The sequence below is a fragment of the Electrophorus electricus genome, chromosome 16, assembly GCF_041902795.1.
Source record: "Electrophorus electricus isolate QZ-2024a chromosome 16, ASM4190279v1, whole genome shotgun sequence".
Lineage (NCBI taxonomy): Eukaryota > Metazoa > Chordata > Actinopteri > Gymnotiformes > Gymnotidae > Electrophorus > Electrophorus electricus.
Window position 1 is genome coordinate 8,972,358 of NC_137512.1, and position 144,179 is coordinate 9,116,536.

The 144,179-nt window shown below is 38.1% G+C and overlaps 3 protein-coding genes across 10 annotated transcripts in view; all 3 read right to left on the bottom strand.

Annotated features, from left to right (window-relative positions):
• Positions 1-27,132: 27,132 nt before the first annotated feature.
• On the bottom strand, positions 27,133-78,784 carry klhl4 (kelch-like family member 4). 7 transcript variants are annotated; one of them, XM_081698614.1, is made up of 12 exons: positions 78,515-78,784; positions 58,380-58,538; positions 55,730-55,897; positions 54,399-54,535; positions 53,848-54,044; positions 38,998-39,210; positions 38,571-38,757; positions 38,018-38,242; positions 36,939-37,101; positions 29,632-29,844; positions 28,724-28,895; positions 27,133-28,363 (listed from the first exon to the last, which is right to left on the bottom strand). In XM_081698614.1, the coding sequence occupies exons 3-12, from the start codon at positions 55,888-55,890 to the stop codon at positions 28,304-28,306; spliced, it is 1,728 nt and encodes a 575-aa protein (XP_081554740.1). In that variant the 5' UTR covers positions 55,891-55,897; positions 58,380-58,538; positions 78,515-78,784; the 3' UTR covers positions 27,133-28,303. The 7 variants fall into 7 exon arrangements, 6 of the variants coding, with proteins under 6 accessions (XP_081554740.1, XP_081554741.1, XP_026872555.2 ...); XM_081698615.1 differs by lacking the exon at positions 58,380-58,538 and adding an exon at positions 69,369-69,414; XM_027016754.3 differs by lacking the exon at positions 58,380-58,538.
• Positions 78,785-78,930: 146 nt separating this feature from the next.
• ahnak (AHNAK nucleoprotein) lies at positions 78,931-113,438 on the bottom strand. Of its 2 annotated transcripts, XM_035532018.2 has the most exons (6): positions 113,160-113,438; positions 106,461-106,511; positions 103,467-103,530; positions 102,726-102,882; positions 102,376-102,581; positions 78,931-101,179 (listed from the first exon to the last, which is right to left on the bottom strand). In XM_035532018.2, the coding sequence occupies exons 4-6, from the start codon at positions 102,880-102,882 to the stop codon at positions 79,838-79,840; spliced, it is 21,705 nt and encodes a 7,234-aa protein (XP_035387911.2). In that variant the 5' UTR covers positions 103,467-103,530; positions 106,461-106,511; positions 113,160-113,438; the 3' UTR covers positions 78,931-79,837. The 2 variants fall into 2 exon arrangements, with proteins under 2 accessions (XP_035387911.2, XP_081554737.1); XM_081698611.1 differs by lacking the exon at positions 106,461-106,511.
• Positions 113,439-144,011: 30,573 nt separating this feature from the next.
• Positions 144,012-144,179, bottom strand: part of eef1g (eukaryotic translation elongation factor 1 gamma) — a 6,085-nt gene continuing 5,917 nt past the window's right edge. Inside the window, exon 10 of the mRNA XM_027017020.3 lies at positions 144,012-144,179. This exon is cut by the window's right edge and continues 144 nt beyond it. Within this exon, the coding sequence (XP_026872821.2) occupies positions 144,165-144,179 (15 nt within the window). The 3' untranslated portion in view covers positions 144,012-144,164.

Genomic DNA, 144,179 nt, shown 5'->3' on the forward strand with positions numbered 1-144,179 from the left:
CTCTATTTGAAGAAACTGCTGTCAATCATGCAGCTTGCCCTTAAAACACTTGGAAATGCCTGGAAGTAAATGATAGTCACCCTCCCTCCTCCTTACCCCATCAAACATAGGTGAGAATTGCTGTCACTCCAAGACAATGGCACTGCAATGGCAAATAGAAATCAATATAAAATAGAAAAGGGGGGGTCTAATGTTCTATTCAGGAACACTTTTACATCAGTAACATGCATTTTCAGTTAACCAAAGGCTTGCATAGTTTGGGTTTGCTCACGAAGGAACTGAATGGGTGTTTTTATGCAAAGAAGTGAGCATGCAATTAAAGAACTTTATAAACACTCTGTATACCATTTAAACATGTCACACAGTTGTTTTGATGGTATTTGAATTTTCTATGACAAAATTTGAACTTATGTTATACCAGAAGAATGTTTTAAAAGGCAACTTAAAAGGGCAGTCATGTTCTTGTGGAAATTTACCCGAAAAACACGGTGTCTTTAGCGTGCAATTTCTGGCAAAAGGATGCATCTAGATGGCTGAAAATCAGTAAGCAGGTACTTGTATTAGTCCTAAGAAATTATATTTTGATAAATGGACAGTACTTTAAGAATATTTGATGTTATCAATAATTTATTTGAGTATGCCAGTTTGGGCCTGTCCGCTGGCCCACTAGGGGGAGTTGGTGCATAAGGGGGTTAAGTCAGTGCCCCAAAGTTGGAAGGACACTCCCTTATTTTCTTCACACTATCCTGATGATCCAATGGCACACATGCTTCTCCTGCCCACCTCCAGATGATTCAACAGGGTCAACCAGCGAGTCAAAAGAACCAGCATTCCCTCAAATGTTATCAGTTGGTATCAATAGTAATGTAATTGTGTATTTATATAATTATATTAGTTAAGTTTTTTCCCTCACCTGTAATACACCATCATCACTCCTAATTAGTTGCCAATCTACTGAGTTACAATGGCTGGCTCTGTTCCCATGATGAGCCTTCGCTGACATTTCTCATTTGATTAAGCTTTGTTTGTTGGTCTTTTTATTTCATAAGTAGATTACCCAGTTGGTCATTCCTAGAGATGGCTTACCCAGTCTCCTTTCTCTTTTTGTTTTGTCTTTTATTTCCCTGTTTATTCCTTTCTTTCCTTTATTAGCCAGATATCTTCATCAACCACAAACTATTTGCATTAATTTTTGCTGGGTTGCCTTTTATGATTGTTATATTAGTGAACTTAATACTCCTGGTCATTAATAGAATTTTAGTCAGTGATTGTTGTGCATGTTGTTCCTATCAATGCTTAAACATCAAGAGTCAAGAGTGATTTTCTAATGTTTAGTATATGAGAAATAATCACGTATTAATTTGGTGACTTTCCTGATTTGAGTCTGAACTACTAATCATTAATAAATTCATTAAATTTAAAATGAAATAAAATAAAAATTAAAATACATTTTCCCTGTTAATCAGGGTGGTGCCCCAAATAAATTTATTCATTGTAATTGACAATTTATTAAAAGTATTAAAAAAACTACACCTGGTATGAAGGTGTGTAAATTAGGGAACTATAATATGCAAAGATGGACTCCAGCATATCTAGCCATGGCAGCACAGCTAAAAAGCTAGAGTCAGAAGGAAACAAGTAAGGGCTCCCTGGAAGATCAGCACTCTGCAGTCAACAAACGTGAGTGACAAAAAGGTGAAGTGACAGCATCATAAAACCGCAGTTTACCATAACTCTCAATGTTCATGGACTCCCAGATCTACACCTTTACCTAAGATGGGACATATTTAAAATGCCAGACTGTACAGATTTTCAGCCTAACATTTACAGGATGGTTATTCTATAGTATGGGAGCGTTATAGGAAAAGGCTCTGCCCCGTGCAGTAGAATTTCTTATACTTGGCATTAGTAAAGTGCCTGCTTATTTTGATCTAGCAGTTAACAGGTGGGTCGTAATGCAGTATGAGTTCATTAAGGTACTGTGGAGCAAGACCATAAAGTGATTTGTAGGTCTTTTACAATCTATAAAAATTTTCCTGGGAGCTGGTGCAATGTAGCTAAGAGAGGAGTAATGTGAACTTTCTAGTTCGAGGTAAGAACTTTGGCTGCTGCATTTTGAACTAAGTGGAGATTGCTTAGGCACTTAGAGGTACAACCAGATAGTAAGGCAGTAGTCCAATTTTGAAGTGATAACTGCATGGACTAACTTTCCATGGAGGTAGAGAAAGGTGGTCATAGAAATTTTATTTACATGAGCTTCAAATGAGAGACTGGGATCCATAATCACTCCAAGATCTTTAAATGTTGAAGAAGTTGTGATTGATGTTCACACAACAGTTTATTAAATTTAGTAAAAGGTTCAATTACTTCAGATAGAACTTCCTTTAGAAAGTATGTGGGCAGTGACTCTAGTAAGCATGTGGAAGATTTTGAGTGTTAGATCAGAGATGTAAGTTCAGGCTCTTGGATAGGAGTAAAGTCTAGAGTCTTCTTTGGCTTGGTTGTTCTGATGTCTAAGTATCTTCCGAATCTTACATTAATACTCATAATGTTGTCTCTAAGGTGTTTAATTTTCTCATTCTCCTGCCCATACACAGGAACCCAGACCTTTGTGGCACCAAGAGGCCTAGCAAACAACCTTAAAATGGTACTAACACCCCATTTTTTTCCAGACCATTTGACTTTGCATCTTTTCTTTTTCCTTATTAAGACATTCTAGGTGGAATGCAGGAACATCTTAGCAGCTTGAAATATGGTTCTAAATTCCATCACATTTTAACTTGCAAGGACAATCAAAATTGTATTTGCATATGCCAAGGACAAAGGAACTTCCTCATGAACTTATTTTCAAAATCTATCAATATCTATCAATACTGTTGCAGAAGCAGAGTTCATCTTGCCAACTGAAGAAGCGGGAAAAAGCTTGGTGATGCTTCCACTAAACTGTTACTCCACACATTCATTTATCAAGTTCCACTGCCTGAGCCTAGACATCAGAATTTCATTGGACTTGGTGAGACCAAGCAACTAATCCATGTCATGCTTGCTATCTGACTTACTGTACTCTACTACAGTTGGCTGATCTCTTTCTCAAGAGGAGAGTGTGGTACTGGAGCAATCAATGGAAGAATGTCTGTATTTGTGATAGGGGGTGCATTCTTGCCAGTTGGATGTTTCTAAGCATCCATCATGCAGAAGTAACAATTGCTTGAGTGGTCAGTCAGTTCCTGCCAAATTCATGGGATAGCAAAATTCTTGGCTCTTTTCTCCTTGTTACAAGCCTTCAAGAATTTTCTTGCAGTGCCTGCACCGGAAAGGAGGTTGCTCGTATGCAGAAATATGCTTTGTAGACCTCACACATCTTAACAGATGCTTTCATGGGGTACCTTTACACTGGTTTTGATAACTGGCCACAGATGTAGCAAAATGCAGGATGAATGCAACCTCTTGATGCCATTTAAATTAAATGTGGCTATATATCCACTATCAACTTGCTCAACTGTAACATAGCCTGAAATGGTTGTTTTAATGCACCTGTATTTATACTGCTATGTATACTATTGGACTGCTAGAAAGTTCTAACAAATTCTCAAAAGTTATATATATTTCTGGACTGGTCTATAAACATCTGAAAAGTTCTATTCAGTCTTCTCAGCACTGAATATATTGCAAATGTCCTGGAAAACTGATAAATTTGAAAAACATCCTTGTCCTGACCACAAAAAGCCATTTCCTTTATATTTTATGCCCAAAGAATGAGGAGCATACACTTTCTACCCAGGAACAACAACAAAAAATTTTGTAATGTAATTTTTAACATAATGCAGTTTGTCCATTGTTTTATTCTCATTATTATTTGTTCATTATTACTTTCCATTACTCATAATTATTTTCATTACAGGTTGCTTGCCGCATACTTATTGTAAACTAAATTGTGAACCATTTATTATTGTGTAACTAGAAATTTTAAATGAACCAACTATACAATATATTATTAAAGTTAAAGTTAGTAGTCTAGATTTCAAGTTGTAAAGGAATGAAAGTAAGTTTAAACTGGTTACTGCACCTGCGCCCTCCCGCCCGCAGGCCCAATCTGGCATACTGAAATAAATCAACAAATTCATTGAATTATTCAACAAATAAATTCAACAAATAGAGGATGCTTGTATTTAGATGCATCACTTGCCTTATTTGTTTACCCACAACATAAGCTAGAGCTGTGTGCACAGCAAAACATTGCTTGTGCATTGTAGTCAGATAAAGTGCAGTGCATGCATGTGACACTGTTTGGCAAAACTTGTGCAGTGATTGATATTGTTTTTAGTGAATAATTTGATCACCAATACTTTTAGATATCATGGAAAGGAAAAGGCTTATTTTAACTGAAGTTTATGTGGAGTTGTTTGGGTGCAGTTATGAGCTGGAAGCTGAAAGATGGATCAGTGGCTTCTAGCATGGCTACTAGCATGGATGTTTCCATTCAATGCTGGAAAATTCATAATCCTTCTACAAATTCTAAGTATAAATGAGAAAGCATACTATTCCTTTACAGTATTCCAGTTGTTTCCCCACCATAATATTTAGCCTAATAGCAATGAAGCTAAAATTGTTTAGCCTTTAACAATGAAGCTATAACAAAGCTAATATTGTCTTTTAGCAAGTTGTGATGTTTTAGCAAAGAAATCTTGCAAACTTGATGTATAGTGACCAATGACTATGAATTTGAAGAGGTTTTTCAGCACTTTGGAGATGTCTAGGACAACAAGTGGGAAAATACAGTGTAGCTTCTAAATAATTTCACATTATTATATAAGACTCTGGTGAATCAGGAAATGTAGAACATGATGGAAAATGAATCTCCAGCATCCAAATATACATTATAAACCCCCAAAATTAAAGGCATTTTATTTATTTTTTTAAATTTTCTTCTGTATTAGATGAGCTCAAATGGAACCTAAATGATGGAAAAAAATAAGCCTGGGTGTGAATGGCTATCTTGGCCCAAGTGTCTAGTTCAATTTTTATCCTGAATGATCATTGTGCTGTGTGTACTATTTCAGATAATTAGTGTTAAAGTGAACAAGTGGAAATTGTTAATAAATGAGCTTAAAACTGGAGGTACACAAAGAGGTTTGCATTAGTCAGTCCTAGTCAGCCCACAAATAGTCAGTCATAGAACCTTCAGCAAAGAGAAGAGTAGCTTACAGAACTGAACAGTACCAGGACTCTTCATATGTTATCTTCTGGAAAGGCATACATGCAAATGCAGCTAGCTTTCTGACTGAACCAGCTTGGGAATCAAGTCAAGTGGATCAAGAAGAGCTGAGTCATCTCATTGTCTATCTGCCCCACATCGCATGAATAGGCTTGTGAACCAGCAACATGACACCATCCCTGTCTCCATGGTTTCTGTTTCTTGTTATTGTTTCATTTTCTTCAGTCCTGTTTTTTTTTCACTCTCACTCTTTTTTCACTTTTTCACTCTCTTTTGTACCACCTGTGTCTTGTTAACTCTTATTATACACGCATACAATTATATAAACCCCATCTAATTCCCTGTTAGTTGGCTGGTCTTTGTGATTGCTAGCCTCTGTTTGTTATCGATGCCTCTATGCTGTTTGCTCTGCCCATGGTAGTCATTCTAGCCTGTCGGGTTTATTGTTCTAACTTCTGTTCATTGTTCTAGCCATGTTGTTCATTTCTATTTAGCCTCTCTAGTTATCCACCTCGTAATCACACCATGTTACAGAATGACCAGCCTAAGAAAAATGCATATAGGGTATGTGGTATGTGGTTGTCCTGCTGGAACAAAACTCTGACTGTTTCCATACAGTCAGAGTGTGCCACGTCTCAGCACCACCAAGTCAGAGACAGCAAATCCCCTGCCATCTTTAGCGGGGCATCTTTTTTGTGGAATGCTCTGCAGGTGGTTTCAATTTCAGCAGGTTTTTGTGACCCCAGGTAAGTGGTATTAGTCTACTCGTCTTGATCAACACAATAGGGAGGAGCAACCTGTAGCGCAATATGCTGATAGATGGATGGAATGCTCAGATAATAAAAACAAAGTCTCCGCTCAGCCAGATCCTGTTCTCTGCCTCAGCCTGTTCTTGGCATGACAGATGCAATTGTAGGGAAGACAAATATGTTTGAGCAATTTCCAAAGACATTCCAGCAATACTTGTGGATAATTTTTTTGTATATTTCTAAAAATATATACATGCAGTGTATTGCATTTGCCTCATTTTTTGTACAGTAATACAACAGTTCAGAACTTAGTTTTTTGACTCATGAATGTAAATATTGTAAATGGCTTGTTCAGTGGCTGTTTTTTAGGTCTTTGTATTTTGATTAATTGAGTTTTCTGTTTTGCAGCACACAGTATAACTTTGTAGTTTACTGAATGTGTGTGGTATACAGAATATTTGTGATTAATTGGTTTTGAGGAGTGTGTGTGTAGTTTCTCATTGAAAAGTGAATTTTCTTCTGCTGGTGTATGGTTTAAGAATAGTTTGTATTTTTAAGAGCTTTGAGTTTCTTTTTTTTTTAAATATGTGTAATGTTTGGAAAAATTATCAGGAAAAAAACTAATACATTTTTCTCTTTTATTTCCCCAACTTTATTTGTTTTAGCCATGCTTGTTCCACCCAGAGTCCTGTCTGGTTAATTCCATTTTGTTATGTTTGTTTGGCTATAGCTCAATTTGAGGGAATTTGGATATTTCTTGTCATAATTAACGTATTCCTCAAATTTCTTTATGTATTTTGTCCTTTATTTTTGATTAATCAGAAATGTTCCCTTAGCTGCTATGCCTGTGATTCAAGAGTGGTATTCTAATTTCAGGTAGACAAGAAATAATCATGTTGTTGAACTTGTGACTTTTATGAGTTGACACTGAATTAAAAATAATTTATGAAATAATTTGAATAAATTAATTTTCCCTGCTAATCAGGGTGGTGCCACAATTAATCTTATCAGTGATTAGATGGTTTCATATCACTACTATTAGCTATCTAGCTAGTTCCCTTGGTTAAGTAAGATACCATTTAAATGGTTAACCAGTCTAACAACTGAATTTCTACAGACAGTTTTCTCAATCAAATGATAGCTACAAGTCATTTTTATTCAATATAGTGATAAACCAGCCTCTTCTGATTTGTTGCTTGTTTTCTTGCTAATGCCAGTACAAAATGACATTTTAGACAGATTTTTTTCATGTTATTCATTGTTTTTTGTTCTGAAGCACAGGAAACATAGAGCTCACCTGCCTTTTTGGTTTGAGCTTTTGGTTTTGCTTATAGTGTGGTGTGTCTGTCTTTTTTGTTTGTTTGTTTGTTTTGCTTTACATTTTGTAACTATTAAGAAATTCCTATTTCATATTAATTTCATATGTTTTTTCCTCTTTTTTGCACTTGGACTATGCCTTTCCTTTTAAATGGCCATTTGAAAGAGTTTACGATGTAAGAGTGCAGATTTTGCCAAAGGTAATTCACTTCCAACACTTTTAAACAGCATATGGAATGTTAGTAAAGTTCTTTATTTGCTTGCTCAATCTTCTTATAGAACATGCATAAAATGTCCTTCATAAAACCAAGGACATCGCACAGAACACCCTGCATTGTCCTAGCCACCAGTTATATGTTTGTCTCCAGTGCCACACCCCCCTCAATTCTGTAGGCCCACACCTGGGGACAGGTCAACTGGCCTCAGTCCACACTGGTCAGCTGCTGGTCAGCTTCATCATGGTGTCCCTCAATGCAGTGGGATATAAAGTACAACACTTGATGTCCAACCCTGTTCTTCCACCAATTTGGGTTTCCAGAGGATATTGTTTCAGATTTAGGGGTACAGTTTATATTGTGGGTCTGGAGGGCACTCCTGAACAAAATCAATGTCAACCAACACTGTACCCCTGGAAACCACTGACCTCTGTTTTCACCACTATCCTATCCTGCAATTGGAGTGCCAGAAAGTCTGGGAGAAGCCATCTTGCCATCCAGCTCTCCACTCCCACAGTACATTGGATGTGAACCAACCTATGCTCTGAGTGCCCTCTTGGCCATGGTAGTATCTGGTGAACTGTGAGGGTTATGGACCTGAAAAATGGAGCTGTCTGCTGACCAGCCAGATAACAGACTCTGACATGGGCACAGTTGAAGACAGAGACAATCTTTCCAGGCCCACACCTCACTGCCTGTGTCGTCCCCAGTCAATATTGTGACACCATGGCTGGTAACCAACCAAATCTGACACATCAATCACAACTCACTTTCATCTCCTCACTCACAATCAACCATTTAAGGATCATCACACACACCTGTCTCCTATTCTTCTTCATCTAAACACAGAAGTGCTCAAGTACACTCTTTGCATTGACTATCCCTGGCACCTATGAGACCTGCAAGTCCCTTAGAGACTTTATGCTTAATAAATGGCTTTTCTTTTATCTTCTTATTATCAAAAATATTAGTTTTCTCCATTTGTACGTCAATCCTGCTTCAACATGTCAAAATGTTAGAAAGTACTATTGCTGTAAACTGCAAGAGATCTAGAAAACATCTTAAATGCTCAGAAACATACACAAAAATAAATAATATTTTGATACTAAAATATGTGCAATTAATCGTATATAATGTTATAGAATAGAATATTATAAAATATAATTTTCAAAGCTGTTAAAATTATACTGCTGTCAAAATGTGCATAAAATGTATTTTGTAAGCACGATGAAATTGGTTTCCCACCTACAACACAGGAATACACTAGTTTGTCAGGTTTGTCACTTATGTGAGAAAATAGGTTCTCAAGCTTTACATCATACATCATAATAATGTTTCAATTGTAATGTGTAATCTTCATTCAATTGTAATCTTCAGACTTTTGGTTTTGGTTCTTCTGAAACTAAGTCTTTTCAAGTTTTTTGTACATTAAAGAAAAGTTCAATTCAAAATTATTATATGTTTACATTTTCTTCTAAATATGTTATGTTTTAAATTATATAAAAATGCTCACACTGCATCTAACAAACTATTTAATGTCAGGTACTAATTCACTTACATTAAGATATTTCATTGTTTCAATCAAAATTAAAATACATAAAACTCTATTTTTTTGTTTACAATGGAAGGTGGTGAAAGCTATTGAAAGAATAATTCCCTTGCATTCATTTGAAAATCAACAGAAGAATATTTTAGTCTCTTTAGTCACTTTAGTCTCTAAAGTGTCCAGTGAGATGAATAACTCAGTTTAAGCCAGTTAGATATGTTTGAAGAAGGGCCTGATGAGATTTTAATGCAACATTCTTATTAGTCATATCTGGTGTATAAAAAGGCTGAATAAATGCCAAAACATTCATTTCTTCAGCCATTTTAAGGTGCTGGCAGTTAAAAAATTGTGGAAGTCGCATCACCATGTTTGGTGACTGAAAAAGAGAAAGAGCCATCTTAATTAGCTTCATCTGCAGAATTATTAAGTGGTAATATAATGGTGTGATTTATCTCTCCTATCATCTGGTCTAAGAGCAATGTTCCTCTGGTACATTGCTTGGTATAGTGCAATAGGCTATTCAAAGGCTGCTTTGCCATAGATAGCTGAATATAGGCAGTGCTACAGCAGCATTGTGTGCACCCTCATCAGCATACCCATCGTGGCTGTTAGGTGGATCTAATCATTAAGCATAGAGAGATTTGGCAAGTAGAAATTTTGTTGCTGGTGAATTCAATTGAAAATGAAAATAAAATATCCTGAAAGCCCAAAACAGAAAAGATGCAGATGTGAGTATATAAAAAATTGCCTATTCATTCCTTGGGAAGTCTACTTTCAAACAGTTACAGTTAAAGTTCTCTATTTACCTGCAATAGTTTATGTAATCCATAAACAGATTATAAATTCCTTAAAAATCAAACCCTGGAAAAGATAAATGCACTACTCACATGTAGAATATGTAGAATACAATATGTAGAAACATGACAATGAGAAATATTTAATGCAGTGCATATATGACATGCAGAAAATGTACCAAAATGAAAAGCACCATGGACCACATCAAACACAATCCCCTACCTACTAATCACTTGCACCTGCACCTCAATTACAGCTCTGCCTATTTAAAATGCACAGGCACCTACCTACAGTTTAGCTGGCAAGCCTCATTTTAGCCTACAGTGTATGGCCAGTGCTATTTACTTCAGGCCCCCTTTTGTTTCTTTAAACTTGATGTTGAGCTTTTTTTTTGTTTGTTTGTTTTTTGTCTAATAAAGATACTCAAATGGAACACTCACATCTCACTCCCTCCCTGCTTCTGCTGTCACAGCCAGCTGATGAGAGTGCAGCAAGTGGCTGATTGGGTGAATATTTGGGCAGCTCAGGCTTTCACCCTGAGGATGCAACAGCAAGAGCTTGGCGAGCTCCCATCCATGGTTGACTGTTGCGAGGAGAGCCTTTCTGTGAACTCTATCATCTGGGCTGGTGAGACCTCCTGGTATGCTGAGGGTGTGCATTGCCCTATCGCAACCCCTGAGGTCTACGGTGGGGACCCCGAAGGCTGTGAGGGGTTCATCATGCACTGTAGTTGAACTTCACTTCAACTACCAGCCTCAGAAGCTAAACCATGCCAAGGTCGCTTTTCTCATCTCGCAGTTCATGAGGAGGGCCAAATCCTGGGGAACTGCTCTAGTGTCTCACTCCTTGCCACTGCTGAGCAACTTCCATGAGTTCATAAAGGAATTATGGGTGGTATTGCATCATCTGCATTATTCTGCATCTGCATCAGGGGAGGGTCTGTGGCAGAACCATGCTTTTTCTCTGGAAAAGTACAAATGCTCAGTGTCTACACCATTTCCATATACTGGCTGCCTTGTCTCATTGTAATGAGCCAGCTCTTGTGGTTGCCTTCATGGAGGGTTTGCAGGGAGAGCTACAGGTGGAACTTGGCTATTGTGTACAGTCACATCCTGACGTATCCTCCAAGGTTGTCTGCATCTCCAGCATGTGAGGCCGTAGTACCTGAGGAGTTCAAGCACCTGGTGGAGCTGTAGTGAAGAGAACAAATAAGATGAATAGCATTCCAGTCTCCACAATGTTCTGGATCACTGTGTCAATCACACACAAGGGTAGCTCTCCTCTTCCTGACAAACTCTAGAATGGCAGGCAATTTCAAGGACCTTAGCCTCACTACATGCCTTAAGATCCATGCCATCCCGTTACCATACCTGTTATGTGTGCAAGCACTTGATGGTGGTCATCACCCACTTAGTTAAAGAAGACATTAATGATGTGCACACAGAACACCTTTCCTTTTTATTTATTTACATCCTTAGATCAGTGGTTAAAGTACTTGACTTCTAAGTGGAAGATTGCTGGTTCAAGCCCCACCACTGCCAAGTTGTCACTGTTGGCCCCTGAGCAAGGCCCTTAAGCCTCATGGAGCCATGAAATCCTGAAGGAGAATGTCTGGCCATCTGTTCTTGACCTGAAGATGAAGTGCACTTGGGTTCTGCAGCAGGACAATGATCCAAAACACACCAGCAAGTCCACCTCTGAATGGCTTAAGAAAAACAAAATGAAGACTTGAGTGGCCTAGTCAAAGTCCTGACTTAAATCTGATTTAGATGCTGTGGCATGACCTTAAAAAGGCAGTTCATGTTTGAAAACTCTCCAATGTGGCCAAATTACAACAATTCTGCAAAGATGAGTGATCCAAAATTCCTCATTGCCAGTTTTCACAAATGGTTGATTGCAGCTGTTGCTGCTAAGGGTGGCCCAACCAGTTATTAGGATCAGGGGGCAATCACTTTTTCACACAGGGCCATGTAGGTTTGGATTTTTTTCCCTTAATAATAAAAACAGTTCATTTAAAAACTGCATTTTGTGTTTACATGTGTTATCTTTGTCTAATAATTACATTTGTTTGATGATCTGAAACATTTAAGTGTGACAAACATGCAAAAAAATAACCTAGGGGGAAGGAAGGGGGCAAACAATTTTTCATACCACTGTATATGGTAAGAGTCTGCAGTGGACAATTTCTACTCAGCCTCCCAATGACCTGTTTCTGAATCAATTCAGGCTAAGCTCAGCCAGAAGAAGCATAAGAAAAGAAAGTCTAAGAGCCAGTCTGAGTCTGCCCCATTTACCTAATGCTTTATTCAAAGCAACTTACAATTATGACTGAAAACAACGTGAGTATCTGAGGGTTATGGGCCTTGGTTCAGGGACCCAACAGTGGCAACTTGGCAGTGGTGGGGCTTAAACCAGTAGCCTTAAGTGCCTTAACCACTCAGCTACCACTGCCCCACTGTTACACAGTTGGAGGTTTCCTCTGTCTCCCTCTTGGAGTCCCAGCCTGTTCCTGTGGTTCAGCTCAAGACCCTGACTTCCAAGGTGGAAGTCAGGTATTCCATGTATTTGTTCAGTGGGGGGGCACTATGCATCTATGTCAGGCTCTCATAGCAGGCCTGGGCAATGAAACATGTGGAGATGACTATGGGCCTGAGGGACAACACAGGGACTTCTCTTTCTCCATGTTCCCCAGTGAGGAATTAATTGACCATCTTCCAGACAAGGAACATGACAGCCAGCTTCCTCACACCAGCAAAGTATGCAATGGCCAGCCTCTAGATTCCGACGCACTCGGAGACACACAGACTGCATCTGGCATGCTTGGGGGCTCACTTGCCACGTGCTGTGCCCTTGGGGAAGCTCCAGTCAAGTCTGCAGTGCTGCAGGACATGCCAACAGCAGCAGCCACACCCCTGGACACACTGCTGATTGACACTGTGCCCCTACACCTGTTGCCTTTCACAGCTACACCCAACCTGTTCATGTTCCTATTGCTGGCCTGAAGGACACCACCCAGCCTGTTCCAATTCCTGTTCCTGGCAGGGTGAAACACCCTGCCAGTTCCTGTTTCCAACATAGTGGAAGGCACTCTGCCAGTTCCTGTCTCTGGCTTGGAGGAAGCCACTCTGTCCCCACACCTTGCACCAGGTCTTTCTCCACACCTTGTGCCAGTCCTGTCCCCATGCTTTGTGCTAGGCCAGTCCCAGTGGCCACACCTCAAGGCTCTCCTGTGCCCCTAATGGCTGCTTTGTGTGGGCCTCCTGTGATGCTCAGGACTCTTGAGGCCATATCGCGCAGCTGGCAAGTGACTCCTGAGGTCTGAGACCTACCAGACCCCAATGATTTCTGTACCCTCTGACAGGTTCCAGTTACTACCACTATGTTCCTCCCACCACCTTTTCTGGACTCTATGTTATGGCTGTGGTTACTCAAGTCCCAGTTCCTGTTGTGGTGCCTGTGTCAGTCCCTTTGTCTGCATCAGTTTAATTCCCTGTACCCTTAACTGTATTGCTTCTAGTGCCAATGTCTGTCTATGTTCCAGTCCCGGTGTTATTTGTATAATCTGCAGTCAGTACCATGGTTCAGCATCCTGTTTTGTCTGTGTTTCCAGTGTCAGTACCTGTCTAGTCTTGGTTCTGTTCGCTGTTTCTTGTTCTTTTGTTAGTTTTTTTTTTGGGGGGGGGCATCGGGAGCCACATATTAAGGAGGGAGTTCTGTCATGTTTGCCTCTCCCTGGTGTCATGTTTTCCACGTCAATGCTACTATGTTTATTTACTTCTTGGTTTTGTTTCCCTGTTTTGGTTTCTTTTGATTCCACCCCCTATTTAGTTCCATTACCTGCTATTGTAATAGGTTAATTGTTAGTCCTCATTAGTCTTTGTATTTAAAACCTGTGCTTGTGTTCAGTCATTGAAAGCCTCATCATTGTTTGATGTTTCTGAGTCAATGTTTATCTTTCATTGCCTGTTTCTCTGGTTTGTTCGATCTTTGCCTGTTTTTGGATTAACCTCTTTGCCTGTTCCCCATCTGTTTTGTTTACCCTCATTGACTGCTTTTTGGATTTTTGACCCTGGTTTATGTTCTTTGGATTATGATTGTGGCATACCCATGTTCTCTAATAAACTGCATTCACCTTATTGCATGTGACTTATTGCTTGTGCTCATTGTTTTATGATATATGATATATTTGATATATTTTGTTATAAGATTTTTCATTTGCATTATTTATCTGACGCTTTTATCCAAAACAACTTACAATTATGATTGAATACAATTCAAACAATTGATGGCCTTGCTCAGCGATCCAACATTGGCAACCTAGTGGTGGTGGGGCATAAACTGGCAAAGTTCTGATTACTAGTCAAATACCTTAACCACTGCCCCAAACACAATTTTAGAATAAACTGTTACTCATAGATTACGTCTGTGTTTCTTTTCAAAATTGCATTCTCAACTGAGATTAATGCTCACAAACATGCATGCTTTTGTAATAACCAGCCTGTAACTACAGCCTTTTAATATGGCAAACACCAGCATCACATGCAGTTTACAATTTATTTTTACAGTTTCCATGTCTATTCTGTATTTCTGGTACTTGTAAAGTCAACTGTTTCCCCTGTCAACTGTTTATTTTTGTAACACTATTCTGAAAAATAACTAACAAGCTTGCAACCCCTCTGATGAATTCTCAAATATAGGTTTTGTTGCGACTCTACTTAGCCTACCCAAACAATGCACTATTTTACCATTGGTAGCATGACATAAAACGTGTAGCACATGTAAGTTCACTGGTCATTTTCAATAGCAGAAAAAAGGTCCTAGTAGGCTTGCTGCAGTTGTGAACAATTATATAGATTTCTATTTAAATGTGCACCAGAATAATCTTAAGGACTTTGTTGTCATGTAATTTTGAAAAATGTGTTCCCTTTTAAGGTTTTGTTTTTTTGCTTTAGCACATTTTTGCATGTCACTAATGAAGAGTAATATATACACTGTTAACTATATACACTTTTTTAATGGTGCTTTTTTCTCCCTGCTGCTTCTCTGTATAAAAAACATTAATACAGATTAACCTTCTGTACACATCTGATAGGGCTATCAAAGAAAAACTCAACAGAGCAGTAACAAGCAATATTTATCGATATCCATCAATCCCTCACTGATGTGATCCTTTGAGCCTTCTTTCTGAGGAAGGAGATTCTCAGGGTCTAAATCTGAGTAATGAGTAAGTACACTGAATGTCATTGTGCAGATGATGTGTGGCCAGCTCTCCTCATTGGCACTAACTGGCTCCCCTTCATTTAAATGGCTTGTGGCACATGAGGGAGGACTCTTTTCACATAAATAAATGATCTAGAATTTTTTCCCTTAAGCTTGTGATGCATGAAACACATTACATGTGATTTTTGTCCAAAGGCCCTATTAAAATTGCACAGAGGTCGCACTTTATTACCTGAGGTCTAGGTAATTTTTTGGTCATTAAGATCCTATTTGTATTACTTGGATATTTTTTAGAACTGAACATCTGGAGGTTATGAGACAGAGCATGAAATCAAACATCCCTGGCTCTTCTTGCCGACTCTTGTCTTGAGAAGGATAATGAAATGCTATACAAAGTGTGCCATCTGATAAAGAGCTTGCCTGCACTTCCTGAAATTTGACTTCTGGCAAAGCATGACACTGCCATGATAATATATATTTTGACTGACATTGTTTTATTTATTGAATGCAAATAGCACAATGCAGCTGGATTATGAGGGATCCTGCATTTTTGTAAAATATCTCCAATTGCTTTATCAAAATAGCTCTTTTGAAGTGGCTTGAATTCCTCTTCATCGCTCCAAGGATTGAATGTATTTCTTTAATTTATATATACATTAATGTTTTAAATATTAATTTATGTTAAATTAACCTCTAATGAAGCTATAGCCTTTAAAAAGTTTTGGTTAGCCAATATTTTGCAAGGACCTTTTGCTTAACAAATCATTAACCATTTACATTTACATTTTTTTTCAGCAGACCTGACCATTACTTTAATCAAGCCAGACTTCATTTTAATTATATTAGCTAGTATTGATGCTATATATGCAATTTTGAAAGAGGTACCATAAATCCAAATGTTTAATAATTTATTTATAATTTAAGGTGTGGGTTTGCCAAAACACTTGTAACACTAAGTACTTTGTAACCTCATAGTTAAAAACATTCTTAAATGTATGAGTTTTTCCTGAAACTAATGTAGTACTTAATCTCATTTGTAAATTTAAGAGTATTCTGACCCATTTGTAATTACTAAGTACTTCCTAACTTGAAGTTCACATGCAGTTCTACCTCAAAATTGACAGAGGCTGCTAATTTAATTTGAAAAAATAAATGCTTTCTTTTGTACTAATTACGGAAACAGCAAAATCATATATATATATATATATATATATATATATAAATGCAAAATCAAATCTACTATCTTGAATTATGTAGTATATTCAATTAATTTAATGTATTAGTGTATTAAATGTAATTAATTTTAGCTGTACGTATCATGGTTTATTGGGTAATGTCACAGCCTCCCACTATGAAGATCTTTTAGCTCAATTCTGGGCATAAATATATATTGTTTCATTTCATTCCAGGGTTTAAATAACTTAATTCTTGTTAAACAAACAATATAACTTGATTTAAGTACAGGATATTATTTTTGATGTACATATTTAAATGAAAGTAGGAGTAAAGTAATAAATGTTTATATATAAATTAATAAATAATTGTTTATCCCTCTGAAGTCTAAGGGCATTTTCTCTGTTTTTGTATATTTTCATAAATTCACTTTAAAGGTTCTTACTGTACTTTCAGCAGCTGTACACTTTTTGCACAACATTTTAGCTATCTAGCTAAATGTTGATTGAACAAGGAAGGAAATAACATGAAAGGTAAATCCTTTGTGATTTTATGATTGATTATTAGTTAGTTTCACACAAATTGACACACAATTTCATCAGTTAAATGCAGCGATTATATGGCTATGACCTGAGTGACACACGAACACACAAATCATACAGTGAGAGCTAGATGACATGCATCTTACCCTATATCTATCTTCCAAATCTAACCTCTTAAAGGCTCTTTATTCTTACTATCGACAAAATTTAACAGCATATTTCAAAGATTCAGGAAATATATGAACCATATTTCTACTCTGTTTTTTTTTTCAGATATATTAATAAAAACATTGAGAAATATTAAAGCAGACACCCCGCATCCCATGTCACTGACTGGGTGCTGATGTCCTCTTGCATCGCTAGGGCTCCTTGGTTGACTGGGCAACCGCCACCATGCTTGCACCTGCAAAGCACACAAACCACAACTGATTATAATGACCTTGGGTGGCCTCCAGACTGACCGACCTGCCTGCATAATGGTCAGGCATTATGGTCAGGTGGTCAGGCCCCTGGAAGGCAGATCTGAGGAAGGACCTATGCAGTGCTTGGATCATGGCTTCCTTGCTGTTTCGAATGAGCAAGCTGGAACAGATCTCCTGGCTTGTGATGGAGGTGACACTGATATCCCTGCCGAGCATCTGGGAAACGTCCTTACTTCCCTGTACATGCAGAGAACTCCCAACAAGCTCCAGGGAATACTGACCAAGCACAAAATACTCCCATGCCCTCAGACAAGAGAGAGAAGACCCAACATAACATGAAGATACACAAAGGGGAAATAAAGCAAAACTAAAACAAAAGGGAGACCTATTCCTTCCAAAAATGGTCAGTCATTTTGTTACGGGTCTAGAACATGCAGGGAAAATGGAGGAAACAAGTGTGAGTCTCCAACAGAAGAGTTTAATGAAACAAATGAAAATGAAAGTGCACTAATAGGAACAAAAGAAAGCCAATGTAAAATACAATGACCGACAGTCATACAAACACAAATGACAACATAAGAACTTAAAGTGCATGTGGTACAGTCATTGATGAAAAACACATGTCACCAGAGACAAAACAGAAAGGTGGTGTCTAACAAAAACAAAACATAAACAACACCAATGTGGATGCCACTGCCACCTGACGGAGGCTGCTGGCGGGGCATCATTACAATAGTCTTAGTCAAGATAAAAAGTTTTCCAAATATCCTCTTTCATTTATTGTTAAATGTTTTCTCCCCCAGTTTTGCTCTAGAATTGTCTTATACCAGAAGGCAAGAGGAATTTGACATGCCTAGTAAGTAAATTTCAGATTTCTACTGAAAACTTGTGAAACATTGTTTTATTTGACATTAAATCATGAGACTCCTAAATATTCTGTAAATTCCTGTAACTTTAAATTTGTCAGCTTTCTCCTGTGGATTGTATGCTACCTGAACGCAGGTAGTGTGTATAGATTGTGCCTAATTTACAGTGAGGCTTGAGTAATACGTAAACTTGAATTCAGTCTGTTCTATACAGTCTAAGACATCACAGTAGCATATTTGGGATTAAAACATTTTATATTTGATCATTAACATTTGAACCAGTAGTTCAAACAAATTAAACTACAAAAAAAAGAGAGAACTGCTTTTTTCTATGTCTGTGAGCCACTGTCATGGTTGGTCCCTCCTTGCTTCCATGGTTTCTTGTGTATTGTAATTCCATTCTGTAGTTTCGTTTTGTCTGCCCCCTCGTCTGTTTTTCCATGCCTGTCATTACTTTCACCTGTGTTTGGTTTAGAGTTGATTAAATAATATATTTAAACCTGGTCTTGTTCCCTTTGTTTTTACATTGAATGTCTGTGTGGATGTGTTTGAAAGCCTGTTTATGTAAGTTTGTACTCTATGCCTTTGTGTTTTTCCTAGCCTTTGTGTTTCTTAACTGCCGAGTTTATCCTAGCCTCTGTTCTAGCCTGTTTCCCCTGTTTGCCTTTGTGTGTTTTTTTGGTTTATTATGTATCCATGTAATCTCTGTATCGGTAAATTGACCCTGGACTACTCCAGTGACTATGACTCTGGATTTGCCCCTAATCAATCTCATTCTTGTCTGCACATGCGTCCGCCACCTAACCGCTCACCGTTACAGCCACCAAAATGGTGACGGACTAAAACTAAAAAAAAATCTTAGACAAAATGTAGGAAGAAAGTAATACTTGTGTAAACTAGTGATAAAAGTAGATTCATGAAACAACCGAATTAGTAAAATAATAAAACCATAATACAATGGTACACCAGGCACCCATTAAATAAAACAAATACAATGTTTTTAAAAATGTATCAACTAAAACAAGAACAGATAAAACTGAATTAAGATGTTATTAAAAACATAAAGTATCCTAAAAATAAAAATAAGGTCATCTTTAAATTGTTATCTATCTTATTCCAGGTAAGAGAACATTTCAATGTGTTCTGTAAGGGCTTGAATTAAACGACAACACTGAAGTAATGTTAGGGGGTAGAAAACCAGTAAGAGCCTTATAAATAAATTCAACTATAGTGTCTATCACACTTTACAGAGAGAGAGCAGACCAGCCTACCTTAGCATACAGCACACAATGATTAGCTTTATAATTATCAACAGTAATAAATCTTACTGGAGAGGGATAAACAGAGACTAGGATGTAAAGTTAACATTATTTTAGCAGGACACCATTTAATCTCAGCTTAATATAAAGCATTTAAATGTTATCATTTATATTCCTTTAAGATTAAGAAGAGATGTTCTGTGGGCAGATGAAGACCTGCATTTAATGTCTTTCCTTGCTGTAATGAATGCTGTACTGATGTATTTACACCTTTTGTATGGATTCAAATTTCATGTATAGCTTCCTTCATAACAAGAGAATTGCATTAAATAAATAAATCTTTGTGTTGTCTGTGACATGATTTTGTTGCTGTTGTTTTATGATGAAGTGAGTACTACAGTACTGTTTATCTAATCTCAGATAATGAAAAATGCTTACTTTCTTTCTTCACAGTGTGGGTGCTTTATATCCACTGCCTGTATTAGAAAGAAAATGATTAGACAGATTGAGAATATGAATCAATGTTGCCATCTTGTGGAAGTCTAATTTGGAGAGAATTCCACTACAAAACATGATATTCTTTTAATGCCTTTAGTATGCACAGTATCTTTACCCTAGTGCATAATGTTGATGCACTCGAGTAAATATATGTATAAGTAAATTGCTCATGTATGAGTAAAGATGTGAGAAGTATATTACATAAAGTAAAAAAAAAAAGTAATGTTTCATAAAATCATTTATTATGCATTACGCATAGATATTAATATATCCTAAATTACAGGTGAGGGTAATAGTATAGTGCTAATCATTTTCCTGACCCCATTCAGTTCTTCAGGCTAAACCCTTCATATTCCAATAAAAATATTATAAATTTCATAATACTGAGTTTTCCTGTTTATGATGCGTGCGGAATTTTACGCTAATTCAAGCATCATTTCTATTCCTTTAAGAGTTGACCGGTGGAAATTGACCTGTGTGTTACTTGCTTTGAAAAGTTGATCTGACTGTAATTTTGACCACCAGATGATATTGGTGTTTCCATGTTAACTTGTTCAAAAGCCTAATGATCATTTGTTGTGAATTTTCTATAAATACTCTGGCATAGTCAAACAGTATTTAGATTATCACCAGAGATTTGGTTGGCATGTTACATTGTAGACTCACAGTAATCATCTCCTTTAAGTCTTTTCTTCTAAGATGATGCACTAGTTGCTGTGGCTTTGTGTTACATCATTCTCCAGATGGCACATTATTAAGATATTGGGAGCAGATTAGTAGAAAGCTTCACCAAGATTTGTGTTTACAGAGAGCTCTTCCCTCTTACCTTCTGCCCACCTCTATAACCTCAGAGCATTTGCCACTTCCTTTGAAGAGAAAGTAAAATGATCCATGATCTCATGTCTCCATTTCTTCCACCAGTCCTTGTCCTTCTGCTCTTAGTCTTCTCCTCTCTCTACAAATGAAGTCCTATACCTTCTGACATCCAGCAATCCAACAACCTCCCTGACTGGACCCCATCTGATCCACACTGCTTCAGTCAATCTCCCAGGACCTGCTCCCATTACTCCTAACATAAACATCTCTATTATTACCATATGCCTTTGAGACTGCCAGGTTAGTGCCCATACTGAAGAAACAAACACTAGATAGCTCTGACATCAACAGCTACTGACCAGTATTTCTTCTTTACTTTGTCTTAAATATTCTTGAGTGTACAATCTATAACCAGTTAACTCTCTTGCTTACCCAGAACCAGCTCCAAGACTAATTAGTTTAGCTTCAAACTGGTACACTCTATTGAAACTGCCTTGCTTGCAGTGACAGAGTAGCTAAATTTGGTTAGATCAGCTAAACTGTCGTCTGTCCTGATTCTTCTAGACTTATCTGTTGCTTTTGACACAGTGAACCACAAGATTGTATTGGCAGACCTAGCTAGAGAGACACTCTTATCAGGTAACATGGATGGCATCCACATCCTCTCTATGTAGACTCTCCATTGGAGTCCCACGAGACTCAGTTCTTGGTCTTCTTTTCTCTCTATCCCTGTTCCCTTGGTGATGTAATTGTCTCCCATGGATTCTCCTACCATTGCTATGCCAATAATAAACAACTAATCCTATTCTTTCCACTTTTGGTCATGCAGGTTTCTGGCTGCATCTTAGCACGTTTGACTGTTGCTTCATGGATGACAGTCCAACACAGGAAACTGAGCTGTTATAAATCTGTTATAAGCTGTTATAAATCCCCAGAGCAGTTGGTCTTCACAGAGATCTTGTCATCTCTTTTGAGAATTCATTGATTACTCCATCTAAGAATGCAAGAAACCTTGGTGTAATTAAGTTTGCCCAGCTGTCATTCTCAGATAATATCACAAACGGTAATACAGGTTTCCCCTCTTCAACATTGGGGGAATTTGCCATTTTTTCTCCAGGGAGCAACCCAGCTTCTTGTTCAGTCCACTGGGCAACAGATCAGGCAAAGTGTTGGGGGCAGAATGGATAGAAGACCTGGTAGAAGACAGAGTGGGAGATGTGATAACCTGTGGGTATGTAAACATGGTGGTGGCTGGTGGGCTGGAGGTGTGGTGGCAGCTGACAGGTCTGAAGGCAAGGCAACATCAACTTCAGAACAGAGCACAGCAGAGCAGAAGACTAGATTGGGAACCAGGTCAAGAACATGGACCAAGACCAAAGACATAGCAGGTCTATAGCTGGAGTTGGGCTTAGACTAGGACATGAAATGGGTCCAGGAATGAAAGCCAGCATGGGGCACTGGACAGGAACTAACATTGTCAGCTACGACAATGGTACCCTCAATGACACAGGATGATGGAGTGCCATCCTCCTTGTTGCAGGACACAGAGACAGCACCCACTTGGGGACAGGGCAAACACAGATGGGGAGCAGAGAGTACAGCACAGTAGAGGCAGCACCTATTAGGGGCAGGGTATAGCAGTGGAGACACCATCAAAGAGGTAGAGTATGGTGATGGGGACCTTTAGGATACAATGCATGGCAATGGTGCCCTCCAGGAGGCCGGGCACAGCGATGGCACCATTTTGGATGGAGACTAGAGATTGATTGTCATCTTCAGTGATGGGGCCAAGAGCCAGAGTGGCAGCCATAACTCCAAAAACAGAAGACAGAGCTGGGAACTTGGAATCACATGGAGTCCAGCACCTTAGGTACCCTGACACCAGAGGGGAATACCTGACAATTACCTGGCAATCAAAACAAAGCTGACAGTGTCGGACTTTTTAATTACAGAAGATAAATCATATGTATTAATAATTTTTGCCTGCTTCACATGATTACCACATTAATATTTAATTTTTTCCGAGATCAAGTTGATTTTATTATTTTCATGTTATGTTCCCTTTTTCATGCGAATTACACCTGATCAGCAGAAGTGCTTGCTTAGTCATAGGCTAATTGTTAGGAATCTTGGGCTATGTCAGGTTCAGAGCACGAAATCACATGCTGGTTAAACTTATGTGTTTTAATAGTGAAAGTGCAATCCAAACATGCAGTAAAAAAAACAGGCAAAGGTCAGAATCCAGGTAGAAAACAATTAAGAGAAGGACATAAGACAAGGCAAATGAGACTTTACAAAGACTAACTGGACAGAACAGCTTTTACAGGAAGACACACGAGGGAAAACAAGACAAAGGTAGAACTAGTAATCAGGGTATAGGGAAGGAACAGGAGTATACTTTTGAATACTACTGTCTTTGCCTTTATATACCACCTTAAATAATGTTCTATGACAATGTTTGTTATTTCAGCACATTACCTATAAAACCTGACATACACAGGTTAAAAAAATCCACAAACATACTCAATGAAGACTGAAAATGAAATCACATGTTGCAAATGTGAATATGTAAATGTAAACTTGAGATAAAATCAAACTTTATTTATTTACAATTACTTTAGTTATTTCTTTGTATATATTTTCTACTTGGTCTATCAACAGCAAACATAAACTAGAATGTTGTTTCAAGTTTCAACTTTCAATACAAGATGACTGTAATCTTTACCTTGACTGTGTCTTTATGGTGTGATGTCTTGAACCAGTTATTTGGTTTGATCATCCCAGAATGATCAGTGACTCCAGAGGGCTACTCACACTGTTTCACTGACTGCCAGCACTATCAATACACTTGTCAATGTTATGTCATTCTGTCAAGAATGGTCTGGCTTCAAAGTTGGAATTTCTGTGTTTGAAACAACCTCCAAATGATAAAATGTCATAAAAATTGGGGCCCATTTTATGATAGATTGCAATGTATCGTAGTTTATGCTAGCATTGTCTATGCCTCAAATCAGTCTAATTAGACTAAGTATGGTCAACAAACATTTAACATGAGCTCTTGGTGCCTTGGCAGCAGCCTGTGTGACAAGAGAGGACTGCCTTTGAGCAGAAGAAAAATGTAAATTTTGACAAACCAAAACCAGGGACCAAATCATTGGTGACAGGCCCACTGTGCATAATTTCAAAGGCATTATCTGCTCATGTTGACTCATTTTCATCTTTTGAGCTTATTGATGTGTGTATCCCTCTGATCAAATCCTGGTAAGTAATCAGTGGATCAACTGAGTCTGTGATATTCATTTACTAGCTTTGACATAAGATCAACATCTGAAGATCCTAACTTGTCTGGTAGTGGCATTGAAGTAAATGTTTCAGTGTTTAAGTTAATAAATCTTTCAAACGGAGGGACACCTTTTGACTTTTTTAAATTTTTGCTAAAATCACTATTTTGTTTTAAATGTTTCTTTAGGCTTCTTGTTCCAAAAGGTTTCCCTTAAATTCATCCATGAAAATCCATGCTTACTGTAAGCATTTTCTCAAAAGTATCTTTTTGGAATCATTGGCCTGGTGAAATACTTTTGGCTAAATTTTTGCTTTTCATTCTCTCACACTTACACATTTCATCCCTTCAGCAGAACAGAGTGAGACTAATTCATGTGTAGTTTTAACACTGTAGTGCTCATGCATGTTAATTGGAGTGCCCTGCAGAGGTGCATTGCATGGATTATCTGGTCAGACAGAGATTCGACAGCTGGAATGTGACCTCATGAGGGATTCTCAATAATAACAACAATGAAGAGGTTGTTAGCTTTTGTACATTTACATGTGAAGAGAAACTTACATATTTGTCAGTATAACAGTAAATGTGCCCCCTGATAATTAAACCCATGATCTTGGTCTACCTGCTGTACAACATGAGTTATAGGTCCACACAATGTTCCAGTGATGTTCTATGGAATTATGAATGAAAAACCTGACACTAGCACTGACATTAACCATTCATAGCTTTTAATAAAAGTTGTGACTGCTGGGATTCAGGTTCTAATCACAGATGTACAATGTTCTGTCCATGGTGAAGTGTTCACAGCAATAAGCCTTTTTAGTTTGCTTTTGTATTACTCTTATCAGTTATTCAGGAGCTCATGTGATGCATGGACCAGATATTTATACTTATAACATTCTCCATGTATAATCAAAAACTGCTACATAAGTGGTATAACCCCCCCCCCCCCACAACAAAAAAAACCAACAACTTTGCAAGTAATTGAACTATATGTTGCACAGTAGAAGTGTTTTTGTACATACCTCTCAAAGTAGATTTTTGTTTGGTCACATTGCACTAGCATTATAGCTTTCAAATTATTGTCCTGGCCTGGTCAAGATAAGGTGTTGCTTGGCCTGATGTTTTGATCACACATCAGATATAATGTAGGTTTATATGTACCTTTAGTAAAATGTCAGCAGGAGAGGGTCTTTGCATATTATTTCTTCATATTTCATTAGCCTGACCTGATAATTATGCAGGATTATTATCTAAATTGTTTGACCTTGACCCAGATGATGCTGGTTGACATTTATTGTTCACAGCAAGAAGACCAGGCCTGTGATTTTTGTTGCATTTGTACTGGGTGTCTGATGAAACACCTACAGTGCAACATTGCCATCTGCTGTCAAGACTTCAAGAAAAATAAATAAATCAGATTACAAGGTCAGGTACATTTGAGGATATACTGTAACAAATATTGCCTAAATCTACTAATGGTTCAAAGCAATCTATGACATCCAAGATATCCATTTTTAATAAAATAATACTGACTGCTAGGTATATTGTTACAAAAAATAAATAAATAAATAGATTTACCAAAAAAAAAAAGTTGTTTTGTTTGTTTCACATTTATCTGCTTTTTTTTTTCTTATATATCTCAATGTTTAAAATAATTTGGAATATTTTTAGCCCAGGTTGGTTTGTGCACATGCAACTCCTTGATGTCTCCTCAACTGGTGACAAAACGTCTGCAGTCTAATTGCCAAGCTCAGCAAACAATTCAGAATCAATATCCCAATGTGGATGATATTCAAAATGTATCATTATTCATAATATAACACAATATATTTATTAAAGTGTTTGCAGTGACTGAGATTTTTAGCAATGTTTTAATATTGCTGTCCTTTGTACATGTACAACTCCAATTATGTATCATCAAAGAACTTTCAGGTAACAGGTAGGACAAAAGTGAGTATATGTAGCTGCCAATGGAGGTTGTGAAAAGAAGGCCCGGTAATGTTATGGAACCATTTTGACCACTGCCATCATGACCCAAAACAACACCTGGCACTTTTCTGATGTGGTTAAACCATCAAATTTCATTTATATGACTTTGAAAGATTGTCTTTCTTTTTCCTGTGATCTTAACAATGGCTACATCTTCAAACAAGCTGTCTCTTACCACAAACAGTCTTTGTATTCATCAGGCATCCCTCCAAATCTGTCATACTATATCCTGACATTTAAGAATATTAACAAATAAATCAGTATTTCTTTTAAGGTTCAGCTAAAACAGGATTGCATCCAACTGTATTTCTCGCAAGTGTAGTCAGTTCAAGACTAAAAGACATATTTTATTAAAGCAGCCACATGGTCTATAGCTAGAATGTATAATAAATAATCCTGATTTGCACCACTGATTATAGTTACAAAACAGAATCTACCTGTTTTTCATGACCTTATATTATCCAACTGTAATCTTAGGTAAATATATAGTACAGATGGATTAAAATTTGGATGTAATTATAACTAGATTCCGTTAACTTTTAGTTATCTATCAGATAAATGTATACATGCTATCCTGTATAAAGTATATAGTGTATCAAAACAGGTTGTCTCTTTCTATAGTGGAACAGCTACATTAAGCTCTTAGACTCTGTCCAATCAAATCTGTTATACAACAGATTTCCTTTGGTAGGCAGTACTTAGTATTACAAAATTTATCTCTGTGTCAAGTCTAATAAGAAGACAATTTAAATAAGTATTTAATTGAACTAGTCACTTCTGAGACCAAAACTACTGCACAGAACATTTTTCAATTGTCATGGAATGCTCAACTTCCACTGGTCACGTGGTATGGCCCACCTTGTGATGTGGGAGTTCTTCATTGACTGTGTATCATTTGTAACCACACCTATGTTGTTAAAGCACACACCTGCATCGGTTTAGTCTTGTCTTGTTTGTATGTATTTAAACCCTTGTTAGCTTGTGCATTATTGTCAGTCATTGATCCCATTCGTCTTTATGTTTGTGCCTCTGTTCACCTTATCAATGCCTGTGTTTGTGTTCACTACTTGTGTTATATGTGAGTGCCGGTGTTGTGAATGTGTGTCAATAAACGTCTGTCTCTGTTGAGCGATTCTGTACGTATTGCTCCTTGCCTTGCAGCACTCGGGCTGTTACATCAATATATCACAATAGTACACATTCAAAATCTCAGTAAAGTAAACAGACTTAAGAGTTAAAACATTTATTTATGTTTACATGCTATATAAAATAGTGAAAATTTTCTTATTGTTAATTTTTTAGTAACCCATTTACTACAAATACCTCACTTTGCAAAAGCTATTTTTACAGCCATTTATTGGACTTGCTATGGTTAAATTCTGATTCAGAAATTTCAGATTTTACTTGGGAAATGCTTATATATGACCATTACAGGAAGTCAACACATATGAAAAATTCCAGAATTAAAACAACACATCAGTGTTGATCTCTGGAAATTAATGTTCAATATACCATATATGAAAGTATTATCAATTATAAATATACTGAAGCAGCATGCCAAAAAATATGACCATCATTTACATTTAACACTAATTCAAGAAATATGTACATGAATTAATTACAAGAAATTATACAATAATGTGGAATATCAATATGATATATTTGTAAAGTCACTATTTTGTAAACAGTTAACATTTATAACTACTATCATGTTATAATTACTTTGGTGTTTTGCAGCTAATTCAAAGCATATTCAAGTTTCATGCTGTATCTAATTTTACATAAAAATGTGTATGAGATTTGTGCTTAAATGATCTTTAAAAAATGTTTTGTGTAAAATAACTTCATGTTTAGTTAGCAAGCCCACAATTGAATTCACAGTGATTTTTAAAAAGCATTGTGCAAGAGTCAAAACACATTTTTTCACAAAATAAAAATAAATGAAATAAGCAAGTCTGCATATGCACTATTATTTAAAATACACATTTTATGTAACTGACATCAAAATACTAACCTCAGAATGTATTATGAGGTAAACAATATGAAAGCTAATCTGGTAAAACTGACTTTTAATATACACATTCAACAATTTTGATACTCATATGCAAAATGTTTTGATTTCCAAAATTAAACTGTAAAGCTTGATATGCTGTAATAATTATAATAACTACAGTTTTTCCACTGTCTACTTATAATAGTCAATTATTAATAGTAATAGTCAGCTATTTAGGTCTCTCACATTTTCAAATACGATAGGAATGAACAAGCAAGACAGGAATGAACATTCTAAGTGTTGACATGAAGGTATTATTATTATTATTATTATTATTATTATTATTATTATTATTACACTGCTGGTGTGTCTGCTGAAAGAGTGTTATTCAGGAAGCCTGGATGCTCAAGACAATTTTACTACCACTACACAGGCCCCAGCTCTCCCAATGTTCAAAGGCACCTCCTAAAACAGCAAGAGAGGTGGCAGTTAATGGCCAGAATTCACAAGTCTAACTCCACTAAATGCAGTCTTCTACCCTGCTCTCACTTAATGTACAGACTTCTTGGAAAGACTATCCTGTTCTCTATGCCAGTCTTTCTTAGTTCCTGTTTGTGTTTTTCTGTGTGTGCAAAAGAGAAGACTAAAGCATAACACATGTTTCTCTAACTAAAGGTTAATACTGCTTGCTGAATTCTTGAGAGGTCAACTTGGTATTTCTCATTTGCCATTGTGACTAAAGGGAAAAGAGATGAATAGCAGGAAAAGCTTTCACTTCCTCTCTATGGCTGTACATCATTTGACTGTAACAACAGTAAAAGTTACCTCAGTCCACTCATTGTTCTGCGCATCATAGGACTCCACAGTATTTAGGTAGGACTGGCCATCATAGCCACCTACTGCATACAATCTGTCCCCAAGTAAACTGACTCCAACTGCATCACGAGGCACACTAAGGGATGAAACTGTAGTCCACATGTCTGTTTTTGGGTCATACCTGAAGTACAGCACAGAGAGACAGAAAATGCTGCAGTATATGATGCTGGTTTTACTGACTCGCAAGAGCAAATTCTAAGATGGTTGAAAACCAATGGTAAAAAACAGTAATTATTATATTTTACCATTTGGTTTTTTTTGTTTTTTTGTTTTTTATTCAAAGGCATTTCAGCAGGAAGCAGATTAAAGAAGGCAATTGCGGGTCTATAGAATCAGCAACAACTAAGTGATATCACAATACATAGGTAAACATCAACATTTTATTTTATTAACCTTTTCATTTCATTTTATTCACTGCCATATTTGATAGTTGCCATACAAAACTAAGTGGAAGGGAGAAAGGTTATACAGATGAACCAAATAATTAGTTCCTCAAACTGTATTTTGTGTTGTCTTATTATTCAGTCCTGCATTGTTTATTATTTAGGGAGTTATAATTAATGTGACATTTGGCTATGCTGTTTAATGCATTAGAAGCAGTCCAACTTGAGATAAACAAAGGCAGAGGGCAACTGCTGTTCTTTATAGCACCAGCAGGGAGTGTATGAAAACAGATCATCAGTAGCCTGGAAGCCACATTCCACACTGATAATTGTGGTTTTACTAAATACAATGTGTTTAGTTGTGTAAACAGAAAACATTCTATGAAGTGCAGACTTTTTGTTGACTGTCTCTTCAACATCTAGGTAAGCCAGTAATGAGTGTTTTGAATTAAGTAGTTTACTGCAAACGTTTACCTCTCCACACAGTCAGACAGGCGAGAGCAGTGATTTGAAGCTGGTGCATCATGGCCACCGACTGCATAGAGGAAACTGTTGTATGTAGCCACACCCACTCCTCCTCTCCTCTTTGCCATTGGTGAACACATACTCCATTTGTTTGTATGGGGATCAAAACATTCCATTGATCGCAGGCAGGAGCTTCCATCACGGCCTCCTACTGCAAACAATCTGAAACAAAGCATTAAATATAAAGCCTCAAAAATCCCAGCATTGACAAGATTAACCCTTGCATAAATAAATAATAATAAAACAATAATCTAATCTGCATTTATATAATGCTTTTCACATTGTCTATTACATTATTATTAGTATTATTTTCTATTATATATGACTGTATACATCCAGAATTACAATGACCTTTACACAAAAAGGGATAAACAAGTTACATTATTTAAAAAAATAAAAAAAACATAATTTCTGCAAATCATGAAATATAAAATTTAATTTATAAAAGGCCCAACAAACCAGGCATAGGATAGGCTAAATAAATCAAAGTCAAATTTATTTATACAGTATTTATATAGTACTTTACACAACAATTGTTGTCACAAAGGAGCTTTAAAAATGTTTGGGTGCAGATCCTTAATGAGCAAACAAATAAGACTTTAATGTGGAAATGTGTTTAGAAACACCTAAAGGCTTGGTATCCGAATACTTAATCAAACAATATTCCAGAGTTTAGCAGCTTTAGCCAATTAGGAAAATATCTTCCAACAAAGTGAACTGAATAAAACTGCCCCAATGGCCAGTCATAGGCTACTTTAAGAGATCAGCAAGATAAGTTGGCACTATAGCATTTATAACATAAACATGAAGATCAAGACCATGTAGCCAAATTTTAGAGGAAGTGCAAATGGAATAAGGGGTAAATATACTCTAACTTTATTTTACTTGTACTCATACAAGCTATTATTACTCAATTGATGGTGGGCTTTAACTAAGCATTGTATGTGTTTTTATATGTGTGTGACTGAAAAGAAAACAGCAGAGTTGAGGGAGAATATGATAAATTAGCATATATTAACTTTATAGTATACATTGATGTTAACTTCAAGTGTGGCTCGGGCTAAAATAACAAACAAAACCCAAATTAGCTGTCTTACATAATGACTGACTTACCTACATGAAAATAAAATTTAAAGAACATTAAGCTACCTCACTCTCCAAATAGTTTAAAACACAAACAAAACCCCAACCCAACAAAAATATTTTCCCAGTAAGAAGAGAGTCTGCATGGAATCTTATTACAGGTAATCCTTGCTGTAATAATTTCTGTCTTCTCCCTAAAATTCATAAGAAAAACATTCCAGGATGTTCTATTGTATCTGCTTGTTCCTGCCCAACAGAAATTATACCCAAATTTAATTCTTCAATCAATTGTGCAGTCCTTATGTCACGCCACCCGACACCCAAACTACAATACCCATCATGCTGTTTGTTTCCAGGAGAATGACTCATCCAATCATCAACTGTTCATCAGATCCTCATCACTTGCAGATTCACCTGTTTTCCTGGTTTCCTATGTATATAAGATTGTTTGTTGTTGCAAAGTATTGCCTCCAGTTTACCTGAGCATACCAAGCATTATTTTCCTTTTGATCTCCTGTGTTTTTGACCTAGTTATCCCATTACTCTCTATTCCGATTTTTGCCTGCCCCTTGTTGGATTTCTCTGCCTGTATTTTTGCTCTACAGTTTTTTTGATTGTTTTCCTCAATGATTGTGTTTACCTTTGAATACATCTCCCTGGTTCTGACTCTGGCTAGTTTAACCCCTATGGATTCAGATTACAATAAAACTCCTTTTATCAGCAAGTGTCTGACTTTGCTTACAACGTTACACCTTACCTACATATGTAAAGACTCTTCACACTTTCTACAAATTCTTGAATGCCCAAAAGAACAAATGTTACCTGCAAGACTTCCTTACTTTTTTTCCAATGGACATTACAGTTTATATACTGTCTTCCCTAATGCAGATGGTTTGAAACATTTTCTTGATGAGAGAAACCTGAGAAGAACCCTCTCACAGATATTCTCTTAAGACTGTCAAAACTTGTGTTCATTTTTTAATGTTTCACACTTCTCACAAGTAGGAAGAGTTATTATGGGTACAAAAATGGGACCATCTAATGTGAACATCTTTGTTGGATTCATTGAGAATTATTTTTAATAATACACTAGACCTGTACCCTTTAGAATTTCTAATATACATTGATGACATTTTTGATATCACTACATACACATTTGAAGATCTCTAAGTGTTCATTTCATCCTTCTCCAAGTTCCATCCAGGCCTGGAATATTCATGGAATATAACACATCCTGACATAAGCATAACCTTTTTGGATGTGATGTCTGGAAATGATTTTAAATACCACCATCTATTATAAACCTAGAGACTCTCATTCCTATTTACAATACAATTCTTCACATACCAAAGCCTTCAAAAACTCTATCCCTTTACTCACAGCTACGAAGACTTGAGTGCATTGCAGTGAGAATGAAGACTTCCTCCAGAAATGGAAGGAAATGTGTGAATATTCTCAAAACTCTGGGTTTTATGAGTAATTCATAGATGATACCTTTGCTCATGTTTGATCTATTCAGTGTATGCACTGACCTACAAACAATCTACTCTTAACAAAACAAGAATTCCTTTGGTGTTGATTTATAATCCTACAAATAAAACAATGGCTAAAATTATACTTAAACATGTTCGAATCCTCTAGGATGATTCAGAGACCACAGTCCTTTTAAGGATCCTCCACTAATCTCCTACAGACAAAACAAAAACATCAAAAACACTCTTCAAGAGTGAGCTAAATGACCATTCAAATAATATCCGTAGTCTGCAACTGCTCTATGTGTACTACATATATATTTATTAATGCAGGCATTAAGATAACTGGGACAAAAGGATCAGTTGTCATCACCCATTCATGGAGTCATGGAGAGTCATGGGGAGATTTTCTCCCAATATAGCTTCAGGACAAGTGAAGAACACAGCACATCAACTATTTTAAAAAGTCAAGAATAAACTTTATTACATAGAATCAATTCTCTGTAACAAGGAGCATTTCAGTGTGATGATGGAGCTACAGCAAATAGGACTCGCATATCAGGTCAGACTGACCTCAAGTCTATGCTTCTCTGCTTGTTAGCATTAACACAGGCTTAGTTATGTACTATGTGCATCTGGGAATATGTTTACCTCATTTCTCCCTCCTAGTGTCCTGGTTACAGCTATGTACACCGCCCTTGTCAAACTGACCATGGAGGCGACATTGCAGTTATTGCAGAAAGCTGGTTATGATTTAAAATCCTTTGAAATAATTTTTACTAACAATGTAGCCAGCAATAAGAAACACACTCAGCCTCTTCCACTAATTGGAATCTACAGGCCACCAGGACACTAGTCATAATTTATTAATGAGTTTGCAGATTTCCTCTCTAATCTGGTTACTTTGGTAGAAACAGCTATTATTGTTATTATTGGTGATTTCAACATTCACTTTGGTATTGCTCAAGACCCCTTGAGATCAGCCTTTAGTTCTATACTAGAATCAATTGTTTTAACTCAGTGTATAGGAGGGATCCACACACTCTGCTGGACATACACTTTATTTAATATTGATTTATGGCATAGACTTAGAGAAAAATATGTAGTATACTACCCCAGAATTATGTCATCTCAGACCATTCCCTTATTTCATTTGAACTACATATCAGTCACAATACAGTCATCATGCCTCACTACCACACCAGTTGCTCGATCACATAAGATCCTGCACCTAGCTCAACTCTTCACAACTTGAACAAATGACTGAATGCTTAGAATGCTCAGCACTTAATGATGCACATTTAATGCTGCACATTTAATGATGATGTTCCACTTAAGAATAAAAAAAATAGGCAAAAAATAGTACTGTGCTATAATGATGACATTCGCAATTTAAAATAGAACAGTCGAAATATAGAATGCAAATGGAACCACACTAAACTTTAGTTTTCCATCTCATGTTTAATCTTCCAGCTCATGAGAGACTTCTTATCTATACAAAGTCAAATACTACTACACAAACAGCTTCTCTCTCTACCCTAATAGAAAATAACAAAAACAATCCTAGATTTTTATTTAATACAATAGCATAACTAACTACGAATAAAACAGACACCAAAGCTCAGATTACAACATACACACAGTAGTAATGATTTCCTGAATTTTTTAAATGGGAAAATTAAGCGCATAAGAGATTAATAAGAGTATTAATGTGGCATCACACTGTTAGAGATCAAAACAATCATGTCAAAAAAGGCATTAGAATTCTAGACTCCTATCCAAGAGCCTGAACTTAAATCATTTATTTCCTGCTCAAAATCTTCCACATGCTTACTGGATGCATTGCCCAAACACTTTCTTAAAGAAATTCTACTTGAAGTAAAATAACTTCTACTAAATATAATAAACTTACATGTGAACATGTCACATTAAATCATGCAAATTAACAGTCATCAAACCACTCATCAAGAAAGCTAACCTTGACCTATGTCAGTTGTCAAACTAAAGGCTGATATCAAATCTTCCTCATCATAATACAGAAACAATACTGATTAAAGTAGTGACCTATGGGAGGCTTACAACCAGGGTTGAGTGTCTTTGCTCATATTGCTTGATCTCGTTACAGCACTGGACACCACAGATCACAACACTTTACTAGATAGACTCAAAAATGTTTTTGGGATTATGGGAATAGCCCTTTTTTGGTTGAAATCTTACTTAACAAATTGTTACCAGTTTGTGCTAGTTTTTGCTGGTTTCCACTGCTAGGCTGATGATTCTCATTTATGCCAAACCAAAGCACAAAAATCATCTTAATATTATCAAGGAATATGTAAAGAACATCAGACACTGGATATTGAGAAACTTTTACTTAATCCTGACAAAAATAATCATTTTGCTATAACAGCTATTTAATATTATTTTCAACAGCTGGCTACTCCGTTCCCTTATCAGGTCTCTGTAAGGAAGGTTTATTACCCCACCAGGACACATGGCCCAAACTTTACAACCCCAGCCCAGGACTTGGGTGCAACCAGTCCATAAAGTATCTCACATGAAATTTAGGGATAACTTCACAACCTGGAATACTTAGATCAAGAAAAAATTATAAAGACCATATTCTTGAAGGAATACTGGAATTTGATGTTTCCCTTGTGAAAGGCCTTCTCACGACCCGCACAACGACACCATGATCATTTATAGAATATATACATAACAGGCTCAGCATGCTCAATCTTGAGTGAAGTCTAACTAGCGATCATCACTGAACTTTTATGAAATCCTCTCTCTTAATTTATGTTAACTTTTCTTATGTATGGTTATTTCAATTAGTCATGAAATTATTATATTCATGCCTTAATCCTATTATTCTAGTGTTTGCATATTAACCTTTATACATGTATTACATAGTGACTACCCTTTCATCTCAACTATAATAGACAGAGAGACATTAGTTGAATATTAGTAATTAGTAATAGTAGTACAGCACCATACATGTATAATAATTATGCTCTCAACCTTTCTTTATATCTCTCTTCTATGCTTCTCTATCTCTTCAAGTCTTTAAGTCGTGTGCTTCTTGATAGAAATGTAACTGCTTTTTTTATATTTAATTGTGTCCTTTATATTACTTATAAGAACATTTGCACTCTATATCTAAATATGTGGACCAAATGGCTCAGATGAATAAAGGTAACCGAACCCACCTGTTACAGTTTAAAAGACATCTCATAACCAAAATATTACTACCTAGTTGTTTTATTCCCCCTTTCTCTTTTTGTTTGTTAAATTGTTTTTTACCTGCTAAAACCAGAGATATGTCAAAGAGGCATGAATATGCATGAGCAAACCTGAGAACGATCTCTACCCCTCCCCAAGTCAAGGATATAAACATGAATGCTAAGGAATAAAGAGTTTTTATGTCGTTATACAACATGAAAATTGGATCCAGAAAAGAAGAAGTTGGAACTGCTGGTACATAGCATTCATTTTCCTATTTTATGTTCGTCTTATATCTAGTGTGTTAGTCTGTCATAAACCATTTCATTTGATTTCCATTATTCTGTCAACATAGTGACATTTTTGTTTTGTATCATTGGTAAAGTTAGAATGAATCCTGTTTGGCCAACCTTAGATATCTACAAACTATGTCTAGGATACACTCTTGCATTGGTATCTGTGAAGTCAAGGAAACATGCATCTCAGCTGTACACTCTCGGTGAAGCTAAGGCTTGCAAATTCAGGACAACCTTTCATATGGGGTCATTGTCAGCGTACCAGATTCAGGGTTAGGTGTTCTTTCCTGCTGACCATGGCCATACCTAAATTTCAGTCACCCCGCTTTCGCGGCTGTACCAGCCAAATTGACAATTGTGCCTGGAAACTGACATAAGTGCTTCCTTCCATTCATATGCTATCTTGGGGTGTCTATAGAGAGTTGCATTTCCTAGAGATAATTCTCTTCAAGTTAATATTTCCCCCCCATATTAGTCTATATAATAATAGGAATAGGAATCTCCTCCATATTTAACAATCTTCCTGTAGTGAAGCTCACTGCTAGCTCTCTTAACTTTTTGGGATAGGTTAGTCTTAGCTGAGTTAGCATCATAGCTAAACAGTTCTCTGGCTTGTGCAAAAGTAAGGATATAAAACAAATAAACCAACAACAAAGAGGTAAGAGGGAAGCCTCTGATCCCTTTTTTGTTGTTGGTTTATTAATATTATTTGTTTTATTTCCTTTCCTTTTTATTTATTTATCTCTTCAGCCCCCTTCAGTTGTCACTTGTTAGATATTCTGTACACCTGAGCCAAGTCTTTCATAGTTGTCTATAACACACATTTAACAACATCAATCATTTCTTTATTCAGTAATTAATAAACTCCCCATTATTCAACAAGTTGGTTGTTGTGGCAGATATATTTGAAGCAATGGTATTCGGTCACTGCACAAGATATGAAATAATTAGGAATGAGACTGATGTTAAATGTTAAATGTTAAAACCTTTAGTAATTCACAATCATTAGCTGACATATTTCCCTACATTTTAGGGTGGTGCCCCTTTCTAATAATTCATACACTTATGCCTTCTTGCTACATGTACTTTATGTGAAATTTTGTGGAGAAGATGTATGTGAAAACTGTTGGAGGCATGTTTTTAAAATATATAACTACAAGAAAAAGAAAAAGATAAAATTACTTACTTTCCATTGAGGGCAGTGACTCCCACAGTGCTGCGAGGAGTGGACATGCTAGCCACATAATTCCACTGTCTGGCCTGTGGGTCCCACCGCTCTACTGTGTTCAGATAGCTCCATCCATCATGGCCTCCCACTGCATACATAGGTCCTTCCAGTACAGCAATACCTTATCAAGTGAATTTGTCACACAAAAAACAGCTTTATCAATTTTGAGAATGAGATGCTAACAACATTTTAATCTATGGAATTAAGATACAGTTTGGTATGCTACAGTTTGGTATGTTATTTATACTACACTGATTGTAGTATTATTGTAGTATTATTGTACTTAAAGACAGCATATGTTTTCAGTTATTTACTTTCTGTATGCAGTTAAAAGTTCAGTTAAAAGAAGATATGGAAAATTAGCTTACAGACAGATTTTTACTGAACTGTTGCCTTACAAGACCTTTTTTAGGATCTGTTTAAAGAGAGTTCTTTTGTGTCTTAATTTGGGGCAACACAGCTTGATCTTTTTTACCTGCATTTGTAATCTTTTTTTCAAAGCATGAGCTCCAATGGCTCCCAAGTGGCACTGCTGTCTAAGGTTTATTTTATTATCAAGAGATTTTTGCTTTGAATCATGACAATGCCAAAGTCCCATAATACATTAAACCTTACTCTCCCAAGTTGGTAGCTATCAACCAATGGAGGGAGATCTGATTAGCATGTTAAATCAGGCAAACTAAATTGAGTAACAAGCTAAATGTTCTTAATTATAAGGACTTTTGTCTAGTTTTCAGATCGGCTACTATTATTTTAAGTAGATATTTATGCTTTTTTCAAGAAAGTTTAATAAGCCAAATTTGCTTACCCGATTGGCAGTTTTGTTTTCTTTTGCTTAATACTTTATTTTGCTTAAGCATTTTTTAAACATTAATATAATTTTGCTTGTTTCTAGAGGGTCTTATTTTTACATTGTTAGGATCTTTTTAAAAAAAATTATATTGGTATTTTTGCAGCATGTCCAAAATTCCACTCAAACAATATTAAATATTTATATTACTAATGAAAGAGAGAGAGAAGACAAAGAGAGAATGCACCTAGCCCATGTCTGTGGGTTGACATAGGAGGCATAGTGCACCACACTTTAGTGATAGGGTCATAGCACTCCACCATATTGGATGTCTTGAGGCCATCTCTTCCGCCAACCATGTAGAGTTTTTTCTCAATTACTGCCACACCGAACTGAAGCCGTCGGCCATTCATTACTCCATCCTGGATCCATGTGTTAGTGCGAAGGTCATACTTTTCTATTGTTGTAGAACCTAAAACATTGAAATTGTCAGTTAGTTTCATGTCTATGTGGCAACTCTTGGAAGTCAAGTCAAATATATATTTTCTAAAATTTTCTGAATTAGGGACTAGAACGGCTTTTCAAATTTGTCTAGTGTTCTCCTGGAAATGTTTATTTACTTTAAAACATATGAAAGTAGAATCGCTATTCAGATTGTGACAGGACTTATGTTGCCCTAATGAAAATCATGAAATCCAATTTTTGAAATCAATGGTCTGACATGCGACAGCTTAGCAGGTGAAATTTTGCAGTAGATGATTGTATGACCAGTAACCAGGAGATAACAAATCATGACCCACCTTTTGAGGCATCTATGCCTCCTACTGCATAGAGTGCCCCAACAGTGGACTTGCGTGGTTTGGTCCTTGGACTCTGTAGCATTGGACGGCGCTCTGGCAGCAAATGATACTTCATAGCCTCCATCAGTAGTTTTTGGCATTCCAGATCTTCTGAAAACATCCTATTGTTTTCCAGGTCAGCAAGAAGCTAGAACATGCATTATGGTCACTCAACAAATTATTTTTTGATTCAGCAATAATCAAATGTTATGTAGGCCACATAACCTTTGGTTAATTTGGTTAGTTTGTTTGTATTACAATTTATTGTTTTTAAAAGTAGTGGGGGGTTTTTAAGCTTTAAACTTCCAGTTTTTTAAGTATTGAGTGATTCAATTGAATTGGATGTTCTCTCCCCAGATCCTCTAGGCTGATAATGTATTGAACAAACCTGAGGTGGGAGAAGTGGTAAGCGGATGTACACTAGTAGCTCTCCCAAATCTCGTTGTCGGTGCTGCACATCATATCGTACCCACATCATCAGTGCTTGAAAAATAGTTTCTTCATCTGGAATGTTGATGTCATCACTGGCAAGCAGTTTGACTATTTCCATTGTAGGAAGTAAGAGAAACTCCTGGTTTTGAATGACCTCTAGAAAGTGTTCCTGAAAGATCAAGGCAATGTAATATAATTATATTAGGTCATTAGGTATCCAGTTGTATTAAATGCATGCATATACAAAATGTATCTTTAAGAGATCTCTAATATAGGCATGTTGTACTTCTTTGTAACGTAGAAGGGCTGAAAAGAAACAAAAATCCATCAGATCCAATGTAACACTGTTCACACAGCTGTTAATGTAGAAAAGCACCATAGATGTGTATTACTCCATATACACCTCTGTGCTGTTGGTAGCCTATAAAGCAAACAGATTCCAGTTGGTCCATTCATTGTAGTCTTTGTTTACTCAGGCCATACTTTTGTAGTGAAGCTATATTAAAAATTATTCCCCTGATAAATTCTGACCTGGTCAAAAGGGTAGGGGGCTCTCTGGCACCCCTGGGCCACAGACCAGACCTAGGATATGCTGGTTCCTTGAAGCTTAGCAACAAATCCATAAATGGCCTAGATATCAGATGACCTGGTTTCTGACCCTCAGCCCCCTCTCCTTATGGGTCATAAACTGATGGATGGGAAGATGAAAAGCTTACCAGTGAGGTAATAAAAAGAGAGTTTACAGGGATAGGATGTTTGACATTGCATAACACCTAATAATAATATAAGGGAGTATAGAGATTCTGTTTCCTTTCGGAATGATCTGCATACAGGGCAGAGGCCTCTGCAGGCTTCAGCAAAGGATCCTGTGTAGGATTTGGTGGAACTCAAGGTAGGATATATGTCCTCTCCACCAGGCTCATGATCTTATAGAAAAACAATGTTCTTTAGGACACGGTTAAGAGAAGTCTTCTTTTGGAATGTGGTGGTAATGGGTTCCAACTGATGTGGGTGTTGAATATCAGTTTGCATATATTGACTAAAGTATGGTTTGGATGTAATGGTGACAAATGCAAACACTAGTATGTAAAGAAGGTGGGGTGAATAAATAAACTCTTCTGACAAATGTATGAAAATGTGTGTTCTTTTTTGATTGTTAGACATTCTCCGGAGGGTGCCTCAATAATGCTTGTTAATGTTAATCTACAATAAAGGACGGGGACAGCTATTCTCTTTAACTAATTCTGAAGTCTGCATCTTGATTTTCTATTTGAATTTTATTTTCTATTTTGAACTTTTAAAACTAGCTGACTGGCTATTAAGGAATGAAACCAGCCTGGGTATATTGTAAGAAAATGAGACCATAAATTCCAATTCCCTACGAATTCAAATCCCTACCAGGGCAAGTAACCTTTCTCATCCCACAGATTCACAAAGTAACAACTTACAGTTTAATCTATTATAATGTGAAATAAACAACCAGTAATGTAAGTCAGTTGAATTTCCTTTTCCTGCAATAATAGGCCATTGTTGTCCATGTGGAATTCGGTGGAATTCAGCAAGAAGCATGAGAGGAAATCCCACCCTGCCTGCATCAGTGGCACTTCTGTGGAGTATATAGTTTCAATTACATGAGAATTCACATCTTGCAAGACCTGTCAACTCCCTGTTGATGGCTTGTCAATGTTTCTACCACCTCAGACATCTAAGGGATTTCAGGCTGCCCTCCAAGGTACTGTGGAATTTCTACCCTTGCACCATCAAAATCATCCTCACAGGAAACATCACAGCCTGATTTGGGAACAGCACCAAGCAGGACAGACAGGCTCTCCAGAGGGTGGTGCATTCAGCTGAGCATATTATTTGAAAGTTTCCTAATCTGCAGACCATCTACTACAAGTGGTGTTGGACCAAGGACAGGAAGTTTGAGAAGGACACTAGACATCCTAGTTATGGACTATTCTTTCTGTTGATGTCAGGCAAGCACTTTTGCTCCCTGAAGGCAAAGACACAGAGGATGAGGTGGAGCTTCTTCACACAAGTAATTTGGGCTATGAACCAAGGCAGCAGCTAGGACTACCCTACCGACACACATCATACAGAGGACTTATTCTTCACTGATCATTTATCACAGGTTTATTTATTAACCCCCTGTCTAACTGCACAGCACTATGCTGCATACTCACTTTGCACATTTTGCACTTTAGACTATGCTCATCTCTGCACTACTGTAATTTCTACTGTAATTTCCATATTTCCATAAAAACTACTGTAATTTCCATATTTCAATAGTTCTATATTGTTTGTATATATTGCAATCTTATTGTTTAATGGGACGGGCAGTTGTCTAAGCCTTGCATTACTAGTTGTACCTTGTATGACTATGTATGTGACAAAGACTGATTGATTAATTTGATTTGATTCAGTTTTAAATGTATAACATGTCATAATCAACTTTGTGACCCAGTGCTTGTCACATGTATTAGGTCTAGGGTTAGTTAAGATGTATTTGAAAGGTTTATTATTGATCCAAACTGTTTGAAATGATCAGTTACCCAGGAGTACAGACAGATTGAGTTACACATTATTGCACAGTAAAAGTGCATTTACAGTTTCACTGATTTGCTATTAACTATCATGCACTGCCCAGCTGCCTCTGACACAACACTTCCCATAGAAAAGGCCTTCTCTAGCATGTTCGGTGTGCTATAAAAAGTATTTTCTTCAAGATTGGCTGAGAATGTTGTACTTCTCTATGACAGAATAGTAGCAGTGGCTGTATGCTGACACACCAGGTGTCTTATGAGGAGTTGACCATACACAATTATTTAGCACCCATTTTCTACTCACTGACAGATTATGGATGTTGCCAAGTAAAACCCCAGGTCATTGCCAAATCAGTGCTCATTTGTGGCTAGAAAATTGGCTCTCGATCACTATGTGTGAATTGTTCAAAGACACAATCTGAGAGGCTCCAAAAAAAATATCTAACATGCTAAATATATGTACCTGTCAGCAAGTCCAAATCCTGTAGTGTCTAAAGTGCTGCAACCTGGTAGTGATGACTGGTAGTGAGTGCGGTGTCTAGATACAACCAATAAAACCGAAGAAAGATATGGAGTGAGGGGAAACCAGTTGAGGAGTTGTAGAATAGCAACATGAATGGCTACAAGTTCATAAAAAAAACACAATTCCCACTCTCCCTTCTCCAGGTGGTCTCTTTTTCCTTGATCTTGAGATGGAGCTTGAGATGGATAACTGCTGAAATGGATAAGTGAGTTGATGCCTTGTTCACTTCTGGCATGCAGCTTGATGTCATTCATGAAGTGAGGCTATATCATGATTCTCAGCATGAAAATGTTTATTCTAACATCAGGCTTCTGTGAAGCAGGAACAGTGGAGTTTAGCTTCAGATGAACAGACAAACGATCATGGCACCAGATTAATCTTTGTCTTGCCCAATCCAATTCTATGTTGATGCTCAAAAGAAGGATACAGGACCACAAGTCTACTAGAATTCACACCAGCTTTAATCTATACAATAACATTCCCACAGATATAGGTGTTTGAGTATTGAAATCAGAGGCAATTGATGCATATATCTACCTTGCATATCAGATAGAGAAAAAGTGTAGGAGGGATAAAGGACTTCCAGGAATGTCACTAACATAATAATTTCAGAAAAAGAAAAAAAACAGAATTAGTGATGCATACCTCTAATGAATCAGTCACACAGCCACAAAATACTGAGATCAGCAGCAAATGACCTGCATATTTAAAACCAGCGTGCTTATACCTCTGAATTCTCTACAAACAATGCAGGGTAAGGCATACAGTATTTAGGGCTGCAATTACTAAATTTATAGGACAATAATATAAAACACAGCTCCAACACAGCTAAATAGTACCTAAATAAGGATGCTGTTTTAACTGTACCTATCTGATACCACAGCTTCAGTAGTATCCAAGTCAACTCAATAAATAGCCAGATAACTATAGACTAGGAGTAATACAAGGATATAATGTGGTACTACTACAATTCTGTTTCTATCAACATTGAAGGCAGTGTGACAAAGGGCACCTACACAATCTGGAGATGGAGAAACACAGAAATGAACACCCACACCAATCAAAGAAGATTCAGTTTGTGTGGAAAGGGAAGTACAGACACTGACATTAAGTAGACTGAGACAGATGTATACAAGAAACTTGGATTTTTGTACACGACAATCTTGGAACAGCAACCAACAGCTCCACTGCACAGCCAACATCTGATAAATCACAACAACCAGTTGATGAACCACTAGTGCAAGTCCAGTCAGCATTACCAGACACAAACATCAACAATAAGAAGATTAGTCAAGTGGAGTCAAAGATCTGCCAGGAGCTACTTAATATAAGGTAGTATCATGAAGCTCTATAAAATGTGTCTCTCTTGAGCTGTATAGAACAATATTAGTAGCCAAAGAAAAGCTCTTGAGTAGATGGCGCAAGGCAACTACCTGAACCCTACAGAATTAAACAAATACATATGATACAGCATAGCCATTGAAGCAAAAGAATGAACAACATTGAAAACTGCCATGAAGGAACTAACATGGAAGATGAGGATTCAGAAGACAATCCCAGAGAACTAGCCATATTGAACAAATCACAAAATGCTGGGTCCACATGAGGTTCAACAACCTGAGAAACATGTACAGAATAGACATGAGCCTGCAGAAGCTGGAACAGACCATCAATCTGAAGCTTCAGGCAAAATCTCAGTGGTTGAGAATGTATGCAAAGAAGAGCAGTCACTACCTTTAGAACATGCTCTTCAAAGAGGACACCAAAGTGTTCTATCATTAATTCAACAACCAAAACACTGACGTAAATGAACTGCAGTAAAGAAGTAATTGCATGGTATTGTGGAATAAAACGGTTCCACAACGATTGCATTGACTCAAGAGGGAGAGAAAGGACCATGAACAAATATCATAACTCACTGCCAAACTTCACAGTTGATGATACAGCTAGGTTCATCAAACATACAACTGGAAGTTGCCTGATACCATCAAAGACCTTTGATCAATTCCTGGTTAACATCTGGAATCACTTCTCAATTTTCTACTTTGAGGAAACCAAGGTCCAAAATATTTACTATCTAATCATCTCCTTCTATAAGTCTGAATAGTCTTAACAGCTGTGCTGATGAACTATGTCTAGAATTTCTTACTCAAGAATGTAATCCTCTTAGACAAGCAGAAGGGTTATTGAAGAGTGTTGAAAGCTTTCAAGGATCAGCTGCTGGTGAGTAAAATGATTATAGTCATCATATAGACACACCTGTAGAATCTGGGTATGGCATTGTAGAAGCATTGATGTGAGAGTGGAAGACTGAGATGTGGTTGTTCTTCACCCAAGGCCACATTAGGACAGGAAGAATTACAAGAGAGTTATATTCCAGGGTGACTCCTTGTCTCCCTTTCAGTTTTTCTTAGCGCTGATACCATTAAGTAACTTGCTGAACATATGATGGATTTGATTTATAGTGAACAAATGCAACAAAGTCAGGAACTACTCTGTGGGTATTAACCATGGACAAAGTTCAGTTGTACCAGGCATGCAACATGTCACACCTTCCACTCAAATTCAGCCCAATGCAAACTACACTACCCACAAGCCCCTACTTCATTCCAGATCACCTGATTATTAAACTCACCTGTGTCTAGTCTAGTTATCCCTCATGTTTGTATGTATGCTCAGTTTGCCCAGTCAGTCATTGTGAAGTCTCGTCTGCCCGCCTTACGATTCTGAGCATTTGTATTCCTTATTGCTATTCTGGTTATTGATCCCTTTATGTCTGTTTAATGGATTTATTCTTTTGCCTGTGCCCTGTTGGATTTATTTGCTCTTTGACTGTTTTCTGGATATTGTTTATGTTTTGACTACGCCTTTGGATTTCCCCTCTTCCTTATTAAAACATTGTACCTGCATTTAACTCTGTCCCTGCTCATCAAATCTGACACAGCATTTTGTCATTGGAATGGAGTTTGGCCTAGACAAATGTGCTACAGTAGTCTACAAATGTGGCTAGTTAATCATCCCATGGCCTGAGCACATACACAGCTCTTACTCCAGAAGTGGAAAAAAAAACATAATTCACAAACTTTTTTTACATTTTTAAAAATGTAAATATCAAATCAAGAAATCACAGTTTTCTGCATTTTCCCTCAGTAGCTTTTGACCTCTTTCACTCAAATTAGAATTGGCTTTAATTGTTGACAATGAAGCCTTAACTACAACATAATGCATTATGTTCATTTGTGTCTCATCGTCCTGTTTGTCAACCATGTTTTGGTCACCTGAGTGGTGTTTATATATAATATAGTAATAATATGCTAACTAGGTCAAATTCTGATTTGCTGACAAATCAACTATATGGACCCAAGTTTCATCTTAACTGTTTTAAAAGGAAGCCAGACAACTAATAAATATTACTTAATATTTGTCTTGCCATGTAAAGCAGTATAGAATACCACCAATCAGGAATAAATATCCTTGTCTATAAATCCAGAAGGGGAATGGCCAATGAATTCTAACTGAATTCTAATGGATTTTCATATTCTAACTAGAACAAATAGTAGCAAAACCCTACAAGCCCACAATGGATTGAGACAGGGAAAAAGTAATAGGTAACTGTAATGGATGGTACCCCAACACCCCTCACAGAAAGTCTCCTTATCAAGATGCTCTGGAATACCTGTAGAGCAAGTGGACCCTCACCTCTGGGACAGCACATCACTCTTCCTCACTCTCTAAGGAAGGTTTATTACCCTGCCAAGACACATGGCCCAAACCTTATGACCCCAGCCCTGGACTGGCGGCAATGAAGTCATAAAACATCTCATGTGGAATTTGGGGATGACTTTACAACCTGGAATACTTAGATCAGGAAAACTTAAGAAGACCATATTCCTGAAGGAATGCTGAAATTTGATATGTCCCTTGTGAAAGGTCTTTTTCGTGAGCATCACAAAGAGACATGTGCAGAATATAATCTTATCAATTGTTTTCTTTTTGTTTTCCTTTTTAACAAGGTGGTATTTGCGATGGATTCTACAAACAATTGTTCCATACCACCCCTCAGTGACTATAACAGACTTCCCATCTGGATTATTTGATTCATTTTCTTTAGCTCTTTTGCTCCCTTTCTTTTCTCACTCAGTTGTCACTCGTTAGGTATTCTGTATGCCTGAGCCAAAGCCGTCATAGTAGTAGCACCCATTTCATAATGTCGATAATTTGTTTATTCATTGATCAATACAATTCTCATTTATTCACCAAGTTAGTTGTTGTGGCAAATATATTGCCACAATCAATGCTATTCGGTAACTGCACAAGTAATAATAATAAGCCTTCAGTACTTCACCAGTGTTAGTTGATGTATTTTCCCTATAATTTAGGGTTTGTGCCCCTTTTCAATAATTCATAAAATGTTATGCTTTTGCTACACTAACCAACTAATATAATGATATATTGTCGATGGTAATCATGGTAATTTGTCTTATTATTGAATAGTATTTAAAGACTTTATTATAACCATCAAATCAAAAAAAATCCATTTTATTGTCATGTGACACACACAGGAGTAAGGTGAGTTAAAAGCTTAACTGCTTACTCCTTACATTCTGGCAGTATTGTTACAAAATACTATGCGCATATTCAAAAAAAGTAAAACTATATACAGATGTGCAAAGTACAGCAGGTACATACACAGTCATATGCACATCTTACACACATCATGCACTCACCACACATATTGTGCACTATTGTAATACAAACCCCGAGTAGACACTGTATATGAGACAGTACTGAATGATCTGAGTGTGCCAGTAGTAATAGGGTGATATATATTATTGTCCAAGCTGTTTTACATAACACTGTCTATAAAGTGCAGAGAAAAGTGGGTGGTTGTATGGTGGAGAGGGAGGGATTGTCTATGTGAGTGTGGGTATGTGAGGGTATAGGCCATGGTAGAGTATAACTGGCTGCTCAGCAGTCTAATGACCTGTGGAAAGATACCTTCCCTGAGCAGGCTGGTTCTACTTTGTATGTAGAACCATATTCCAGATGGCAGCCACAAGAACATACTGTGACTTAGACAGCAATTTGAATATACATCCAAGAGTGATGGAAGTTCAATCCTAGTGATGTGTTGGGCTGATCTCACCAGGCTTTGTGGTTTGTCAAGTAGGATCATCAAAGACGTCAACTACATTATCCACAGCCTCTTCTGACTGATGCCATCAGGACAATATAATCACAGTATAAGAGCAAACACAGCATCTTATGAGATTTTCCACAGACAGTTCAGTAATGCCTCTTTTAAAGTATGAGATGTACTTGCATGGCATTAGCTTTACATCAGCACATGGGGTATTTGTGTTCTTCATTGATTGCAGATTCAGATAGGACTATAATGTCAGTAATTTTATGGACTGTATGCTCCCATGTCAGTAAAGATTATAGCACCTATAATCATAAAATAACCACTAGAAACAACATGGTTATTTTAATCCCACGTTATATCAATAAATATTCCATCATATCAAGTGGATAAGGATTTACAATTTTTATAAAGCATGAAAGCAGTCAAAAAAGTATGCCACAAAGGGACAGATATAAACCCCTAATCACTTGTTGAATTGGATGCTCTGTGAAGTAATGCTGTCACAATCAGAAATATCACAAATCTGTTTTGGTTTTTTTTAATCCCCAATGTCATACTGCCAGATCCCCAAGCAGACTACAATATCCAGCAACCCATTCATCACCCAGTCAAAAACTCACCCAATCAGAGGCATCAGAATATTGAACTCACCTGCGTGTCCTGATTATTGGAGTATATAAGACTTAGAGTTTGAAACAGTCATTGCAAAGTTTTGCCAATAGTTTTTTAGAAGCATACTGAACGTTATTTTGGATCGTCTTTTTGTGTACCATACCTTTTCTTAGAAGTCCTCATTGTTGTATTTTGCCTGCCCCTTTTGGATTTTCTGCCTGGTTAAATTGTGATTGATCTTCTGGTTTCTGACTCGGACTGTTATGCTCTCTATGATTTGGATTATCCCTTTATATTCTCTTTTTGTCATCACACTGCATTATTGCAAAACCCCTGAACAAAAAATAAACCAACCTGCTGTTTCATATCCATAAGCGTCTGATTTTGCCCGACCCATCACATCCAAAAAAGTTACTGTACTATGTATATGCATTATAAACCTCTTACAAATATTCCTAACAATCATATATGAGGTTCTGTTCAGTCCCAAACTGCAATTATTTCCTTGGTAGAGTAAAATCCTGCAAGTCCAAGACTTTAATTGCAGCCAACCTTTTGGCTCAAAGAAAGCTGCTAAACCAAAGGCACAGATGCATGTACAAAAACAAACAAAAAAGGGAACACAAAGGTAAAAAAATATAATAAACTCACAACACTAATTAGAACTGCTTCTAATGGCCCACAGGCTGTGAAACCTAAACCAACCCATTAGCAAAATAATCCAACCCCAAACAAAAACAGACACAGAAAATTCAACACAGCAAATGACCTAACTAGAACAACACACTCTGCTCAAAACCCCACATTAAACAATGCACAAAGAAATCCTGCAGCCAAGCACCAGCTATTCCTTTTGCTCTTTATATAACAAAAATAGTTGGGCAGTCAACTACATTGAGAAAAAAAAAAACAATGCAGGCCTGTCGGTGGAATCTAAAACGCAGTAAAAACAAACTCAGTAAAAATTAAATGAAAATGAGAAGCGTAGCTTCTACAGGCACAGCTAAACCCTTCCAGGTTTAACTGAGTTACCTGCAGGTTTCTTCTTGTGTCTAAATTACATCTACATCCGAATAAGGCCGCAATCAACACATGCCTAGAATGTAACAAAATAATCTGTCATTTTAATTCAAGGGTGTAATGTTGGGTTACACCTGGGTTAATCATTTAAAACAAAATGCAGAGACAGAACCATAACCATAACATAACTAACCAAAGCCCAGTTATTAAAATTAAAAGCACGAAACTAACAGGACACCGAAGAGGGAAACTTACAAATGGAAAGACAGGGCTTAAGAACATGTAATAACAAGGGAGAAACAAGAAACAGGTTAAAAAAATACAGGGCAGAGCAGAACAGAAGGAAAACAAGGACATGAGAGAGGTTGCTAAGGGAAACGTGACGCTAACTGCATGGCAAATGGAGGTTGAAACAAATCTCCACCCTCCCAATTCTCTGCCAGCTTTTAGCAAACTCTGTCTACAATTCTTACAGTGGCTTATGCCAGCATCACACCTAGTGTAGTCCCAATCCTCCTCAGGCAAGGAATCTACTTATCTATGCTTCCCAGTCACCGTGATCTACTTCCTCATGTGTAACCCAAATCCATTCTAAACATGTTGTACTCATTTGATCTACTGTCGTCAACTGTATTATCTCAAACCTTGCTGCAATGGTTATCACGTTAAAGGTAATGCCACCACTGTCCACATCATCTGAAACACTCATACATAAGGGACAAAGGAAATGCTCACACATTATGTGTAATCACATACTTTTTCACATGCTCATACCGAATGCAACACTCATACATAATGGACAAAAGAATTGCAGACGCTTTGTGCGTACTCACGTACTTTTTCATGTGCTGGTACCGAATGCCTTGCACCTGTAGCATGACACATTTACTTGTATTATATACTTTTGCATTTACTGGCCAAAGGCCTTGTCAGAGGAATGAAATTTTAGGAAGCTTTAGATAGAGTCTACTACATGCATTTATCCTGTTAATGTTAAATTGCAAGTTATTGTTACTATATGCAATTTTATTAAACATTAACATGTGTAGGATAACAGACTAGTAAGGAACATAAGCCAAATCTAAATCTTGTGGTTCATAATAGTCCAAGATAGATAAAATTTAATTAATATTTCATGTTGCAACAATATATTTTTATTTGTGACCAGTGAAAGCTATATGATACTAGTAGATTTTTTGTGTAATGGTAATATATGCAAATCAAGTAGTCACTCACATCTCTGTAATTTATATAGGGGTTTCCTATCCAGTGTATATCAATCATAAACATTATAGGCCTTGTAGTGAAATTTACATTATGGATGTGTCTGAAAAACTAAATCCAAACAGTACTATAGATTCAGATTCATATTTTCCTATGATCACAGACTCATTTGCAATGTTTGAATAGTACTGTTTCATCACAAACATTAATTTGAAGAAGTAGTATAATGTAAGGGCAAACAGAAGTTGGCAACATTGATCTGGGAGTGAAGAAACGATAAAAAGGAGAACAGATTTTTAAGATTTGGCAAACAAATGAAGTACTGGGTTGTTCAAATAAAACTAAGAGGCACTGATTTGTTTTTAGATGTCGGTAAATGCCATAGATATTTCGAACTTATGGAGTAAAATATTGCCTTGGTAGTTTTATTTTAAAAGGCAGAATGTTGGAATTGCATTAAGAATTGAGGGAAAACAAAATTATTCAAATATTATTGTTTAATCTGGACAGAATGTTTGGCAGTAAACTCCAAAACTGTTCACCCCATTTTGATTACTGAAGTGACTGAAAAGGAAGTTTCTTTGCCTGTCCTCTCTGATTAGATTAACTTTGTTGTTAAGGTAAGCCCTGTATAAACATCCTGTACAGATGCCCTTCGGAAGATAACATCCAGTTTCTTGAGTCATTTCTGCACTTTGTAAGAAACATATCATCTGATAAATATGTGTGTTGCATCCTACAGTGTCTATGAAATATTTAATGTATTGATTATTTTTGGCCAATGTTGCTTTTGTTCCTTTGCACACATCAAGACTTTGGCACACATCAAAATCAATTAGTACTACAATAAATAAAAAGTCTTGAGTGTTTTGTGGTTATTTTATAATTACATTCTAACAACAATAAATCCATTAAGATAAAAATTAATTGTTTTTGTAACATGAATCATGTTAAAATTGGGGAGAAGAAATACTATTTATTCAATTATTTAAAAAAAATATTGTAAATTTGAAGTCCTACAAATGTAACGATTGGGCACCCTCTTAGCGGCCTGTTTTATTATTTCTCTCTGTCAAATCTTTGTTTTTCATTTACTTCCTTATTTCACTCCTTGGTTTCGTTTTCTCCACCCATCATATGTTCCTGTAGTCCAGTCCGTGTTTTAGTTCTCCCTGTTATGTTCACCTTTAGTGTCTGAGTGTCTTGGTTATTTAAGCCCTGTGTTTCTGTCTTCTAGTTGTTGGTTATTGTGGTAAGTTATATCCTTCTGTCAGTTCTGCCTTATGGTCATTTACTTTTTGTTTACTCTGGTAGCATGTTATTTTAGCCTTAGTGTTACCCCTTTTGCCTCTGTTTGTTTTACCCTTCGTGTTCGTGTTTCCTCATTTAATAAACTGCCTCCTGCAATTGCATTCTACCTCTGCCTGTTCCTAGTGGGATCGTAACAGAATATCCAACCATAAAACAGATATGCAACAGGAGGACCTCTCTGTGTCACATCATGTTCAGTCTGCATCAGTCCAGCCACCCCCACACAATGCTTTGCTCCCGGACAGGGACATGGAATATATCAGGGTCCTGCTCACTACGCTTCAGGAGGGGAAACCCTTGGCTCTACCCTCTCTTATGGCAACACCCAGTGAGTGTAATGTGGAGGGGAAGTCAATGGGAACATATGTCATGCAATGCTGTAACTACCTTCAGCACCTGACCTGCCCTGATCCCCTGGCGTATGTAAAGGTAGTGTTTTTGAAAATATTTCTCCAGGGTAAGGCACCGACAATGGGCCGACATAATCCTCTTAGCACAGGGTTCAAGAGACTGTGATGGTGGAGGGTTTCCTCTGGTTGCTCTCCACACGATTTGCTCCTCCTAGATAGTCCCTGTTTGGGTATGAAGGAATCCGCCCGGCCAGTTCCCGCCTCCGGCGCGAGGGCCACCGCCCGTCCTGATCCTGTTCCAGTCCCTTGCGCGAGAGATGCTGCCAGGCCAGTCTCTGCCTCTGGCAAGAGAGACGCCACCCAGCCGGATCCAGCCCCTGTTCCTGGTGTGGATGAAGCCACCTGGCCCGATCCAGCCCCTGTGTCCTGCGTGAGTGACGCTGTTGAGCCTGATCCGGTTTCTGGTGCAAGGGATGCTGCTACCCAGCCCGATCCAGCTCCCACGAGAGATGCCACCTATCCCGACCAAGTCCCGGGCCCTGGCGTGAGAGACTCTGCTAATCATGAGCCTGTTCCCGGCCTAGTGGTGGCCCCCTGGCCCATCCTCGCCACCCGAGAGGCCTCTCAATCTGTTCTTGTTCCTGTGTCAGGTCTGTGCCTGTAGGTAACTTCTGGATCCCCCTGCAGCGCCACCGACCGCTGTAACCGTGCCTCCAGACCCTGCAGCACCGCTGAGCAAAACAAGCCCGTCTTCAGGCCTCCCGGATCCGCCGCTGCCTGGCGCAGCCATACCTCTGGACCCGCTGTTGCTGACTACTGTAGCCACGTCGCCAGACCCTGCAGCACCACTGAGCAGCGTAGCCCTGTCTTCCAGCCTCCCAGACCTGTCGTTGACGGTGCCGCCACGCCTCCAGACCCGCCACCGCCACTGATGGCTGCTGCCCAGCCCACGGACCTGCCGCCGCTGATGGCCACAGCCCTGCCTCTGGATCCCCCCAGACCTGTTACCGCTGATGGCAGCCCCAGTGCCTGTCTCTGTTCCCACTCCCAGCATATTTCCTCTCCTTTCCTCTCCTGACTTTTTGCCTGCCACCTTCTCCAGCCGTGTTTCTGGTCCAACTCCCTTTCCCCATCCTACTTCCATCCCTCAATCTGTCCCTACTCCACTGCCTGTTCATGGTTTGGCCCTGAGTCCCATACATTCATATAGCATTCCCCGACAATAGTCCTGCCCCGTCTCCTGTGTCTGTTTGTAATCCTGGCCCGGGTTCTGCCTCTTTGTTTGCTCTGTGTGTCTCCCTGCCTCATCATCCCTAGCTCCTCATTTTGGTCTGGTCCCTGTTTCGTGTAGCCCTTTTTTTTACACCTGTCTTGCCTGAACTCCCGCCCCTGTTCCACCCTCTGGTATTAGGCTTGTTTTTGTCCTTGCCCCTGTTCCTGTGTCCGTTCTGATGCCCTTGTCTCTTTTTGCTTCCTGTCCCTTGGCCCCTGGTCTGTGTGTGTGGTTTGTGTGTTTTTTTTTTTTTTCCTTCTGGCTCTTTTGGTTTGGTGTTCTGAGTTTTGTGCACTTCGGTGGGGGGGGTTCTCTAACGATTGGCCACCCTCTTGGCGCTTGTTTTATTTCTGTCATCTTTTTGTTTTTCATTTACTTCCTTATTCCGCTCCTTGGTTTCATTTTCTCCACCCTTTGTATGTTCCTTTAGTCCAGTCTGTTAGTTCTCCCTGTTATGTTCACCTGAGCCTGTTTAGTGTCTGTCTTGGTTATTTAAGCCCTGCGTTTCTGTCCTCTAGTTGTTGGTTATTGTGGCAAGTTATGTCGTGTCAGTTCTGCCTTATGCTCATTTACTGTTGTCATTACTTTCTATTTACTCCGGTAGCGTGTTTTTACCTTTAGTGTTACCCCTTTTGCCTCCATTTTACCCTTCATGTTTCCTCAATTAATAAACTGCCTCCTGCAGTTGCATTCTACCTCTGCCTGTTCCCGGTGGAATCATAACAAATATTTCTTACGTACTTAGTAGTTCTTAAAGCTTTTATTACTGTGATTTTTTTCACAGCATACTGACACTCCTACCATAGTGTAGCTGTGGGCCACGTTCAGAAGATCTGTGCACCCTTGAGCATCAGCAAATGAACAGATCCCCAGGCAGTTGGATGGGTGCAGTTGTTTCATTAGAAAGTTGCAGCAGACCTCAATAACTTGTGAGAGCTGGAGCAGACATGCTGTAGCCAGTAGACTCTCAATAGTCTCTTCCTTCAGCTCAAGAACACCTGTGAAGTTGGAGATAAAAACTGAATTTTTGTGAACCTTTACCACATATAACCAAATTGGTACCAAAGCAAAATAATAGTTGTGCTGGATATACTATATCCTATAGTGTTAAGTTATTAATAAAACATTTTTTTTTCTTTGTTAGAAGTTAGAGAAACAGTACTTTGATGGGCTTAGTAATCCATAGTAAGAGTTTAATGGAATAACATCTTACATTGAACTGATTGTATTAAAAAAAAAAAAAAAAAAAAAAGAACTGTGCAATAACAATGCAAAAGCATCCACTTCAAATGCATGTTTAACTAAAACTGAAATTACAATCAGATTATTTAAAAAGCAATGTTGGTACTAACCAGTGTATGCAAAATGAACTAATGATTTCAGTGCCTCCGGATCAACACCTTCTATTTTGATCTCCTCTTGTTTAGCCTCCCGCACATCATTGGTGAACATGGCAGCAAAGTAGTCAGAAACTGCACTTAAGACAAGTCTGCCATTAACAAAACAAACAAGTATGCTGAATATGCATGCAGTGTAGATACAGCAGTTATTTTCACCAGGTTGTCATAAAAAGCTGGAGAAACCTTGACTAAGCACACTTCCACACTGAAGCACTTAGCTACTGAAAGTGCTTTCTCAGTGAGTAATGTTACAATTCAAGAAGTAAATGTATAGAATAAAAAAACATTTAAGTAAATCCAAACTGTGTGTATGGATACATACTGCACTGTCAATAAATTCAATATTTATTGCATAATCACAAGAAGTCTTTGATTAAGAAAAAAAAAGTTGTATGACTGAGTTGCCAGTTTACTAGGGATATCTTTTGGTGTGTCTCCTTTGCATACATTTGCCAGAGTATTGGTTCTAAAGGTTCCTGAATGCATTGTGCTGTGTGTGAGGTTCTACAATCCAGAAAAGATTGCATTACAAAGTTGCTGCAAATTGGACAGCTGTTTCGACCTCATTCCAAAACACAGCCTAAAAATATGCTCAACCAAGATAAGATCTAGAACTGTTCAGGTCACTGAATAAATGAAAACTCATCTTGCTAGCAGCATGTTGCTAGAACCATTAAATGACAAAATGTGGCAATATCTTTGTGCATTATCATGCTATATGTGACTATCCAAGTGTAGTGAACCACATTTTACAGTTTAAATTGTAGTCAGGAAAACATGAACTTGGTGAACTGAGATGATCTTCTGCACACCTATAGTAATTCTGCATGTGATTTGCACAGCTCTGGCCCCATTACTTGCTTACACTATTATCTTTATTCTCCTTTTACCCTTTTCTCCATGCATAAAATAGCTGGCTACTTTTTAAATTTATTTATTTTTCCTTTTCATATGGTTCTCAGTGAACCCTTGAAACAGTTGTGCAATTGTTGGTCTGAAAAGCCCAGACCAACAATCATTTGGGAAATAATCGAACCAGCATGTCTAGCCCTAGTTATCATGCTACATCTAAAGGGTCTCTGGTTTTGCCTATTCCAATGTTCATCTGAACATTAAATAATACTAGAAATGATAGCCTGCAAGACTTATTCAATATACTTCAATCATGTGATGTATGACCTAATAAACTGGCAACTTAGTGTACCTCAGTCACACATCTACTTTAACAAGCTTCTTTTCTTGCAGCTCAAAGTAAAATTTTAATTTACTGGCAGAATACCAACCTGTGTGCAGGTATCTTGTGATCTCCAGCTATCAAAAGCACATCACACAGCTGCTTGTGTTGGAGATAAGTCTCTATCTTATGAAAGGTCTGTTCTGCATGGTTTGTGGCCTGGAAAAACTCAACTGAGCAGTTGGAGCTCATCCTAGAGTAACTGCTCATAGTCAACCTGTACAAAAACCAGAAGACAAGCATTTGATCACAATTCACTTGGTCATTTCATAATGACCTTATAATGAACACATCTGCCTTCAATATTTGATGTGTATCAGTGTATTTGAATGTTGCACATTCTAAAGCATCTGCATGGCTTTATTATATACACTTATTTTACACACACATATTTGCATGAAATTGACAATGTAGGAATCATCGCACATGCAGCATGAGAAATGGAAATGCCCATTTAATGCAATGCAGTGCTTACAATTTACCCTCACTTTTCAAAAGGTTTGCTACTTTAACCACATAATTTAGTCATGTTATTTGATTAAATGTTTCTTGTGTAGGAGATGCAATATGTAACGGCGGGAAGGTCCAGGGCGAACACACGTTCGTGTAACATAAGGAGGCTAAGAAAGATGCGGGGACGAGTTACGTTAAACAAACACATACGTTTATTCATACAGAACCCAAATACGACGCAGCAATGAAGCTAGCGTAACGTCAAACACCGACAACAGAACCATAGGGGTTTATATACATATATAAATGACAAGCAATTACAAACAGGTGTGACACATGGGGGGCGTGTCCACACGGACGAACATACACACACGGGGAGACACTTGGGAGGAGGGGCCGTAACGTGACGAAGTACCACTGCCTCGTACGTAAAGAGCGCACAGGATTCAAAGCAAGAGAAGCCAGGACAGGACTGTGTAAGTGAATGACATGTTTAATAACGGAATCATCAGGAGAACAGTACTGAACAGAATCCAGGAACAAACAAAAGGATAATAGACTTAATCAGGGTGAGGATAAGCATTAGATACAGAAGGGAATTAAATATTCAAGGAAGACGTACGGGAAAACAACGAAGCATGAAACTAAGACAAACGGTAGAAAAACAAGGAAGGGAAGTACATATAACTAGGTTACTTAACGAGGTAAACAATAGCCAAGTCTAAAATACACAACACAGATTTAAAAGGAAAACCAAAAACACATGACTGAACAAGGTGAAAGAAACCAAAAAGGGAGCGAAGCAATGAGGAATTGAATTAAACAGACTGGCGATAACGGATCAGGAAAGCAATGTAAACGAAAGCACCGAGATAAAGTACAGCGGACAGGAGAACAGAATAAACTAAACGAACATGAACTGGGAGGGCAGTGTAAACTGGAGTACAGATAGAAAGTGCGTAGGAACTAAATGAGAGAGATAACTAAACAGGGGAAAGGCGAGGATAACGGTGTGAGTAACTTAATTTAGGACAGAGAGAACAAGTACAACGTAACCAAAAGCGAGCGAGGCAAAAAAAATGGCATGATATAGTCAATAACCAATAAACATGAGATGCAGGAACAAGGTTTAAATGCATGAACTTAACAAGACTAGAAACGAGGAGCAGGTGAAAGCAATGACGGGCGTGGGAAACCAAACGAGGGGTGGAGAAAACGAAACTAAGGACTGGAACTAAAATAACACACAAGACGGGAATGGAAACAGGCGAAAGCTAGAAAACACGGAAGATATCAGGAAGCTAGGAAAACGGGAGACGCTCCGTTCCGTGAGCGTGACAATACCTCTTGGTTGACACACACTAGTTGTATATGCGTGATATTCTGTCTCTTTCCTTCATATTAGTCAGAGGTTAAAAAACTTTAGACATAATCTGCATAAATAAATGGATTTAAAGAATTCAGAAAGGCAGCTTTTTTTTTACAAGCTGCTATTTTTTTTTTTTTTTCAAAAGACTAACTTTGAATGGGATCCTTTTTTTCACAGGGCTGTGAAAATGTTAAGTCTGAACTACTTTCCCTGTGGACTAGAAGATTACATGCTTTTGTGTGGCATATCTGTAATTGCTCAGAGCCCTGGCAAACAATTCAAAACTGTTATTTTGGTGCCCTTCATAGAACAAATACACCACTGGCTTTTAACTCAGGCTTCCTTTTCACAAAGTCATGTTTTCTGAAAAGTGTTCTTATAACTGATGAATGGCTTTTAAAAAATGGTGTTGGCATGAATGGGACTGTGGTAGGCCCAGGGCTCCCTGTTCTCGGGCATCTGGAGTCGCCCATCAGGTGGGGGTACTGTTACGAAAGCCAGGAATCATGCTCAACCCTGCACTGCCACGCCTACTTCTTCCCACACATGCCTCCGATCTGGTTTGAATGAATACTTACACACCTGATCATTGTTTCCCTCATCACTGCCCCCTTACGTAAGCTCCCCTCCTTCACACTCACATCACAAAGTATTGCCAACCTTATGTTGCGTACCAAGTGGTTCAGTTATGGTTTTGTCTTCCTGGTTTTCGACTGCTGCCTGTGTTTCAGATCTCATCTTCTGCCTTACCCCTGAACACCCCCCAGACTCTGCCTTGTGTTATCAACCTTGGAACAACGTGACTACGAATACCTGCCTGACCCCACTAAGCTGTTTGATCTAAATAATAAAATATTTTGCGATTGGATCCTCTTACTTGTTTGTGTGTGCAATCGTTACACACTTGGGACTTCTTTTAGCTGTTCCTAGGATTGCATGTTTCTTGACTGAGATGTCATTCCTGGGATTTTTTAGAGCTAATCCTCCATCTTAGGGGTCACAGCCCCAAGTGCAGCATGCACCACTTGAGAGAGGCCTAACAAGTAACCAAAACAAAGACACATGTAACATGAACTGCCACCATCACTTGTGTCACAGAATGCTCCCCTTCCCACGGGTCATGTGGTACAGCCTGCCGCGTGCATTGGGAGCTCATTGTCTGTCTCGTTTGTAACTACTCATTTGTAACCACACCCATGTTGTTTAGCACACACCTGCACCTGGTTTTGTCTCGTTATGTCTCTCTGTATTTAAACTGCTGTAGGAGTGTGCTTAGTGGTCGGACATTGCTCATGTTTATATTTGTGCTCATTTTATTCGTATTTGTGTTAACTGTTGAAGTTGCAAGAGAGTGCCAATTATCTTTATTGTTTGTTTAATAAATGTCTGTCACCTTCGTAGGAGCCTGCTCCTTGCTCTGGGCCGTTACAGAATGAAGAAGGCTACGGGCACAGGTACCCATTTAGGTGGAGTACACCTAAAATATTAGTCTTTACCATTAGTTAAAAAAAATCAATAAAAACATGTTAACATTTTTGGACAAAAAACATGATTAAATTTATATTTTCAATCTAATTAAATAGTTTTAATGGTGTAAGTAAAATACCATTAGAAAAGTGCTTACAACTATGGATTCGTGAAGGTTTTCAAGGTGCCTGTTTTAATAAGAGTAGGGTAATGTGGTGATATTCACAAGGCATCTTCAATCAGTATTCATGATCATTAGACAACATGTAGGCTTTTACAACTCTGTATTAAATACCACAGGCAGGAACATAGGCAGGATGGAGTTGTTCGAACACCATCCCCGCACCCCCCAAAATCAAAATGCCTACTTAATTTAAATCATTCTGTTACTATATTAAATGCCAGCATGCAATGACATGAAGCAAACTGTCAAAGCAATATGATTTTGGAGCTGAAATAGCTTATCAATTAGTTCATTGCTTATACAGTTACAAATCACTGGAATTAGTTTCTCTGACTATGTAATATTAATTAACTGACAGGCAAAAGGTTGCATTATGGAATTCAAGAATTATGATGGGAAATAAAGAGCAAACTAAAACAAAACTGAAGTGGTCAGTGAATTCATTACAAGTTAAGCAGGAAAGTGTCACTTCAGGTACTACGCCACTCCCCATATAAGGGCATAAGCCATTCCACACACGGGGTACATTCAGGTAACCACAGTAGCCAGAACTCACCCATGCCTTAATCCTGATTTCACCTAATGCTAAATCAACATGAGTTGCAACCTCAGGAGGCACTTCTTTCCTTCTTAACTGCTACAGCAGGAGGTTTAACAGGCCAGTCAATGGTGGTTAAATTTACAAACAAACTCAGCAAATTTGTCAAAGAAGTATGCTAACCAGAGCAATATTTGCTTGCAGTATGAAAACCCCAATTATACAAATCATATATATATAATCATCCTAAAGTTAACAAAACAGCAAGCACACTCACTTGTATCCACTCTACCCAGCTCATCCCATAGCTTGATCCATTCCACCAACGCAGTACATAGAACACTATAATACAGAGTACATACAGGAGTACTTAGCAGATAATATGCTAATGTTATGTAGCTTGGATAGAGTTTGCCTAACTGATGACACTCCAGGATCATTGAGACATCTAACCACCTTATACTTTGTCGATTCCAATATATCGTGGATCTTGAGATTACCTTACTTTATTACTGTAATTATAGTAGTACACATATGCTGAGTGGAGGTACTCCTGAAGTTATTTGATCCAGTCTTCCACTGACCCGTCTTTCACACTATTTTAAGGGGTTAAAGAGAGAAGCTGTTAGTATCCACTAGTACATTCTCTTGTCTATTGCTTGCCTGTTCCAGCATAGTAAAATCGATAGCAACAATTTTCCCACAGCTGCCATTTGGAGGATGAATAAACCAATACAAATCCATATCACAGTTTCTAATTTTCTGCTGCCAACAAAACAAAGCAAAAAAACTGCAAAATGTCAGCACATTTCCACTCTATGTTCATCAGTGGCTCTCCTATCTCCCAGAAGCATAAAAACACATAACAGAGTTAGCCTCTTGCATTACTTCTATTTCTTTCTAAGGAAGGTTTTAACAATGGCAAAGGAGAAAATTGGCAGGTTACTAGTCTGGTTGAAGCAAACTATATTGATGGGTACTGAAATAATAATCCCTGAGATAGCATCAATCATACACCGAGGAGTACTGTCCACCAGCAGATGGGAAAAATGTATTAGCTTTCTGATTAATTTTTCTTGGCCAACACTATATTTTGACATCAATCAAGGCCAGTCATAAGATCCAGCATTGTCCCACTGACTTGGTAGTCTGCAAGTATACTGCAAGTATATCTGACCAAGAGTATGTGGTCACTTTTCTTAATTATTGAGTTCCACATCTACTGCTATACAGGTGTATGCAATCCAGAAAATAATAATGCAGTAATAGACCAGTTGTTAACAGTAGAATGGGTTGTACTACGAAGCTCAAAGGATGCCACATTTGATGCCAGTCAATTTATGAAATGTCTGCCCTGTTATATTTGCTTGGATGAACTGTAAGTGTTAATGTTGTGAAATGGAAATAGGAGTTCAGCCACAAAGCACTAGAGCATGCAAATTCAAAGAATGCTGCTGCTGATTGCTGAAATGTGCAGTGCATAAAAATCACATATACTTTGTTACCTCATTTACTGCAATTTTCCAAACTATCTCTGGAAGCAACATTAGCACAAGAGCTGTGCTTGGGAGCTTCAGGAATTAGATCTCCATGGACTCTAGAACAGTGTAAACATGTTTTCTAAAATTATGAATTATGCTTTATTATCTAGCAATATTATAGACAAATCTAGTTTGAATGGTAAAAAGTATGGTAAAAGAGAGTTAGGAGAGTAGGGCTATGTAGATCTGAGTCATGTAGATAAGGAATCCCATAACTGTTAGCAAACTGGTAGCAACCCTAAATTGCAACAAATCATTATTGTAGCCACGTTTTGTCCCAGAGCTAAAAATGTTGTTGAGAAGCTCTCTGCAACTGTTGTCCCAACTGACCCAATATGAAGAGGCCAAGAAACTTTTACACTCCCAATATTTACATTTGCCAGTGAAATTACCAATATCTTCATCTACCAATAGTAGCTCAATGTTCCAATGAGCTTTAGTAAATGTCTAGTGTCCAAAGCTGAGTCTACAGGATTCCCTCCTGGTGGTGGGCTGTCTACCCCAGGGGGTCCTGGTTTTCCTACTGCTCAGAGGAAGGAGCAATTACCTTGTCAATTACTTGTCATGACTCAGTCTGGCTGCCCCACCTTGTCCATTTCCCCTAGGTCATCTATCATATCTGACCACCAAAATCTGGCAACCTGATTTCTCTCAGTGACACCTGATAAAGGGCCTATAGGAAATAGGTCCTATAGGGTCTACACCTGAAACCTCACCATCTATATGATAGCATAAGAGCTATCAGGGCGTGCCCTATCTAAGATATGTGCCATGTATCCAAGAACCTTTATGCTTCCTCAACTTGCAGAAAATACTTCCGATAAAGCATTTTTTAAATGATACTTGCTTTCTCTTGGCAAACAGTTCTGAAGTGAATTTCATGAAAATGCTCTATCCTTGTGAATAATGAATAAAGTAACAAAATAAGTGAGAAAATAACTTCAGTTCTGCAAATGTTTCCCACATACTTTTGTCATCTAAAATTTATCATGAACCAGCATGGGGAAAAGGAATACTATTCAAAATCTGATACATTTCATACTCTCTTTTTACTTTTTACTTTTAGTCTTTTTACTGTTACAAGCAAAAACAGTTCTAAAACATTTTAAAACCAAATTATTATAATTGTGTGGAAATGTGACTGAACCCATTGGTTGAAGCCAATGTAATAAAATAAATAAATCACAAAAAGGGCTCAGTTCTGATGAAGCAGTTTAAGTAAGAGCTCTTCCTCAAAGCACTCCCATTGTTCTGTAGACTCACTGTCATCTCAATGAAACCAGTGCTGAACAGTCTCTAATCACTGTGTTGTATGTTGAACAGTCTTAAAGCATTGGGATAGAAGCTGTCCCTGAATCATTGTGCATGCACAGATAGCCCTGAGCTGCTTACCAAAGGGCAGAAAGGAGAGAAGTGCCAGTGCCGGGGGACTAAAATCTTTCATAATGTGCTTTATCTTTCTGAGGCCCATGGTTTAAATGCCTTGGATTATTGGTAGCCATGTGTCGATGATCCTTTCAACCATTTTAAGTACTCTTTGTAAAGGCTGGTGCCAGGCCAAGGCCCCCTCCGGCCACCAGAGGGAGGCCTTGAGTCAGACACACCACTAATCAGACTTAACACCCAACAGCTGAGCTATACTTTATATAAGCCCAGCTAGCCAGTCATTCGGTGCTGGGTCTTTGCCAAAGTTCTGAGCCAAGCCCCTAGCTGGGAGCTTCAGGTATTGAGGTCTGTGAGCCTTTGTGCTACACTTGTCTGTGAGAGTGTTTGTGTTTTGACACATCCCTCCTCTCTCCAGTTTTCCCCCTTGTGCTACACCTTACTTCTGTGCTGTGAAGGGTGTCTGTGTTTTTACACATCCCCTCCCCTCTCCAGTTTTCCCTTTCAAGTCTGTCTCTCTCCCGAGGCTTCCCTTAGCCATTCAAGTTCCTCCCCGTTTTCTGGTTTTGTTTGGGAAATTTTAGTTTGGTTTTCCCCAGTACATCAGGGTTGCCATTTTTTCCTGTGGTGTCCTTTGTTCTCCCGTTTTCCACGCTTGGTGTGGTGTTTAGTTTTTTTCCTTTTGTTTTGCCTGATCCAAGATCTAACTGTTCTGCACATGGGCCCACCATTGTTAGAGCGTGGTTGCTCACCCAGTAGGCTGTTGGTGTCATCACCTAGCTGACCTGGCTTTGAGCCCACCTTACACTCTTTCCTGTGATGTAATACATGACAAAGGTAGATTCCACAGCACACCTCTCAAACATGGTTAGGACTGTAGTGGACACCCAGGCTTTCTTCAGACACCAGAGGATGTGAAGGCATTGGTGGCCTTTCTAATGGTGGCTGCTGTGTGAGGTTATCACTGATGGTGAACCCAAGGAATTTGAAATATTTCACCCTCTCTACAGCGTTCCCACAGATGTAGTCCACTGAAGAGATAATACTTGTATGCATGCATATCTCCAGAAATGCACAAATGTAGTTATGGATCTTGTGAAGCATTTCTAAATTAATCTAGGGTTTCTGGTTGGGAAATGAACAAACTTCAATAACGGGTATACAATCAAGGTCACTCACTCATCTCCTAATGAAGTCCATTAAAACAGGGTATACTTGTCCAGAGTTTCTGGACATTCCCCAGTTCACCAAATCAAAGTAGTCCTGCAGTTTTTCCTCCACCTTTCTTGTCCAGCTCTGTACAGTTTGCATCAGTGGCTCCTCACATTCAATTTCTGTTTTGACTCCAGAAGTAGCAGCACAGAGGCATGAACTGATTTGCCAAGGTGTGGATGTGAAAGAAATCAGCACACTTTTGTGAAACAGTGATTGAGATTGTTAGTGATGCTAGTGGGGTAGGAGGCATGCTGCTGTGGTTTAGGGTAAACATTCCAAATGCTGGCTTGAGTGAAGCCCTTCTACCTAATGAACTTTTGGGGCGTGTCTTCTCATATCTGGTGATGATGCAGTTGTAATGAATGCACACACACGAGGGAGAGGATCCAAACCCAAAATGAACCTCCTATAAAAGTTGGTAAAACCCAAGAATCACTGTATACAAGACACTTTATCCAGGTCCATGGAGGAACTGCCTGGCTTGATGGTGCAACCAAGAAAGGTGACAGATTTATGGTGAAATTCACACTTCTCTGATTTGGTGTACAGCTGATGTTTTCAAGGACAGGACAGCTGTAATGTGTTCCACGTGTTCTTCCTCTGACTGAGTAAATATGAGGTAATCAATGTAAACAATCCAGAAATTGCCTATCGGGTCCCAAAAGATTCCATACATAAATGCCTTGAAAACAGAGGGGTTATTGGACAGACCATAAGGCATGACTAGGTACTCATAGTGTTCATGTCATATTATGAAGGCTGTCTTCAACTCGTCCCACTCACAATCATTTATACTGAGATTATAAACGCAGATTCTATGCAGGTCTAAAGATCTGAGATGTCGGTGGGAAGAGCTTGGCGTGGCAGTGCTGGGATGACTGTGGTTCCTGGAATCTGTGACAGCAGTACAGTTTGCCCATATCATTATGTATGTTCCATTGTGGTAGAATGTAAGCCACAGCCATAAACACAACGAAAAACTCACTGAACCGGTAAAACAGTCAACACTTGATGAATAAAAGCTCAAAGTCTGGAAAGCAGTTCAGTAAAAATGCTTTCATGTCCATGCAATGTGTATGTTTATGGGAAAACATACACCACCTCCTGTTTTCTTTCCTGATGATTCTGTCCTGTTGTCTCGGTAGGCTGAAAAGCCCTCTGGCTGGACTGTGTGGTCTTGCATACTCATGGTGAGCCATGTCTCTGTGAAGCAGAAAATAAAGTTTCCCCAACTCTTTGGAAATCAACTCTTCCTCTGAGATCATGCAGTTTGTGGTTTAGAGATGTAATGTTGGCAAGGAAAATGCTGAACATTGGGGGTCACAGTCTGCGGTGTTTTATTCTCACCTACACATTGGTCCTGCAGCCCCATCTCTACATGTGTCTCTTCCATGTGTCTCTTCCTAGGTGAGTTGTCAAAGCCATGTTGGGAGATCCATCATGGGAGATCCAAGACAACAACTTCAGGTCTAAAACACTGAATATTGCATCTTGCTGAACTGTTTTGCTATTTACACTATTTTTAGAAGTGTTTGATGATCATAACTAATGAGAGTAAACTGCCTGGAAAAATAACATCAACAAGACAATATACACAAAACCCTCTGTGAAGTGAATATACATTCAGCTGTTCTTGAACACATAGTCATGGATAAAGACAGCCACCCTACACAGGATTCAAACCCAGGGCTGAGCTCTGACCACTGGACCAAAGAGCCAACTCTCTGGCATATCAGCCAGAGCACCCATTTACTCATCCTAAGTCTCCATTGCACCATCCTCTCCTTCAGAGGGTGATGATCTCCATCACAATGCCTTCACCTCCAGGGAATGTCCCTGTACATGACATGTCTACATGTCCCTCTGCAAACAACTGCCCATTTCATCAGGGCTACACCCATGCCCCTCATCAGAGGTCCTTCCTCTGGGCTACACCATTCCCTCTTAACTGGAGTGGGTTCATCAACATGGGGTACACTCCCAATGACCTTGCCACTATCCCACTTCTGACACCATGTATAACAAAGGCTGAAGGCAGCTACCCTACACAGGATTCACACCCAGGGCTGACAGGAGCTAAACATGAGCACTGCCCACTGGCCCAAAGAGCCAGCTCCCTGGTATATTAACCTTCCTAAGTGATGGTCTCTGTCCACACTGCTGCATTTTAGAAGGTCAAAACTAAATAAGTTTAGTAGATTTAGATAATTGTTTCAGGCAAATAAATATTAACATGTGGGTTGTTCACAGTAATATTGCAGATTTATTTTATTAAATTTTTAACTATATGTTAAATGGTCCTTGCCTATTATACACCTATTGTAAGGTTGAAGTTAAAAGTTCTTTACATACAAAGCTGTATATTAGAAATATTAATTTGATAAGAACCCTTATGCCTTAAGAAAAGAAGCATGTCTTGTTTCTTAAGCTTTTAAAAGTTAGAGTCTACCTTTTTTAGATGTTGGTCATTGAAGTTGCAAAATAGCATGTACCTAACTTCAACAGTGCTAAATAGGAGATTGTTGTTCAGCACAATCTTTCAGACAGATTAGAAAGACTGGAATTAAATGTGCATTAGTCAAAATGTTGAAACACTACCTCTAGTAGTTAGGTAGGTGAACAGAAAAACACTGGAACATTTAATTTCACTCTTTGGATCTGTTCTCCATTTCTACTCATGAACACATTGCAAGCCTCTAAGAGCTACCATGGCAAGAGGAGTGCAATTACAGTTTCTAGCATTACCAACCTTTTTCCACAACTTTACTTTTGAGCAATGAGTTATACTGTTTATTAACAATTCTTAGTTATTTAACAATTTGTTAGCAAAAGTGAACTGTGTGGTAGTTTTTATCTCAGAGTTGGAGTTGGATATGTAGTACTTGTACACAGAAGCCTTGTAAATGGTGCGTATAAGTAGAGGTCTACAACACTGCTCTCCCCCATCAAATAAATTATTTCTTCTTCTTTTTTTTGTCAGAACAGCATGTTGTTTTGTTTTGTCCACAGTACAAGGACAGGGTGCTTACCTGGTTCTGCCATATTCTCAGATGGAAATGGAAGTGAATTAATAGGGCATTGAGGAGAGTCTCATAAAGTGACTGACAGACGGTCAATGTAAATACAAAACAAGAGTCCATCCCAGAACTTCAATCAGGTTTTCTCAGGTATATAATACACATGTACTGATGCCATTACTAAAATAATTACTTTTTAATATGTTCTACTGTCACGGAACGCTCGCCTCCCACGAGTCACGTGGTTTGGCCAGCCACGTGCAGTAGGAGGACTTTCGTTTGTGGCCACACCTGCACACACCTGTACTTCGTTTTGTCTGTGTTTATTTAAACTCACGTCAGGGTACGCGGCGTCGTTGGTCATTGTCGGTGTGATGTCGGAATGTAACGTGTTTTTTTTTTTTTACGTCAATCGTTTCATGTTCATCGTTTGTAATACGTGTGAGTGCTGCTGTCGTTTATGTTAATAAATGTTCGTCCCTGTCGCGGACGTCTGTGCGTCCTGCCCCTCCCCCTGCGGCACTCGGGCCACCACGCGTTACATTTAGATTTCACAGTTTGTTTTAATTACAGTTTAATTGAACGAATGCACATTGAAATTACTAAAATGGTCACCCAAAACCAGTAATCATTTCTCCCCCCAAATGTCTCCGTATGTGCGTGTGTGTTCATTCGTCCGTATGGCCACGCCCTCCCTGTGTTTCACCCCTGCTCCTTGTTGTGTATCCTTAGTGTGCGTGTATATAAGTCTCGTTTTTAAATATGAATGTTGTCGATGTTTCACCTTGATAGCCTGTGAGCTATGTAGTCGTTGTACTATGTATTATATGTAACATATGTTCTGTGTTCTGCAACTCATCCCCGCATCCTACTCTGCCTCCTCAACATAACAATTTTCATATAGATTTTCATATATATGCAAGAATTGGCAGAAAAGCTGATTCATGTATTTGTCATCATACTGGCCAAATAAGAAAAAAGAGATTACAATATGTATATTCAATTTTTTAGAGAAATGTACTACAACTTTAATGCAATAAACACTTTTATTTAGGTCAATGTACATAACTCTTTGGCTTTTCATGTTTTGGACCATGACTATGGAATGAGGTCCCTGAGTCCTTATTATTAATTTCCTATATTTTTGTCATTTGATTTTCAGCTATCATGTGATGTGCCTGCAGCTGAGGTGTAAAAATGTGACTTATAAATAAAATGTATTCATTATTATTGTGGTTGTTAAATGCTGATACAGGATAGACTATTGCTGAGCTGACTATGACAACCAAAGCTGCAGTATCATGGATATTATTTAAAGAGGACAATGTCATTAAAATGTGTTTAAAATGAGTAAGCATATCTAGAGTCATTGAATCGTTACAGGCATATGATTTTATAAGAAAAAAAAGTCAAATTATCACTGATTAGAGTTATCATTATAGTTATATAGTTTTGTTTACCTCTGGGCTCTAGCAGAACTAATTACACCACTGAGCCTTGTCAGTTCAATTCAACTCATTTATGGAACTCTATCTACAGTAAATAATTTGAAAGGTACCTACCTTGATTTTCTAACAGACAATAACAATGTGACCAGTCAAGCTTGGCAATATGTGGTATGGTTCCATAAATGGCATGACTTACAAGCTTTAGATTTTATTGTAATTATACACAGGATAAAATATCAAATCATCAGAGCTGCACATAGGGCCCAGCCCACTCACTAGAAACTACAATATTGCATAGGGGTCTTCACAGGTGCCTCCCTTCATCTGTGTTTTGCTGAATTAAGACTATTATACCTCCAGGAGGCTCAACAGTCAATCTGTTTTCCCAGTCCCACTCCCCTGCAAGATCAACTTTAACCTAACCACATAACTCTTGAAACAGAAACCAAAACTGGCTTCCCCAGCCACTAAGGCTGTACCCATCCCCCACTGATACTGTTAATGACTCAGGGCCACCAATTGCATGCTCACATGGAATTGCTAACTCTATAAAATAAATTCTATTTACTTTTAGAGTACAACACCACATCCTGCTCAGTGTAGTTAAGGCAATACACTCTGGGACCTGTAGTTTCTTACCCAGTTGTGCTACCAGTTTTTCAATCTTGTGCATCAACTCATGTACTGATATTTATAGCCTGCATGCTCTCTCCAATACACATTCATGCACAAACCTACCTGCTTTATTCATATCAATGCTTGGAAAAGCATTAATGTCTAAATGCTTGTCATCAAACAAACATGCTAATGCGCTAAGCACCTGATAATGTCTCCCTGTATATTGTCACTGCAACAAATTAATCTTACATGCCAATAAAATATGCTTTAGTGTGCCAACCCCCTGCATAATTTACAACTATGATCCTCATGTACTCAGTGTCCAAGGTTTTGAGGGGTTTGTAAGACATATTGGATTGCTCCAAGCAAAAATTTAGTGCAACTCACGTCCATTGCCCACCACTCTAGACAAGTGATTCCCCACTTCTCTAGATTTTCCCACTGAAGTCACTGACCTTGTTCTCCTTGTAATTCTGCTGTTGCATTCTGTGCTTCCTCTTCCTGTTCACAAACAGAATTAGTAATCATTCATCTTCTCTCTGGTGATGTGGCCTTATTAAACACTTTCCATCAATCACCTGACATGAAGTACTGCTATTCCACTTTGCACTCTGCCTATCACATCCCTGTATTCTCATTTGCACTTGGCTAACTGCACCACCAATCGTGAATTCCAATTTCTCCATGATTGTGTGACTAGTGTCACCAGTTTTATCACCAAATATTTAGATCCTAACAAAATCATCTCTTGATTTAGCACATTTAAATTCTTCAGCTAAACTTGCCATCAGTAAATCCAGCAAACTCTCCAATACCCACTGGTCACGTTGTTAGGCCTGCTGTGTGCAGTGGGATTTCATAGTTGTTCTTGTTTGTAAACAGACCTCTGTTTTCTGCACACATCTGCATATGGTTTAGTGTGTAATGTTTGTGTGTGTATTTAAACCGATGTTGGTGAGTGCTGCTTTGTCAGTCGTTAGCTATGTAGATTGGTATATGTCTGTACGTTTGTCATTTCTCATGTTAATGTTAAAATTAGTGTTCATGATGTTTCATGTTTTTTGTGTTCACCATTTATGTGAGTGCCATTGTCTTCCATGTACGTCAATAAACATTGTTCACAGTCGAGGAAGTCTGTACATCCTGCACCTTGCCCCCGCAGCACTCGGGCCGTTACACACTATTTACAAAACATGGCACCCCTATCCACTTCCTTATAGCCTTGTTCATAATACATCCTCTCTACTTTGTTAATAGCAAATTCATAAACCATCTGAAACAAAGCAGCAAGCCAAACTGGAGACACCAAAATTTCAATTTACCTGGTAAACCTGGTACCTTACTGCTATTCCATCATTTCTCCAATGCTATTGCCCAATTAATCTTTAGCCCCACAACTTTCTCATCATCCTTTAGTGCTGCACTATACTATTTATCCAAACTCTTAACTGACTTTTCCAACATAAATTCTCCTTCCACTAAATAAAATTCCCACACAAGTTTTCCTTTCACAATTGAAAACTTCTAGACTAGACTTTCATGCTTTCCCACCTAAAATTATCATCAATATTCTCTAGCAACTGCCAGGTACATGGCACAATATTTGTCAGTGTTGTCATGTCATCTATGAAGGCCAAAACTGTTTAAGATCCACAGAATCCTTCTTTTGATATAATGATACCCACTCTTTTCCACTCCTTTGGTATAATCCCCTTTTCCAGACTACAACTTTCATCTTCCATATGACCTTCAAGACCTCAAGTGTACTTTTATACATCCAATACAGGACAATATTAGGCCCTAGTGCAGAACCTGCCTTTGCATGAAGCACCATGCCTTTGACCTCAGCTCCACTTCTGTGGGCTGACATCCATTCGATGACCACTCTATGTCTAGTGTATCTCTATTAGAATAGCCAGTGGCAACTCTAGCTCCTTTGCCTTATTCTTATCAGAATACACAGCATCAAAATGCTCCTCTTATTCCTTTTTCCCAACTTTTAACCTCCCAGATTTTTCCTTACTAAATAAGGTCTTCACAAAATTAAAAGGATCCTGAAAAAGAAGGCTGCACTCCTTCCTTTTTCTACTTTTGCTCAAGACCTCTGATCTCAAAACCCTCACTAACCTCTTTAACTGTTTGCTCTGCATCGACATATGTCTTTCAGAATGTCATAAAAGCATTCACTCATGAGCTGAAAGTTGAGCTAGGGAAATTAACATTGTCTCTAATGGCAGCACCTTGCATCAAAATTCTGCCATAGGTCTTTTCTCTTTAAAAAATTTGTTTACTTCCTGTCATACTGTATAATAACATTACACAGAGTTACTCAAAAGAAAAACAAGGTATTTTCACCTGAAGACCAGGCATTTAAAACATGAATAAGCATTTATGGATCTTTATGGATCTCATAAATGTCAATTGCTTTAGGCAAATTAATTAAATCTTGACTTCATCAACCAGCATTTGCATGTAAATATAATCCCTTCTATAGATTATTTATGCTTTAGCCCTTCCTAATTTTATAGCACTTGCACAAGTAGTGTCAGTCATAATAGTGCTCTCCTTGGAAATCGGAATATGATTACATTAACATGCAATGAAATATGCATGCTGCAGGTTATGAAAATGCAAACAAATAATGAGGACAGCAAAGCTCTGTGAACAATACTGTATCATACCGTATACCTTATTTCTGTGATAAAAGCCAGAGCCTCCTCAGCAGTTGAAAGTGATATATCCATCTAATGAATAATATATCCACAGCTTTGTTTCTACACCCAGTGTGCCATATAAATGGACTGCCCCCAGGTGAGCAGTTTGGCAGCTGCATGGTGGAGTTTATTGGAAAATTATGCCCTCTGAGGATAATGCCATTATACTAGCAATGCTGCTGACTAGTAAACAGAGCAAATGAAAGTAAATCAAACCCTGTCATTAGTAAGTGCATCTAAGTGGCTAAATTAGCCTCAGTACAGTGGCAAGCAAAACTGTAGACTGTAGTGCCTACATAATGCTAGTTAAACCACTCAACACTGTCTTTAAGAGTTACTATAAATCCAGCTGGTGCTAAATTGATAGCTGTGGCATTAAACTTTTTAAGATAGTTACAGTACTTAATTACTGCATGCATTCAATGCTGAATTTTTATTTTTTATTTTTTTTGAGAAATTGTCTATAGATGTAACATTAGTTGACAGCTGCTGGCATATCTTTAGATATCTACCCCTTGGTTTCTTTTTCTGCTGTTTTTTTTTTTTTGTTTGTTTTTTTGTTTTTTTTTTTACCTGTCTGTGGATTTTTCCTCAGAGGGCTCCTCCGAGTCATTCTTCATATGCTCCTGACTGCATTTGCCTTCCTCTTTCCTGACAGTGGCAGGTGAACTGTTTTTAGGAATATCCTCGCTAGCTTGCTGCATGATATTTTGCCGGTGCCATAATTGATTGCCCAGCCTGACATAGATGGGTGTGGAGCCAGGAATGGGATCCAGAATGCTGTGCACTGGGCTGTTGCACTTGCGAATTCCTCCTCTGTCCCGGGAGTGACTCTTGAAGCGGCTCTGGACTGGTGAGCTGTGATGCTCCGAGCTGTCTTGATGTATGTGGCCCCCGCTTCCTGCTGATGTCTGGGAGGAATGAGTAAACCAACGCCAGCGAAGCCTAAGGATCTGCTTTACATCAAACTCTTTCTTTCCTGATACAGACATTCTGTTTGGCCTCAGTATGATGCCCACAATTTATAGAATTCTTGCAGTAATAAGGAAATGAGTCTGCCTCAGCTTCAGTGGGTTTTCCTCCTTTGTCTTTGTTGCTGGTTGTGGTCGTTGAGAGAACAGTCTGCAGCTTTTGTCTGAGCTTACCGCCCCCCCCCCAAGCTCTGTCTGCTGCTCCCAGTGCTCAGTTATAGCACATGCATGATACACTCTGTCTCAATCACCCTCCTTCTGTCCCTTCAGTCGCTATGTGACTCACACGCACAGAAAAAAAAGCCAAAATGAAGATGACTTTCATAAGCACAGCGTACTATCCAGCATCTGATAATGTTGAGCAAGGATGGTACTAAAATAACAAGATGCAGAGGTCAAATTTTAGTGAAGTAAATAATTTACCATGGCAAGAAAATGCAGCAATAGGGCTGTATGTTTTTACAAGCAGCATCCTCTTTGCGCCTGTTTATATTCTGCAAGTCTTTTTATGTGCTTTCTCTCTCTCTCTCTCTGTCTCTCTCTCTGTCTCTCTCTCTCTCTCTCTCGCTTTCACACAACACACACACACACACACACACACACACACACACACACACACACACACACACACTCAAACATATACAGCCACTCAGACATACACATGCACTGCACAGTCTTGCTGATTGGATAAGGTCCCATGGGAAACAGGCTTTATCTCAATGCAGAAAACCATGCAGAAAAACAATGACATTCTCACTGTCATTCGCAAGCATTTGTGACAACTTGCTGAAGTCACAAGAGATATGTATTAACCTTTCACTAATAAGGTTATTTAATCAATAATTCTCAAAATATTTCATTATGTCATACCGCCCATCCCCCTGGTGCACTACACTGCCCAGCAGGCTGTTCGTCACCCAGATGGCGACTCAGCCAATCAGAGACATACTGTCAGATCCACGTCACATGAGTATTGATTTCACCTGTTGTCACTTAGGTCAATGTATAAAAGACTGCTTAGAGCTCATCTATGTTGCAAAGTATTGCCTCCAGTACAGTGCATAACAAACGTTATTATCTTGTTGCATATACTGTGTATCGGATTTGGTTTTGGTTCCTCTCTTTTCTGATTTTTGTCTGCCTCTCTTTGCATTGGGTTGCCTGGTTACCTATTGCTCTCTGGTTTTTTGACTCAGACTGGTTTACTTCATGATTTGGATTACCCCTGGCTTTGTCTTTTTGGTTTTGACCCTGGCTTGTTCACCCACCATTGATTTGAGCTGCAATAAAACCGCAACCTTATATCCATGAGCATCTGACCTTGCTTGTCACATCACACAGTATACTTAGTGCACATAGATCCAAAGCTATTTATTTTATGTGTTGTAAATATTTATTCATTTTGAGGTACAAAATGTTATCAAAACAGTAGCCAAAAATGCTTCCAACAGTAGATCAGAGGCTGTAGTTGATAGTTGGGATTTACTCATTAATGACTTTTGGCCTACAAGAAAAGTTTTACCATGCTCAATAACTTCTTAATGCTTCTCTGTAAGTTCTGTTTTAAAATAATTGATTGTTAGACAAAGCATCATTGTTCTACCATTATACTAGCAAATAAGGCAAATTATATAACACTTATACTTAATTTGGAAAAGGGGAGAATTATATGTTCAATTTACACCAGCTGTTACTGCTGTGGGTGAATGTCAATTCGGGTTTTTTGTTTGTTTTTCATGAGAGCATTTTTGTTCTTCACTATAGTTCGATAGCACAAAACGTTTTTGTATGTATGTGAACATAAATGTTTTATTAAGGTTTCTAAAGTTTCATCTTGTTTCAAATGAAAAAGATAATTAATATGTTTTTTTATATGCTTTTTTGATGTTGCCATTTTACTGTATTAGTGTCATTATATGAGCTTTTACATTTCTACAGTTAGGACTGTGCACATGGATAATGGAAAAGAAGAGTAGAAAAATGCCACCTACATATAGCTCTACAGTGGAAACCAATGTCAGAGGCTGTGCTTATGCTAAAAAAAAAAATTTGATGGTATATTATGATTCGATGCTGTAAAGTGGAAGAGGACTCACAACTTCAACAATGTCTTTGGGAACAAATTTGAAATACATCCAGTCATAAGGTCAATGATTTTACAAAAACCAACAGAAGCCTTATAATGTGCCTAGACCAAGATTGAATGTGCATATATATTTAACAGGCAAACAACTTTTTCAAAATTGTTAGTTCAGGTTTTTCCATTATTCCTCTTTGTGATAATGATTTTATTTTCAACTACTGAGGGGATATGATTATATGCAGACTTTTAAGAAAACACATTCTAGTGTCCTACACAGTATTATTCACAATTCATCATCTGTTTCTATTTACTAGGATTTGTCATTCATCTACAATCAATAGAATGATGTATTCATGTGCTGTTCTTGCAAATATAATATGGTATTATCAATCAAACATGCATATTTATACATTTGTAATATGCTTGCTATATATAGGGTTCTCAATATGAGATTGCCCTTCACTAGATGTTTGTTTATGCTGCTTCTGTAAACCTTTTTTACTGTTTCAATGGTATGATTTCAACAACATGAACAATCATAAAATAAAAATTATTTGACAATGTAGAAAACTCAGACCCATTTATACATTCTGGGTGATGTATTACAAGAACATAAGTACAGATAATTATAAGTAAAACAATATTATAAATTGAAGTTTGCCATGTATTTATTGCTAGAAACAGAACTGATCCACTGGTCTCTGGTGACCCATTCAGACCTAGTCTGTTGACAGCATCTTGCATTTCACCATCAGACTTGCATTAGAAAACATTTTAAAAACTAGGGAAAATGTTCTAATGTCTTGATAATTTGGGCAATGATGTTGATGCACACAGTCACACAGAGGTTGTCTTTCATTCTATGTCCCATACTGCTATTCCTGAGCAGGCTGGATTTGAAATTGTTTTAGAATTTTTCTATCAGATCTGGGTTTTAGGTGACAGGGCAATTACATTTTGGAATAAGGACATATTACTTATACAGTTATTACACTGTCCTTCTAAAATGTACAGGTATATGATTTGGCCATATGCAGGCATATTGCTATATGCCTATATTTGGCCTCAGGAACACAGTGATGTATGTGAATTCAAAATTTTGGAATATTTGGTTCATATTTGATTCAGAAATTACAACTCAGTCCTCAAAAGGCAGTAGAAATATGAATACAGCTGACAAAACAAAAGTATTGTCACCGCTTTACTAATAATACCATAGACCTTCAGAATAATGCCTTCAGAATGCTGAGAAGGGCCATTGGTCAGATTTCCTATCATTTTTAGGATAAACTTACACTTCAGAGCCTTTCAAAATAACACCACAAGTGGCACATACATTTAAAAGTAATGGATGCGGTTATGACAACTTTGATGAACATAGTTTGTTCATTGCTCTGTATTTATGTGGCAAGGGGAAATAAGGTCCTAATATTTCTGAATTGGACAAAATCCAAAAGCAGCTTTGGAGGTGTCAGTATTCTACTATGAAGAGAACATGAGACTAACTCTTTATTCTATGTATTTGACAGATGCTCTTATCCAGAGCAACTTACAATTTCAAGCATATTACAAAGGTATTTGAATGTAAAGTTAGTAGCCCAGATCAGGTTTGAACCTCATCCCCCAGAGGAGAGGCAGCATTGTTTCCCACAGCACTATACTAACCACTTGCTATGACATGATAAAAAACATGATAAAGTTTTTGATATTCTAGATATTGTGCATATAAGTGTAACAGTGAATTTGGTAATCACTTTGTGACACATAACTAGTGAGAATATTCCTGCCCAAGGTAACTAGACATTTTACTTCTCATGATATTTACACTGTGGTGACCAATTAGAAAGACTGGTAGCTAGATATGAATGAAATTACACTTATATAGCACCTTTCTCAGAAAACCAAGAACACTTTACAATCAAATGACAGCTTTTACATCCATTCAACACACCAGTAAGAGATAGCGGCAACTCCTAAAGGTCTGCATCAGGCAGAGGAAGGGAAGAGAGGATTTACATTTGCAGCATTTAGCTTTTATCCAAAGTGACTTATAATTATGTTTGAAAACATTTTGAGAAGTTGACAGCCTTGTTCAGGCACCTATCAGTGGGAAACTGGCAGTGGTGGGGCTTGAACTTGAAAGCTTCTAGTTACTAGGTGAGTGGCTTAACTACTGTACTACCCATGTCCTGTACACACTGCCATCCATCACTGGGCATGCAGACACACAGTACTTCACACAATCACACCAGGAAAATTTTAGGGGTTTAGAGGAAACCAGAGGCTCCTGAGGAAATCCACATGGACACTGGGAGAACCCGGAAACTCCACCCAGACAGGGGAATGAACCAGCACTAAGAGGCAAACATGCTAACTACCAAGCCAATATGCTGCCCATTACTAAATAACTGTAAACGGTAACTAGGTGGTCCAAGGAAATGTCAATAGCTATATAAAATCAGTGAAATCAGTAGTTCATCTGCTGTACTTGTTATATTTTTCTGTTGATTATATGCTAGACAATTTGTAAGTTCCTAGCTAGTCAGAATATTATATATTAGAATATCCTTAATGCTGTCAGATTACAACACCTTACTTTCACATTAACATTCATCGGTCTACTTTCTTTTACAGAGTTGGCTAACTTAATGATGCAAAGGGGGAAGCAAAATCAGTAATCAATAGATTTCTGAAGGCAGCTCTGCCTTGGAGGCAGAACAAATGTAACTGGTTAACAGTCAATGGGTAGATATGTACCATCAGCTACAATGCCAGCGTACCGCAGCAGTCAGTAAAACTGAAGCAACTGCACTCTAAATGTAGTGATCATGTAGGCTACAACAAAACCAAAAGTTCTGCAAAGAGTACACAATATTAGAAATGTTAAAATTGGTTCAGAACACTTTTTTGGCTAAAATGGTGGATAACCACAAATACCAAGTAGTAGTTAGTAGTTGCAAAAACTAGTTGGTTGTAAACCATATTTTCCTATCCGTACAGGAGCATTTTCACCATGACTGCCTGTGCTCATTGCAGTTCTGCACAGAACAATGTTTTTCCCAATGCCAATGGATTGGTGGCAATATTGGCTATGTAACATTAAACATCAGTCACATTTTTAAATACTTTAAAGACATTGCAGTCAAGCAGTTCAGGACAAAATGCATAATTATCTTCTTTGCTCAAGTGTAACATGGTGCTTTTATATATGTCAGTACCTCCCCATTGCTGTAATGAACCTAAACAAGAGAGCCAACAGACTTTATTTAACATTTATTGTTAGCTGTGACAACTAACAACTGAAAAATACAAAATTAAACTTTTTCCAACTCTGCACTGCAAGAAAACTGAATACTGTATAAACTGTATTTCTAAATAGTCATTTACTTTTTAAGAGTATATTTAGACTATATTTTTACTATGGTGTCAATGCCATTGAAATACACAGGCTATATTAACAATTGAAATTATGCCAAATTCAAATCATACCTTCACAACAGCCTAATTTTTTATGTTTTTTTTAAATAACTATTCTTGATTTCTTTGAATTTCAAGCAAATATATCACCAAAATCATTTATAAAACAAAACAATTTTGAAGTTCATTTAGTTGTAATTTCACTTTAGTCTTCACAATCTTATTTACTTTTTGAGCTATTGACTATTGTCAATTGTATTGCATTCATTCCATTGCAATGTTGAATAAAAATATTGATTATAAAGAAAAATTTGTTCTGAATTTATTTAATCAAAAGAACATTGGCATTCATTTGAGATGATTTCATTATCATTATCAGTTCAAAATGATGGGATAAGATAAAAATGAGGTCTTACCTTTCAAATGTTACAAGAAAATGTCTTTTTATTTGAATAAAATTGTTTTTTTCTTGGTTTTAAGTGAATTCAATGATTCCCCTCTTTGTTCTTCATATCTCTACTCTACTGACAAACATGTGCTAGAAAGAAATACATTTTCCTACTAAAAAGGAAATTCCTAATACATTCCTTCCTTGACAATGGCCTCAGTGGCTGACTCTGAACAATCAGGAAGGCATCATTTCCTGTTTTCTTGGCTTATGAATTGTACTAAAGATCCGTTTGAAGTGCTCATGCATATTTCTTCACTATAATGGTAGCAGGGAGTGATTTGTTAGGTAATGTTTTACAAAGTTAACCTTTTTATAATAGTATGAATATTTGTGAACTTCAAATTAAGAGAATCTTTGTATATATTCAACACACATACACACTAAGTATTGAACACTTTATTGAATTTTTTTGCAGCTAACACAGAAAATGAAAGTAAGAAACAACTTAGAAATGTATAACATCCCACATAAGGGTTGCCCTGTTCTGTGTAAAAATTAATGTGAGTGAGATGGAGAAGATTATGTTAGTGAAATGGCAAACAATTTAGGTTGATAGACCATTTTCTGGATTTTATTGTACATGCAGAAAGTATTTGTTGTTAGAAAATTTATGTCAGTATAATAGTTTAATGAGATAAATACTTAGTGATTATTTTTATATAGATTGCATCCTGATTATATATACCAAAGCCATGCCTCCTATATATTGTATCAGCAGTTTATTTACATTTTTACAGTCCTAAAATATATGATGACATTTGAATGCTATGTGGCTTACATTTTTGTATTATACAGCACTGATTAATTGGAGCATGGAAATTATAAAATCTTTAATTATTGCAACTGCAAATATATTCTTATATGTAACAATAGATGGATTCTTTGTGACAGATGTATGCTAAACCCTTTCCAATAAAGGTTAATCATTAAAAAAATATATCATAATTTTTTTTAAAAACCAGATGCAGATATTTCATCTCCACTAGCCATTGGGCATGATCTTGAATATAAATTGTGATAGTAGGCCCAATAGTGTTTTATTTACAAATGACATTTAAAATTACAATACAGATTTATCTTATTTACAGTTAAATTGTGATTTTAAGACTTGACATTTACCCCAGCAAAATGAAAGGCTGATTATTCATGGTTCAAAAGAGAAATGCAGCAAAACATAGCAACAAAACTTATGGAAGTGCATTGTAGTGTAAGGAGGCATAGTTGTATATCAGCAGATAGCACAGAGAATGGCTAGAATATTAGTGCCCCTTAATGGTATCACAATGCATTATTTTTTGGGGGAAACAGCTATTTCAACCTGTGGGAAGCGAAAACCACTTTTTGAACCACTATCACTGCTCGATGATGACACTCTGGACTTCTTTGATGAAAAAGTTCCACTAGCTCCTTCAGCCCTTGCTTCACTATCATCGCCAAGTGTCACTTCATATGAACCCTTGGACTTTGAACCAAACCCGCCAAATGTGCCAAACTTTAACTTTCCTTTTTTGCCTGTTGCCTTACCCCCTCCAACATCCATTGAAATATTACCACCCTCTGTCTGTAAATGCCCTTCAACAGAAAGTGGAGAGGCAAGTTCTCCTTCATCGCTCATTGAGGAAGAACGAGGCCTAGACTTTTTATAAAGATCAAGTGAAGCTGATTTACTCTTTGGTGAAATTTTTAATCCAGAAGATCCACCCTCTACCAATTCTCCAGAACTCATACTTAATCCTTTACACACCTTAGAACCCCCTTCACCAATGATTTCAATTTCAGGTCCCTGAAGGGTAAGATCAGATGAACTTCCACCCTTGATTTTAGACTTGCCAAAAAATCGTGGCTTTTTTAATTTTATTTTTCCACCACTGCTTTTCAAAGCAGTAGTAGGACTCTGCATCTGTGGACTTTCTGAACTAACACTACCAGTAGCAGTTAGTTCTCCTGAATCTACATCTGTACCCATCTCCCTTCCATCTACCTTAGGTAAAACAATTCCAAACTTTGGTACCCTGATCTTAGGAAAGGTTATATTGCCCTCAGGATGTTCAATTGATCCAGATGTTGTTAGATTAGTACTCTCTCCAGATTCTCTGCTTTTCTCAGCTGAATCACTTCCATGGGACACTTTAATCTTTTCATTTGGAATCTTCAGTTCTATATCCTGAATTTCTCCTACAATGTTAACACCTTCTTTATCAATCGTATGACACTTAATTGCACCTTCAAAGCTTCCCTTTCTTTCAATACCCTTCAAACTAAACTCTGGAGTAGACATTTCAGAGATTTTTTTGTCATGAGAGGTAATTTTTAAGCCTTGGCTCTTCACTCCAGTTGAATCAGAAATTCCCTTAACTTTTAAACTACATCCTTCTAAACTAACATCTGAAGCTTTGACTTTGGCTTTTTTTGATTTTACATCAGGTCCCTTAGAGCTGAAAGATGGTGTCTGAATGTCAACACCTTCAATATCTGCCATAAGTCTTGGAGGTGATAAATCTAAATCGGCTGATTTTGAAAGTACATTTACTGAGCCAGCCCCTTTATCTTTGGGGGATTTAATGTCAAATTCAACATCTGGAAAATGTATTTTTCCAAACAATGTCTTCTTTACCTTGGGTCCTTTAAGGTGGAAGTCAGGTGAGTCTGTATCTAACTTCATATTATCAGTTTTAGTATCAACATCAATGTCAGTTTTCACTTTACTTTTCACCTTTGGCAATTTAAATTGCCCCTTCTTCCCCTTCATATCCATATGAGGGCTTTCAATATTAGTTTCAAAAGGTGGGATCTTGACATCAATTTTGGGAGCTCTGATTTTACTGTCCTTGGAAAGACTAACATCAGCATCAGGACATTTCACCTTGGAGCTCTTTGATCCAAAGGATGGTAATTTAATTTTGGGCATATTCAAACCATCTCCAGGACACTCAATGTTAAAATCTGGACACTCAATGTCAACTTTTGGTACATTCATGTCATCTTCAACCTTTGGACCTGAAAAGTCTACATCGGTTTTTACTTTAGGATCTTTAATGTTGAAATCCACATCAGGCATAGAGAGTTTTGGACCAGATATGGTTGGCATTTTGAATGTGGGACCCTTGATGTTTCCTTCTGGTCCTTCAACATCCATATCTGGGCCTTTAAGATCAATCTTAGGGCCTTTAACATCAATGCCACCTTTTGGTAGAGTAATAGCAACATCAGAGCCTTCTGCCGTTGGGCCTTTGAATCCAAAGGATGGCATTTTAATTTGGGGTATATTAACTCCTCCCTCTGGTCCCTCAGCTTTAACACCTGGACACTCAATGTCAACTTTTGGAAATTTGATGTCACCTTCAATCTTTGGAACTGAGATGTCTATATCAGACATTAGTTTAGGACCTTTAATGTTGAAATCCACATCAGGCATCGAGAGTTTTGGACCAGATATAGTGGGCATTTTGAATTTGGGATCATTGATGTTTCCTTCTGGTCCTTCAATATGCAGATCTGGGCCTTTAATGTCTATCTTGGGGCCTTTAACATCAATGTCACCTTTTGGTAGAGTAATTTCAACCTCAGAGCCCTCTGCCTTTGGGCCTTTGAATCCAAAGGATGGCATTTTAATTTGGGGTATATGAAGTCCTCCATCTGGTCCCTCGACATTAATATCTGTAACCTCAAAGTCACCTTTGGGCAGTTTCATGTCACCCTCAATCTTTGGACCTGAGATGTCGATATCGGATTTTAGTTTCGGACCCTTAATGTTGAAATCCATGTCTGGCATAAAGAGCTTAGGGCCTGATGAAGTGGGCATTGTGTATTTGGGACCCTTGATGTTTCCGTCTGGTCCTTCAACATCCATATCTGGGCCTTTAAGGTTTATCTTAGGGCCTTTAACATCAATGTCACCTTTTGGTAGGGTTATATCAACACCATGGCCCTCTACGTTTGTCCCCTTGAATCCAAAGGAAGGCATTTTCATTTTGGGCATTTTAACACCTCCCTTTGGTCCCTCAACGTTAACATCTGGACACTCAATGTCAACTTTTGGCAATTGCATGTCGCCTTCAATCTTTGGAACTGAGATGTCTACATCGGTTTTTAGTTTTGGACCTTTAATGTTGAAATCCAGATCAGGCATAGAGAGTTTTGGACCAGATATGGTGGGCATTTTGAATTTGGGACCTTTGATGTTTCCTTCCGGTCCTTCAACATCCATATCTGGGCCTTTAAGGTCTATCTTAGGGCCTTTAACATCAATGTCACCGTGTGGTAGGGTTATATCAACATCTGGGCCCTCCGCCTTTGGCCCCTTGAATCCAAATGAAGGCATTTTAATTTTGGGCATTTTAACCCCTCCTTTTGGTCCCTCAATGTTAACATCTGGACACTCAATGTCAACTTTTGGCAATTGCATGTCGCCTTCAATCTTTGGAACTGAGACGTCTACATCGGTTTTTAGTTTAGGACCTTTAATGTTGAAATCCACATCAGGCATAGAGAGTTTTGGACCAGATATTGAGGGCATTTTGAATTTGGGACCCTTGATGTTTCCTTCTGGACCTTCAATATCCATATCTGGGCATGTAACGTCAATTTTAGCTCCTTTAACATCAATGTCACCTTTTGGTAGAGTAATAGCAACATCAGAGCTCTCTGCCTTTGGGCTTTTGAATCCCAAGGATGGCATTTTAATTTTGGGCATTTTGAATTTGGGACTCTTGATGGTCCCTTCTGGTCCTTCAACATCCATATCTGGGCCTTTAAGGTCAATCTTAGGGCCTTTAACATCAATGTCACCTTTTGGTAGGGTTATATCAACATCTGGGCCCTCTGCCTTTGGCCCCTTGAATCCAAATGAAGGCATTTTCATTTTGGGCATTTTAACCCCACCCTTTGGTCCCTCGATGTTAACATCTGGACACTCAATATCAACTTTCGGCAATTGCATGTCACCTTCAATCTTGGGACCTGAGATGTCTACATCGGTTTTTAGTTTTGGACCTTTAATGTTGAAATCCAGATCAGGCATAGAGAGTTTTGGACCAGATATGTTGGGCATTTTGAATTTGGGACCCTTGATATTTCCTTCTGGTCCTTCAACATCCATATCTGGGCCTTTAAGGTCTATCTTAGGGCCTTTAACATCAATGTCACCTTTTGGTAAGGTTATATCAACTTCAGGGCCCTCCACCTTTGGCCCCTTGAATCCAAAAGAAGGCATTTTCATTTTGGGCATTTTTACCCCTCCCTTTGGTCCCTCAATGTTAACATCTGGACACTCAATGTCAACTTTCGGCAATTGCATGTCGCCTTCAATCTTGGGACCTGAGATGCCTACATCAGTTTTAAGTTTTGGACCTTTAATGTTGAAATCCAGATCAGGCATAGAGAGTTTTGGACCAGATATGGTGGGCATTTTGAATTTGGGACCCTTGATATTTCCTTCTGGTCCTTCAACATCCATATCTGGGCCTTTAAGGTCAATCTTAGGGCCTTTAACATCAATGTCACCTTTTGGTAGGGTTATATCAACTTCAGGGCCCTCCACCTTTGGCCCCTTGAATCCAAAAGAAGGCATTTTCATTTTGGGCATTTTTACCCCTCCCTTTGGTCCCTCAATGTTAACATCTGGACACTCAATGTCAACTTTCGGCAGTTGCATGTCGCCTTCAATTTTTGGACCTGAGATGTCTACATCAGTTTTAAGTTTTGGACCTTTAATGTTGAAATCCAGATCAGGCATAGAGAGTTTTGGACCAGATATGGTGGGCATTTTGAATTTAGGACCCTTGATATTTCCTTCTGGTCCTTCAACATCCATATCTGGGCCTTTAAGGTCAATCTTAGGGCCTTTAACATCAAAGTCACCTTTTGGTAGGGTTATATCAACTTCAGGGCCCTCTGCCTTTGGCCCCTTGAATCCAAATGAAGGCATTTTCATTTTGGGCATTTTAACCCCTCCCTTTGGTCCCTCAATGTTAACATCTGGACACTCAATGTCAACTTTCGGCAATTGCATGTCGCCTTCAATTTTGGGACCTGAGATGCCTACATCGGTTTTTAGTTTTGGACCTTTAATGTTGAAATCCAGATCAGGCATAGAGAGTTTTGGACCAGATATGGTGGGCATTTTGAATTTGGGACCCTTGATATTTCCTTCTGGTCCTTCAACATCCATATCTGGGCCTTTAAGGTCAATCTTAGGGCCTTTAACATCAAAGTCACCTTTTGGTAGGGTTATATCAACATCTGGGCCCTCTGCCTTTGGCCCCTTGAATCCAAATGAAGGCATTTTAATTTTGGGCATTTTAACACCTCCCTTTGGTCCCTCAATGTTAACATCTGGACACTCAATATCAACTTTCGGCAATTGCATGTCGCCTTCAATCTTGGGACCTGAGATGTCTACATCGGTTTTTAGTTTTGGACCTTTAATGTTGAAATCCAGATCAGGCATAGAGAGTTTTGGACCAGATATTGTGGGCATTTTGAATTTAGGACCCTTGATATTTCCTTCTGGTCCTTCAACATCCATATCTGGGCCTTTAAGGTCAATCTTAGGGCTTTTAACATCAATGTCACCTTTTGGTAGGGTTATATCAACATCTGGGCCCTCCACCTTTGGCCCCTTGAATCCAAATGAAGGCATTTTCATTTTGGGCATTTTAACCCCTCCCTTTGGTCCCTCATTGTTAACATCTGGACACTCAATATCAACTTTTGGCAATTGCATGTCGCCTTCAATCTTGGGACCTGAGATGTCTACATCAGTTTTTAGTTTAGGACCTTTAATGTTGAAATCCAGATCAGGCATAGAGAGTTTTGGACCAGATATTGTGGGCATTTTGAATTTGGGACCCTTGATGTTTCCTTCTGGTCCTTCAACATCCATATCTGGGCCTTTAATGTCAATCTTAGGGCTTTTAACATCAATGTCACCTTTTGGTAGGGTTATATCAACATCTGGGCCCTCCACCTTTGGCCCCTTGAATCCAAATGAAGGCATTTTCATTTTGGGCATTTTAACCCCTCCCTTTGGTCCCTCAATGTTAACATCTGGACACTCAATGTCAACTTTCGGCAATTGCATGTCGCCTTCAATTTTGGGACCTGAGATGCCTACATCGGTTTTTAGTTTTGGACCTTTAATGTTGAAATCCAGATCAGGCATAGAGAGTTTTGGACCAGATATGGTGGGCATTTTGAATTTGGGACCCTTGATATTTCCTTCTGGTCCTTCAACATCCATATCTGGGCCTTTAAGGTCAATCTTAGGGCCTTTAACATCAAAGTCACCTTTTGGTAGGGTTATATCAACATCTGGGCCCTCTGCCTTTGGCCCCTTGAATCCAAATGAAGGCATTTTAATTTTGGGCATTTTAACACCTCCCTTTGGTCCCTCAATGTTAACATCTGGACACTCAATATCAACTTTCGGCAATTGCATGTCGCCTTCAATCTTGGGACCTGAGATGTCTACATCGGTTTTTAGTTTTGGACCTTTAATGTTGAAATCCAGATCAGGCATAGAGAGTTTTGGACCAGATATGGTGGGCATTTTGAATTTAGGACCCTTGATATTTCCTTCTGGTCCTTCAACATCCATATCTTGGCCTTTAAGGTCAATCTTAGGGCCTTTAACATCAATGTCACCTTTTGGTAGGGTTATATCAACTTCAGGGCCCTCTGCCTTTGGCCCCTTGAATCCAAATGAAGGCATTTTAATTTTGGGCATTTTAACCCCTCCCTTTGGTCCCTCAATGTTAACATCTGGACAATCAATATCAACTTCTGGCAATTTAATGTCACCTTCAATCTTTGGAACTGAGACGTCTACATCAGTTTTTAGTTTTGGACCTTTAATGTTGAAATCCAGATCAGGCATAGAGAGTTTTGGACCAGATATGGTGGGCATTTTGAATTTGGGACCCTTGAGGTTTCCTTCTGGTCCTTCAAAATCTATATCTGGGCCTTTAAGGTCTATCTTAGGGCCTTTAACATCAATGTCACCTTTTGGTAGGGTTATATCAACATCAGGGCCCTCTGCCTTTGGCCCCTTGAATCCAAATGAAGGCATTTTCATTTTGGGCATTTTAATCCCTCCCTTTGGTCCCTCAATGTTAACATCTGGACACTCAATGTCAACTTTGGGCAATTGCATGTCGCCTTCAATCTTGGGACCTGAGATGTCTACATCAGTTTTTAGTTTAGGACCTTTAATGTTGAAATCCAGATCAGGCATAGAGAGTTTTGGACCAGATATGGTGGGCATTTTGAATTTGGGACCCTTGATGTTTCCTTCTGGTCCTTCAACATCCATATCTGGGCCTTTAAGGTCAATCTTAGGGCCTTTAACATCAAAGTCACCTTTTGGTAGGGTTATATCAACATCTGGGCCCTCTGCCTTTGGCCCCTTGAATCCAAATGAAGGCATTTTAATTTTGGGCATTTTAACACCTCCCTTTGGTCCCTCAATGTTAACATCTGGACACTCAATATCAACTTTCGGCAATTGCATGTCGCCTTCAATCTTGGGACCTGAGATGTCTACATCGGTTTTTAGTTTTGGACCTTTAATGTTGAAATCCAGATCAGGCATAGAGAGTTTTGGACCAGATATGGTGGGCATTTTGAATTTAGGACCCTTGATATTTCCTTCTGGTCCTTCAACATCCATATCTGGGCCTTTAAGGTCAATCTTAGGGCCTTTAACATCAATGTCACCTTTTGGTAGGGTTATATCAACTTCAGGGCCCTCTGCCTTTGGCCCCTTGAATCCAAATGAAGGCATTTTAATTTTGGGCATTTTAACCCCTCCCTTTGGTCCCTCAATGTTAACATCTGGACAATCAATATCAACTTCTGGCAATTTAATGTCACCTTCAATCTTTGGAACTGAGACGTCTACATCAGTTTTTAGTTTTGGACCTTTAATGTTGAAATCCAGATCAGGCATAGAGAGTTTTGGACCAGATATGGTGGGCATTTTGAATTTGGGACCCTTGAGGTTTCCTTCTGGTCCTTCAAAATCTATATCTGGGCCTTTAAGGTCTATCTTAGGGCCTTTAACATCAATGTCACCTTTTGGTAGGGTTATATCAACATCAGGGCCCTCTGCCTTTGGCCCCTTGAATCCAAATGAAGGCATTTTCATTTTGGGCATTTTAATCCCTCCCTTTGGTCCCTCAATGTTAACATCTGGACACTCAATGTCAACTTTGGGCAATTGCATGTCGCCTTCAATCTTGGGACCTGAGATGTCTACATCAGTTTTTAGTTTTGGACCTTTAATGTTGAAATCCAGATCAGGCATAGAGAGTTTTGGACCAGATATGGTGGGCATTTTGAATTTGGGACCCTTGATATTTCCTTCTGGTCCTTCAAAATCCATATCTGGGCCTTTAAGGTCAATCTTAGGGCCTTTAACATCAATGTCACCTTTTGGTAGGGTTATATCAACATCAGGGCCCTCCGCCTTTGGCCCCTTGAATCCAAATGAAGGCATTTTCATTTTGGGCATTTTTACTCCTCCCTTTGGTCCCTCAATGTTAACATCTGGACACTCAATGTCAACTTTCGGCAAGTGCATGTCGCCTTCAATCTTGGGACCTGAGATGTCTACATCAGTCTTTAGTTTAGGACCTTTAATGTTGAAATCCACATCAGGCATAGAGAGTTTTGGACCAGATATTGTGGGCATTTTGAATTTGGGACCCTTGAGGTTTCCTTCTGGTCCTTCAAAATCTATATCTGGGCCTTTAAGGTCTATCTTAGGGCCTTTAACATCAATGTCACCTTTTGGTAGGGTTATATCAACATCAGGGCCCTCTGCCTTTGGCCCCTTGAATCCAAATGAAGGCATTTTCATTTTGGGCATTTTAACCCCTCCCTTTGGTCCCTCAATGTTAACATCTGGACACTCAATGTCAACTTTCGGCAGTTGCATGTCGCCTTCAATCTTTGGAACTGAGACATCTACATCGGTTTTTAATTTTGGACCTTTAATGTTGAAATCCAGATCAGGCATAGAGAGTTTTGGACCAGATATGGTGGGCATTTTGAATTTGGGACCCTTGATATTTCCTTCTGCTCCTTCAACATCCATATCTGGGCATGTAAGGTCAATCTTAGGGCTTTTAACATCAATGTCACCTTTTGGTAGTGTTATTTCAACTTCAGGGCCCTCTGCCTTTGGCCCCTTGAATCCAAATGAAGGCATTTTAATTTTGGGCATTTTAATCCCTCCCTTTGGTCCCTCAATGTTAACATCTGGACACTCAATATCAACTTTCGGCAATTGCATGTCGCCTTCAATCTTGGGACTTGAGATGTCTACATCAGTTTTTAGTTTAGGACCTTTAATGTTGAAATCCACATCAGGCATAGAGAGTTTTGGACCAGATATTGTGGGCATTTTGAATTTGGGACCCTTGATGTTTCCTTCTGGTCCTTCAACATCCATATCTGGGCCTTTAAGGTCTATCTTAGGGCCTTTAACATCAATGTCACCTTTTGGTAGGGTTATATCAACATCAGGGCCCTCGGCCTTTGGCCCCTTAAATCCAAATGAAGGCATTTTCATTTTGGGCATTTTAACCCCTCCCTTTGGTCCCTCAATGTTAACATCTGGACACTCAATGTCAACCTTTGGCAATTGCATGTCGCCTTCAATCTTTGGAACTGTGACGTCTACATCGGTTTTTAGTTTTGGACCTTTAATTTTGAAATCCAGATCAGGCATAGAAAGTTTTGGACCAGATATTGTGGGCATTTTGAATTTGGGACCCTTGATGTTTCCTTCTGGTCCTTCAACATTCATATCTGGGCCTTTAAGGTCTATCTTAGGGCCTTTAACATCAATGTCACCTTTTGGTAGGGTTATATCAACTTCAGGGCCCTCTGCCTTTGGTCCCTTGAATCCAAATGAAGGCATTTTAATTTTGGGCATTTTAAACCCTCCCTTTGGTCCCTCAATGTTAACATCTGGACACTCAATATCAACTTTCGGCAATTGCATGTCGCCTTCAATCTTGGGACTTGAGATGCCTACATCAGTTTTTAGTTTAGGACCTTTAATGTTGAAATCCACATCAGGCATAGAGAGTTTTGGACCAGATATTGTGGGCATTTTGAATTTGGGACCCTTGATGTTTCCTTCTGGTCCTTCAACATCCATATCTGGGCCTTTAAGGTCAATCTTAGGGCTTTTAACATCAATGTCACCTTTTGGTAGGGTTATATCAAAATCTGGGCCCTCTGCCTTTGGCCCCTTGAATCCAAATGAAGGCATTTTCATTTTGGGCATTTTAACCCCTCCCTTTGGTCCCTCAATGTTAACATCTGGACACTCAATGTCAACTTTCGGCAATTGCATGTCGCCTTCAATCTTTGGAACTGAGACGTCTACATCAGTTTTTAGTTTTGGACCTTTAATGTTGAAATCCAGATCAGGCATAGAGAGTTTTGGACCAGAAATGGTGGGCATTTTGAATTTGGGACCCTTGATATTTCCTTCTGGTCCTTCAACATCCATTTCTGGGCCTTTAAGGTCAATCTTAGGGCCTTTAACATCAATGTCACCTTTTGGTAGGGTTATATCAACATCTGGGCCCTCCGCCTTTGGCCCCTTGAATCCAAATGAAGGCATTTTCATTTTGGGCATTTTAACCCCTCCCTTTGGTCCCTCAATGTTAACATCTGGACACTCAATGTCAACTTTCGGCAATTGCATGTCACCTTCAATCTTGGGACATGAGATGTCTACATCTGTTTTTAGTTTAGGACCTTTAATGTTGAAATCCACATCAGGCATAGAGAGTTTTGGACCAGATAAGGTGGGCATTTTGAATTTGGGACCCTTGATGTTTCCTTCTGGTCCTTCAAAATCCATATCTGGGCCTTTAAGGTCTATCTTAGGGCCTTTAACATCAATGTCACCTTTTGGTAGGGTTATATCAACATCAGGGCCCTCGGCCTTTGGCCCCTTGAATCCAAATGAAGGCATTTTCATTTTGGGCATTTTAACCCCTCCCTTTGGTCCCTCAATGTTAACATCTGGACACTCAATGTCAACTTTCGGCAATTGCATGTCGCCTTCAATCTTTGGAACTGAGACGTCTGCATCAGTTTTTAGTTTTGGACCTTTAATGTTGAAATCCAGATCAGGCATAGAGAGTTTTGGACCAGAAATGGTGGGCATTTTGAATTTGGGACCCTTGATATTTCCTTCTGGTCCTTCAACATCCATATCTGGGCCTTTAAGGTCAATCTTAGGGCCTTTAACATCAATGTCACCTTTTGGTAGGGTTATATCAACTTCAGGGCCGTCTGCCTTTGGCCCCTTGAATCCAAATGAAGGCATTTTCATTTTGGGCATTTTAACCCCTCCCTTTGGTCCCTCAATGTTAACATCTGGACACTCAATGTCAACTTTCGGCAATTGCATGTCGCCTTCAATCTTTGGAACTGAGACGTCTACATCAGTTTTTAGTTTTGGACCTTTAATGTTGAAATCCAGATCAGGCATAGAGAGTTTAGGACCAGAAATGGTCGGCATTTTGAATTTGGGACCCTTGATATTTCCTTCTGGTCCTTCAACATCCATTTCTGGGCCTTTAAGGTCAATCTTAGGGCCTTTAACATCAATGTCACCTTTTGGTAGGGTTATATCAACATCTGGGCCCTCCGCCTTTGGCCCCTTGAATCCAAATGAAGGCATTTTCATTTTGGGCATTTTAACCCCTCCCTTTGGTCCCTCAATGTTAACATCTGGACACTCAATGTCAACTTTCGGCAATTGCATGTCACCTTCAATCTTGGGACATGAGATGTCTACATCTGTTTTTAGTTTAGGACCTTTAATGTTGAAATCCACATCAGGCATAGAGAGTTCTGGACCAGATAAGGTGGGCATTTTGAATTTGGGACCCTTGATGTTTCCTTCTGGTCCTTCAAAATCCATATCTGGGCCTTTAAGGTCTATCTTAGGGCCTTTAACATCAATGTCACCTTTTGGTAGGGTTATATCAACATCAGGGCCCTCGGCCTTTGGCCCCTTGAATCCAAATGAAGGCATTTTCATTTTGGGCATTTTAACCCCTCCCTTTGGTCCCTCAATGTTAACCTCTGGACACTCAATGTCAACTTTCGGCAATTGCATGTCGCCTTCAATCTTTGGAACTGAGACGTCTGCATCAGTTTTTAGTTTTGGACCTTTAATGTTGAAATCCAGATCAGGCATAGAGAGTTTTGGACCAGAAATGGTGGGCATTTTGAATTTGGGACCCTTGATATTTCCTTCTGGTCCTTCAACATCCATATCTGGGCCTTTAAGGTCAATCTTAGGGCCTTTAACATCAATGTCACCTTTTGGTAGGGTTATATCAACTTCAGGCCCGTCTGCCTTTGGCCCCTTGAATCCAAATGAAGGCATTTTCATTTTGGGCATTTTAACCCCTCCCTTTGGTCCCTCAATGTTAACATCTGGACACTCAATGTCAACTTTCGGCAATTGCATGTCGCCTTCAATCTTTGGAACTGAGACGTCTACATCAGTTTTTAGTTTAGGACCTTTAATGTTGAAATCCACATCAGGCATAGAGAGTTTTGGACCAGATAAGGTGGGCATTTTGAATTTGGGACCCTTTATGTTTCCTTCTGGTCCTTCAAAATCCATATCTGGGCCTTTAAGGTCTATCTTAGGGCCTTTAACATCAATGTCACCTTTTGGTAGGGTTATATCAAAATCTGGGCCCTCGGCCTTTGGCCCCTTGAATCCAAATGAAGGCATTTTCATTTTGGGCATTTTAACCCCTCCCTTTGGTCCCTCAATGTTAACATCTGGACACTCAATGTCAACTTTCGGCAATTGCATGTCGCCTTCAATCTTGGGACCTGAGATGTCTACATCTGTTTTTAGTTTAGGACCTTTAATGTTGAAATCCACATCAGGCATAGAGAGTTTGGGACCAGATATGGTGGGCATTTTGAATTTGGGACCCTTGATGTTTCCTTCTGGTCCTTCAAAATCCATATCTGGGCCTTTAAGGTCTATCTTAGGGCCTTTAACATCAATGTCACCTTTTGGTAGGGTTATATCAACATCAGGGCCCTCGGCCTTTGGCCCCTTGAATCCAAATGAAGGCATTTTCATTTTGGGCATTTTAACCCCTCCCTTTGGTCCCTCAATGTTAACATCTGGACACTCAATGTCAACTTTCGGCAATTGCATGTCGCCTTCAATCTTTGGAACTGAGACGTCTACATCAGTTTTTAGTTTTGGACCTTTAATGTTGAAATCCAGATCAGGCATAGAGAGTTTTGGACCAGAAATGGTGGGCATTTTGAATTTGGGACCCTTGATGTTTCCTTCTGGTCCTTCAAAATCCATATCTGGGCCTTTAAGGTCTATCTTAGGGCCTTTAACATCAATGTCACCTTTTGGTAGGGTTATATCAACATCAGGGCCCTCGGCCTTTGGCCCCTTGAATCCAAATGAAGGCATTTTCATTTTGGGCATTTTAACCCCTCCCTTTGGTCCCTCAATGTTAACATCTGGACACTCAATGTCAACTTTCGGCAATTGCATGTCGCCTTCAATCTTTGGAACTGAGACGTCTACATCAGTTTTTAGTTTTGGACCTTTAATGTTGAAATCCAGATCAGGCATAGAGAGTTTTGGACCAGAAATGGTGGGCATTTTGAATTTGGGACCCTTGATATTTCCTTCTGGTCCTTCAACATCCATATCTGGGCCTTTAAGGTCAATCTTAGGGCCTTTAACATCAATGTCACCTTTTGGTAGGGTTATATCAACTTCAGGGCCATCTGCCTTTGGCCCCTTGAATCCAAATGAAGGCATTTTCATTTTGGGCATTTTAACCCCTCGCTTTAGTGCCTCAATGTTAACATCTGGACACTCAATGTCAACTTTCGGCAATTGCATGTCGCCTTCAATCTTGGGACCTGTGATGTCTACATCTGTTTTTAGTTTAGGACCTTTAATGTTGAAATCCACATCAGGCATAGAGAGTTTTGGACCAGATAAGGTGGGCATTTTGAATTTGGGACCCTTGATGTTTCCTTCTGGTCCTTCAAAATCCATATCTGGGCCTTTAAGGTCTATCTTAGGGCCTTTAACATCAATGTCACCTTTTGGTAGGGTTATATCAACATCAGGGCCCTCGGACTTTGGCCCCTTGAATCCAAATGAAGGCATTTTCATTTTGGGCATTTTAACCCCTCCCTTTGGTCCCTCAATGTTAACATCTGGACACTCAATGTCAACTTTCGGCAATTGCATGTCGCCTTCAATCTTGGGACTTGAGATGTCTACATCTGTTTTTAGTTTAGGACCTTTAATGTTGAAATCCACATCAGGCATAGAGAGTTTTGGACCAGATATGGTGGGCATTTTGAATTTGGGACCCTTGATGTTTCCTTCTGGTCCTTCAAAATCCATATCTGGGCCTTTAAGGTCAATCTTAGGGCCTTTAACATCAATGTCACCTTTTGGTAGGGTTATATCAACATCAGGGCCCTCTGCCTTTGGCCCCTTGAATCCAAATGAAGGCATTTTCATTTTGGGCATTTTAACCCCTCCCTTTGGTCCCTCAATGTTAACATCTGGACACTCAATGTCAACTTTCGGCAATTGCATGTCGCCTTCAATCTTGGGACCTGAGATGTCTACATCTGTTTTTAGTTTAGGACCTTTAATGTTGAAATCCACATCAGGCATAGAGAGTTTTGGACCAGATATTGTGGGCATTTTGAATTTGGGACCCTTGAGGTTTCCTTCTGGTCCTTCAACATCCATATCTGGGCCTTTTAGGTCAATCTTAGGGCTTTTAACATCAATGTCACCTTTTGGTAGGGTGATATCAACATCTGGGCCCTCCGCCTTTGGCCCCTTGAATCCAAATGAAGGCATTTTCATTTTGGGCATTTTAACCCCTCCCTTTGGTCCCTCAGTGTTAACATCTGGACACTCAATGTCAACTTTCGGCAATTGCATGTCGCCTTCAATCTTTGGAACTGAGACGTCTACATCAGTTTTTTGTTTTGGACCTTTAATGTTGAAATCCAGATCAGGCATAGAGAGTTTTGGCCCAGAAATGGTGGGCATTTTGAATTTGGGACCCTTGATATTTCCTTCTGGTCCTTCAACATCCATATCTGGGCCTTTAAGGTCAATCTTAGGGCCTTTAACATCAATGTCACCTTTTGGTAGGGTTATATCAACTTCAGGGCCCTCTGCCTTTGGCCCCTTGAATCCAAATGAAGGCATTTTAATTTTGGGCATTTTAACCCCTCCCTTTGGTCCCTCAATGTTAACATCTGGACACTCAATGTCAACTTTCGGCAATTGCATGTCGCCTTCAATCTTTGGAACTGAGATGTCTACATCGGTTTTTAGTTTTGGACCTTTCATGTTGAAATCCACATCAGGCATAGAGAGTTTTGGACCAGATATTGTGGGCATTTTGAATTTGGGACCCTTGATGTTTCCTTCTGGTCCTTCAACATCCATATCTGGGCCTTTAAGGTCAATCTTAGGGCTTTTAACATCAATGTCACCTTTTGGTAGGGTTATATCAACATCTGGGCCCTCCGCCTTTGGCCCCTTGAATCCAAATGAAGGCATTTTCATTTTGGGCATTTTAACCCCTCCCTTTGGTCCCTCAATGTTAACATCTGGACACTCAATGTCAACTTTCGGCAATTGCATGTCGCCTTCAATCTTTGGAACTGAGACGTCTACATCAGTTTTTAGTTTTGGACCTTTAATGTTGAAATCCAGATCAGGCATAGAGAGTTTTGGCCCAGAAATGGTGGGCATTTTGAATTTGGGACCCTTGATATTTCCTTCTGGTCCTTCAACATCCATATCTGGGCCTTTAAGGTCAATCTTAGGGCCTTTAACATCAATGTCACCTTTTGGTAGGGTTATATCAAAATCTGGGCCCTCCGCCTTTGGCCCCTTGAATCCAAATGAAGGCATTTTCATTTTGGGCATTTTAACCCCTCCCTTTGGTCCCTCAATGTTAACATCTGGACACTCAATGTCAACTTTCGGCAATTGCATGTCGCCTTCAATCTTTGGAACTGAGACGTCTACATCAGTTTTTAGTTTTGGACCTTTAATGTTGAAATCCAGATCAGGCATAGAGAGTTTTGGCCCAGAAATGGTGGGCATTTTGAATTTGGGACCCTTGATATTTCCTTCTGGTCCTTCAACATCCATATCTGGGCCTTTAAGGTCAATCTTAGGGCCTTTAACATCAATGTCACCTTTTGGTAGGGTTATATCAACTTTAGGACCCTCTGCCTTTGGCCCTTTGAATCCAAATGAAGGCATTTTAATTTTGGGCATTTTAACCCCTCCCTTTGGTCCCTCAATGTTAACATCTGGACACTCAATGTCAACTTTCGGCAATTGCATGTCGCCTTCAATCTTGGGACCTGAGATGTCTACATCTGTTTTTAGTTTAGGACCTTTAATGTTGAAATCCACATCAGGCATAGAGAGTTTTGGACCAGATAAGGTGGGCATTTTGAATTTGGGACCCTTGATGTTTCCTTCTGGTCCTTCAAAATCCATATCTGGGCCTTTAAGGTCTATCTTAGGGCCTTTAACATCAATGTCACCTTTTGGTAGGGTTATATCAAAATCTGGGCCCTCGGCCTTTGGCCCCTTGAATCCAAATGAAGGCATTTTCATTTTGGGCATTTTAACCCCTCCCTTTGGTCCCTCAATGTTAACATCTGGACACTCAATGTCAACTTTCGGCAATTGCATGTCGCCTTCAATCTTTGGAACTGAGACGTCTACATCAGTTTTTAGTTTTGGACCTTTAATGTTGAAATCCAGATCAGGCATAGAGAGTTTTGGCCCAGAAATGGTGGGCATTTTGAATTTGGGACCCTTGATATTTCCTTCTGGTCCTTCAACATCCATATCTGGGCCTTTAAGGTCAATCTTAGGGCCTTTAACATCAATGTCACCTTTTGGTAGGGTTATATCAACTTCAGGGCCCTCTGCCTTTGGCCCCTTGAATCCAAATGAAGGCATTTTAATTTTGGGCATTTTAACCCCTCCCTTTGGTCCCTCAATGTTAACATCTGGACACTCAATGTCAACTTTCGGCAATTGCATGTCGCCTTCAATCTTGGGACCTGAGATGTCTACATCTGTTTTTAGTTTAGGACCTTTAATGTTGAAATCCACATCAGGCATAGAGAGTTTTGGACCAGATAAGGTGGGCATTTTGAATTTGGGACCCTTGATGTTTCCTTCTGGTCCTTCAAAATCCATATCTGGGCCTTTAAGGTCTATCTTAGGGCCTTTAACATCAATGTCACCTTTTGGTAGGGTTATATCAAAATCTGGGCCCTCGGCCTTTGGCCCCTTGAATCCAAATGAAGGCATTTTCATTTTGGGCATTTTAACCCCTCCCTTTGGTCCCTCAATGTTAACATCTGGACACTCAATGTCAACTTTCGGCAATTGCATGTCGCCTTCAATCTTTGGAACTGAGATGTCTACATCGCTTTTTAGTTTTGGACCTTTAATGTTGAAATCCACATCAGGCATAGAGAGTTTTGGACCAGATATTGTGGGCATTTTGAATTTGGGACCCTTGATGTTTCCTTCTGGTCCTTCAACATCCATATCTGGGCCTTTAAGGTCAATCTTAGGGCTTTTAACATCAATGTCACCTTTTGGTAGGGTTATATCAACATCTGGGCCCTCCGCCTTTGGCCCCTTGAATCCAAATGAAGGCATTTTCATTTTGGGCATTTTAACCCCTCCCTTTGGTCCCTCAATGTTAACATCTGGACACTCAATGTCAACTTTCGGCAATTGCATGTTGCCTTCAATCTTTGGAACTGAGACGTCTACATCAGTTTTTAGTTTTGGACCTTTAATGTTGAAATCCAGATCAGGCATAGAGAGTTTTGGCCCAGAAATGGTGGGCATTTTGAATTTGGGACCCTTGATATTTCCTTCTGGTCCTTCAACATCCATATCTGGGCCTTTAAGGTCAATCTTAGGGCCTTTAACATCAATGTCACCTTTTGGTAGGGTTATATCAACTTCAGGGCCCTCTGCCTTTGGCCCCTTGAATCCAAATGAAGGCATTTTAATTTTGGGCATTTTAACCCCTCCCTTTGGTCCCTCAATGTTAACATCTGGACACTCAATGTCAACTTTCGGCAATTGCATGTCGCCTTCAATCTTTGGAACTGAGACGTCTACATCAGTTTTTAGTTTAGGACCTTTAATGTTGAAATCCAGATCAGGCATAGAGAGTTTTGGCCCAGAAATGGTGGGCATTTTGAATTTGGGACCCTTGATATTTCCTTCTGGTCCTTCAAAATCCATATCTGGGCCTTTAAGGTCTATCTTAGGGCCTTTAACATCAATGTCACCTTTTGGTAGGGTTATATCAACATCAGGGCCTTCTGCCTTTGGCCCCTTGAATCCAAATGAAGGCATTTTCATTTTGGGCATTTTAACCCCTCCCTTTGATCCCTCAATGTTAACATCTGGACACTCAATATCAACTTTCGGCAATTGCATGTCGCCTTCAATTTTGGGACCTGAGATGTCTACATCAGTTTTTAGTTTTGGACCTTTAATGTTGAAATCCACATCAGGCATAGAGAGTTTTGGACCAGATATGGTGGGCATTTTGAATTTGGGACCCTTGATGTTTCCTTCTGGTCCTTCAACATCCATATCTGGGCCTTTAACATCTATCTTAGGGCCTTTAACATCAATGTCACCTTGTGGTAGCGTTATATCAACATCTGGGCCCTCCACCTTTGGCCCCTTGAATCCAAATGAAGGCATTTTCATTTTGGGCATTTTAACCCCTCCCTTTGGTCCCTCAATGTTAACATCTGGACATTCAATGTCAACTTTCGGCAATTGTATGTCGCCTTCAATTTTGGGACCTGAGATGTCTACGTCAGTTTTTAGTTTTGGACCTTTAATGTTTAAATCCACATCAGGCATAGAGAGTTTTGGATCAGATATACTGGGCATTTTGAGTTTGGGACCCTTGATGTTTCCTTCTGGTCCTCCAACCTCCATATCTGGACCTTTAAGTTCAATCTTAGGGCCTTTAACATCAATATCACCTTTCGGTATGGTTATATCAACATCAGCGCCCTCTGCCTTTGGCCCCTTGAATCCAAATGTAGGCATTTTAAATTTGGGCATTTTAACCCCTCCCTTTGTTCCCTCAATTTTAACATCTGGACACTTAATGTCAACTTTTGGCTTTTGTATGTCATCTTCAATCTTTGGACCTGAGATGTCTACATCAGTTTTTAGTTTAGGACCTTTAATATTGAAATCCACATCAGTCATTGAGAGTTTTGGACCAGATATGATGTGCATTTTGGATTTGGGCCCCTTGATGTGTTCTTCTGGTCCTTCAACATCAGTATCTGCCCTTTTGATGTCAGTCATAGCTTCTTTTCCATCTGTGTCCCATTTTGAAATATTTACATCAGCATCAGCGCCTTCCATCAGAGGGCTTTTGAATCCAATTGATCGCACTTTGATTTTAGGTATTTTACAGCCTGCATTAGGGCCTTCAGTGTCAAGCTCTGGCCCTTCAGTCTCAGCTTTTTGTACATTGATTTCTCCTTTAGTCTCTGCAACTGAAACATCTACAGCCGTTTTTACTTTATGCTCTTTCACTTTATAGTCCATATCAAGCATAGAAATCTCTGGACCAGAAAGTGAAGGGATATTGCATTTTGGACCCTTCACTTTTCCTTCAGATCCCTCAATTTCACATTCTTTGGCCTTGATATCTATTGCTGGTTCTTTCACATCAACATCACAATGGGGAAGACTTACATCCATCTGAAGGCCTTTCACATTTGAACCTTTAAGGTCTACTTTATGTGCTTTGAGAGCCCCTTCAGCTGGTGCTTTTATGTTAGCTTCAGCCTTTGTATAACTTGCATTCAGATCAGAACCCTTAGTCTTTGGACCCTTATGTCCAAATGAAGGCATTTCCATTTTTGGGAATTTGTATCCTACATCAGGCCCATCAGTATCAGCCTGTGGAAAAGCTGCATCTCCTTTTGTCACCTTAATCATCCCTTCTATCTTTGAAAAAGAAACATCATCCCCTTTTGTTTTAGGGCCTTTGACATTGTAATCCACATCAGGCATAGAGATCTTTGGATCAGAGACAGATGGTAGCTTACATTGATGACCCCTCTTTTTTCCCCCAGGTCCCTCAATTTCACTATGTTGTGTACTGATATCTACTTTTGGCATCTTGATTCCTTCTTGAAGTCCCTGAGTATCAACCCTTTCAGCCTTAATGTCTGCTTTAGGCATTTTTACATTCTCTTCAGCTCTTGGTACTGAGGCATCTGTATCATCTTTGATATTTGGACACTTTATGTTCATGTCCACATCAGGCATGGAAATCTTTGTGTTAGTGACAGATGGTATCAAAATTTTGATTTTTCCATTACTTTCTTCACTATCATGTTCTGATAACTTGATATCAGTTTCTAAACCTTTTTTTTGATTTTCAGCTTTGGGAAGGTTTACATTAACTACTCCTGGGTCCTCTACCTTCAGACCTTTACATTCAAACGGCATCTTCATATCCGCTTTTTTTGAAACTAAGTCATCAATTCCCTTTGGAACTGATACATCCAGATCTGCAGTTTCTGCCCTTGGTGTTTTAATGTTACCTTCTACTGTGAACCCATGTACATCTGTGCTTAGTTTTGAGAGCTTTACGTCACCGGAATGTGATGTTTCCATGCCTTTTCCTGCTGTTGTGCTGTCCAATGTTCTCACTTTTGTGGAAAACACTGAAACAAATTCAGTTCCTCCTTTCACATTTGAATCTTTTAGTGCAGCTTCAGTATCTGGCCTGGAAATAACAATTTCATGTTTGTTTGAGTGTGGAATCATTACATCTTCTGTGTTCATACTAATGCTAAATGCTGGTTCTTTTCCAGTTTCTTTCAAATGCTGGTCAATTTTGTTAACATGACTTACATCTTTTTCTAACTCCATACCTGTACTCATGTCTGCAGTGAAAGCATCCATGCTTTTTGAATTACCCTCAAGCTCACTCCATCTAGAAGGCCTCACTTCCCCTTCCCCTGCTCTTGCCTCATATCCAGTGTCAGACATATTAAATGTCCTTTCCTTCCCACTCCCTTCTGTCCCTCTTATAATTGTGGTTTTGACATGCCCTGAACTCCAGTGCTTCTCAGAGGTGCCAGTGTCCTCTGGATCTCTGAATCTAACTTCCCCCATATCACCTCCCTCTGCTGCACCAACCTTGCTTATAACACTGCCATGTGGTAATCTGATCTGAGCAGAGCCTCCTTCTAATTGCTCATGCTGTGAAAAATATTTGAATTCTGGGCTTGAAATATCAATCTGTTGCTTGCCAGGTCCACCTGGTATGTCCACAGTGTAAGTTGTGATGCGACGAGTAATGGTAGTAATGGTGCTGCCATCACTGCTGGTGCTGCTGTGACGTTCTGTGCGAACATCAACTCCTTCTGCAAGGTCCTCAGACTTCAGCCTGGGCTTAATTTTCTTAGTGTAGATTCTTCTGTAGTCCTCATCATCCCCACTCTGCAAAGAAAAAAATCACTGACAGATGCTTCACTGTAATATTTTTATATTTTATTAAATTAGGCCAGAAAGTCTCAGATGAAAAAAAACATGGGCTTTAATTTTGTAGCTGCACTGGAGTGTTAAAGCCACATTTTTTTCTAATTTTGTAGGGTACACACACATTTACTGCCATTTGTTAATTTGATGGACAGAAATACATATGTCTGATACAAGGTAGGTGGTGACATGTGACATGTAATATCTGCCAGTGCAACAGTATTTTTGTTATCCCTGTTTGACTTAAAACACCATTTGCACTGCTGCTTTCTCAGACTTGCTCTCACTTCAAACATGCAGCTTAAGATGTGTCCAATTTCTCACTATATGGTTTTGACCACAAACAAGAGCACACTATATCTCCCGATTACTAACTGCTAACCTATTTAATCATTTTTAAAGGAAAAACAATTCTATTGTTACTACTAAATGTGAATCAGTGCCATTACACATAGAAAATAATATGTTAAATAATGTAAATAATTCACATCTTCTGATCATGTATTCAGTCTATCTAACCTCTTTTTATAATTATGCCACTCTGCATCGGATTAATTTGTCTGTGCCAGTCATAAAAATAGCAAACAATATTTCCAAGAAAATGGAGCCCCATAAGTTTAAGAATCAGGTGACAAAACGGTCAATGATGAGATTGTTCATTTGATAGCCTATATTAACTAGAGATTTGTGTGTTTTGTTTTTTTTTTGCATCATTAAATATTGAGAAATGTCATTAAGTACAACTATAAATATTACTTTCATAATTTTAATAAAAAGAAAATAAGACCAGTGGTGCACACAGATGCAAATGACAGGCCCTCAAAAGTTTTACTTATAACTGAGCAATGGTCAGTGATATCTCAGATAAGTAATGACATCTCAGTTCCTGAGTTGTCGTGCACATTATAATATATAGTTCAATGTCTTTCATGCTTTGTTTGTAAATCAATATAATTTTCAGTAACTCCATTAGCAATACACATTAGCAATACATTAGCAATATAATTTCAATACATTTACAGTCATACAGCCAACTAAAGAAGCTGAAAAGCTGATATGTCCCTTAAAAACATTTTAAGCAGAAATGTCTAACTTATTACAACATAGAAGCTAGTGCAATGTTTTTGAAGAGCACCAGCAATAAACCATTTACTTACTAGAATGATGTCAGGACTAGAGCCTCCAAATCCACCTTGTCCTTCCCATGACAAAGTACCCATGGGAGAACGACAAGGAGATTTATCTCCTGTCTTGTGTTGAAGTTTTAGTCCAACCTTGTGTCGGTTAAGAGTCTTCAATAACTCAGCTGTTTCTTCAGAGCTCATATTCTCAAAATAAATTGTGGCACCAACAATTTGATCACCTGTCAAAGTGGGACACATTTTTCAATTAGACAGCAGATGCACTTTATTTTTGAAAACATGGAAGTTTTGTTTATTAGATAGAGAGTCTGCAAAGTTATAATAAATATCTATATGAATATATCAAGGGAAACACTGTTCTCTACCTTCAAATACTCTCCCAGTGTGAGATGCAGGGGATTCTTCTGTCACTTCTTTGATGAAAATCTCTCCTTGACCTTTTTGCTCTATTTTAAGTCCATGTTTATCAGGGCCCATCCACTGTGGGAAGAGGACTTCCCTTGTGTCCTCATCATCAGCCATCTAGGAAAGAAGGAAAGAAGGTAAATTATTGTTTTCCAATTTTGAGTTGGCCTTTGATATGCTGCATTATTGTAGTGTTTTGTTGTTGTTTTGCTTTGTATCATCAAATGATCAACTGAGCATTTTGATTATTAAAATTTTCATGCTTATTTTAATAAATGCTTAAAGGAGATTACTTTATTATAAATTAATAAAGTAATGCCACAGGGCATTTTGCATTAAACCATACTTAGAATATAGATGCTTTCCCATTCTTTGACAATAATATCAGCAGGAGTTCTTTGCTGGCATGCAGCAGTGTGTTCATTATTTGAGTAAACTCCCTTTGTTTTGAAAGCAATTTGCAACCAGGTGATAAAATATGATTTTTTATAAAGCTATGTGTGTAATCAATTATTTTTTAATGTAAGGCACCTTCTGCTAATACCATTGTCTTTAAGAACTGTTAATGACTACATAAAAACATGACATAAGACAATTCAAATAGTTTTTCAACATCTAATAGGGCACTGCTTCCTATAGTTAAATAATAATTAAACACTTAATGCTCAGCTCATTATTGAGACCCTTCTGATTAGGCTTACGTCAAGTTTTGTTTCTCCTTCCCCTGGCTGCTGGAATGGGTTAAATCAGCTCTAGTTTCTTTTCCTGAAATCAAAATAGAATATTTTATTAATCCAGATAAAACATTTAATAGTAAACATTCTAAGTTTTTAATCCATAACCAACATCTGCAGTATTGCAAAGATTTCAATTTTATTCACATTTTCAGTTAAGTTTCAAACCTTTAATAATATTATAATCATCTACAAGATGGTCCAAATTGCCTACTTTCCCAGCAATTCCATGGATAGGCTAGATGAATGCCACTAGATGGCAATAAAATGCCTGTCTAAAATATCTATAAAAAATCTTCACTGATTCTGTGAATGACACCATGCCCAATCCTCAGAACAAAACAGTCTGATCAAATGTCAGATTCAATATCAGAGAATAATGCCAAGATAATGCCATAGGAATACCCTTATAAAAAGTTACAGTGCAAGTATTTTCATTTTTTAATGTACTTTTGTAAATAATATTAGTTTACATTTCTTCACATTTCACATTACAGCTTGTAACATTTGTGCAAATCAGAATACAGTAAAATTAAGTTACTGTAGAATTATCATTACATTGCAACCTTAACTTCCATCTGCTCATCTAAATTACTTTATTGCAACCAGGTCAGGTTCATTTAGTGTAGTTTTAAAAAGTCATTATGTAATGTTCCAAGCATACAGATTAAAGCCTGTAATAGTATGCAACTTATTAGTTCTGAATGTTTCTGAAGGATGTCCAGTAAACATGTAGGACTGCCATTCCAGCTTCAAACAGAAATCTCATTGTTTTCTTATTACCACCCCCTCAACAATCCATTCAGCTGTAACCATGAGATCTTTTAGTTATGAATACACCCACATGCATATTTCACACAACAGAGTGATTGAGACCCTTCTGATTAGGATTAATATGGATTTACTGATGAAAAATACCAGGTATTTTCAAAAATAATATTCATTTTACTTTTTTTACAATTTTATATGGTATCTTCTGTACTAAATATGCAAGAAGACCCTGTTTAATCCAATAGGTTTAACCTTAGAAATGCCAATCATTGCTGGTCAAATATCAATGCCCAATATAGACAATAATATAAGGGGTCAAAGAGTTAAAGCTGATGGTAAAATGTATGTATGTTTATTCCTTTGACCAAGCATAGTTAATGCCATTGAAAACTTTAGCATACCCACAACAAAGATTTTTGTTAAAAATAAATCCTCTCACACCGCAAAGGATATTCTTGTGAGTGGAAATTTGAGAGAGCAACAGGATATGGTTTAAAATACTGCTTGAGTTTCCTTACCCCAAGAATAGTTCAACCCTGAATGACTAGTATTCTGTAAGAATTTCATTTTCCACACGACATCCCATTTGCATTCAGTGCAAACATAGTGCTATTATGAAATTTAAATATAACACAAAAGCTAGTAAACATTTGGAGGTATGGACAGATTTGCACCTGGTGCAGATTACCACAGAAAATATAAATTCTTACTGTTTTAAACAACTCTTCAAAGGTCTCCAAAACCAAAATATTATGACTGTACACAAAACTGCATGCCAACAAGTATCTTAAGTTATGCAAAGTATGACTTAAAATGCAAATGCACTGAAGAAGAAACTTAAACACACATTCCATCCATAAAACCAAGGAGGAACACAGTGCTAACAGAACAGCTGACAGCATACAGCATTGCTTTATAGCAAATCAATTGACAAAATATTTTCTACTTCTGACAGCTATGGTACAATTAGCTGACACTTTTATCTAAAACAACATACAACTTGAGAAAGTAAGGTCTGAACAGTGGAAAATTGGCAAGGGTGGGGCTTGAACTAGTAACCTTCTGACTGCAAAGCATGTACCTTAACTACAGGGTACAGTGCTGTGATTAGAATACATGCACATCCAGCTATAATTTGACGCTCAAAACAATTCTCAATGTGATACAGTAGGATCACAAACTTTGTTAAATACACATAAGGTTAACTGATTTTCCCTTGAATAAAAAAAAAAAACACATACTACTTAAAAAAAAAAAAGCCTTGATCTCCAAGAGATTATCAAAGACAGACAAGTTGTATAATAAAGAGCTTTATAATAAAAACATGCTATTCCTATTCAATAGAAGACAGGAATAATTTTTTTTTTTAATTATAATAAAGATGTTAAGTTTATTGAAGATTGGGAAACATAGTGACACTGTGAATAGGTTTGTAGTATAAAATATCTTCCCAGAATTATGTTCTTCTAAATCACCATGCATCTTCAGTAACCTTAATTTTAAAGTAATTTTTAAAAAATCTCAGCCAAGCAACATTACCTGCTACAGCTTTGAGTGTTCACCTTTGAGTTCTCTTAAAGTATGGGTAAACTCAAACTCATACATATTTTCTTTGTTCTCTGTATTCTATGAAACATTTTAAAACATCAAAGTTTTTACAGAATCTTTTTAGTGGTAGAAAATTTAGGAGTTGTAGAAGCTGTGCAATTCAGCCCTAAGACTAGACTCATTATTATCAATGGCTAACATATCTATTTAACAGAGCAGCAGATGGAAATAACTAAGATTGTTGTCTTCGCAATGACTTGAGAATGGCATGTTATTCCTCTGCCTGTTTTAGGCATGCCACACTGTTATTTCTTCATGACTCTAAAGGGGGCAGTACTTCCCCTCATCCCTCACACCCCCTCACCTCTATATCAATCAACATTTTTCTACATGTTATAAATGTTATAATAATAATTCTACATATAAATAACAAAAATATGTACAGTATATACATTAATAATGTGAAAATTGATTTGGTTTTGTTTGCTTTACATTTTATTAATTTATCAAGAACTGGGCAGTGATAGAGATTTTCAAATCAAAAATGTAATAAATGTTATCTGTGCATGCCATGTAATAAATCTGTTTTGTTTTCAACCAAACTAAACTTAATACTTTTAGAACATAAATAAAGAAACCTACCAGGTTGCTCATGCACAACCTGACACTCTATCTCACTCTTGTCTTTGTTTTCTGAAAAAAAGTAAAAGAATATTATTAGTGTAGACCCCTAAGAGTGTTTGGGATGATTTAATAGCCACATAAGAAAACCTTGTCTCTCATGTTCACAATACATAAAACAATTACTGTACAGACTAAAAACTATATTTAATATATGATATTATATTGGAATGCACATGAAAACCAGTTTATACTGGCTTTGCTTGGCCTAAAATCCTTTTTCCCCTACTTTCTCTTTAAAATATAGCCACACCCATTGCTTTCCACTTTCTCTGCCTTGACCTCAGAGGGAGACAGTGAATGAAATGGATACTGCATAAGAACAATAAAGATAGCATTCTTATAAACAAGCCATAATTATGAGATTATTTAAACTTGCACACACTCAAACATTTGCTTTCAATTTTTTGGAACATGAAGGTTGAGATTTGTTAATTCCCATGTATAAAATTAGTTAATTTCTATGTTAGACTGAAGATGAGAAATGAGAGATAATCTAGTACAACACCTGCTACAACTACATACCTAAAATTAAATGCATCTTCCCACTACTTTGGATCACTTATATCTGTTTTATCTGGCCAAATAAAAAAAATACAACACATTTCAGGGGGAAACAATCAATTAAGGCAGCCTAATAATCTTTTATACTAAATCTGCAATTTCAGGTTTCAGGTATAATCTAGGTTTAATGTGACTAAATATTTATTCCCCTACCCTGTGATTTCCTCACAGGGAAGCTATCACATGCAAATTCCAATTTGACTACCCAGTCTTGCAGAGGTATTCTGCATACAGTATATCATGATTTCACAGTATGAAATGTGTTACATTATATAATAAGCTCTTGTGTTTAAACAGGATAACTAACTGTCTACACCAACCACTGATTTATTTATTTTTTCTCGAATTTTTAGATTTTCTTCTCAGGACACTGTAAAAGAAATACTGAAACATAATTTTGCTTCTTATGTCTTCTTTTATACAATAATGTAACAATTGATAGTGGATAAAATAATTAATTACTTAAACTTGATGCAAAATATTGATGTTTTTTATGTTTGTTGTCCTAACACTGAATTGATAGATCATATTTTTAAAACCCTTTAAGTGCTTAACATTCAAGTTCAAGTTAAAGTTCAGTTTATTTGTCACATACAGTCATACACAATATAACTTGCAGTGAAATGGTTGAGAGTGCTCTGTCCAAACTGAGGAAAAAGAAAAACAGGGGTGCATTCACTTTGTTTGAACAAAATTTCATTGTTATGTCATTTACCATGGGATGAGAAAAAGTATATTTAAAAAATGACAACTGATGAATGTTAAGACTTTTTCACTGAACCTTCAAAACTTCCTGTTTCAAAGACCAGTGCTTTTTTGATACAAGTAACTGGAGCAGCTGAAGGAGGAATAAAAAATTCCCATGTCATTAACTGACACTTTAAACAAAAATCACAGACAGGTATGTGCCAGTGGAGACCTGCCCAAGTGCTGAAAAACAACTATAATTAAGCCTCTTCAGTGTGGTTTTACTTTAAGTCTAATGACCATTTAGGACTCAAAGAAAATAACTATTTAAGAAAGACTGGAAATAAAGAGATACTTTATGAAAGGAGTCAATAGTCATCTTAACATACAATAAATAGAAATCCTGATTTAACACGTTACCACTCGCATTTCAAAGTTTTAAGAATTTTAAGAATCTCACTTGTCCTAATAGACTGAATTGAGGATCCAAGTTATATAACTGAAAAAGTGATTAATTAGAAACTCAGAAACCTGGATACTTCCTTAGCGCAAGTGTTGACTCTCACCTGATAAAGCTGATCAAGATGGAGACCTTCACAATTTAATGGTGGTTATATCAATAGTACACAGCTGTTCATAAACAACATAGAAATGTTTAGTTTCACTCGTCTCTCAACTGCACAAAACTCATCATCCATAATTCTGAAAACATTGTGCCTTTCACTACCCTGTTGTTTCATTATATGGCTAGTTATTTCAGAACTGTGACTGAAATAGACATGGACCTATGGCAATAAAAGCCAGGCTGGGTGAGCTTGCCACTGTGTTTGCACAGAACAGTGTCTGGTAGAACAGCTGTGTACACTTCAGAGTGGAATCCATAATCATTCTGGTCACCTTGCTAAAGCTGGAGTCAGCACACTAGAACAAAGGACACAAAATACAAAAACTAAATAGTTCAAGATCTGACTTTAGTTAATGGACCCACTCAAGAACAATGTCAAACAAAATATGCATGTAAAATATGGTAAGAGTTACAAAGTTTTCACAGTACAAGTTTAAACAGATGCAGACTTTGGGATAGGAAAACCCAATAGACCTAACAAAAATGTAACAGATACTAGTGTATATGGTACATCCTAGTGATCACATACTGCCTATAAAGTAATACTAGACACACCCAAATTTGAAAAAGAGAAGCAGGCCATCTTCCCATGCTCACAGAGCAGAGAGCAGAGAGCAGAAAGCCCCACCCTGGCCTCCAGTCACACACATTCCTTTATAGATCTGTAGGGCCAGCTGGAAGAGTGCCCAGCCCCTCCTGCAGTGACTAACTCCAAAACAATGTTCTACACTTGGCCAATTACTTTGTTCCCCCAGTGAATCCGTACAGAATCACCCCATTTTGTTAAATGTTTCCTAACACTGATTGAAGACAAAGTGACTTGAATTATATATTCTTTTTCACAAAAAAAAGAGTAAAATACATTTTATACCCTTAACCTTGGACTTAACCATGGGCTTAACCTTGTTGTTTATAACACATAAAACATAGGTCTGCAGAGTATATTGTATTGAGTGTATGACAGCGTATTAAAATGCATTAGTCTTTCAGTTAAATTATTTTCAGTTAAATTATGATGTCATAATTTACGTTTCCTCTTACCTTAAATGAGCACTGAACAAAAAATCAGTTTTAATATATCCTCTTTGGTTATTTTAATTTTTATGTTCTATTGTTTAATTGGACAAGTATGCACATGGTAACTCACTTCTAGATGATCCCAATACTCAATAAATCTACTGGTTGTGGTCTTTGTACATATAAAATAGAATGAACTGATGTAAAGTACTGGCTCACTTTCAGTAACTAATACCTCTGTAAATCATGAAGTGAAAAAAGTGTAGTCCAGAACTCTGAAATGCTGTAATGACTCATGATAGCATTCTCAGCCCCCCCCCCCCCCCCCCCCCCCCCGCCCCCAAAAAAAAGATGCATATAAAATTTAACTAATGATTGTTATAAAGGAATACTATTTATATGGACCAATTTAGGAATGCAATGTGTAATAAATACTGGTATTATTTATAATACCACAAGCAATATTCCATGATAAACACAGACCATGGTATGAACATTTGTACATAGTGGTGAGTGTGAAGGACAGAGAGAAGCAGAGCTTAATGTCACTCAGAAGACTGGTGGCTTCATATAATTCTGTACATACCAGAGGTCATGTAAAACATTGCTAAGCCTTCTAATATAAAAGTTCAAAAAATACAATAATTATACAATATAGAAATAATATTATAATATAAAATGTGTCAAATGATGAGTAACTAAGAGAAGAGTGACATAAACACGTCTGCTAACTTCTGCCACTGACATAGCCAGTATCCTCTTTTTTATCTATTTGCTAACTTAATAAATTCAGTAATCAAGACTGTATCTTGTGTAACCAATTCAATTCTTTTCAGGAGAAAGGTATTGGAACAGCTCTTACATCAGAATAACATTTAAAAGCAGTGTTTGGCTTCTTGTAACAGTTCTGTCAATACATCAAACAGGTATCAACAAGTTGAGAAAGATCTGTTATGCTGTCAAGAATCATTTACCACATATATACCTTAACTGAACATGAAGTCCTCGGCACTAATTCTGATCTTTTAGTCATGTTCATTCCTGCAAAAGATGTACCCATAGATTCATATTGCTTATACTGTTGCCACACCTATCAACTAAAGAAAATGGTGTGCATGTACAAAGTTGGGGTTTTGGAAAGACTGTGAGTTTAACAGTAAAAATACATAGACAAATTGATATTTATTTCCCCTCCCCCCTTTTTTATGGCCAGAAGAAAAAAAAATCCATATTATTCTGTATCTTTCAAAATACATGAACCAAGCTATTTTACAAGATTCAGTTGTATGTGAAATTATAAAAAATCAACATGCATTTTAAGTCACTGGCATGTTGGCAGAGACTGCTTCTTTTACTCAATTGTTCCTAACTTCCTCAGTCAGTAATTCTTAGGTGTGGCTTGATTTGTACGAGTTAAAACACAAAGAACATCTACAAAAATGCCAGAGAAGTCAAAAAAAAAAATGTGTTAATCATCATACAATCATAACTGCATCTTTGAGTGGATTCACTATTTTTGATAACAAGTATATGTGTGGTCCAAACATATCTGTGATGAACCAAATGAACCACAGACAGTTTATATCTGAATAAATACAAACTTAATATACAATACAATACATACAATACAATTTATAATAATAATAATAATAAGAAGAAGAAGAAGAAGAAGAAGAAGAAGAAGAAGAAGAAGAAGAAAAACAAGAAGAAGAAGAAGAAGAACAAGATGAAAAGTCTTATTGTTGTTGTTGTTATATCTAAATAGTTTTTGCCAAGAAATGTTTGTTCAGGAACACACTAAGATACAACAAAGAAATATAACATTCTGTTTTTAAGGGGATTATTCCTACTCTACAGTTCTCCCTTTGGTGTAGAAGCAAACTCTCTAAAAGCCTGTAAGGAAATGACAGAGGAAGTGTGTGTGAGTCCAGACTCTTTCCGTTTCACACTAGCATAGCAAACTCTGCAAAGGCAGCCCTCCTGTCTACCCTATAAACATCTCACAGGAGAAAACGGTGCCTCCATCTGAGACTAGCTCCTGTGAGCCAGGATGCTTTAACCCACAACTCTGTGTCTAAACATACAATACAGAGTATTCATCAAAAACCATTTCTGAAGAATTGTTCACTGAACATTCATCATGTACTAGAGGCACACACAGTAACATAAAGATAATTAAACTTGAAATATAAGACAACGCTCGACTTTGACTGATCATAACTGTTGATATGACTGAAAAAGCAAATCATAAAAATATCCCATTAGTGAAATTATTGCAAAGGAAAGAATAAAAATGTAAACAAGCTATACTTCATCTTCCATATATTGTATCAACAAATCTCACTGATACACTTTTATTTTTTGATACATTTAGCTAGAAAGGGAGCTAGAAGGGTGTGGCAAGAGAGGGGGATGGGATCTACAAATGCAGTTTGTCAGCCGAAATGACTTTCCAGACCTGTAGTTATTCATTTCAGCTTTTATGAAAAAGCTGGTGTTTAACATTTACAAAAGTAACAGAAATTACACCACTTTCTTTCTGTTTTTACACCCGTCAACAAATATGTTGGGGTTTTTTTAAGAAACTTGAAGATGGGTTAATTTATCTAAAGGAAACATAATATTAAATAAGAAAATAAGAGTGTTGCATGAATAAAACATTCATTCTTTCTTATTCTAACAAGCTGTACTTTTCCTTCTTCTGCTTCAGACCTGGTTTCAATTAGTAAGTCTTTCCAAACCACTACATTCCATCAGTCCCCCTCCCCCTCCTCACTCTCCACACCCTGGACAGGATCCCAGGTTAAGAAAATTGAGGCAAAACTGCTAGAACTAGGGAACTCCACCCATTTCAGTACATTTAAGCTTCATTTCAGAAAATGTTTAAATGAATAATTGATATAATGCCAGTGTAAGTAATATTTTTTCTTTTTGTTCCACTTCTAAAGTCATACAGCAGAATATCTGATGACGTTATCCAAAAACTGGGCTGTGTCCACATTTGGCAGGGTATGAAACTGCACAAGAGATTGGGTGTGAAAATAACTCTGAAAAATGAATACAATAATGTCGATTATTAAAAAGAAACTCTTGAGAATAAATGAGAATCTTAATTACAAAATTAAACCAGCGTGGACAACGTTCCCATATGTTGCATAAAATGTTTAAGCAAAACCAAAGGCGTAGTCTACTTCAGCGAGTCAGACCGATACATCCACGTTGCACAAACCCCAAAGAACTGGTGAAGTTTCCCCACCGACTGCAAGTGTGGTGGTATTCTTTGCATAACATGCAAAATATCAAACATTTTCTTCTGTATATTATCACAATAGAGCATATTATTGACATCGCCTTTAAAGAATATGAGGCCGCAATTTTTTCAACACAATATATTAATGTCGGATTTAGACTATATTTTTAAAATTAACATTGACTCTGCAGCTGATAGTCCCAAAAAACAATGCGCAACAGATTATTTGTGCAACTAGATACACACCCACTTCTCATGTTCGCATTACCCCTCTTTGGAGTTATCGGTTGTAAGAGTCATAAATAGGCATTTACATACAAGACGTTATGTACAAAATGTTATAGGGACCTATTTATGGTCCCTATAATTTTCGTAATTCCATCGTAACTTTGTCGTTATGATACTTTTCAGGAACTGCACTGATCTGTACACGGAATTTAGGACTGCACGTAATGCAAGTACTTATGGAATTTAGTTGTAGACTAGAAAGAATTTTGGAAAAAAATGTATTTATTACCTGGGAGTAGGTCCTGCTTCCAAATTTTTAACACCTTGGCATGAGCATCTTTTGATGTCCACGTCTTTCTTCCACAGCCCCGAAAAGGTTTTTTTTTTTTTTTTCCCACAGCCAATACTGCCGAAAACGTGTTCTTTGAAAGTTTGGAAACTTTCTTTTTCTCCGTTTTCTCCACGTGGTTTAAAAGCACTTTGTACTTTTTTAAAATTGCCTTACTCTCTCACTGTTCTTTCTTTTACAGTTGTGTCGTCGTAACTTCGGGCTATGGAGAATGGCTTAGAGTACAGCAGGGAAGAGATCTTCAGTAGGAAAGAAGGGGGGAGGTAACGGTGTAACAGGGAGTGGCCGTTTGCGCTTTGGTCCAGCCCACCCACTGTTTGATTCACTCACAGCCTTGTTGTCGAGACGAATTTGGCATAGTGAAATAAGTTTACTAATGTGTACAAAACACTCATGAAGGCCTACAATGCATTAATGTAACGTAATGCGATTTTGTTAATAATAACTGAATAAGGTTATTTCCCAAGTGGTGTAATGATAGTGTAATAGGTGTTGTATTTACACATATGAAATGATAAATGGTTTATAGTTGGGACTGTGATTATTCATTGATTAGACACATATTGTAGTAATACATATTTCATATGTGTTTGGAATCAGATATTTTATAGTATTTATGAAAGGGTTATGAATGTAACTTCAAAGCAACAGTCATTAAATAGAGCTTGTTAAGAGGCACTGAGCCACTTATATGTTAACTAGTCTGTTCTTGTCTAGTGCAGTGGTGATTTTCCCCAAACACTGTAAAGTACTCAAGATTATTTCATCCTTTACAGAGAATTGTCAGTCTTCTTACTAGTAGAGTTATTTTGAGAAGCATATTCCAGAACTTATTGTATTTTTTCTTAGTCTCGGTAGGAAAGATTAATTTGCAACATAATTAGCAGCCACACAAACTATTTTGTCTGTTTAAAAATACATAAGCTACACGTGATTTACATAAAATACATGCATATTCAATATTGGAAAGTAATCCATGTAGATTATCTGTATGAATTAGGTTGGAAAGAATTTAAATATTTCTGCTGAACAATATTTTTGAAATGTTCTAAATATGATAAGAATGAACTTTCAAATGAAATATGAACTGCTATGCTGAAAAAGACAATATACCTATCCTACAAAACCAGCATGCCTATTATCTGATTTATATGGCTGTTGACTTACCTGACGAACCTGTCATGCTAAGAATGTGCCAAACGGCCTCTCCCATTTGCAATCCTTTCTTCTTCTTTTTTTAACTGCTGCAGCGTACATTACTTACACCTATCAACACAGTCTCTTCCCAAGGTCTCTACTGTCCCAATATCCTTTCAGATTCCTACTTTGTTCTAACATTCTAACCAGGCATTACAAATACTGTATTCATTGGTTAACAGAAACCTAAAGGGCTTAAGATATTAATGGTAAAAATACATTTATTAACAACAAAGTTTATATATTGTTTCTTATTTTCACTCACGTTTTTGAAAGATTTAAAAATCCCATGATCATATAGGGAAGGCGATTAAGCAGGCACAGTCACAAAAACTGAAATGCAATGCCAAACTTTTAAGGTAAAGCATGTTTATTGTATGCATGGAGCTTAAAACTTTTTGTTTTACAAAATTAGTACCTTTTTAGTATTATTAATTATTGCATTGCAGCATTTGGGGGCTATTTGCAAATACTTTCATTACTATTGTCCTGTTACAGTTCCATTATGTTACACTTTAAAACCGTACTAGTTTCTCAGTGAATGTCACAGCTTCCCATAGCGTCAGGACAGAATGAAATGTTCTTTTATATTTATGTACCACCTATTATAAAAGCAACGATGAACTTTGGTCTCAGAAGATTTTGCATGAAATTACCCTACATGTCCATTTACCTCAGAGTATTTCTCAGTGTACTTTACAGTTGGCATGAAGGCTGTGTCTTATGATACATTTTCCTGCCTCCTATGAGTGATCATTAATTGCACAACATTTTTGAAGAAATTCAGCCATGTATTGGCCAGATATTGTTGCTATGTAACAGACAACATACAGAATACAGATACAGAAATACAGACATATAGTAATACAGTAATGTCCATGTCAGCAGTTTGCATGGAGTAGTGGGTGCATAAAGGCTTAACCTTGATGCAATACTTCGACAAATTTATGTCACACCCATATTCAGCACAGAGAAATAGCAAACAGTAGGTGAATTCAGTAAACAAAGAATAGGTTATTATACTGCCTCTCTTAGCAAAGAACAGCAGGGTGTGGCAAGCTACTATGGGTAAAGAAAGTGATTTTAATTAAGGACAAGAATAAAGTCAGTAGACTTTGCTGCAACAGACAGAAAAGCACAATAAAACTATTTTGCAAGCAAGAGAATTGAAGAGTAGGGTTTAACAACAGCTTACACTGCAATAATGTAATACATTAAAATTCCTTGTTGATTTGGCCCTGTTGCTTTTACTGCATACTTTCCCAGTGCTCTATGTTTGTTTGAAGCATCTCAATTACAAAACAGCGAAAAAATGTCAAAGAATTAAACATTTTCTGAAATTACGAGGTGGGACAATCCACAAAAGATTCATTGCTGTAGTCACAGCAAATCTATCCCATGCTTTAAGTTACTGTAAACTGTATGTAAAATGTAATGTCTCAATAGCTTAATACTAGGATATGTGGTAATGGGTGTGTTTCCTGGTGTGTAGTGCATAGGTGTGTCTGCTTGTGTGCACTAGAGTAGAGTAAATAACAAGAGTGAGTGCTGGTGTGTCAGGATGAGTCATCCTGTAGGACTACAATACACACCATAGCACTCATGCAGAGAATGGAGCAAAGGAAAAGAACAGGGAGGGGCAAGGGGCTGAGTTTGTTAGGTGTGTCATGGAATCAACTTCAAAAAATAAAAGGAGGAACATTTTATGTTAAGTGAAAAGAAACAGTAGAGAAGGCAACACCATGGAAATGGCATGGCGAAAACCTTTTTGACTTTGTGATAAAATAGTTATATTTCTCCTAGTGAAAACAATTGCACTCATTCAGCTCAAGAACATCTTTAGAAAAGGCTCTTCTGAAACGTAATGATATTGTTAAACAACTTTTCCAAAGTTGATTCTAACAACACTGGAAGTCTTTCTTCAGTACAGTTCTACAGAAACATCCCCATATGTCACACATTTTTAAGGTGGATATATATAGAGGAGGACACTTTTCTAACTCCTTGTGGTCATGCAACCTTAGGATCATTTTAAAATGGACATTATACACCTTTATTCATTCATCTTTACATACATGAGTTATACAGTATTGACAACTAAATGCTTTACTTAATTTTCATATGGAATGTAAGTTGTATTTTTTACAACATTTTACAATGATGTAAACTTTTGGTTCATGTTGTAGGATATCACTTTAGCCACATGCATTTGTCATTAGCTGGTTTTTTTTTGTTGTTTTTTTTTTGAGAACAACAGTACAACTGTGGAAACAAGCCATCACATCCCTCATGAACTGGAAAAAGCAGCACATCAGGCAACTGTGTTCACAAAAGAGCACTTTTAGTTTGACTATAAAATGTTCATTCAAGGCCTTGCTGTGATTACCTGATCTAGGCCATTTGGTCCTGTTTTAACACCTTTTGCTAGGCATGCCCCACTTTTACCTGCACATTCCAGTTGATCTACTTCAGAAAACAGCAATTACCAGACCATTGCCATGTACCATTTCTCTCCTTTTGCTTGCTTCTCATTTATCTCATTCTCTTTCTAAAAGTAAGCTATTGTTTTTTCACTGTATTTTAATGTCACATTAAGTAAAATAAACATTGTAAATGTAAATATTTTCATTGATGTGAGATAAAGAAAGACCTTTCTACTAACATATAAGATTAGTTGCTATGGTCACATTGTTTATTAGTTTAATATCATGGGGTTCCCCTTATCTGTGTCTTGTGATTGTATGGCTGTCCAGTAAGAAAAGAGAAAAGAGAACAGCATAGAATGTCAGACGGTTTGAATTGTGGTTTGCCCTGCAGATTATGACTCACCAACACGAGGGACAGACGAACCAAAAGGACTATTCTGGGATAGCTGCCATGGCTACATAATAAGCAAGGGGGCAGGCTATTGCAGGAATGTTTCCATAGTGATAATTTGTCTGTGTATATAAATATGAGAAGCCAAAACACTTGTTGAAGAAGGTAAAATCTGATGCTTTGCACATGCACTGTAAAGTGATGACACTCACTGACATCTACACCTAGATAGGCCCAGTGACTGCAGTATTAATGCCACCATAAATAACTATTAACAATAACAGTATCTAACATCTTTTTATACTTTTAAATCTGTGTTTGTTATACAGAAATGTCATTTGTCTCACTTTGTCTCACTTAACTAAGAACTTTCACATCTTTATTTTTGTCTTACAGGTATAAAATAATGCAGCACTTTTCAGAGTAAGTAAGCTAAATCAGGATATTGCTAAACTTTTATTCCACTTGGAATTATTATGTACTAATCTACACTGTGCAATTGCCCAATGCATAGATAAAAATGCATGGATCAACTAAACATTATTGGCAAAAATAATTAATTCCAGTGATAAGTACTTTGTGATAAATAAATGGTCGCCTGTTTTTTGCTGGCGTTTTCTTTCCTGGTTTTATTTATTCATTTTTATTTATTTATTTATTTATTTATTTATTTATTTATTTATTTATGTATTGTGTTTGTTTGTTTTACAAGATACTTCTTACATTCCAGTCATATGTTTTTCTTCAGTCCAGCTCTTTGTGGCTGGTAGTCAGCCGTCAGGGGGGCCATTTTCCCCACTTCGCTATTTTTGTATCCAGGAACACACCGCTTAAGTCGTGTCATCATTCCTTCGTTGATGCCATGCTGTTAACTTTGGCTATATAAGTTACTCCAGATCTAAGGTTTTTTGCCAATGAGAAAAATAGTTTTTGAAAATGTATTAGGTTAACAAATCTTAATACAATACGTTTTGTTCTTTGTACATTTTTCTAGCAAACATCACTGGATTGTTTAAATTATGAGGTCGTTATTGAGTCAAAAATATAAGATTAGCAAACGTCAGTAATTGTTTTAGCAATTGTATCTTAACTATTTAGCCGAATGATCGCATAATTCAGAGGATCGACTGACATTTGGGTCGCCAACTAGGATGGTCTATAAGTGGTCAGTGGTCATGGGTGGAAACGCGCAACTCGGGCCGTCAAATGGAAATCCATTGCTGCAAACCCACTTTATTTAATATACGTCCAAAACGATATTTGTCCTGACTGCTAGCCTGATTCACTTAATCTGCGGCAAACGGGGGTGTATCCATCCCACGTTCGTCCTGACATTAGCCTCTTTTTGCACTGTAGAGCTAAACAGATCCTAGGTTCGTGTCAAGCCGTTGCGGACTCCTGACACCAGTTACGTTTTCTCTTTCCACAAATTGGAAATCGGGACCAGGAAGTATTTGTGGCGGCGACGGGTTATCGTCATAAAAATGTCACACAAATCTCCACTGGTTGCGTATTTGTGACGAGATTAATACATTGGAGCATTTAGACTGTTTTAGTGTTTCTTTTGTGTGCACGAAACGCCGCAAGAAATTATTAGGTTGGCAAAGACAGCGAAAACAACAGGAGGCTTAAATTCATTTTTGTACAACCAATCATCTAATCCCTACGTCATAAAGACATCCCACTCGTAACGTTTTGCCTCCCAGAGCACGGTTAGCTATCCATACTGAGAAAGCCTCACTGAACAGGCTTTGTATACGTTTCGTAGTTCATGCGGAAATGCGATTAGAAAGGATGCTGTCCGTATTCAGGAACCTTTGGACCTACAGCGGAAAAGAGGCAATAGCTGATTAAATTTCAAATTACAGTAACGTAATATTTTGTAAGGGCTTGTGCGTTTTCTGAAAGCAGAACATACGATTTCTGGGCAGAGAGGGGGTTACCACATTTCTTCTTTCTTGCTGTACTGGCTCACTCACAGATAGTCAACTGCTTTTTTATTTATTTAAAAAATACAAATAAAGTACATATATAACAGCAACCAAGCGCACATACGTTAATACAACACAACAGCAAAATTAAAGATAAATAAATAAAACAGTTTAATAAAAAGTAAACAACATAAATATTTTTTTTAAATCATGCGAGACATCAAAAGCAATGTTCTAAGTGTTCAGATCCATCTAATTACATTTGAAGTGAACTATTATAATGCATTAATGCAGACAGGGATTTCTGGTTATTTATACAATTTTTAGCTAATATATAGCTAATTCATACATTGAATATATTCATGGATAGAATTATTGTATATACATTAATGAATATATATATTTTTTCCAATAAAATTAACTAAATTCACAATGAATTCTAAAGACTAGTGTTCAGGGTGAAGACAAAGATAATATTTTGTTGATCAATATACATTTTGTGTACATATATACAGAAAATATATTTGAAGGCAGTCAGGTGCCTCAAGGAAAGAAAGAGAAAGAGAGAGAGAGATATGATCTTGCCATCACACAAACATGTGTTCCATGCAATCATGTGTTCCAATACACGGTTTCAGGTGCAATGTCACAAGAAAATTGCGCATGTATTTTGGCAACAGAAGTGGAGATTTGTGCCATTGATCCACAATTTTGATCCCATTTCTTTAACAGCTAAATCAATTAATAAAATCAGGATCCCAGATGCTTACAGAATAGCAGACTGGTACACTGCAAAACTTTTCATGTTTGTTAAACTTAGAAATTTAAATTCACCTGCTGCCTTAAAAAGGTGAGTAAACTCAACTTGATGACAACCTATGTTTCAACTGAAATAGTTGATTTAGAAGTTGTTTAATGATCATTAATTGCTTCAACTTGATACAGTGAGTTAAAACAACTTATTACTTTACATTATCTTGTCAAATAAATATAATTCCCCATCATTTAGATTCACACTACCAAGTTGATATCATTTTAACTATGTTTCTGCCTCTAAATTGTTCTGCAACACATTCTGTCTATATGGAGTCACTCTACACAAGCAACACTGAATGTTGCAGATTAACATAACATGTTTCCTCTCAGACTTCCTCTCATGTTTCCTCAAGACTTGACAAACCTTGTAACAAAACAAAAGATTTTTCAACAGTGCTTGGCTTTGACATGGGCTGCAAGAACCTTTTTGTACAGTACCACATTGAGTGTCCTCCAACATGTTGAGATGTACCAAACAAGTCTATCCTCTTTCTTAACATTTTGTCATTAATTTCTCATTATTAATTTCTCCATGGAAACGATATTCAGTACAGCAGTGTTGTTCAACTGTTACAACAGTAACATTTCCCTCCCAATTAAGGCTTGAGCTGTGCAGTCATCAGTCTATAAATGATACTTCAGCAGTTTTTTCAAAGTCTATGTATCCTATCTGAACATTGGTCAGGTTTTATTTTCATGATGACCCTCTGCAGAAATTAAAATGAGCATTTCATTCAGGGTACTCCAGATTAGGGCAGTAGATGGTGTCTATTAATTAGGAAAACCAGTGGGCACATCTCTGAGGTCATGAAGAGCAATTGCCTCATCTACCACCATGGCCATGTTAATAATTTCATGAGGAAAAGTATCATGCAGGACACCTTCAATTCCCAGCAGAAGTCCAACATGCATACCCTTCATGAGGACATCCAGGGTTTTACGATGGACAAATTTATTTCTCATTTATCCTGACCTTTATTAAAACCACCTCTTTGTATCAGCTCTACTGAACATATTTGCACTTCTTAGTTGTACAATTACAGGCTGTCCGTATCTCTATATATACTTTGTTAGCCCTTAAGGTGGTCAGGACAGCCATAGCAGTACTACTGCTGTGACCCTGATGTGTGTTAGTGTGTGTTGCACCGGTACAGGTAGATCAGACACAGCAATGCTGCTGGAGTTTTAAAGCCCTCAGCATCACTGATGGACTCAAAATTTGTCCACCAGTCATTCCTGTGTCCTGTGACCACTTGTGAAGGACTAGATGATGACCAACACAAACTACAGCAACAGATGACCTACTGTCTCTGACTATATTTATTAAAGGTAAATGTACAAGGTAGATGTATTTACTAAAATGGAAAGTGAGTGGATACAGGGTTTTAAACTCCAGCAGCACTGCTATGTCTGATCCACTCATACCAGCAACACACACTAACACCACCACATCAAGGTCACTGCATTGCTGAAATTGATCCATCATCCAAATACCTGCTCTGAGGTGATCTTGACCATTTAACAGGGTAACAAAGTGTGCAGAGAAACAGACAGATTACAGTCTGTAATTGTAGAACAAAATTGCACCTATATGAGCAGTGGATCTAATAATCTGAACCAAGAGTGCAGATACAAGGAGCTTGTTTTAATAAGGTGACCAGTAAGTGAATATTGCATTTAATTCTAATAGCATTTATAAAGATAAGGACAGTAATAACTTTGGAAAAAGTTCAAATTGATCAGTGCCTATTTGGTGTTATGCATATTGTTTATAGTTTGGAGTACAAGAAGAAAAAGAAAATCTACTCAACTCTCACAATCAGTATATTATTGACATTATTGAAGCATTTACATAATGCTGACTCGGATGAGTATCCCAAACATGCTGTCTAGTAAGGTTTCTTGTTGGTTAAAATGTTGGTTAAAATGCCGCAGGGCAAGTAGGAGGATGCACAGACCTCTCTCAAACGTAGACAGACATTTTTTTACAGGAGACACAAATGGAAAAAAAAAACAAAAAAAAAACAGCATGCAGATATAAGCTAGTGCAGCATTACATAAAACATAAGCATAAGAACAATGCACATAAACACTAATGCTAACCCTTACATGAACATGTATAGTCTCCCAACACATTTTCTCTAACAGTTAAAGAGCTTGGAGTAATTCTCAGTCTCTCATTCAAAGCTCATGTAAATAATATTTCTAGGACCGCCTTTCTCCACCTCAGGAACATTGCAAAGATTAGGAACATACTCTGCTCACTTGATGCAGAAAAGCTAATCAAATCAAATTTATTTATATAGCGCTTTTTACAACAGATGTTGTCACAAAGCAGCTTTATAAATGTCCAAGTCCAAGCACCAAATGAGCAAGCCAAAGGTAACAGTGGCAAGGAAAAACTCCTTTGAGCATGAAAAAGAAACCTTGAGAACCAAGGCTCAAAGGGGAGGTCCATCCTCCTCTGGCTGACAGTGGTCACCACAATAGTAACAATTTTAAGATAAATAAAAATAAATAATAATAAAATGAAAAATAAGCAATTAATGTCTAGTCCAGTTTTCTAGAGGTCCTAGTGCTGTCCTGATGGTGTGCACATGTCCGAATCCCATCCCGCAAGAGAATGTCCATCAATAACAATGGAGAAGTAGTTGGCTTGGTGGGGGGGGGTTTGGTGTGCTACAGCAGGGGGCATCAGGGGGTGGTGGAAGGCTCAGTAACATCATGACATCAGGGGTCAGTGTACCTCAGCAGAAAGATAGAATAGTTTATTAGGCTTGTCCAGGTACAAGGTTTTGTAAATTAGAGAACTATAATGTGCAAAGATGGAATCCGGCAGATCTAGCTATGGCAGCACAGCTAAAAGGATAGAGCCAGAAGGAAACACAGGCATGAGGGTACCCTGGAACATCAGCACTCCGCCGCTCTCAGTCAACAACCTTGACTGACAAAAAGAGAGGTGCAGTGACAAAATAATAACATCCCAGTTTACCATAATTCTCAATGCCCATGGACTCCCAGAGCTACACTTTTACCTAAGATGGGAAGTAGTTAATACAATGCCTGATTGTACAGATAGGTTTTCAGCCTAGCCTTAAATTTTGAGACTGTGTCTGAGTCTCGAACATTTACAGGAAGGTTATTCCATAGTGTGAGAGCTTTATAGGAAAAGGCCCTGCCCCCTGCGGTAGATGTTCTTATTCTTTGTACTATTAAAGAGCCTGCACCTGTTGATCTAAGCAGATGTGGTGGATCATAATGCACTAGGAGTCATCTGTGGGGGCAAGACCATTCAGTGCTTTATAGGTCATTCGAAGTATTTTATAATCAATCCAAAATTTTACTTGGAGCCAATGCAAAGTTAAGATAGGAGAGATGTGTTCAAGTTTTTGTAGGTCTAGTAAGAACTCTGGCTGCTGCATTTTGAACTACCTGGAGCTTGTTTAGTATGGTGTCATTTATATTGTCTTTCGAGTGTTCTGTTTTAAATTGAAAATGTGATCATTATACCACATTTTTTTATCCCTAATTTTTTATTCTTAAGTGCAGCAACATCACTGAGAGTGCAGCGAAATACTGATTCTATATATGATTCAATATTGAAGGGTAGGGGTAACAACAAGCAATCACAAGGTGGACGCATATGCTGAGAACAACTTTTATTATGGAAACCATGGAGACAGGGATGCTAGGAAGGTGGCCAATCATGATACTAGGCTGAAAATCTATTTGTTTAGTTAATTAATTAAATATTTCCCATCTTGGATAAAGGCATAGATCTGGGAGTTCATGGGCATTGAGAGTTATGGTAAATTGGAATGTCCTGATGATGTCACTTCACGTCTTTTTTGTCACTCAAATTTGGTTGAGAGTGGCAGATTGCGGATGTTTCTGGGAGCCCTCATGTCTTTGTTACCTTCTGGCTCTTTTATTCAAACTGCTGCCAGAGTGTACCCTTACACATTATATACCCCTATTTTAGACAATATTTTTGACAGAGTGACCATATGATCTGTTTTGCATTGTTTTAACCATTCAAGATAACAAGACAAGCAAGACAACAGTGGTAGCCTAGGGGTTAAGATGCTTGACTAGTAATCAGAAGGTTGCCCTTGAGCAAGGTCCTTAATCCTCAATTGCTTAAGTTGTGTTCAGTCATAATTGTAAGTCGCTTTGGATAAATGCATCAGCTAAATGCTGTAAATAAATAAATAAGACAAGACTTTATTGATCCTGAAGGAAATTGCAGCATCACAGTACTATACATATTGCACAAGAGAAGACATACATTAAATCAAAATAAATAGGGCAGGCTTGTAGAAATTAGTTAAATAATTGTGGTACAGATAAACTATAAACCTGAAAATAAAAAGAGTTAGAAGGGTCTATATATGCAACACGTGGAGACTTGGCAGGATTCAAAAAGGAGCCATGATACATATAACGACGTTTATTTTGAGACACAGAAGACAACGTAGCACTACGGCTATCACGGGATCAAACACTAACAACATTTACGTTTGCACAAAGGACTTATATATGTACACACTAACAGCACAACGGGGAGCAGATGTGAAACAAATGGGGGCATGGCCACATGGATGAACACACACACACAAACACACACACACAGGGAAAGGGGCCATACCGTGACAGAGCCCCTCTCCAATGGCGTGACTCCTGCCAATCAGGCTACGGCCCTGAAACCCTATGCCAAATGGCAAAGCTGGAGGACCGAGCAACCTGACACGGGTCAGTGCGAGCAGGACAGCGGGGGGAAGGACAGGGACCAAAACAATAACAGACACAGGGACAGCACCACTGACGGGCACAGGCACAGACACAAAAGGAGAAAAAGCGACAGACACATTAAATGTGACTGGGACTGGCACAGTGACCAGGACAGGTACATGAACATAATTAAACAATGGGTATGAATAAGTTCAGGGAAGCTGGCCAGAGCCCCAGCCTGTCCCCCAGTCATTGGCTGGGTTAGAGTCCGACTCTACTGTGGGGGGTTCGCCCTTCGCCAAGTTGGGTGGCGGTGGCTTCTCTGAATTTGGGGCACACGCCTTAGGAAGTGAACCAGTGGTTTTGCCTGTCTCTGGGCCAGGCACTGGCAATGCCTTCTTCTTGCCTCCTTGAGGCTTGCGCGCAGGCATACGAGCCCTGGGGCTGTGTGCCCCAGGTGAGGGAGTGTCCTCAGATGATGACGGCACTGCCTCTTTGTGAGTCATGTGGGGCAGCTTGCTGATTCTAGTGTGACATGCCTTGGGTGGAGCCTTGGGCACTGGAGGCTCGTCGCTCTCAAAATCTGCAAACCACATGTCCATCACAGAAGGGGAATCCTCATGGAGGGCTTCCTCTACCTCTATCATGGCATTCTCCAAATGGTTGACCTCTGAGTCTGTCCGGAGACTGGCGTTCTGATACTCCTCACTCTGCTTATACTCCCCGTAGTCCTCCCGGTCCTCTAGTAAGAGCCCGGAGTCCGACCCTGGAAACTGGTCACCATTGTGGCCGTTCCGGTACTCCGCCGAGGGTCTGTAGTACTCTGCCGAGTCCGACCCCGTACTACACTCAGGGCCCCCAAAAAATTTCCCAGGCACACTCTCCCCTGTTGTACCTGTGTAGAGAGTTCCAAGGAATATGGGGAGTTTCCCTGCAAGGGCTGCGGAGGAACGATTACATGATTTCTTCCCCTTCTTCTTCTTCTTGCTCCTCTTCCCTGGCATCCTTCAGCGGTCAGTGTTTACATATATATTATGTACATGACATATGCAAGAGCAGACTTGGAAGGTATTGCATTAAGAAACATATTAAGTGATAAAACATATGACAACACAAGTGAGAAATGTCTGTATATATAAATGACAATGTACTTGACATAAACAAGAGCAGCATAAGTAATTATTGCAATAATGGAGTAAAGAGGTTGTGAAAATGTCAGTAAAAATATTAACCATAGGAATCACAGTGACAAAATTGGTGAGTCTAGAGAGTAGAAATATAGAGAAATTTAATAGCATGTCAGATAAAAGTAACAGTGAAAATGAATGTATCCTAATAGAATAAACATGATTGCAGTGATTCCATTTTCTCACTTTTTGGTATACACTGGCTGTCTGCGTACCAAGGGCTTATACTGTATAGTAAGGAGTACAAGATTGTGGTCAGATTGGCCCACTGGAGGGAGAGCAGAATTGTATGCTCTTTTAATATTAACATATGACAAGTGTCCAGTGTCCTGTCCTGTTTTCTCTGGTCTTGCACTTCACAAACTGGTTGGGTGTGGGCAGACATGGTGAGAAGGAAGCATGATTGAAATCTCCAAACAATGCGATGAATGTACAGGGACTTTAATTCTGCACTCTTGCAATGATAGTGTGGATGACATCTGCTTTGGTAGAAGGTGGAATGTACACTGCACACAGTACCACTTTTATGAATTCTCTTGGCAAATAGCATGGATGCATTCCCACCACACATAGTGCAATGTCCATCTAACAGATTACTTCATTCACTGTGACCAGGGTTTATAGGTCCCACCTTCTCACAGACTACAATTAGTCAATCATGTATATGTCCTACACACAACCATAGGTCATACTTCTTAACATGTGTGTGTGTAGCTGTTTCACAAAAGCATATGGCTAGAAAGAACACATGAAGTATACCTTTTATATGACCTTTTGAATGGTGCTTTAAGGAGGCTTAAAAAGGCACAGAGCTGATTATAATGCTTTGAGGGCATTTTTGCAATGTCAGTTTTGTCTGTGTACAGCATACATGTGACAAAATAATTTTAATTAATCTTATGTTCACTTTAACTTTTTAGGCTTGGCCTTTTAGGCTTGTAAGTCTAATAAACAAATTAAAAACAAATCTGACAAAATTACAGATGTGGAGTCAAACTTTGGTTTACAAGGAATATTAAAACTGAGGAAAATGATTATTAACACGAAAGAAAGTAATAGTGTAAATCCAGTCATAAGAAATATTTAAAAAGTAACCCAGACAGAACTGATCTGGTTGAGTCCAGCCTTTAAAACAGCATTTAAAAGAGAAGAAATGCATAGTGCCACGGAGAGTGAGTCTACACTAACAATTGCTGTGCTATAAGAAAGTGATTAAAAAGTTCATAAACAGCATTGAACTTCATGACAATATTGTGCAGGACTCAGTTATCTACAAAGTCCAGAGAGACAGCCAGTGAGATGCAAAATCATAACAACCACAGACACTGGTTTTCTAGTGGGGATCACCACTGCTGCCTAGCTAGTTTCTGTTTATTAGCCTATTTACATGTGTTAGTAGTTTAGTTGTTCAGTATTCATCTGTAGATTCTGCTCAGTTGCTACTTTAAACAAATATGTTTATAGTGAATAAGAATACATTTAATTGTAAATATTACTCAATTTTAAGATGTGATTCATAACAGTGGTAGTAACTTTATTTTCATTTATTGTGAAGAAATGTATATCTTTGTTAACAAAAATAAATAATTTAAGCTTATTATCTTGAATACTGACATGTTTAATTTGCGTCTCTTTACTTCTTTGGATTTCTATTTTAAGGATTTTCACCTTATGACTGTAAAGGCTTCTGCAACGGAACGCTCCACTTCCCACTGATCACGTGGTTTGGTGTGCCGCATGCAGTAGCAGTTCAGTGTCTTGTTTGTAACCACGCCCCTGTTGTCAGCGTACACCTGAACATGGTTTAGTGTTGTAATGTCTGTGTGTATTTAAACCGTTGCTTGCATGTGTGTCTTTGTCAGTCATACGTTTGTCATGGCCTTTGTTAGTGTTAGTGTTCGTCTTTAATTCACAATGTTCCAAGTTATTTGTGTTCACGTCCACCATTTTTGTGAGTGCCATTGTCTTCACTGTATGTCAATAAACGTCTGTCACCGTCTAGGGAGTCTGTACATCCGGCTCCTTACCCTGTGGCACTTGTGCCGTTACAGTTTCTAACTGCAAAGCTATTAGCTGATGGAAAATTATGCTATTGAGTTAAGCTGCTGAGTGTGTCAAATAAAAAGAAGAAAGAAGAAAACCAGTATGGTAAATAAGTAGAATCCAGTTTAAAACTGTGCAGATAGATAAAGCCCTTTCAAGTCAATAAGCTATACAGATCCTTAAACCAAACTTGACAGTGGAAAACTGGAAGACTCGGAACTGGTGATTCAGAAAATGGAAGGCAGATGAAAATTAAGCATGGCTGAGCAAGTTTTATGGAAGTCAACTGAGCAAATTAAGGCAAAGAGAATGACAAAGATTATTCTCTTGTCTGTTCAGTAGTATTATGAGGATTATAAACACATGTCTGAAGAAGAGCTCAGAGACATTTTCAATAGGCTCTACGTTAAGGACTGAGAATTATGGAGATCAGTGATGATGTAGAGGCTGGACCCCAGCAGAGCTGAAGGAAGAGGTGGGCAGAGAAGAAGTAGGTGTAATAACAAAAAAGCAAAGGGCCAACCTAATAAATACTGCAAATAATTGTGAATTAAAACTAGTCTAGATTAGAGGAGGCTCTTTGCCCAACTCTGAATTATCCACAGTGCTACAAACAGCTGAAACTGAGTGCACGAGGCATGCCAGAACCAAGCCCACCAAATCAGTCAACAATCATCCAGAGTGTGTGATGATGCTAAACACAAAAATAAGCTCTACTTTTACAAACACTTCCAAGCACTAAACATAGTGGGGGGGGGGGGCTGCAGTAAAGAGGATGGGGATGTGCAAGAGGTGTCTCAAAGTTCACAGTGATGGTTCACACTGCAAACCCCCTACCTATGCAAGAAACAGGACTACAAGAATGAACATACACCTGAGCATCATTACTTTCTGTGCCCCAGTGCTGAAGCAAAGAAGGGTAGAAATAGCAGGGGTTTGAGAAGAAGAAGCTTGGAAGATGGAGACAGGAGGATATATACAAAGGAGCAGGAGGAGTTGGTAAACTTTCACCAGAATTCGCAGAACAATGTCAAAAAGTGTTCTCAAAGACCATATCAAGGGCCTTCAACAGCATAAAATAACAGCCAAGCCTCCTGGTGGAAGATGGATTGCAAGAACTACCAGTTATCATGATGCGGTATCTTTTAAAGATCTCTAGTAAAGACTCCCAAAAGCACCACTGGATTTAACCAATTGGTATGTTATGGACTAGACAGCATTGTAGATGTTCACAGAATGGTGACACCAACGCAACAGCAGAAATGATTTTGAGACAAGTATGGCTAAATGAGCCTGTCTGACCCAAAGAATAAAATTAAGTCATAAGTCACAGAGAAAGCTAACTAGCATCCCAGACAATCAGAGTCATTGGAGACCTCATGCTGTGGGACATGCCACTGGGGAAGACAGCTGGAGGAACTCGTCCCAGGCTCTGTGAAGAGTTCACTCAGGGACTTCCTAGAATGGTGGAGATGGGATAGTATTGGCACAGCATGTGAGCCTAAATGTGGAGACTGGGGCTGTGGGAAGTACCAAAGTAAAGAAATGCTTTCAGAGACCATGTGTCATATGTCTGAATCCCATGGATCAAAAACATAGAAACAGATAGGAAAGATAAACAGGAAAATCTCTATTTTTCATAATATGCTGATAAAAGACTATTCAGACAAATGGCATCAAGTGCAGACAACATATGATATCAACTGGGAAAGCTAAGATATCATTGGACAGTGATCTGTCATCAAATATGTTAACAACATTTATTCTGGGACCACTGTCGAGGTCAGTGGTCATGTTTCCATTCGTGATTTCTAATGAAAATTGCTTTAACACTTAAAAATGTTTGTCAATATAAGCTTTTTAGTGCAAAAAATAACATGAATAGAGACGTTGCAAATGAGACATGCAAAAGTCACATGCATGCACAAAGTGAGGCGAAATTGCTTCTTCAGGCCAAACCGTGAGGATACTTTGTGGAATATCTTTATTGATGTCCTCATAATTATGGCACATTCAGCATCAGTGATAGGACATCATGTAAAAATAAATAAATAATGACAGAAATCAATGCCTGATTTGTATGCCCAGGGAGCTGGTATGGTGAAGCATGGTTCATGCATAATGACCATGGATGTGTAGGCTCTCTGGTCCTTCACTAATAGGTTTGACCTTGGTTAGTATTTTTGTTTGCTTTCTATACTTTTAAATCTACCAGCAGTTCTGGATTGGGTCATATATGCTTGCAGCATGGTGGGTCTTCTTAGCCACCTTAAGTATCAGAGTAATATAACCATATCATATAAACTGATTAAAATAACATATGCAAACAATTCTAAAATGCAGGTGTCAGATAAGCATCATTCATCGGAGCTAAATATGTATTCTGTTGGATTCTATTTCTGGACATTTTCTGACTGCGCTGCTCTTTATCAGGTTACTGCGTGTACCTATGGTCATGAAAATACCTGCAGTATCACATTGTGTTATTGTGCCAAATTTTTTGTTTGTTTGCATGATCACGAAAAGTTGGGCATATAGAGTTTAGTAAGCAAATTACTTTTTCACTATATTTTATCATTGTATAATATAAAGACAAGAACTGATGAAAGTGTTGAAACTACCTGTTGTCACGTTTCCTGACAGCATTTTCCAAAATCTGTTTCGTTTTTATGACTGAAAGTGTCAAATCAATCGATATTTCATATGCATTAGGCTACAACAGACATTTTCCTGTTACTTAATAATTTCACCATCTAAACTTTGAAGAATAAAAATTTCAACTGTATCCACATCCTGTGTACTTAACAAGATACATAAATAGGCATATATTTCTCTTACCTGATATTTCTAAGCTTTGTAGCTGTGTTCTGGACGAGTTCAGTCATGCCGATGCTCCACCTCCCTGACTAGTAATCTGACCTTGCAGAGAAGTGTATGGGGTCTCAAATCCAAAAACACAGGGGCTGTTTTCCCTCTCCCCTTCGATTCCACTAACTAAAAACTAAGCCACTGCACAAAGCTAAGCTTAAAAATATTGAAATAAAAGAAGTTTCTGAACAAACTAATTGCCAGTTGTCTATTCTGCTTGATATTTTAACACCTACTTGCCATCAGCACGCTGACCTCCGACCCCTGCAATGGAATGTAGAAATCATTCCCTGCATTTCAGAAAAAAAATCTCCATTACTCCTCAAAGACATCCATGAACATGTCAGCACAATGCAGCACACATTTCTCACATGAAACAGTAGAGACAATGCATCTGTTAACTTGTTTTTTTATGTTATCTTTGTTACTTTGATTTGAAACTAGAATTGTAATCTTTTCTTCAAAGACTAGAATGGTGACAGGCTCCAGGGAAACATTCCAAAATCAGCATAACACAGAAAAAAAAAACCTATAGATAACTTCAGACCATTCATTTTCTCTTGTATCATCTTCAAAGATTAAAGGGCCATGCATTAATTTCAATGAATTAGCTTTTTTCATACCACATGACTAAACTAAGTTAAAATGCATTCTCTGATTATTGCTCATATCTAAATGTGAAACTAACTAACTACAGGTTGTTCTCCAAATATGCAAAAGAGGTCCAGTCTCAGTCCTGTAGCTTACCATTCCTCACCTTTCCAGACCTTCACAAAAACATACTGCATGTACTGAACAAATGCAAAAAAAGGAGAGAGGAGGCTAGACCTTGCCGGTCTCTTAAACCAATCAGTTTATGGCAAAATCTAATTTCTTTTCTTTCTTCATTCTTCCAAAATATTATATTAACTGAGTAAAACAATAGCAATTTTTAATGGCAAAAAATGGAAGGTAACAATGTGAATAAATTACATGGTGATAAAGACTACTGGGTTTTATACTTAAACAAAACTCCAATATTTCACACTATGACAGAATATCAAATCACTGTTTTCCCAATTTTTCCATTTCCATGAAAATAACATCTGGTGAAGTGAAGTCATTGGCAGATATCATTCAGAGAATTTTCCTTGGCTGATGAAACTTGGGCTCCTCCTTGCAATCACCATGGTTGTGTAATGCACAATATATCAGCAGAGAACAGTGCCCCTTTTTGTGATTACAAATTCATAGTATACTCAAATGAATTGCTTCAGTATTTGAGTTCTTCTCATCATCATAAATGACATTATGTCACATTTTCAGTTTATGCATTGCTTAAGTTTATATTTCCATCTAAATATTAAGAAAATATTAATATTACATTAAAATATTAATATTAAATATCAGCAATATAAAAAAGTTTGTTTTGCAGGGACATATATAATAATAATTATATATATATATTTCAGCAGTTTCTATCTTATGCCTAAACTTCATAAAGAAAATAATAATTCTGGATGTTCTATTTGCATGTTCCTGTCCAATATAAATTATATAAATTATATATTGAAATTTTTCAACCAACTGTTCAGTCCTTATTTACATATGTTAAGGACCCTTCACATTTTCTACACGTGTATTCACAGTCATGCCTAGGTTTGAAAGCTTTATAACATTTTCTTGATGCAAGATCTGAGACGAACCCTTCTACAGGTATTCTCTGAAGTCTGTCAGAACTTGTGTTAACTCTTGTCACAGACTGCTTCTCTTTCCACTGGTCACATAGTTCGGCCCACCCTGTGCAGTGGAATGCAATGTAATTGTTTTTGTTTATAGCCATGCCTCTGGTGTCTGCACACACCTGCAGAGGGTTTAATGTGTATATTGTCTGTGTATTTAAACTGATGCTGGTGTGTGCTGTGTTGTCAGTCGTTGGATGTAGATGTGTAATGTGTATCATTGCTCATTAAGCGTTTTGTGTTTTACGATACAAGGGCACCTACTCTCTCGATGGCAAACAGACTTCCTAGAGGGAAGTGCTTAGGCACGTCCCAAGCTGCTGCTGGGATCCCTGGAGAGGACCGTGACTGGCGTTTGCGGCCACTCTGGAGGAGTTCTTCCTTTTCCGTGGACATGCCAGGAGTACTGGATGGGTCCGCCCATAGCCCAGGAGGTGGACTGCTTCCGAAGCGCTCCTAAGATGGCTGGCAAAAGGAGGACTGTTGAAAAGAGTAGCACATTCAGAGCTGGGGAGGATGTGTACCTCTCCATGTCCAGTGGGGCCAAGGACACGACTTCAATGCCTGTGTGTATGTGTGTGTAAATAGGTGCATTTGTTTGTGTGTATTGGTGCCTTTTGTGTGACTACAGGCGCATTGTCACATTATGTGGAGCTAACTGGACTGCCCTGAGAGAGGCATGGATTCTGCCTTTCTCCCGCCTATTGAGAGGTCACCCTTGTTGGCAGTTCCTAGTTGCCTTGTGTTGGGTGGGCACCAGGCATTGCCGTTTGTTTGTGTGTTTGTTTATATGTGTACACGGCGGCCTGGGGTTCGCAGTCCCAGGAAGGATGCATCAGGAGCCGCAGCCCTTGGAGCGGGATTCTGTTACGGACTGCTCCTCTTTCCATTGGTCACGTGGTTCGGCCTGCTGCATGCAGTGCATTGCAATGTAATTGTTTTTGTTTATAGCCACACCTCTGGTGTCCACGCACACCTGCAGACAGTTTAGTGGGTGTATTGTCTGTGTATTTAAACCGATGCTGGTGTGCGCTGTGTTGTCAGTCGTTGGATGTGGATGTGTAATGTGTATCATTGCTCATTAAGTGTTTTGTGTTTCACAATGTTGCATGTATTACATTTACACCTTTTGTGTGAGTGCCCTTGTCTTCTGTGTTTCTCAATAAACTATCACCGTCAAGTCTGAATGTCCTGCTCCTTGCCCTGCGGCACCCTGCTGTTACAACTCTAAACTGCTTCACCTAATCCAAGTTCTACTCACAAATAAGAGGAATTAGTATGGGACCATCTTATGCAGACCTTCATTGGATATGTTGAGAAACATTTTTGAACAATATACTGGACCGAAACCGTTCACATATCTGAATATATTGTTATATTGATGACATTTTTAATACTGCTACATGGACATTTGAAGAGCTACAACTGTTTATTTTTTTCTCTGGGTTCCACTCAGTAGACTGACTCCTCTGGGACCACTACGTGGGTAGTCTAGTGGGCCCAGCTAAGTCTCCAGCTGTTGCTACTGCTGTCTCTTCTCTCTGCCAGGTGTGTGGAAAACATGTACCCACAAATTGTAGTTAGTACAGCAAGCAGGCTTTTAAATGAGAAAAGTGATTTTAGATTTATATATTTAATTTTATTCTTCACAAAGAAAAAAAAAAGATATATATATATATATATATATATATATATATATATATATATATATATATATATATATATATATGTTTGCATCTCATGAGAGCTTGTGATGTTCACAAATATAAAGCCCATTGTAACAAACAATACAATGAAAATGCACATCCACACTTGCCATTTCCTTTTACATATCCTGCCAAAATGAAAACTGAAATGAAATACCTGCATTTGCTGTATAATAAACAATTAAAATGGATAAAATGGATGCATTTGAATAGCCTGGAAAAGAAAAGAATTTCAAGTTGAAATAGCAAAACCAAACTGAATATTTGATTAAGTTTCAAAACGCAAATTAAAATGCAATGTATGATTTTCCTTTTTGTTTCACCTGTTTCTATAAGTGGAATGACAAAATTCAAATAAAAAAAAAATTGAATTAGACAAAATTAGACAACTGATAGTTTGCGATTGAATTTGGATGTGCTTACAGTTTGAAAAGTAAAAAAAAAAAAGCAAATCAGACTGATAAAATCAGATATAAAATCAGACTTGATTTAACTGTTTTCAAGTTCTTTCCATGACATAAGATTAATTTCAATTTGGTGGGGGGTTACTTAGGTTGTCCAGCAGTTCCCTCTAGAGGGGAGAATGCGGAATATTCTTGGATGCGAATTTCTAGAACATTCGATCGACACAGAGGTAGCACCACTGGGCAGAATAATACGCAATATACATCACGCACATTGCAACTAACAGTTGAAACCACACTAATATTATTTTACAACATTACTAGAGAAGTACCATCATTAATGAGAGAAAATATTAGCCGTAATGAATTAGCAACTCGTAGGCTAAACTAAAAGTCTAACAGTCACAGGCTACATGCGCTCATGTTAGTTTCATATCAAGAAACTAAGTCACAGGCTACATCCGCTCCGTCTCTTCTGGAAGAACTCTCGTCGCCAATCTCTGATATAGCTCGTGTCCTCACTCCTTGAAGAGGTATGTCTTTAGGAACGGCCTTTCCAACAACTTGTTCAGACAGTGAATAAAAGTATTCTTTCTTGAAAATGGGTTTGGATTTGGGGACAGCAAATAAGTGGCCAAAAATACACTGCTATCGATGGACGTTACTAAATAATGACGTTAACTAGCTTATAGATATGTTTAAAAATTATTATTTGCCCTTAAACCATTTACAGTACAAGTCAGAGAACAACAGCAGCCCACATCATATCAGATAAATAACAGTCAACAATAGCCTAATAATAATTGTCTAATAATTTATTTGTAGGCTCACATAGCCTACATATATACACGTTGTAGGTTACAACACATTTGCATAAGGCATACAATAACCACAGACTCTCTCCCATCTGATTAAGACAGATGGTTTCCTTCTTGGAAAAAGAGAGTACCCCTGCCTAATGTCTAATGGCACCACACCCTGACCCTGCTACAGTTTCACCCACTACAGTAGTAGATCCAGGATCCATATAGAAACAGGCCAGTTTACAGTGCCTGAGGGGACCCAGGATAACTTCTAAGAAGGCATGAGATTTTAATGTGGCTTGTTTAGTATTATGGACACTCTGGCATACCATACAATGACCATCACCATCCCCCTGCAGGTGTGTTTGAGGAAGGCAGTAAAGGCTTTACTGAAAAAGAAAAATGTTTTCAAATTTGTTTCGTTATGAGACTCCCTACCAATTTGAAAATTGTCTGTAAAAATCATATATAATTCTGACTTTGCGTTATAATGAGACAATTGTGGCTTATAGAGAAACTAATTTGATATGGGTTAAAAAAAATGAATTCTGATTCCCAAAATTCCCATTTTGAATTCTGATTAAAAAATGTATTTTACATTTTCTTTGCCGTCAACGCTATTTAATTAGTTTTGGACTACATAGGCTATATTCAAATACAAAACCACCACAATAAGCCCAAATTAAAAGGGCAGAAACCAGTAAAACATATGATATTTGTTGAATGACTAAATAAACAATGCAGTGCTGCAATTTTACAAACTTGTGTACTAATTCAGTCATCTCTTTTGGAACATCAACTGTTGTTCCATTGCTGACATTGCTCTGATATATAGCAATAAGAAGCTATACAGTTTTTAGTGTTTGCATCCATGCTGAATCCCATTATCAGTGTTCAACTGATAATAGCTTTTGAAATTAGCCATGAACATGCTTCAGTTAAGTTCAGTACACTCAAAGTTGACTAATTTCCATCACTGAGATTTTAACAGGCTGATCTGGACCCGATAACTCTGAATATTTTGGGTTGTGTTAGTTCAACTCAGAGTTCAAGGTTAAGTTTTTAAGGCTTGTTAAACCAACTTTCAAGAATAACCCCTGGTATTTGTGCCATTGAGCTGCAGTGTTAATCACATTCCTTTAACACTTAATTCAACTGATAAATGATATCCTTCGACATATCCCCTTTTATTCGTAAATAATGATGATGGATATATACAGACATTTAGATTTAATAAGGTCCATGAAAATAAAAGTATTGCAATAATGGCAGAATCTACTCTAAGTCCCTATGCTTATCAACCTACTTCAAGTTCAAGTTCAAGTTCAAGTTCGGTTTATTCGTCACATACATAGTCATACACAGTATAACACGCAGTGAAATGGTGGAGAGTGCTCTGTCCAAACTGAGGAAGAGAAACAGGGGTGCATAGAGAAAAAAATATATATATGCAGATAAATATATATATTCTATGTATGTACAAAAATATATTAACAATGTATGTACAATATATGTATAGTATGATTATATACACAATGTACAATGTATATGGTTGGGTATATATGTACACAATCTACAGAATGTACAGATCCATTTTGTATAATACCATATCTACAGTTGTTGTGTAACAGGGTAATTGAGTATAAATCTAAATCTATATATACAGATGTACAGATATACAGTCATGTTACATGGTGGTGGTGGTGGTCCCCACAGTTTATCAGTTTCCCTGATTCAGGGCCCGAATGGCCTGTGGGAAGAAGCTCCTCTTCAGCCTCTCTGTCTTGGTCTTCAGGGAGCGGAAGCGCCTCCCTGACCTCAACAGAGAGAAGAGTGTATTGTTGGGATGGGTGGGGTCCTTCACAATTTTCCTGACCTTGGTCTGGCACCGCTTGTAGTAGATGGTCTGCAGGTCAGGAAGTTCTGAGTGAGTGATGCGCTCTGCTGAACGCACTACCCTTTGGAGTGCTTGTCTGTCCTGCTTGGTGCTATTCCCAAACAAGAGTGTGATGTTCCCCGTGAGGATGCTCTTGATAGTGCAGATGTAGAAGTTCCGCAGTACCTTGGAGGGCAGTCTGAAGTCCCTTAGGCGTCTGAGGTGGTAAAGACGCTGACGAGCCTTCTTTGCCAGGGAGCTGGTATGGCGGGACCAGGACAGGTCCTGCGAGATGTGAACACCAAGGTACCTGAAACTATCTACTCTCTCCACCGTGGTCCCACTGATCTTCACAGGGATCTTACAATGTTACAATGGCCAGCTGATACCAAAGTTAAAGTCAAAGTATTTATATAGGTTTTTTTTGTTTGTTTATTTATTTTTTTACAAGAGCCACTGTTAGAAAACAGCTTTACAGCTGTCTGAGTCCAAGCTCCCAGTGATCAAGACAAAGGTGACAGTGACGAGAAAAAAAAACAAAAAAAACCTAAGAGTATGAGGAATAATCCTTGAGAGGAACCAAGACTCAAAGGGGAGGCCCATCCTCCTCTGGATGACACCAGACACCACAACAATATAAACAATAAAGAACAAAATAAGCAATGAAAATATATAAGCTATCTATATATTGAAAGTCTATTCCAGGTTTCTAGAAGTCTTAGTCTGGATTTGATGAGTGTAGATTTGTCCAAAACCCAATTGAAACGAGTGTCTGCCCAGGGCAAGTGGATGGCTGGGGTGGAGGGGGATTGGCCACAGCAGGGGTATCAGGGGGTGGTGGGAGGAGCCATAGCAGCTGAGGTGAGCTGAGGTGAGGCTCAGCAACAACATGACACCAGAAGTGGCTGTACCTTGGCAGAAAGGATACATTATTAGGCATGGTCATATACTAAAGTGTGTAAATTAGGTATCTATAGTGTGCAGGGATTGACTCTGGCAGATGTAGCTAGAGCAGCACAGCTAATTGGATCGAACTAGACAGAAGTGCTCCACCATTCTCAGGCAATAAATCTGAGTGACAAAACAGTGGGGAAGCAACATGATAACATCCCAGTTTACTGGTAACAATGAGGTCGCATATTCATAAAAGACTGTGGACCTAATAGAAGCACTTTTGTCAGGATTAAATTAAAGTTTCTCAACATCCAGTGACTTCTGTCCTTTTCATGTATCTTGATAATACTGAGCTGATAATTGGCCTCTGGCATGACAGAGACATTTAACCGAGTATCATCATCACAGCAGTGGAAACTAGCAAGGTGTTTATGGATAATTTACATCTACATTACATTTATGGCATTTAGATGACACTTTTATCCAAAGCAACTTACAATTAGTACAACTTGAGCAATTTAGGGTTAAGGGCCTTGCTCATGGGCCCAACAGTGACGGAGCTTGACCCAGCAACTTTCCAATTACAAGTTACATACCTTAACCTACTGAGCAACCACTGCACCTAGAGGTAGCATATATAAAGAAAAAAGCGGGTGGGGCTGTAACAGATTCTTTTGAGACACCAAAAACAAGCTTGGTGTGTACTGTAATTTCACAAACTGGTAACAACTGGTAAATCAGGAAAGGGCTATTCCCCTAATCCCAAAATTTTCAAGTCTGTCTAGTAATGATGTGATCAATGGTGTCAAATGCTGCACTGAGGTCAAGCAAAAAAAAAAAAAAAAAAAGTTACATAACCCTGGTCAGAAGCCAACAACAGGTCATTAACTATGTCTCTTTACTATGTTGAGGCCTAAACCCTGACTGAAAGACTTCATGTATCTGTTTCTGTTGCAAGTATGAGCTCAGCTGCTGAGTTACAGGATCTTAGAAATAAAGGGAAGCTTTGAGTTCAGCCTGTAGTTTGAGAACTGCTACTGTTTGATGACTGCTAATTTGAATGATTTAGGTACATAACCAATGTTCAGGGAGGTTTATTATATTTAATAGAGGTTTAATTACTTCAGGTAGAATGTCTTTAAGAAATGGTGTTGGCAGTGAATCTAAAAAGCAGGTGGAAGATTTTAAGTAGATGTTAAAAGATGCTTTTGGATAGCAGTAAGGAATTCTAACTCCCTGATGCCACAATAATACTCTAAATGTTATCTCTAATGTGTTTAATTTTCCCATTGAAAAAAGTATTGAAGTTATTCCTATTGTGTGATGATGTAATCTGGTCTTTAATGTTGTTATTCCTATTGTGTGATGATGTAATCTGGGCTTTAATTCCTAGTCAGTTGTGCAATTTTACTAAGCAAAAATATAGGATTGTTATTTTCAAGTGGTAGTAAGTGCCTTTCTATAGTTAAGAAGGCTCTCCTTCCACATGAGCTGGAAGATTATTGATAGAAGACTGGTGACAACCCCCCCACCACCCCAGCTGGTAGCCTTCATCAGATGGTAGTGGGTCTGTATGTGGCTTTTGTTTACATTTTGATTATACACCACGTCTGTCCTGGGTGGTATGTGCCTGCCTCATTGGTCATACCACCTAGGTCTTGTTATGTCCTTATATTGTTCCTTATTTAAACCTTTTGTGTTTGAGCATGGTGATCTGGTCGACCAAAGAACCCTCTCAACAAAGAGGCCACCAACTCTCTTGATATAGGGGGTGACCACTCAATGCTCTGTCCATGTAGTGGGGCCCATCTGATGTAGGGGGTCACCGTCTCTATGCCTGATTGATGAGGGGACTGATCTGCGTGCCTGATCAACTGGGCCTGAGATGGGCCCCCTCCAGGAAACTGATAGTCATCTCTGTGCCACAATGCAAGGTCAACATCTAAGACACCCAGTCAGCGAGGGTGGCCACCATGTTCCAGGAATTAATGGTGTTGATGTTCCAGGTTGGGCATGGTGCTTGCAGCATCCCTTCTCCCTCCTTTTGCTGTTCTACCATCCTGGTGTTCATACACCAGGAGATGATGCCACCCATCTGCCAGAAGCCTCTCATAGGCAGTGGCATTGCACATGGCTTTTGGTCGTTTGTTTCATGTCTGTTTCAGTTTGCTGCCACACCTCCCTCAGATGGTGTGTGCTGTGACTCATTCTCCACATCACCTGCAGGTTGTTATATCCTTTATAAGCCCTTTATGTTTAATGACCATTTGTCAGTCATTGATTTATTTTACATTGGCTTTTTGTTCCTGATCCTGCATTTATATTCAGTTTCATTTGTTTCATTAATCTCTTCCTTTCCTTTTTTTTCCTACATGTTCTATACTCATGACACCTCACATACTGCATTGTCAAAATGTAGTCTTTCTCTTAATTCCTAGAATTAGTAAGACTATAGCCAGAGGAAGAACCTTCTCTTATGGAGAGAGTTATGGATGAGCCTACCAGCTTTAATTCAGGACTCAAGACACAATACTAATTTTTAAATCTAGGTTAAAGACTACTTATTTCCTCAAGATTTGGGTTAACTTCATGTACATAAAAGGTGCAGAGCCTAGGAACTACGGTTATAGATTCCTGAGAAAATGAGGTCCAGTCATTTCATGGTTCACACTGGTCTCAGAGAATCTGCGGTCACCCTCTGGCCCTCCCTTTGTTATGCTGCTATAGATAAATCTGCCGGAGATGCATGCTCATCACTGTCATGACTACTGTTAAAGGGTTGTTCATGTGTTCTTTTAAATGTCTAATCACATCTTTCTGCTTTATTTATATGTTACTACATAGATGATGCTAACATTGGACTAGAGATGGTAATTGGTAATAGTATCAAAGATGATGCTGTCTAAGGACAGTGATAGCTCAGTGTTTAATGTACTAGACTAGTCATTTGAAGGTTGCCACTTCAAATCCCACCACTGTTGGGTCTCTGAACAAGGCCCTTAACCCTCAATTGCTTGAGTCGTACTCAGTTGTTTTGGATAAAAGCATCAGCTAAATGCCATAAAATGTCCCATATGCTGCCATATCCATCCACGCACTTCATCTATTCCAATGGATACACAAATAGGTCACACAACCTAGACTCAAACCTATACTGGCTATGTGGATGAAATATAATGGAAAATGCATGGACATGGACCCAAGGAAAATGTTTCTTCATCAGTTCTTCCCAGTTAATCCTTGCCACTGTCACTGGGATCTAGAGTCAAACATTTGTAAAGCTGCTTTGTGACAATGTGTGTTGTTCCATCATGCTGGAAAAAGCATTGTTCATCATCAAATTGCTCCTGGAGAAGTTGCTCTTGGAGGATTTTTTTATACTATTCCTTATTCATGGATGGGTTCTTGGGCAAAATTTTGAGCAAACCCAATCCCTTGGATGAGAAGCAACCCCACACATGAATCGTCTCAGGATGCCTCTGTCCTGTTGGCATTACACAGGATTCATGGTAGCACTCACCTTTTCTTACGTCTTCAATCAACCAGACAATGATTTGTCCCAAACAGTCTGAAGGAGAAAATAACTTTACCTCTGCAGTCCAATCCTTATACTTCCTGCTGAATGTCAGTCTGTCCTTGATGTTTTTGTTGGAGAGAAGTGGTGTCTTTGCTGCCTTCTAAACATCAAGCAATCCTCCAAAAGCCTTCACCTCACCGTGTGTGTAGATGCACTCACACCTGCCTTCTGCCATTCCTGAGGAAGCTCTGCATATGTGGCAACCCGATCCCGTAGCTGCATCCCCTTTAGGAGACAGTCCTGGTGCCACTTGAACCTCTCTCATTGAGGTTATTGATTGGATAAATGGTTGAATTAAATCAACTGCTTCGTGCTCATGAACACTTTCTCCCGTGCTAACGAGAAGATCACTGAAATTATGTTAGCAGGCCATTTTGTGGCAAGGCTGAAATGTAGTGGCTGGAATGCAGTAATTTTGTGATTAATTTCATTTTCATGGCAAGGAATGACTTTGCAATTAATTTCAATTCATCTGATCACTCTTCACAATCTAAAGCTAATATAAATTTCCACCATAAAAACTGAAGCAGCAAACTTTGTAAAAACCAAAATTTGTGCTAGTCTCAACTTTTGGCCATGACTGTGCATATAAATTTGCCTGATGAGTACGTTTCATACTATTTGCCCTATCCACTGCTAATTATCACCATTTATAGGTGAACATAAGCACAACCAAGGAAAAAAGTAAAAGCGAAAGTAAACTAGCAGCAGAGAGAGCACATCCTTCTTTGCCATTTTATTTGACACCATCCATTTACTATTGATGTATCTACTTTGTTTTCATTTGTATTTTTTAAATTTGTATTTTCTATAGAAAACACAAAATAAACATTTTGATATTAGTTTGGACACTTATGGTGAAGAAATAGCAAAGCCAAACTTCAGATTTGATTTTCATTTTAGGCATTTCATTTATGGCCACAAAATACAATGACAATGAAATGACAAAAAACTGGGTTTTAAACTACAAATGTAGCTAGAATTTCACTTTTCATTGTGGCAGGATATTTGTACAAAAAAAAGTTTTTATTAAAATTTATTTTACCTATTTTTTGACATTTCTCTCCCCAAAAATTCAGCCCCACGTTATATAAACATTAACATTATGCTAAGTCCCTCAGGTCTTCTTTGTGTGCATTTCAACAATGGGGTTAGCAAGCAACTGAAAAAGACCAGATTTAAACTAGTCCAGAAATACTGGCATAACTCATGGAAATCAGCTAAAATGAACATAAACTGGAACCATGATGAGTGATATTTTGTGCTCAAACTATGCCTATTTCTCAAATGCAACTAAATGTTTAGAAGTTTCACATTTGAAAAGGGGACTGACGTTCTGCTGACCACTTCAGCAGCTCACCATTCATCGAATGTTTGGCACTGATGCGCAGAGAAGGCTACGTTTGTATCTGTACCTGCTGTTGCATGCCAGTTTCATCCTGCAACTTTTGGAAGAAACCAATAGGTAGAGAGAATGTTACTTTTTGAGGTATGGCATTAATGTTTGACTTATAACATGACCATAACTTCATGCTATAAAGAGTTTATAATCAAAACAAGCATGATGCTTAAGTTGGCTTTTTTTGTTGTTGCTACTTAGCTAAAGTTAACCTAAACCTGTTCCAACAAAGTCACTAGCTAACAATTCTTGGCTGTAATTCATCATACAACTATTGAACTAATTATGATTAGTGGGAAATCGATCACTTCAAATTAATAAGGTGTTTTATTCTGGTTGCCAATGCAAACCACTTTGTGTGAACAGCTAACTTTGCTAGCTAGCTACTACACAGATGTAAAGATCCCACAACAAATGTGACAATGTGAAAAATGGCCAAGAAAAAACAAAAACTACCATAAACCTAGCCAGCATTTCATTTTATCCCAAAAGCAACCATTCTAGATTTGAGAAGAAACCAAACTGCAATTTGAAACTTAACCACTGCATAATAAACAGTGGACAGCTCAGGAGAATACTACTGAGTATACTTTCAATAATAATTAAAAAAAAAATCTACAATGCAGCAATTGTGTCACAGCAACAAATTGCACTTGAGCAGTGATCTTATATGACCTTAAAACTCATTAGTTTAAAATGTAGTTGCAGGGACCTCTTGGTGAAAGCACAGAAATTGAGCCTTTAAAACAAGAGCAAGTACCACAGATAAAAAGTAGGCTTCCTTCCCCATTAGAATTAAGTCAAAAAGAAAATTCATGCAAGTGGGACTCTGAAAAAGATTTTATTTTTCTCAACTCAAAATCTCCAAACCCACACACACACACACACACACACACACACACACACACCTTTCCCCCCCCAATAAGGTGGCTGCATGTCCTTTTTAGATGTGGATGGTTTAAATGCCATGAAGGATCACTTGAAGACTTT

What these genes read in the sequence shown, in the direction of transcription:
- ahnak (XM_081698611.1), bottom strand. Translation starts at nt 102,882, where the DNA reads ATGGCTGATGATGAGGACACAAGGGAAGTCCTCTTCCCACAGTGGATG. An exon ending in CACTGGGAGAGTATTTGAAG is followed by an intron (nt 102,582 to 102,725) that starts GTAGAGAACAGT and finishes CCACTTTGACAG; the next exon opens with GTGATCAAATTGTTGGTGCC. An exon ending in CTAGTCCTGACATCATTCTA is followed by an intron (nt 101,180 to 102,375) that starts GTAAGTAAATGG and finishes TTTTCTTTGCAG; the next exon opens with AGTGGGGATGATGAGGACTA.
- klhl4 (XM_027016747.3), bottom strand. Translation starts at nt 72,619, where the DNA reads ATGTCTGTATCAGGAAAGAAAGAGTTTGATGTAAAGCAGATCCTTAGG. An exon ending in AGTTCATTTTGCATACACTG is followed by an intron (nt 54,045 to 54,398) that starts GTTAGTACCAAC and finishes CCAACTTCACAG; the next exon opens with GTGTTCTTGAGCTGAAGGAA. An exon ending in CTGTCTGACTGTGTGGAGAG is followed by an intron (nt 28,896 to 29,631) that starts GTAAACGTTTGC and finishes GCTGTACTTCAG; the next exon opens with GTATGACCCAAAAACAGACA.